Source organism: Rhea pennata, chromosome 4 (assembly GCF_028389875.1).
Source record: "Rhea pennata isolate bPtePen1 chromosome 4, bPtePen1.pri, whole genome shotgun sequence".
Taxonomy (NCBI): domain Eukaryota; kingdom Metazoa; phylum Chordata; class Aves; order Rheiformes; family Rheidae; genus Rhea; species Rhea pennata.
In genome coordinates this window covers 81,011,772-81,155,950 of record NC_084666.1, presented here as the reverse complement: position 1 = coordinate 81,155,950, position 144,179 = coordinate 81,011,772, and the positions used below count along the sequence as shown (strand labels likewise).

Sequence of the window (144,179 nt, the reverse complement as noted above, 5' to 3'; positions counted from 1 at the left end):
ACACTGGCAGCACAGGAATACTACCCTTAGAACAGGTAAAATAGGAACACACCAACTCTTATGAGAAATTGCTCTTTAAGTACTGGTCACACATTACTCCCCCTCCCCCCATACCAATAAGGATAGCCTGAAACAAGTAAGGCAAATACTAGTTCAGTGATGACACCAGCTATAAGCATCTTCTGTTAGGATGTATTTGGATGACTGAAGCCCAAAGGAACAGGCACACTTTTATTCTGTTCAGCAATTGCTATGCATGGAAAAGTCCATTTTGGAGGCAATGTTGTTACGCATTAAGATACTATTTGTCACACATGATGCCTTGTGCAGAGAGACCTGTCAATATAGTAATCTGTACGTTGCTTTATTCCATACTGTAATCCATTCTTCCTGATCCAGCTTGTCATGTGTTTTTCCCACACTCAAAGACAGGTAACTATGTACATCACAGCTTTTTGGATTCTAAATTTCCTCTCCTAAAGACAATCCATTACAGTCAATGCATGCTAACCAACCTGAGAAGAAATATTAGTTTTTTAAAGCAGCTGAATTTCTTTTCCCTTTGCATTTCAGCTTTGAAAAACCCAAACTGATTTTTTTTTTGTTGTCACATCAGCCTACTATCTACTGCTATAATCTAGAATGAAATGGCAGTATCAGTTGAGATAAAGGCAGGAAGAATTTCTGGGGAAAGAATGTGATGACATTTCAGTATTTTATCACCTAAATGCTAATAGTTTCCCTAATTTTTAAGGGCAGAGTACTTACAAAATAATTCCAGTGAAGGTTTGCACTGTTTTTACATTCATCAGTTAAACCTCTCACTGCATTCTACAGCTTTTCTTTATGGGAAAATAGAAAAGCAAAAGCAGTTACATGATTTGTCTATGATCAGATAGTGTATCAGAGACAGGACTGGAGATTCAGACCTCCTTTAAGTAATATTTTATCCTGCCAGCTTACACAGCTTTCAGCAGGGGAGCACATCAAATTCTCCATTTGGGTGCCTTTTTTAATAAATAAATAAATAAATAAATAAGGCACACAGTATCACAGAGGGAACTACTGAACTACTTAGATTAAAAAAAAAAAATCAAAAGCAGGTATTCTGGGTCAAAACATGTTCTAAGGAACAAAAATCTGTCCTATTAGCCTTGCCACTTGCTAAGGATACCTGAAACAAGGCAGAAGGTACACTGGAGGGGCAGCAGTAAGGCCGGGCAGCAGTTAACAACGGCTCCTCACATCAGTGGCAGGCATTTTCCTATGGTAAACGTGTGTTTGTCCAACTTCTCTGCAGGGGTGTGACATTCCTCACTTCAGCTCCCCAAAAACCTGTTCGTAACCCAACCCCCAAAGGCTTGTTAGGTCTCTGCAAAGGACCAGCCTGGGCTGAGCTCGGGTTCAATGTGAACCTGGTGGACTCCTTCCCTAACGGTCGGTTCAACGGCTCCGGCGGCGCGGCGGCTCTCCACACACAGGCTCGGTGGGAGGTGGCCCCGGCAAGTCATCTCCCCGCCCCCCCTTCGGCGCGTTTACACCTGGAATGGAATTAAACGCCAGACCTGGCTTCTGTGTTTTACCTGGATAACGTTTGCCGACACTAGAGGTCACTCCTGGCCCGCGCAAAGGCTCTTTCCGAGCAGCCCGAGTTGAGAGCACGGTAAGGCGCCCCGCGAAACACGGGCCGCGCTGCCGAGGCCACGCGGGTCGGCGGCGGCCATTTCGGGTCCCGGCCTTGAGGGCCGTTAGGGGAGCTAGCGGCGGGCTGCAAGATGGCGGGGGAGCGCGGGCAGGGCGCCGGCGAAGGTAAGGCAGCCGCGCTGGTGCAGTCCGGCCAAGGCCCCGTTGGAAAGTGCCTTTCCTCCTCCTCCTCTTTGCTTGGGGAAGCAGGTGTCAATGCAGCAGCAGAGAGAAGGGGCCCCAGCGTCCTCACCTTCAGGGCAGCAGGCAGGTGGCAGAGGGGATGGGAGATCTCTTGTAACCATTGGGAGGGCGTACTCAGGTTATACTGATTCATTACCACTCTTCAGCTACAAAAATAATCCTCATAAGTAACAGAAATTACCTATTTTGAAAAGGTTATGCCAAGGAAAACACTAGTAACAGGAATGCTGGTTTTGTGAACTTAAAACAATTATGGAAAATGGCTTGCAGGTTCAAAGTCCAGCTGCTTTGGAAATTCTCTGAATTTCTATTTTGAGTTCTATTGTCATGTAAAATAAAGTGGAATATTTGGCACATGTGCAGCCCTGCACTTGTGTTTGGGCATGCAAAGGATGCCTTTGCTGGTTGAGCTGGCTTGGATTGCCTGAGGGAAACCAGCCTCCTTTCAACCTCCCTCAAAGCACATGGCACTTTTCCAACAGCTTCTAGAAAACTTGCCCACCTCTTGTGCTCACCAAAGGGGAAATCTCAGAGGCAGCAGTGGGTTATTTCAGTTGTCCTCACTGTAGATCCAGTCACAAAGCAGCCTGCCAGTGAATATTTCTGTGATATCTGAAGTCTACCTGGTGGTTGAAGTAACACTGCCTCTGCTTGAAGCCTCTTCATCAGTGCCTATAAAAGGAGTTAAAATGATGGCATGGCAATGGCCTTAGACAAGAAGAGCACTTGCCTTCTCAAGTCCATGCAATATGTTACCAGGTATCTAAGGAGAAGAGCTCAGAATAACTCTGTCTCTGCTTGGTTGCTGTAATGCGTTTCATTGTGGGCCTGATCATCAGTGTGGTGGGAATCGCATCTAAGTAGCAGTGCTCCACCACAAATCAGTTAAGTTGCTTGGGGCTATTGATACCTTCTGAGTGCTGAGCTGATGGGTTCTGTTCCAGATGGCACTGTTCCTCTGTACAAGGGCTGTTGATGGCCTGAGAATTCAGTGCATTTCTTGTGGCTATCACAACTGCTGTTTTGCTGTATCCTCACCAGTGGGAGAGCCAGCACCTCATTGTCAGCTATGGCCTTTTGCATATCTGACAGCCACTTGTTTAATAATGGATTGTAAAATGAAAGGAGAGTTGGGAATTAGATGCAAAAAATTAAAAAAGACTAATCCTTTAACATTTCTCATTCACCAGGGAACTCTAGCCGAGTAGTCTGGTCAAATACTCTGACTGTCACCACATCTTCTCCTGATGTGATTAAGGTAAGATATAATATGCTTAGCATATGAGAGTAAAGTCACTGAACCAAGTGTCTTGCAGGTTTAGCAGTTAGAGATCAGATTTTTCTTACACATATCAGAATAGATCTGGAATACTTGCAGCAGAGGACTACAGACTTCACAGGTGTGACAACAGAATTTGCCTAGGTTAATTTTAATTCCCCATCCAAAGCTGCTGGGAATCAACCAGCAAATCATTAACTCCTTAGGGAGTGCCTTACACTTACTCACCTTTTATGCTTACTCCCTCTTCTCTCACTAGTAAGCCAGTTCACTGAGCAATGCTCAAATGGGGCCGAGGAAGGAGACCTGTATCTGTGGCTGCAAGGAAAGCACTTTTGAGATCTACCAGTATAAATATCAGGAAGATTATTTATGTTCTTAAAGAAAATGTCAATGCAACTTCATTGCCAAATCAAAAACATGTTCCAAGCTTTCCAACTATGATGGATGTTTTATCATTACTCAAATAACTATAGGCAAAATATTTCCAAATCTTTGTCTTTCTCCAAGATAACCAATTGCAAAAAACAACTGCCACAGAACTCCAAACTTTTTTTTTTCCTAATTAATTGTCTTCACTTTCCTCTGAGTGACTTGTGATAAACATTTGAAAATGGGAACAAAAAGGTTGAAATGGCAGAATTGACTGCAATGCTGTTACTACCATGGACACTAATAATTCTCAGATGACACAAAAGGTAGCAAGAATTATTGCTTATGGTTCCTTGGTTCTGTGGGTGAAACCTGAGTGTATTCTGGATCAGTAGTGATACTACAAATAAAAGGCAAGACAAAAGGATGAAGCATGGAGACTACTGAGCATGAAAAAACAGACAATAGAGCAACCCAGGCCAAACTAGTTAAATTGCTCCTTCTCTTGTACATGTTCTTTCCCGAACATTAGGTATTACCATTAACTCAATCCATCAAAATTACATTGTGCTTTGCATCAACTTAAGCATCAGCTGAATCAAAGAGCAAAACAGGAAGAGCCCAAAACATGACTGGGTCTCAGAGGTGCTTTAGAAATGCAAAAGATAAAACAGGTGCAGAAACTGTGCATTTTAAATGGAGTTTGTCTACAAAAAAACAGCAGAAAGAATGATTTAATAATGTGGCAGATAAGTAATAAAATAACCTGTGTAGAGCTTTTAACAGATTTGTTGTAGCCAATCTGGTAAGTCACCTGTCTGATAAGCAGATACTTTTAATTTAATTTGATTGCATTCTAGGAGCATTTTAGTACATGTATTACGCATGTAACAAAAAAGGGATCTAAGTTTCTGAAGCCAGAAAGCTCCTTGAGGGAAAAAAATAACAGAAAGGCCAGCTAGTCCACTGCAGATTTCCAAGACGCCTCTCCCTTCTGACATCTGCTGTAATCTTGGTTATTTCCAAAGACCAGGAGCCACCATCTTACATTCTGAGATATTTTAGAGCTTGTGGGACAGGATTTGAAGAAGGGATCTTATGCAGACCCTTCAGCATTAATAGGTAGTTGCGCATTTCCCTGGGATGACAAAACTAGGGTCGGTGCTCAAAGTGGCCTCTCCTGATCCTTGTTGCTGGCAGTTGTCCACACAGCCTATTCAGCCTCCCACGCTGTGGGAAGACTCTTCAGTACAAACTGGTAACTGAACTACTGTGATACTTAAAAGGAGGGAAAAAAAGGCTTGGAAAATGGAGATACAGAGAATTAGGGTTATGCGTATAAGTCACTGCACAAAACTTAGTGTACTGAAGATCACTGCTGCAGGGAGTTCTCATTGCTGGCTCTGACATTCACTCAAATTCCCGAACACTGATACTGACACCAAAGGACAACTGTATCAGTCTGGAAGTATCATGCAAATTTCAGAAGCATTTTCACACCTACTTTTTTTAATTCAGGAGTTTGTATTTGGGTCTTCAGTCAAATGCAGTAATTTTTTTATACAACGTTATATTTCAGAGGAAAAACCTGAGGTCTGTGAGAGGAAATATAATCCTAGTATTTGCCTTTCAAATATATGGTGCAAATAAAGAAAAGTTCTATATTATCCACAGCAATGCCTTGTTATTAAATTCATTGAGTATGTGGGTATACTTTAGATCTGCAAATACTTGCATAATTAGCATACTTGATAAATAATTACAAGTAATGCAGTTAATTGTCCAATTAATTATGACAAATCAATTTAGAAATCTGAAAAGCTTTACAAGTTGCAATGAGAACACTGAAGAGCAGATGAAAAGGAAAAGGTAAACTCAATTAAAACATCACCTTTCTAAATCCAACATTTTAAAGTCATTTTTAAGAGGGGTGGACAACTTCCATCCTACTGCTATTAGACATCACTTCTCTGCCATTCAGAGCTCTGGTAACATTAGCCTGACCCTCTCAACCTTTGCACAGAAGCTTAACCTATTAGATAGTTATATTCACTGAACTCTCTGGGACCGCTTTGAGTGAGGAAAGCCACAAACAGGGGTGCTTGATAACTTTGCTGTTGAACAAAACATTATTGAGAAATAGCTTTCTCTGAATTGGAATCTTTCTATTGATTTTTGCAGGCTCAACATAGGGCTCGTAGCAAATATAGCTAGATGAAGAGCACATATCCCATGCTGTCTGCAACACTGTTTCCAACTTCAATGACTCTTCTTTGACACAAATCTGTTAACAAAAAATTTAGCTTTCTGTAGAAGTCGAAAGGCAGGCTGAACTGAGTGTTCAGGACAGTGCAACTTGACCTGCATTATAGTATCTGCTTTAGGGAAACTGGAAAACTCATTCAAGGTTTACTTTTTAAAGGGTGGAGGGGGGGGGGAGAGAGAATAAAGGTGTTAGAAGAGGTGGAGACTAGCGTGTAAATCAGCTTTTCTGTGAAACAGAATTTCAGCCACTGAAGGGCAAGCCAGAAGGAATAGAGAAGGCTAAGCACAGTAGGAGGGAGGCAGCATCTTAGAAGAGATTGAGAAAGTTCTCACGTTCAGTTTTTGACCTCCTTAAAGTATAGCCTCTACTTTTCACATATTGCTTTCCAGTTCTCCCAAGCCTTCTGAGCTCTACCTTTGAACAGGAGCAGATTTACTTTTCCAGCAGGTTTTAAGTGAAAAGGAGAGAATAACTGCCATTTTAATAATGAATGCTTTCAGATGTATATTTTAGTGAGTAGTCTGTTCTTCCCTTCTTTCCTTGCTTTCTTGGGTAATTGAATACACATCTATTGAATTACCTTTCATTATTTACCATTGTTTTCTGATGAACTTTTTTTTTCCCCACTCAGGTTTTCGTAGTAGTTAACAATATATTTGCCAGGACACAATGTATTTTACTGTTTCATTATATAAATAATGAGTCTCCTCATCATCTTTTCAATTTTCCTGGACAACAGATTATGACATGCAAATATGGACTCTTTACAACCTCAGCATAGTAATTTTTCCTCTAGTCATTTAATTCTCAGAAGTGCAGTTGTATATTGGACATGGATATCGTACTGCCACTTCTCTTGCCCCTGCTTCTCTACCATCCCCAGATCCCTGTAAATACTGATAGTACTGAGGATACATCTCTTGGGTGTTTCAGGATGTCAGTATTACAAATATTCCTCAAGTAATACATGAGTGTCCTCCTCCGCCACACTCCTATGACTTTTTTCCAGAGGCTGGCTATGGCTGAGAACAGATACAGTCAGCTGTTATGACTCAGCCGACCACAGGTAACTGTTAAAGAGTCTCAAGTCTTCAGGTTAATGAAATAAAGCTTGATGTTCCCTAGTGCTTTTAACAGCAAGAATAAGCTACTTAAGAGGTTTGTTTAGTGAGATGTTTAAGACAAAGCATTGTGGTCCTGATTCAAAACATTTGTGTTGTTAACCACAAATTACTGATGCTCTCCAAACAATCTTCAGTCATTGCTCATACTGTTCTTTCCTTGACATTTTCGTATTCTGTTATTTCAAATATCTGCTTCAACATGGCTGTGATTACCCGATAACCACACACTGTTTTTCTTACAGCATTGCACTCTACAACTGCATTACCCTTTTTCATCAAGGGAAGCAGGCAGAGTTGATGTGTTTGGCATTAGGCAATATCCAGGGAAAAATGTTTGAGAGTGAAGTTCAAGGTCACCCTAACAGAAATTGAACCTATGTTTGGAAGGTAACTTCGTCTCAATCATCTTAAAGAATCTCTATGTGAGCATTAGCCAAGCAAAGTCTGTTATTGTTATTCACAGTGCAGGATTATATTAAGAATGCTGAATGTTTCATCTTTCTTAAAGTTTTTCTTTTTCATTCAGCAAATACTGGAAAGTTCTAATTAAGATGGAGGAAGAAAGAAATCAATGAACATTGTGATGTGTTCATCTCAGCTGCATCAAGCAAATGCTGTAAAAATCTGCAACAAGTAATGCCAGCAGAAACAGTTCTGCATAGAGCAAGGTTCTGCTACTCTGCTCTGCCAGAATTGAAAATGCAGTGGTAACTCCTAGCTGTCCTGTATATGAGCTAAATGCCAATACACCATCCTAGCCTGGAAACAGCAGCTCTGCTTTATGATGCTATTGGTCTCATAGTCCGCTAACTTAGTACTGGGGGAAAACAATTTCTTACTCTGGACCTGATTTCTTGTATGCTCTTAGGCAGATCACCTAGGACCATATTTCTAAGGATATTTTGGGGCAGTTAACCTCCAGAGATTTTACTGCATGCAGGTACTTTAATACCTCTTAAAATATGACCTTTGCCTAGTATATTTTCCAGTTACCTGCATGTAAAAGAACAGTAAAACAGTTCCTCATAGTAACATATGGACTGATTCAGTAAAGTTGCCAAGAAGCTCAGGTAGTTTGGTGATGGAAAGGTATAGGTCCCTGATAAATGACTCATGGGGACTCTGCATGTGTCTAAATCAATCCCTTCATATCCCTCTCCCTAAACTGAGGTTTCTAGGCCTAACTCATGAAGTCCAGCAAGGCTGGAAAGAATATGAGGAGAAGCACGGAAGATCCTCCCTCCTTTCCACCCACACAGTCTCTTTAGGAGGAAATATAAGTACACAGCTCTTTGACAGACCAGATAGACTTAGAGCACCTACACAACCAGCAGTTTCAAAGCTGAGTTGAGCTTCTCTGAAATCAGCAACCCCTGGCTGAACAAAAGCATGCTGTCCATCAGTTCCTTCAAAGGGTCATTCAAGAGCTGCTTTTTGTCATGTGGAACATACACCATGCTGTATAGTAGTTTGAGACTTGGGCAGGCTTTAAAAAGATTGTATTTTCATGCCTTTTCTACAAGCCTGTTGAATTAATAGGAATTTCCCCGCACGGCTACAGCCCAGTAACCCCAGCCATAGAGCTCTTATATGCTACAAAACCACTATTTGTCACTTGTTTAGTTATAAAAAAGTGGCACTTGGAGACATACAGTCTCCTGTATTTGATGAGCTTAAACTGCAGTCAGTTCTTTGCCAGGTTCTTCCTTACTGTACCACTTGATGGCACACTTGTATTAGCACACTGCAGACTGAAGTCAGAACAAAGCAAGCAAATCCCATCCAAAGTTGTTCCACTTAATTTGCTTTGCATCATAAATGTACCTCTTTAATTGATTACAGAAATATAACACTGTAGAATTGAGTGGGAATAAGCAAGGCATACAAAATAATTACACCAAGAAAGTCAGGTATTTTGAAAGTTCAATCCCAGATGTTGTCTGGATAATCCATTACTTACCATTCCTGCAGTAAGTTTGATAAGAAACCTGCCTTTACCTTACTGGGCCTTTTCCAAGGGTGGGTTGTAAGTTGTCCTTGCCCAGCATTTTCTTCTCTCTCTTCATCAAAAGGTTTATACCAGGTTTGGTCAGTGCGTATGTTCATGTATGGTTTGGGGTTTTCCTTTGTCCTTTTAATTCAAGAACAGCAAAGCAATAAATCACTGCTGAAACTAAACAAAGATACCTTCCATTTGACTAGACAAAACCAGAATTTAGTTCATGTCCTCTGAGAAAATAATTTTGATTCAACTTTATCAAAGGAACATTCTCTAGTGGCTTATGTGAAGTTTATAAATGAGTATGAGATGTTATCACATATGCCACTTATCTCTAGCTGGTTATAAATACATCAGTGAATGCTGCAGATTGTTACAGGCTACGGATAGAAACAACTTGCTGGTCTGCTGGATTTTATGGCTTCATGAAGAATGTGTTAAAACATTTATTAGCCCTTTTTACAGGGAATCTTAGTGGAAAACAACTGACTGGAATCTGAAGTTTAAATTTTTCAAGGACTGGGGTAAAAGTTCATAGGGTGAAGATCTCAAGAACATCTTCCATTCTACGGCTTGGATCAAAGATCTGAATGACAAAGTCAAACTTGAATATGCATCTCTCAGCATAAATAGAGCTAAATGACTCTTAAATTTACTGAGGCTTTGATTCCACAAATATTTGTGTTTTAACTTTACCTGGTCCAAAATGCAGTTGCTAAAATAATCTTTCCTGCTTATCTCCTTTCATTCCCTCCTTTGATACTCCATCTGCTCCCCAAAGGATTAAACATTTAGCAACTGCAGACTTTTTTGCCTTTGCTTTGTAATTACCTTTGACTTTTTTCCTTCAGCACTCCTTCCCCAGTCCTTGAAAAGACTGACTAGCAGTTAAAGCAGGGGAAAGCATGTGTTCTTCATCCTGCCTGGAATGACAGAAGGGCAGAGTAGGAGCCCCAGAAATAAGTCTTCCATAGGTAGCAGCTGGGAGTTTTTGAAGAATATACTTTCCTGATTTCCTCCATTACCCAGTGAATTTCATTGGCAGTGATAATTGCAGCTATAGGGAAAAAAAACTGCTGAACAATGATAGCAGCCTTCCTCAATCACATTAAGTGGAAATTTAGTCCTCAAGTATGCCTTCTGAAGCTGACTAAGCAAAATAAAGCAAGGGCTTCTGTGGGCAGGGGGATAGTCAGATAGTCTAAGACAGGAGAACCAGGTTGTAAGCTACATTTTGACCAAATTCCTCTCTACGCCCTATCTGAGAAGCTGGTAGCTACTTCTGCCCTGTATCTAATACTGATGTAATAATAAAAGCAACACATTCCAAGTTGGATCTACTATTACAGAGGCCACCAACTGGCAAATCTAAGAGAGGGTCATTGTTCTCTCCGTAGCCATCGTTTCTCTTCTGGTTTCACATCATCAGCTTGTACTTTCACCATTATTCATCTTTCTCAGCCTCTTGATCTTTGAAGGCTATTTCGGTGTTGTTAGCCTTTCCTCTGTCATTTATTTCTACTTCTGGCTTGTCCTGATACTTGTGTTCATCAGCATTGTCTGCAAACACCTTGCAGTTAAAAAATGGGGTTTTGTCTTACAGAAGTTCAACTTTGTCTTTATGCATTTCTGTCAGAGAGGAAACAGAAGTAGCAAAGAAAATTTCCTTATAGTGATTTCATGTAGGCCATGCAGAGTAAAAGGATGAAGCGAAAAAGAAACTAGGAAGTCATTGTCATAATGCTCAGTGAATTCAGGAGATTCTCTTAAAACGGTATGTAACAGAGCATTCATACCAGCCTTCGTGTGGGAAAGGGAAAACTGCTGTAGTGAACATTATACAGGGTAAAGATGGAACAGAAAGGACTTTTTTTTTTTTTGAAAGAGAATAGCCAGTAAAATGATACAGCCTTTTAACCTTTTCTGCAGTGCCAAGAAGTACTAATCTAAATGAGTAGAAAGGCTTTTAGCCAAGCTTTACATAACTCTTTAAAAAGTTTTGTCTCAAAGTGATATTTTCACTCTAGTGCCTATTAAACAAAGACAATGCAAAAATAAACAGTTAGATGAATTTAATGCCTTTTCCATTGCCATTGAAGTGTGATTTCCTACAGCAAAGGGTAGGCAACTTGTCTATAGCGCATGCAAGGTAACATGGGTTTGCATTCAGAGTACCAGGTGACTCATACCAATGCAAATGCATTGGTGGAAATCTGCATTAACAGTAGCATGTTAGCTGGTAGGATAAGCAGCCCTATAGTGACTTCTGGAAAGTCTGCTCTACATACTGGAGATGAGACTGGTTCAGGTGGGACTCTAAGTCCACCTGGAGCTACTAAGGGGAGACTAAGTTCTCCCCTCGACTTCTTTGCTGTTTGCAGGTTCTTGCCCTTAGGTACACAGAGGCTCTGTTCCCAGTGGACAGTCAGGAATTTATCCTACTAACATTTGCCAGGAAATAGTATTACTTCCTTATTCCTTCCAAGAGGCACATATTTCTGCAGTTGGAGGCATTTCTCTGCTGCTCAAGGCAAAGGGAAAATGGGGACATGACCATACTTTCCTCAGACCTCAGGACAGGTGATCTTTATGTCATACATGACAGTTCTTATGTGAAGCACCTGGCACAGATATTTCTGTATCCAAGCTGTTTGCAATGGTTGGAAAAAGCTCTATGAACCTTTGGAAAACAGGTAGGCATAGTACCTAGCTGTAATCTACAAAAACTGGGTGTGTGTACATTTGTCCATCATTTAAGGCTCACACTCCAAGTTGAATTTGTGCAGTGCTCCCATAAGGTAGCCAGACTCCTGCAGCACATGCATCTACCTCAAATTTCCTTTCTCACTTTTGTGATCATTTCTTCTGCCAATTACTTATTACTTTTGGTTTATTTTGGGCAGCACTTAAGCCCAGCAATCTGTGACAGGCACTTTATCTGTAATAACATGGTATCACTGGACTTGTGGGAGGCAGAAGAAATCTGTCTGGAAGTGGCTAAGACTTACTACAGGTCACCTTGCAGCATCAAAGGCTGAGCAAAGCAAACTTGTCAACTTTACTTTGATAAGCCCATGAGTGTGAAAGACACACCGCATGCAATTTCCTTTAGAGATCACCAAGAATCCACAAGAAGCATGAATGAGTCCAAGGAGTCAGGCATGCAGAAAATTACTCAGACCAGAAATCCTTGCAGAGTTTTAGTTGCTGTTCTAGCTGGGCCGGTAAGAATCAAGAGGGTTCTCAGAATTGCATTACAAGGTTCAGAGAAAGAAATCCACTACAACGCACATCAAGATAGCAAGGTAACATTTTCTGATTGCGCTCCCTGTATTTCTTCAAATCAAAAGAGGAACAAATACTCTCACAGCAGGAAATCAGCTTTAATTTCACCCAGAAAGTATTTTAGTGCTCTTCCACTTGGTTATGACCATCTTTGCAGTGCACTGCACCATGCTTTTCTGTTCCTGAAATGGCAACTTTTATATCCACGTGTAAAAGCATCCTTTCCCTTTGTGCTGAAGGCAGAATACGGACAGTTGGTAGAGTTAGAGGTTGTTTCTAAGAATCCAAGCTATCTTCACAATGAAAGATCAGGAAGTTTAACAGGATCTCATTTTGAAGCTGAGTGAGCAATCTCTGGGCAAAGGAGTTATATGCTGCACTACTATGCAGGAAGATCACATATAGGAGTTGGCAAACTCAGCAGTGAAGAGGACTGGCAGTCAGCTAGACACTCACCCTCCTTTTCCTGCCTCTGAAGTAGAGCCATGGATCATGATTTACAACAAATACTTATACAGTGACACCAGTGCCAAACAGCCTATCCCTGAATTTTGGGTTTCTCTTGGATGAGAAACCAAGGTATGAGACATTGTGTATTCATACAGTAGAACTGTAAGCTTTCCTTTCATGGCCTGTTTCACCAGGAAAGTTTGGGCAAAAAACAGTAGTCAGCAGGCTAAAGCAGCTGTGATCCCCTACTTACACACTGCATATCCCCCCCTCTTGCTAGCCATAGGGTCTTGTAACTCAGCACCCTTGTTGCACCTGATGCAAGTGCCCCTAGGAGATTTAAGCTTACTGACTAAATAGTCTAGCTGACTATCCACAGCATGAGTGCTTGGTTTCCAAGCAGCAACTTTAAGAACTACCTGCAATTATTAGTAAGGCAGGGAAAACAATTTTGTTTTGCTTGGGTTCAGTCCCTCACAAGAAGCTTCTGCACCTGGAAGCTGATAACAGCACAACACCCTTGTGCAAATTAAAGAACTCTCTTGCTTAAGAAAAAATATATCCTTTTGAAAACTGCAGTTAGTTGAAATAGGGATGTATAATTCATATAAGGTCTTTCAGCTCAGTGTTACTCCCAGACCAAATGTTTGTTGATCAATATAACACTAAAATAACGTCACTAAAGAAGTTCAGCAGCATAGTTTCAAGAATAGAAATCAGATAGTGGTCACTTTTGCAGGGCAAGTAGAAACAAAGTCTACTTGTGTCAGTCAGTATGAAAATGTAATTTTATTCAGCAACAAATCAATTTTTCTCCTAGGATCTAAGATAACTAAACATCACACAGTCAGCCTAATTAGTTTCTGGTATTTGTACAGCTTCACCTTTAAACTCTAAAAAAAGCACAATTCATGTGTTCTTTATAATTCTTTTCTGTTCTGCTTTAGTGCGTAGAAGAACTAGGCTTAGAGACCTAGTCATGACAAAGTTTTACTCAAATTCATACCTTCTTTTTGTGACCAGGAGATGGAATCAATGCTCCATTAGATCACTAGGCCATCCCATTAGTATCACTGAAGCAGGCTAAGTAGAAGGAAGAACAAAGACAAAACCAGAGATCCTTAAGCCTTTCAGAAAACCTTTTCTCATCAGTTGCCTTCTAAAGAGGAGTGATCAGCACTTAACACAAATGAGACCTTCATTCAATCAGCCTTCAGTCCTCCACAGATTCTGTGGCTATCCTAGTCCTTTTCACCATCACTGGCTTTTTTTTTTTTTTTTTTTTTTTAAATAACCACTGCTTGGCCACCTTCCAGTCCAAGGACATTCATATCCCCAGGTTTCAGCTAAGCATCCCCACAAAACAGCACAAGTCCCTCTGCCACTAAGAAGCTACTCAGAAGCCCTAAACAGGGTCCTGTACCTTGGTGTCACCCTATCCCATACATGCCCCAGGCACGTTTTCTGGGCTCTTACACCACACATGACACTTCAGGGGGCATTATATCAAACATATCAGAACATATCTCACACTCATTGCAGAACAGGCACCCCAAGGGGTGCTCGGTTCTCTAATCAGTCACTAGAGGACAGGGTAGTTAACTGTGTAGATGGGAGACCGGTAGCAGGGGCAGAAAGAGCAGGGCTGCTCCACAAGGGAAGACAAACCAGAAAACAAAAACAACCACATCACAGGCAGGGCAGCAACCTCACCAGCAAGGGCACAGTTGCAAGCAGGACAAGCAGAGCAGGGATGGCAGGTGGCAGCAACAAGTCCCAGTCTTGAAAGCAAGTCAGACTCAAGCATAAGTCAGGGCCTGAACATAAACCTACCACAGCATGGTTCAGGGAAGGAAGGAAGGCCCCAGGCCTGAGCTTATACAGAGCTCCTGAGCCATCGGGTGGAGGGTGTGTGCCTGGAGGCCCCAGAAAAGGCTAATCATGGCAATTAGCACCTATTAGCACCCTCAGACCAGGCCACCTGGCTCTCTACTCCCCTTCTCAGGCTGTTTGAATCAAAGACTTTATCACTGGTTCTCTGCATACCCGAAGAGGGAGTTAATATTTTGATTTCTGAAGTCGTCTGGATTTCCTCTGTTAACGCAGTTTTACTTGTCGTAAATGTATTAATCAGACTCCTGTACTCAGCCCTCATCCCAGATGAAGTTTGTAGTGACTGAGCTACAGTCACTGGCTCTTGCACTTGGCTTTGGGCCTTTCAGCCCAAGAGAATTGTTTCTGAGACTCCTCCGTGGCTCCCTTTTCAGTTTGTCCTGAAATACTCTGCTTTGTTCTTTTCCTCATGCTTCCATCTGGCTCTACTGGTGTCTCTGAAGCCCATTTTAAGGCTCATAAGTTCTCAAGGAGTGGAAGAATAAAATCAAGCCTGTGAATTATTTTGAAGGCCTTTAGACTGGGCATGGTTCTGTGCGGGTAACCCAACCAGAACTATACCAGGTCACACAGGAAGCACAGGGTGAAGCACAGATTCGAACCCCATATGATTACTGTCATGTTTTCTAGACCAAAATAAGCACCCTTATAAAGCCATGCTTACTGGAGGGAGATTTGCAATGTACTGCAGCTATCCAGAGCATTCTTGGGAACTAGCAGTTGAGGAGAGACGGGGTGGTTGCTTTAGCAGAACTGTGCAGTGCTGTAAGTGCAAAGTCATGATGTGATTATATGAAAGATGGAAATCTGCACGGCTGTGCAACGTGCAGTGATAAAGGTGATTATAACCTCCAGTTCTCTTTAACTCACCAAGGGCAATGGGGTGACAGGTTAGTTAATCAATCCAGAGGAATCCTTTTGTGCTATCTTTTCCATCAGCAAAAGAATGAAAGCACAGAAGATGAAGATGATTTATACCCAGCAAACAAAGGCATAAGAAGCACAAAGTGCAGTTGGCTCAACACAACTTAATTAAAATAGACATTGCAGGAGACCATTGATAATGCCCTCTGAAATCTCTTCATGTACATTGAGGGCTCTGCTGGACTCTGACTGCTAGGTACAGCCTCCTTGTGCTACTGGAAGGGGCTGAATTCCACTCACAAACACTGTATGGTTTATTCCTTGGTTGGAAGGTCACACAAAGATCTTGCATGCTTCTCAGCTTGAGAAAATGGGGCTGTGTGAGGACAGGAGAAGTTCAGGTCAAGAGCTGACAATAGTATTTTTGGAGCTCTGTGACTGTCACCTTATTTGGCCTAAGTCAGGGCCAGCCTCTTGGCATCTCAGAGCAGAACTGATCTTTGAGATCATTCATAGGACAAATATTAGCACCCATTTGAGTATTACTAACATCTAATAATGATGTAGAAAAGAATAGGCAGCCCATATGGAAGAAGGGTACAGATCGTATCTGCCTGGGGCCTGATGATTTCATCCCCTGGTGCTGTCTATATTAGGATTTTTGTATGGATGATGTAGCTTAGAGCAACCCCAGAACAACTTTAAATGATAACGTCACTGGTTCTGATCTTGAGAATCATGGCATTGGAAACAGTTTTCTAGTACTGTGCACTTTCTAACATGCTAATTAGTTTGCTTCAAGAAGTAGTCATCATTCATATTTGTATGTTGTATTTGAAGGTAAAGAATAAGATTTCCTAAAGCAGTCATGGTTAATGTTGGTTATTTAAAGAGGCATGGCGAGAAATTGTCTGATTAGCAGAGATTGTCCGATAGCAATTGTCCAATACTGGACATCTGATCCCATGCCTGATCTTCAGTGAGCATGAAGGGCTGTTTGTTACTAGTGCTAGTTTCAGCATTGTTGAGAAGTCAGTTTTTATTTTGTCAGCCTGTACATGGGTAATTCTCAGTTCCTCATCCCGTGCTGCCTCTGTGGGGTAGTTAGCCTGTTCAGAAAGATGCCCCACAAAAGATGTTCAGTTTTAGTATGGAAGGGCTAGAAGCAGACTACAGTGCTCGTTAGAAACTGGCAAAGTCACTGGCCCTTATGTTGCTTCTCTGAGAAAATGGGTAGGATGTAATTCACTTCATCACACACAACAACTGCTTGGCCATGTTGACATTTGCAGCCCTCTGGGATAGCCCCAGCTACTGACCTGTTTGCTAAACATGAGTTCAACTGTGTCAGTTCTGTCGAAAACTATTTTTCAGCATTTGTGTTCAGAGCACACTATTTTGCAGAACCCCAGCCATGGTTGTTCTCTTTCTTGGAGTAAATAACCTCTCTGCTTAGGCCATTGAAAACCTATGTGGTGAATGTCCTTCATGTCTTTTATCTGCACCATGCCCCAGCATTCTCTGTTGTGAGAAATCACAGTTGTTCATAGCATGCCAATTTATCATGCTTCGGGTCCGCAGGCTGTTGGTGGCGCTGTTTCTGAGAGGCTGCATGGCACAGAACGACCCTGCTCCTTTAACCTTTACTGTCAGTGCAACGAACACCCTGGTCTACACAACTGCATTTCTGCTTAGAAGCAAAACTCAGAAGTGCTGTTTCCTGTTCAGCAGAAACAGCAATATCTGCCTTGGTCTGGGAGGGAAGCTGAATCCTCAGAGGCACAGAAGCCTGAAGCCGTTTCCTTCTGTCAGTTATTCAACTGAAGTCACTGGGAACTACTGAGGACGGTAGTTCCCAGTAATTAGAGATGCCGTGCAGTTCACCACAACATGACAGCACTATGCTGTATGCAGATTCCTTCAGTAGCAAGTGATGTAAGTTACGCACAGGAGCGCCTGCAATTTTTTTGAGCTTACTCACACTGCGAGCAGTGCAGATGAAGACCAGCTTTTTATTTGTACAGCAGCTCTAGCACTGACTTTCTGGCCCATCAGTGTTATCAGCAGTTGAGATTTGCAACATGAAGGACAGCATTTCCTTCTTGTGGCTCTATATTGTAGGCATCTGCACGCTTCACAGACAATCCCCACATATCTCCAGCTGAGCAGGTCTGAATATATATTATGTCACGGCATTTCAGAAACAGCTAATCCCTTCCACTGAACTGGCACACACTCCAATGAGATTGTTTTGGCGCTTATGTTTTATTCAGCTACATGAACTGACCTGAAATTCAGCAGAAGAGACAAATTCATGGGATCAAGGAAAAGCTACCTAACTATAGTCAGAAATAAGTTAATTTATATTAAATTGTATCTTTTCCAGTGATTGTATTGAACACATATATGTGGATATGCAGCATGAGAGCAAAAACTTGATGGAGACAAAAAGCTGATAGTAGACCAGAATTAGACACTGGTTAGTAACCAATTTAGAAAAAGTCAGTGGTACTGTGGGCTGCATGTACAGAAGCATTTTGATGCAGTCATTTCTTGAATACTATGCTGAGTTTGGGCATTTCGTTGTCAGTAGAAAGAGGTCAGAGCTGAAACAGAAGAACTGATGTCAGATCAGTGACTCGGAATGAGCAACTTGTGCAGTATGAGAAAGATTAAAACCATTAAACATGCTGGAAGAGAACTGCAACTTGTCTCAGCGTAGTTTCGCTGAAACCACTGGACCCACAGTGATTTACACCAGCTGAGGATCTGAGCTGGCTAGTTTAGTTTTGGCAACTAACCAACCTAAAGGGTAAGAACGGAGCTTAGCAGTCTGCAAATTACTGAAGGCTGTTAAATACCAAGGAGGAAGCAAAATGATTTAATGAAGCACACAAAGGTGTAACTAGAAGTAGTTGGACTTAATTAAGGAAGGGAAGATTGTAAATGAATACACAGAAAGCTTCTTGCTGATGAAATATGACAGTCTGCAGAATCACCTTTACTTGAAATTTTTTTAAAAGGTGTGATGGAATACAAATGTCCTGCAGGTTGAGAGAGACTGTTTGTTTATGTCACATGCGTTTACATCTTCTATGGGACTGAGCTAGCTGAAGGTTTTCCAGTTTTGGCCTCATTGTATCTTATACATCCCAAAGGACAAGCCAAATCATGCAAGCATACAAGCTTCTTACCGCATGCATGTTCTCAAGTATGTCTCGGAGTCATAAATACGTACCTATTGTATGGGTTTGCTCCTTTTAACACATATCTGCTCCTCTCCGGTCTGAAAAAAACCCAGCTAGTATGGCGTGCTTAGCAGAGGATGTGTTTTATGGTGAAAAGGAGAAAAGTGATGACCTACTTTATGATTACATGGAGAAAAGTGATGATAAATATGTGGCAGGATAGCCTGTTCAGTCTTTTGTGAAGTTCTCTGGTCAAACTATCTTTGGTTTGTCTCACAATTCTTCCAAAACGTGCGGTGAAGGCACATTTAAAGTACCTGCGCAGTCCCTGGCTAAACAGAAACTTGAGCTCAGCTAGAGCATTTAGGTTATGCCCACAAGGGAAAGAAGAGCTGCAGAATCGTTATTGCACCCTCTGAGTTAAAATCAGTAGCAACAGACGAGGGGGAGGGACATTTCCATTTGTGAGCAAACTCTAAATCATTAGCTCAGATATTTGAGAGATTGAGATTATCCTGAATTTACTAAAATGGCCAAATCTGAATTTATTTCACAGCTCATTAGGGAGTTGTGTGTAATAAATTACCCAGCATGTTACGTTCAGCTAACCTGCCAGCTCCCTGGTTTGTTTTATGCTCTGGGTTATGGAATGTGAATAAGCAAACAGTGCTTATTCGACCATTGTTTTGGTGTGCAAAGGCAATAACACAGACAGTGACTTGCTAAAGCTTTTCTTCTTTCCATTGAACCTACAGTGGTCTTCTTGCAGATCTAGAGGTGATTTTCTGTGGTCTACATTGCTGAAGGCTGTTCCCAGTTGATAAGAAAGCACCCCGCTAGTAAAAAGATATAGCTACTTTAGGGCAGGAGGGTCTCTTTTTCTTTCCTAGTTGGTGCCTACAGGGCTGGTTCCTCTCTGCCCAGTAAATCCCACCATCTGGTGGACAGACTTTCCAAACAGGCTTGAGATGCCTTGTAAATCTCAAGGACAGGCTGGGCACAAGCCCAGCCTAGCTGTTACATTATTCACCTTGAGCTGTGGTTTCGTCCAGCTGCATCACAGGGTTGGATGTGGGTGAGATGCTTCAGTTTCCATTTGTACCAACTGTGTTTTTTTGTTTTTTGTTTTTTGTTTTTTTTGGGGGGGGGGGGGGGAGGAGTGCGGGGGGAGGATTAGCTCTGCTGCCTCAGTTTGCTTTGTGATCCTACCTGATCATCTCTAGAATTGTGGCAAGGCATGGTGGCTGATGTGGAGAAGAGCTGGCAAAGCAGGAGGAGCTTCTGTGCATTTCTCTTTTTTTTAATGAATTCGGCTTTTCAAATGGCACTTTTCTTCTAGAATTTAAACTCTTTTAGCTTTTTTTTAATTATTTCCACTTCATCTTTTTTTCCTTTTCTGTTTTATAGTTATGACCTATAATAGGTCTCCACAGACTGTGAAAATGTTTCATTAATTTCTTGGGTCCTTCCTCAGAAAGAACTAATTGATTACTGGAACAGTAATACATATATATGTATAATAGTAATGTATTTATTCTTTCTAATGGCAAAATTTTTTGATGAAGAACAGGGAGCTTTTGTGAGACGTTTCGCTAAGGAATATTTCCATTTTCTGTCGGTGCTGCTCATTGATGGGGTTGAGTTTTGTCACCGGCTGCAGGAGGCTGTGTGGGGACAATTTCTGTTTCCTGCTCTCTGGTGTGTTGGCATTACATCTGGTCTGAATACGAAAACTACACAGATGCTCTGTGCAAATTTCTCTGCTGATTTCGTTAAATCAGCAACACCTATAGCTTTAGCGTTTATGCGCTTATTTTGTATTGACTACACCCCATTCAGTTTTCTCTGAAAAAAAATTAGACAAATATTGGGCATTCTTACCTTATCTCATGTCTCATGAAAGAAATAGATGTGCCCTTACCAAATCAGATTTCAAACAGATTTAGATAGATTAGAGCTCACATTAATTCAGATTCTTCCATAAAGTAAGCAACAATGAGGCCTTTAATTTACAGGCCACTGCTATGGGATCGGTAATATCAGGTATACGAAAAAAACACAGTTGTTAAGGCACCTGAATCTAATGGCCACATTTTTAAAACAGACCACAGCCATCTGTTGCCAAGATGGTTGCACATGTGGCAGCTGGGATTTTGTCCACGCGGGAGGCTGGGTGGCAGAGTAGCTGTAGCGCTGGGCTGGCGGTTGGGAACTGTGGGCGCCTTGCAGCAGGCTGTGAGCGTAACTGTGAGACAGACTGTGCTTTGCCTCAGTTTCACTAATTCCAGCTGGGGAAAATAATACTCCTTTATACATGTGTCGGTGAGAAGTGCTGCGTTACAGCTAGGCAGTAGGACTAAGAAAAAAAGTCACCAGTCTCTTCCCCTAGGCAATTGATAACACTAGCAGTCTCCATCCCCCAAATTTCTGACTAATGTTTTCTGATGCTGACGTAAATAAGGAATGGAAACAGCATGTGCAACAGAAAAGAGAGATTTCCATTTTCTCCAGATCACACAGTCTAGCTTAATTGCTTTCCTGTAATAATATAGTGTTGGATTTATATGAATAATTCAGGAAAGTGAAATGATAAAGTTATCAGCAAAAGATGGCTTACAGTGATTATTTAATGCATTTCATAGATATTTCAAAGACAAAAAGATATATCTGCAGGTGGAATGTGAAATACTGTGCTGAGAATACATACAAATGTATTAACCCTATTACTGGGATAAAGGAAAAATAAGAGTCAGCTGAAGGTAGTGAATAAAACATTTTCATATTCCATGAATGTGTGCTACCTTGTTCTATTAAATAATGAACAAATTCTTTCTTTGAAGAATTCAGAGGTAGTCTCTTCTGCTGTAGGTACACTTTTTTAATGAAAAGGAATGGGAAGACATGAAGAAGATACAGGATTCTTCTCTAGTGGGCTCTCATGGCACTATGTGTATGGCAGCAATATATAACGGGACAGATTTTATGTGTGTATGTGGAGGGGGCTACACAGATCGATGAGTGCTAGGGATTTACATTAGTAAATGTAATACCTCTTAATCCCTTTAAAAGTAAATTTTCCCTCTGCATGGAAAAGCTCTTCTTTCTTTGCACCTTCCCCCACTCTGCCCCAAGCAGTCTTTTGCAAACTGCATGATATGGGAATGGCCACCTGAAATAGCAGCAGGTTAAAAAGAAAACAGGAAATGTTGCAGCTTTGAACTTTCAGGCTACGGTAGTATTCTGTGCTGCCCCTCTGGTCGACCTAGTGCTAGAACTAAGGAAACGTGAGAGTCTCCCTCCCGTCAGAGCAAAATCCAGTAGCTACTGAAATCTTAGCTCCTGAGGGTTTCAGCCGTGCTGACAAAATGTGGATGATGTGGTGAGGAGGAGACCACATTTGCACAGATGGGTTCTTGGAGTGGAGTCGGCCTGTGTGCTTTGCCTCTTGCTCTGAGCATGGGGAGTCTTGTGGCACCAAACAGGATGGCAATAGCACACGCTGCTTTTGCAAGCCAGCCACCAGGAAAACAGACAAAAAACAATGTTTTATCTGGAGAGGCATCTTTCTGCATGCTGAATCCCCACATCCCTTTGAGCAAGATGTCTCTTCTTCTCACTGTCCTGAAATAAGCACTTGTAGGGGGACGGGGGGACCTTGAGCACAACCTGCCCAAAGACCACAGCTTGCCAACTGCCATGGAGAGCAGAAGCTGTAAAGATGTAGGCTTTGAATTTTAGGGACAAGTCTCAGGTCACTCTTAAGTTTGGATGACTGATTGCATTATGCAGACCGTTTATCCGTACAGTAAGTCCTCCATACCACTTATCCTAGAGAAGTATAAGCAGCACTAGAGAAGTGCCCCTAAAATGCCTTGAAGATTTCTCCTGTATTAAATCACCTTGTTAAATAAGTCTTCTTGTATTCTTCCCTACTGAAAGACAAGTTAAAGAGGAATTTTCACTCTTCAGTGTCAGAGAAAAAAAAAAGAGAGAGAGAGATAAAATCTTGATTTGTCTTGTCTTTTTTCCCCCATTCTATTACCTTTTATACTATTCATTTACCCTTTCACTATTAAAATAACTATCTGATGGTGGCATTACTTGGTGAAGTGATGTAGGCATGCTAAGTGGAGTGTGACGGATGAATCCCATAATTTGAAAACCTGGTAGCAAGTGCTGCCTTTTCTGGCTTTATTGACTATTAAAGCTTCGATTTGCAGTGCATACTGTTCCAATGACATGATTTTCAATACAAAAAGTGATTTTTTTTCTGAAACCAAATAGCTTCCCTCTGAGTCCAGGTGGGCTGCGTAATTTTGGGATCATTTATACAGCCCAAAGGAAATACTTCATTTAGTTAATAAAATAGCTTTTCATCTACTTCCTAGAATGTAATTTTTAGTATAGGTGAATTAAAAGCTTGCTTACTAATTGCAGTGCATACAAGTGCCATTATCTTGCTTTCAGTATATTTGTGCCAAAGCTGTTGATGGCCAGGACATGGGCAAGGCAAAGGGACAAATCCTGGGGACAAATTTGTATAAATCCATTTGGTCCTAGTGATCTGACCACAAATCCCTCTTAATTCCTTTCCTCGCTTGCTTTCTGCTCTAATTGCTCTGCGGAAAGACAAAATGATTGTCCTTTCTGAGTAGCAGACAAACTTTTCAGATTGAAACTGGAAACTTCAGTTTTCCTTCAGTGACAGGTTTTTCACTTTAATGCACTAGGAGTGCCTACAAACTCAGCGCATCCCATTTTGGCTCAGTTCAGTTCAGCAGCAAGCAGCTGAGGAGTAACTTTGTTAAACATGTGCTGGGGGGCACGGGAACTTTGCTTTGCCAAAATCTATACTTCTGTGGGGCATGTTATTTTCAAAAGTGGAAGTGCTAGGATTTCATTATGCATTTATTGCCATAGTAAAGATAATTGAAGAGTTGACTTCTTTTAAGAGGAATATTTATCATTTTGCTTGCATAATAATTTGCTGTATGAGAGAAATAAATACAAACAGGCATTTATTTTATGTATTTATTGTTAACTGAAGTATGTGCTGAAAATAGAAGAGCACATTTTGATCTTGGTTACCCACTAAAGAATGACAGTAAATATGCTGGGGCTGATGGATATTTATGTGGGCCTTGTCATGATAAAAAACTTGTCTGAAAGTGTTAACTTTGGAATGGTGGCCTTGTCCTTTGCTCTGTGGTGGCAGATGTGTGCATGAATTCCTCTGAAAATGAGGTATTATTGATAAAATTTTCTAGGCAAAATTTCCTTAACAATATTTCCCTTGTCTTATGTCTGGTGAGAATCCTTTGCTACTGGAAGGTTTTTCTTGGAGCTGAAATCTAAGGTGCAGGTTCTGATTACCTACAGCTCTGCATGCCTTTGCTGAGAGATTGCTAATCAAAAAACTTCGACTATGCGATGACTAAAGCATATCAGAAAGCAGAATTTTTATCCCTTGTGGATTTTGGATGTTGGACATTTAGAGGGATATTCACAGAGCATAACTTCAGGCAACCAACTCCAGTTGTCAGAAACAGTTTCTTTCCCAAGCTGATGGGGAGATGACAACTGAATTAAATGCTTTGATTTGCCTTCTATCCATTGACTATATAGGAAAGACACAAAACCCAGTCTTCTGTGCTGGATTGTGTGAACGGCCATATTTTATTCATTCCAAGACTAAAAAATCTGAATGAGCCATTTAATAATGACTGAATTGAAATCTCTCAAAACCTCTTATCCTGTAAAATGTCACTATCTTTTCTAGGCTTCAAAAGATTTCTTTTTTAAATGTTTCATTCTTATACTTTTAATCAAAGACTTGAATATGCTGTTGTTATTCAGCCAGAAATTTTTTCTTCTGGCTACTGTGGAGAGTGTCCTTTTGCTTTATGTTATCTCTGAGCTCAGCCTCCAGGTCAAATGCTGCTGAACGCCCTGAGCACTTCAGTTTTTGGTGAGCTCTCTCTGGCCAAACACCTAGTCTATACCAATGCGCTTGCTGTGATTTTCAAAATTCTGCCCACATGGTCTTTTCCATTTTTCATTTTTTCTTTTTGCAATGCTCAATCTCCCATTTTCCTCAGGGAGAAATAAGTAATTTAATTTGGTGCATTTAGTAGTCTTACTAATTACTTTCCATTTGTTTTGTTGTTTTAAGTAGACACAGATGTTTCACTGCAGTTTTATATTGTCCTGTATTGTTACTATCAGTTGTTGCATTTCAGGAGGGAGAGATGTAAACTGTACTTCAGCTTCTTTGAGGCAAAGGTTACAAAGCTATTGAAAATGAGACACATGCTGTTGCTGAAGATTTTGCCTTCATGGGTAGCAGTTCCCAACAGATAACTGGGAATCTACAGATATTTTTAGGTAAGAAACTATCAGTATTGGTATGCATGTCTCATGAAGTCTAAAGAGCATCATGGATGAAGGGATCAACTTTTGTCTCAAAACTTGCCTTTTAGCGATATATGGAACGTTATTAAAACAAGCCTTAAGTGTTTTGCTGGTGAAGATGTCTATTTATTAGCATTTCAGCAGTGCTAAGTTAAGGCATGGGCCTGAGAAACCCAGCCTCTCTCCCGATCAAAGAGGTTCACAGATCTGTGCTGCATCCTTCTCATGATGAATCCAGCCCACGTCTCACCTACGGCAGGGGACATGCTGTGCCTGTGCATAGGTTTCCTGAGGCCTCTAATATTCTTAAGAGAACTCATCATTTCATTTAGGTGTGTTTTAAAAAGGTGTGCTTAGTAATTATCATTTAATAACAGAAGTGATAACTTCATCTTGCCTCCTCATAAGCCGTGCAAAAGCAAGGTGGAAGAATTTTGCCGGTTTCATGTTCTGCCACAGATTATTTTATTCTTGGACAAATCTCATGTTACTTTGGTGCTACAGCTAGCTAAATACAAGATTCTTTTTCTGTCAAAAACTGTGAGAGAGATCTTCTTTTGGACCTATTCAGAGTTTTATTTTTATTCTGGCTCAAGACACAGGTTTTTCATTTTAAATGTGTCTTAGTCTGGCAAATGCTCTGAAAGGAAACAGTCTGAAGTGTGGAGCTTGCATTTCCCTGTATTTAGATAGTCCTGCATTGTGCTTGCAACAAATTTATACACCAGTGGACAATCTACTTTGCTCTAAATGCCATGAATTCAGAGAAAGTCTGTGAATTCAGAGGTTCATTAGAAACCTAGCACTTTGCAATATGTCCCTTTATATTACTAAACTGTATATACTACCAGTCCACTTTGCAGCTTGGCACTCTATAATAGCTAAACCTGCATATAAATAACAACTGCAGTGGACAGTGATCGAGTATCTTCACTAGTTATTTTCCCTGTCTGTTGCTGTTCTGCTTTTGCAATGCAAAAGCAGCTTTTTGAGGACAGAATGAAACTCCTAATTGCTGTGTATTGATAGCAGCAATAGCAAGGCAGCTTCTTTATCTGTAAAGAGACTTGCAGGCACAGTCCATTCCCCATGGGGTCGACATAACACCAAGAACCCTGACACAAAGACCACTAAACCAGATGGGCTCAAGCGCAGTGTTGTGTTGCTCGCAAGTGGCTTGCTCTTGGCAGAAATTTGCAGCAGAAGGTAGATCAGAGGAGGGCCTGCTGTATGGCCCAGCGATGACCGTGGTGGTCTGCAGTGCAGAGGAAAGAGGGAGAGGGAGAGAGAGACACAATGCACAGGCAGTCTCCCTCATGCATGCACAGCCTGGTCCCTCCCGATCAGCACAGTAGGACAGGGCACATGGATTATTTCTGGTACATCTATGGCAGTACACAGTTTGCCAGATGTCTGGCAGCTTGAGGTGCTGGGCATGCGGAAAAATAGCTGCTGGTCAGGAAAGAAAAAGCCAAACTGTATCTTACTGCTTTTCGGACAGCATAGGAGCGATGATACAATAAGTTTCATATCATACGGGAAGTTTAGCAGCCTGGCTGGTGGGGCAGCTTTTCAAGTGCAGGACATCAGCCACAGACACTTTAGTCTCCTGCTATGAGATGGCACAGATAGTGACAGGTAGGGCCAGGGTTCTTAGTTTACTTATTTGTAAAAATATCCTGCTTTCAAATTCCTGTATTTCATTAGTTTGTGGAACTAGCATTGACTGCATCAGGTCCCACAAGGCAGTTGAGGATTTCCCCTTTCCACTGGTAAATTACTCTGATTTCTAGCCCTGAGAGATTGCAAACACGATGGCAAATCTTTGGTCACCCTTGCATATATGCAGCGCCTTCAGCATTTTAGAGGACTTCCTACACTTAGGTATAGAGGGAGGACATGGTTCCTACCCAGGGGCGGTACTGTATAGCATTTTTGAAGCTGCTTGTGGACCTAAGTTGCTTTGTGCAAAGGCAAATTCTGGTGAGACATGCTCGTATCTTACCCGTAACCTGCCTGTGATGCTTCCCAGACTGCTAAATGCTGTCGCTCTCCTTGTCCTATCTATCTGTAAGACCCTGACCCCGGAAGGCTACAGAAATTGCAGGAATGCTTTAGAGAGGCAGTTGTCAGCCTAAAAGCAGCATCAGCTATTTTTTTAAAAAATGAAGATAATTCTGGCAGCTGGATGTAAACACACAGTAGCTGTCCTAAAATTATTTGCAAGCTGCTCGCGGTCATTCCTGACTAGAAGCCCTGAATTGAAACTCAGACTCCAGAAGTGTTGAGTGACATGCTGTTGTCCTAACGTGTCAAGCAACAAGTGCTGTCTTTTGGCAGCCTGAGCTTACATATTGGCTTCCGTCAAGGTTTTAAGAGTCTACTATGGCAACCGTCTGTTTTAGCTTTGCTCGTCTTCAGAGCCAAACTACTTACTGCTGAGCTGTCGCATGCTAACTAATGTAAGCAGCAAGCCTCTCTCCTTTCTGGTGTGCCACTGGAAAAGGGAAGTCTGTGCATTGCAGACTTTACGCAAATTAGTCCATTCTTCCCTGCCAACTTCGGTGTACAGAAGCATGTTTTTTTATGCTTTAAAGTGCTTCTGTGCAAGTGTTGGTTATGATAAAGTAAGGCACAAATAAACTGGGATGTGACAGCAACAGAGAACCAGGTGCAAATTGCTTTCTGCACTAAGAATACAAGTGTTGCACAAGAAGCCAAAACATTTGTGGAGCTAGCAGTATCCCTTTGTCTATAGAGCCCAAATTTAAAACCCTGCCCTTTTCACCTTGTTTCAGGCTTCTGTGTGGTGTAAGACCATTATATAGATGAAACGCACGCTTCTTTGGGTCTGTGTTTCTGGTCATTAATAACAGAAATGAGGGGAGGCTTGGAGCTTGCAGGATCCATCTTTGTGCATGTGCCAGGACACGCTGGTGCTGGAGGGGGATTCACCTGCTTTGTGGCTATGGGCAGCCTTCTCCTCAGCATACAGGCTTGACGGGGCCAAAATCCCAAACGGCAAGTGCTCCTGGAGAGGTGTCTGGAGCACAGCATTGAGCTACCAGGGTACCCTGTGCCTTGTGTATGGAAGGCAGGTGCCTCAGCACAGCCTGCTTGCCTGGATCTTGTCCTCTGAGGTTTCAGCGGGACTCAAGAGCTTGGTCATCTGCGTGTTCTCTGAGAATAGAGAGTAGCCAGGAGGCAGGTCTTTCCGTGACTGATTTCTGAATCCTCACCCTCTTTAGGCATGAGAGAAAGGGCCAGGTCACTCTGGCTAACTTGAGAGAGAGACAGCTCTCTGTTTCACATGGTGTCTCTGCGGGCCCTGCAGACGGGCGTCCAGCACAGTTGCTCCTTGCCGTGATTCTGCCAATATCCTCCAGCCCAGCTGCATTTCCCGACAAAAGGTCACCTAAACCTGCAACAAGCAGAATAGCCCCTCTGAGCGCATCCTTCCACGTTGGACCGGGTCCTACGGCAAAAATGCTCTGAGCTCTAGTGAACCTCTTGCTACAACTGAGTTAGTTACAAATAGCAAGTGGCTTTCTCCTAGTGCCTTAAATATCCAAGATTTCCCATACTGCTTTAAATGAGACTAGAAAAGTGAGACCCCAGCCTCTGATGCTGCCTTGTTAGAAATGATGGTTGACATGTAAAACAAAAGGCACTAACCCATGACAACAACAAAACTGGGATAGAGTAACTCCTTCACGAGGGTTCACACAGAGAGTGGTGCAGTTCTGGCAGCAGATGATTTAACTGGATTTGCAGAAGGGACCAAACAAGAAAAAGAAACAGTATTTCAATTTCATGAGTGTACTTGGCTTGGTGTTCTTGATTTTGCTACACGGAAACATTTTTCCAAACATTTCAAGCTTGAAAAAAACTGGCAGTGAATGATAGCTTTCATGAAATACATAAAATCTTCTTTTGTTCAAATGTCATATTCCAAGGTTTCAGGAACTTTGCTGTTTCTCAGAACCATCCTGCTTTGAAAGAAAAATATCACCAGAATATTCTTCAGTCAGAAAAATAGTGTAGAAGTAAAGGACTGATGATCATTTATGTTTTAGTTCAAAATTAATTTTCATGCTGAGACTGAATATTAAAAATGTCATACTGAATGGTAACTTTTCTGAGATCTTGTGAGCTTGTGAAAGAAGGAAGGAGGTTATGCTGACAGATATTTCAGAAACCTAATTAATGGAGCCCTGAAATGAAAAAGACTGAGAACAATTTGTCTTGTTGTATGAGGAGAAATAACATGTAACATTTCAAAAGCAATAGAAGAAGACCAATCACCCCAAGAACTTCAGGTGGCAAGGATACGTTATAAAATAGCAGTTAAGTTTCTTTTTGTCATTGTAAACTTATGTTTATAGTTATGTTTTGTGGCAATTATTGATGTTTCAGGATTTTTATACATTCTATATTGGAAAACAAAACCTTTGAATATTTTTATATTGAAATAACTCCTTTAGGATGCTTCAGGTATTCTAGTCAAGGTTTTCTTTTCTCTCCCTGGTCAGAAATGGTTAGAGAGAGACTGGATTGTTCTGAACCTCAATATCTTCCCATCTAAATGAATGAATCTTTAGAAGTGCTTCAACGCTAACAAAAAATGCATATTTGAACAATATTGTGCTTTCTTGAAACTATTCCAAGTATCTCCAAATTTGTCTTGCACTTAATGGTTTTGCAAAAAAAAAAAGAAAGCTGCATTTAATCTCAGCAATAAGAGCATAGAACTGCCAGTTCTGTATTGCTGCTACTTGTGGAAAATGGCTTTGTTTTACTGTAGTTCTTTTCATCATCCTTATTTAGTGGCTGATCAGCTTCCGATAATGTGGTTATTTGATCTTGCCCTGTGAAATTACAATTCATTATCTAGTCGGGATGTGCTCCAGGAGCCGGGATTAAAAAGATGGTGTCAGTAATATACTCAGCTGAAATTATGTGAGGACATGAAGTAAGCCTACATTGCCGCAAAGTACTGGGTATCAGCACCTGTCGTTCATTAATCCACTCAGTCGTCCCTCTTTCCTCTGTGAAGTGTCATGATAACATAAAGCCTGATGAAATGCAGGGAAACTTGCTGTCGATGCTCTCAGGACTCTGGCAAATGCCGCTAGAGGAGATGCTCCCACCTCGATGCTGCCGTGTTGCTTGCTTTGCTGCTGGGCATAAGCACGGTGCTGGGACTGGCGTGGTTTCATCACACATGCCACTGAGCTGCAGAAGTACAGGCAGCGGCTTTCCTTAAGCAGGCAACTGCTCATTTAAATGCTGAGAGCCCGTTGCGAGGTCCTGAGATGAAGCCAAACAGTTGGAAGCAAATTTCTGCCTCAGAGGGAACCTTTGCTAACTGAGGTGCCATTTTCCTAGACGGATTGGCAATGCAATAAGGTGACTGTGCACCATTGCTAAGGCCAGTCCAAAGAAACACTCGCTATTTAAAGGGCAAAGGCTGCTTAGGGAGATGATAAAGGGAAAAAGTTTGATGCTATAGGGAAGATTCTGCAGGTAAAGGTCAATGGAAGGATTTGGTATTTTCCTTGAAAGTAATTCTTGGACAGGTTTCGGTAACATAGTTGTTGCCTTAAAGAAGCAGTAAGGGGCAAGGCATGCTGTGTGCAGAAGGACTCAAACATGGACAGCCTTGGTCTCCCTATCTCTGACTGTCTGCAAAATGTTGGGTTAAAATTCGTAGAAGTCTTTATTTTTCAAAAGTGTGTATGTTTTTAGGCCCTTAGAGCTCCGCTTTTCAAACATTTCTCCTTACTTCCAAGGGCTACATGTTTACCTAAGTGAAAACATGTATAATAATGCATTCCACATATTCACATAATTCTAAATGCTGTGGGTTTAAGGGAAAAGACATGCCTCAAATAGTGAGAGTATCATCAAGAAGAACACAATTTGCACAAATTTATTTCATTTAAACACCAACTGAACACTCTGCATAGCTCTAAACATACCACTTGTCCTCAGAACATTAAGAGATGTAGCAGATCACCTACAAAGTGATCTACACCTACACCTACCTCCTTTCAGTCTCTTCCTCACCAGGAGCCATCTCCTCAGGCTTCCTCTACGCCCCAGTCCAACAGCTGTCTTTTTCAGTACATTTTGACTGTCATCAGATTTAGGCTTTTTGTATAGTGATGTGCTTATTTTGGAAGGGTGGTAGGTGTGTGTTTATGTGTGTCAGGCTGGAGGTCGGGGTTTCGCTTTGTACTTCTTGCAGACAGAATTACTGTGCCGGCCTGTTGGTTTTGCTTATTTCTCTCATGTCTCTCATGGATATCAATAGAATAAGTACCGGCTTTGCATTTGATTTGTACTGTGAATTTGCTTGTAATCAGCACCACCCACATCCCCAAGCTACTAGAGTGGGATTTTAAACAGCTGGCAAAACTCTGTTGGTGTGATGGTAGTAAAAACTTCCGATAGGATCAGTGTAAGCAAGATTAAGTCAGTGTACAATAACTGAATTTTTATATGGGATCCTTAAAAAGAAACATAATCCTCTAAACTCTTGAACCTTCGGAGGATGTAGGTGTAGCTGCAGGATGAATATCAGTTATATTTTCTCTGGCTTCCTAGGAAGCTTTGTAGGCATGGATTGAGTGGGGATACTCCTGAGGGGAGTACAGGGAAAGTTTTTACTTCAGAGCTTGTTTGTGCTAGTAAACTTCAAAGGCAGACACAACTGTTGCAAAATACTGTGCCGATCTACCCATATGTCCAGTCGTGGATGTAGCAGACAGATAAGCTCAAGTTCTGCTTGAAACTCTTGACAAAATGAAGGCTACGTGTTGCCAAGTTTACAATGCGCCATGTTCATTGTGAGTGTAACTGAATTACCCATCCGTGTTTGTAAGGCAGATCTGGAGGAGGGTTTGTTTCTGACTGCCTGTAAGACCAAGAACATTACTTGGGAGGTGGTTTTCTCCATTCTGACTCTTCCCTCTTCAGCAAATGATAAAGTGGTCTGCAAAATGCCAGTTCCTGAGGGCATGACAGTGTTTGCTCCATAACAGCCATGCATAAAAAAGTTGGAAATCAGTCACTCTGCACATTTACTAGACATGAAGGTACAGGGAGTATTATGTCATGATCTTAAGCCTCTCTCAACTCACTGTACCTCAGAGATGCTGCCTCTGCTAAGGCAAAAAGACTTTGTAGGCAGTCTGATAGTCATGATTGTCATTAATGTTAGAGGAGAGTAATACTGGAGACCTCAGACAAGCTTCCAGTCTCATTGTGCATGAAATAAGAAACAAATCCTAAGAGTTCATAATCTAAATGGGTAAAGGGCAGGCAGGGATACAGCAGAGAAATGACATATGCCAGAACTATGCAGAAACTGAATTTCCTTAAGTATTGCCTGTCCTCACCAGCACCAGCTTGCTTCAGGTGTAGGTGGTTTATGCACTGTGTATGTGCGTAAACACAACCAGTCACTAACCTATTCTTTTTAGCAATTATAAAATGTTCTCTGAAGGGAGGAAGGGGTTGAGGGAGGAATCACCATGTTACCATGAATGATAAGCAAAGCATGTTTTATGTCAGCCCCAGAAAACTGTGTACACAGGGAGGTTATGAGAAGATCCCTTCTTTTGCATGCCATATATTTCAGCAACACACAGTCTACAGGCATTTCAGAGGTGTTTCTGAACCAGTGCCAAAGACAACATCTCTGCAGTAGTCTGAGACAAAGAGACAAAATGTTATTTTGTTCACAAGGTGTCCATGCACCCAGAAAATCTACAGTGAGTTTAGATTCATCCTGGCCCAAGGTCAAGGTCCTTCCCCACCAGCAGAAGGTGGCAGGTCTAGCTGCAAGCTGCCAAGGAGGTAGGGCTCTGCCAAAGGAAAAACTCAGTTATCCTCCACTGATGAGAGGTAGTAGATTTTCCGTTCTTGGGACACAAAATGCATCTAGTCCAACTTAAGCTAGGACATGCCCCCTTCCCATATTTCTGGATGCAGGCAAGCAGAATCCATAACCTTGCATCCATACAATTTATTATCTTACAGAAAGATTATGACACATCTCCCTTCCTTGTGAAGTGTCTTCTTTGCCAACACCGTGATTACTCTCCCTACTGATGTGAAGTGTTACTTCACCCGAGATAAAAGTGTCCATATGGAGTCAGTTTTTGGGTATGTGTAAGGTACAGAAAATATCCTAGATGCTTGCTGAGAGTTTCTTCATGAAGTGGTTAGGCCCCTTAGGTTTCTGGTATGTATCTGTTACTGCACCCAGACTGCAGAGGTGTTGGATCTTTCCCAGTCTGACTTTGGCAATAGCTTCTTCACTCTGACCTTACGAAGACTACTGCGGATGTCCTCAGTGGCTATGCTGTGGGTTAGCAGTGAAATCACACATTTTCCATACTCCCAAGTATCAGCATTGGTGGGTTTATGCGCTCAAAAGCAGTGGTGGGGAGAGCGTCAGATTCACACTCTCCAGTTCGATAAACTTTCAGTCATCACGGATGGCTTTTGGACACTGATCTTTTTTCACCTTGTCCCCACCATCCACGGAGCACAGAACTCATGATAGTGAGTAATCCCAGCATGAGGAGCCGCTAGTGCTAGTCCACTGCAGAATGGGTACACCACATTGCAATGCTTTTCATTCAAGAGAAAGTGCCAAGTGTAACATGACCGGCGGCACATTGCTAAAGGCTGACACTGGCTGCAGTCACATTCAGCCATAATTTAATGTCTAGCCGCATTCCAGCTGTCCTACAGTTGCACAGAATCATGCAGGAAAATCACAAGAGAGGGATTAACAACTTCGGGAGAGGATCTTTCTGTTTCTCTTTCTATCCTCTGTTTACAATTTGTTGTAACTTTTCTCATCAGCTGAGGCCTTCCTTGCATATTTTCTCCTAAGGCAAATAGCATTAGCAAAGCCACGGCAGCAATACCACAAATTGAAAGTGATTACAAAATTTATTTCCTATAATTCTTTATTTTTCAGCAGCCTGTGACAGTGTGTGTAGGGGGGTGCATACACGCACTGGTCTGCCGTCTCTTTGGGCTCTTTAGCCGTCCAACCCCAAGGAACAGTGTTAAGTAGATGCATTTGGGAAAGCCCTCCTTGATTGCCAAGCTGAGCTGGGTCGTCCGTGCTCAGCGCTGGCTTGCCTGCGGCTGGCCGGAGGGTGCACTAGATGGGTGCTGCGGTTGCAGAGAGGTGCGAGTGGAGCCAGGGCTCGGCTTGCCCTGACCCTGCTGCAGGGAAAGGGTGAGCCCTGGAGATCTCCATGCTTCACCTGCAACTCTTCCCGGGGCTCAGCCTTCCCACAGCCTCTGAGGGACGTGGCATGGCCTTGCGGCTCTTGGCCGTGCGATGTTTCTGCTGCAGAGCTTGCAGGGTCCAAAAGGTTGGCAGCCTTTGCTGAGGAGCACTGTGAAAAAACACGGCTGTGTTTCACTTTTGCAGCTCCCTTGCACTGACGAGGTCTAGTTCAGACTTCAGCATTATTTAAAATAGCCATAGGGTTGTTTTGTGTTACAGGCTCAGTGCGCTCTCTGTGCCTTTCTTTCCTATTACTTATTCGTTGAGAGATTTAGTTTCAAAAGCAAAAATATAAGTGAAGTGCCAAGTGGTTTTAATAGTGATGCTCCAGAGCTTATTCAATGTGGCATTTTTCTGTTTTTGTGGATAGAACACATTAGATTGTTGTTGCAACCGCTATGGTAGACTTGTGGAGGTTATAAAGTGATGTTGAGGTTGTTGAGGTACGCATGTGCAGGCAACAAAATCCCAGAGCTTTGTGCAGGTTTCTTTGTATCATGTAGCCTTTAATTAAATGAGCAAATGCTACCTGGGAATAACAGTATCAAATTTCATGTACAATACACTGCAATCTTTTCATTTTGTAGCAGCCTGGCTTAAATGCTTAAATTCCTACTCTGCTTCAGAAGTGCATTCTAGTTGTTATTAATATGATACGCATAACAGAATCAACACAATGTTTAGAGGCATTAGCCCCCCATATAATCCATTAAGCCCATTCCTAAACTCTCAACCAGATGAAGCCAGGAGCCAGACAAACAAATTATTGTTAGTGTTTTTACAAATGAGTACATTGTATCAAATTCTTAAATCCAGCCTTAGACAGCTCAGTAAAAAGAAGCTAAAAGCATAGCCACAGTGTGCTACCTAGCTGCAAACACATTAAACCTGACATTGAAAGGGGTGTAGGTGGTACCATCCTATGGGGATATGTTGGTTCAGAGCTCCTTTAGCCCGGGGATCTCACTACTTGTCTGAAATACAGTTGAGCACTTGCTCCCAGCCCTTCTTCCCTCAGCAAAATGAATGGCAGAATCTCCAAAAATGCGGCACTGAAGTGGGTGTAGGAGACTTCAGATATCTGCCCTGCTTCAGGCTGCATGCACCTGCGCGTGCTGAACCCCACATACTTGCGCCTCCGCAGCCTGTGTCTTGGGGCTTTGCTCCGGTGCTCTCTGGCATCCCAGAGCTGGTGGGAAAGGAATAATCCTGCTTCTGATGTATGTTTGGAGTGTGTGCAACGAAAAACGCGATGTGTGAGGGGCTGCTGACAAGCATCCAGAGTGACAGAGCCGACGCTCTGCTGCTGCCTTAACAGCTGATGTTCTGCAGACTGAGAGGAGCTGACCCGTTCTCTGCGGGGGGAGTGCAAAGCATGACCAGAGATGAAAAGCTACTTCAGTAATGCCTGTAGGCCCCAGCTGAGGTCCTGTGAAGCCTCTTTGTGCCAGGCTGTCTGACAGTGCACAGTAAGAGGGAGCCTCACACAGAGAAGGCGTGCGGAGCGACAAGGGAAAAGCAGGAGAAAAGGTAATTCCCTAAGACCGCAGAGGAGGTCAGTGTCACCACCAGAAACTGAGTTCAAAACCTTGCCAGCCCCTGCCCATACCTGCCGCTCTCGTCCTGTTTGTCACGGCACGCACTAGTCAGTGTTTGTTTAAGGCAGTGCTTTAGAAAGCTGCAAAAAAGTCAAGTGCGGCTGCCACTTTTGTTGTGAAAATACCAAGCGTTCGGTAAAAGAGAAATGATGGTCCTGCTGCATGGCTTGGGGCAGGCCCAGACCTCCCCCCCCCCCCACCACCCCATGGAGGAAGCTCCTCTCAGAGGCACAGCACCTGCCAAATGGCTCGTGTCGGCCGAGCGCCAAGGGAGGAGAGGAGGTAGAGCCACCGTTGGAGAAGCGTTATGCCCATCTGCATGGCCCCTTGGAAACATTGCCCCCATATATGGCAGGAAATTCAGCGCGAGCTGAAACTGTCAGAGATGATTTAGTTCTTGCTGAGTGCTCTTTGACTCCTCTCAGAAGCCCAGAACGAAGCTGAGGTCAGGGACTCGGTGACTGTTGGCTGCTGGCCCTGCCACAGCTCTGGGAAGCTGCTTGACCCCCAGCACGCACCCATGTGATGTGACAGATAAATCTCACCACAGGACTGATCACTTGTCCCCTCTGTGCTGGGACTCCCCTCCGCCAGACCCAGGCAAGGTACAGACGCTGCACTGAGAGCGAAGATGTGTCTTTTGCCCACTAATTAATGTTTCACTTCATGCACTTTTACATAGAAAGCGCTGAATTATTTTACATCAAGCCAGAAAAAACAAAGCCATTGGTGACATAATGCACTTGCTGCATTAACAGCAAAATCTCCACTGATTTTTTGCATCATCCTTTTAGACGTTAGGTTGTCAGGAGTAACTCTATCCCTGATTATTTTTGGTAGAGTAACTCTCACCCACCTTATATGCAAGTAATCTGTTTGCCTTCAGTCAGTCCCAACTCACTGTGTATAGTAATGGTGCTACAGTCCAGCATACAGTCTGGACTGGTGCATACAGTCCTAGATCCGTAACTTAATACTATGAAGAAAGCAACCGTTACCTTCAAGGAAGCTCTGCTAGTTTATGATGTCAGCTAGGGATTTGGCTCTGTAAAGATTATTTTTTATCAAAATACTGAAATTGCTTATCATTGGCTTTGACTGAAAAAATAATACATGTCTGTAAGCATTTTTCTGGAATAGATTGTGATCTTCAACTGGTCACCGGTCACTAATTACATTCTTGCCATTTAAATGTCTGCACTAAATCAAAAGCTTTTTTTTCCAGAAGCAGCAGCTCAGATGTTATCATTTTAAATAACATTTTAAATATACCCATTTGTAACGATTGCAACACCAATATCTTCTATGCACAGAAATCAGTTACAATCATTCTTCATTGCATTTGATTTGAAATCAATCTAAATATATATATATATACTACTACATCTCACCAATTCATAAATATTAGGGCTAAAAGGGGATGTTACATCAGTTTGTCTGATCTCCTGTATACAGCTGGTATATAGCAGTTTATGCAGTTTCCCTGTAACAGTCTGTACCAAGTAAGCGTATCTTACACATAGAATTGGGACCTGACTGTATGTTCTGTGATCTTCATGTAGCTGTTTTTATTAAGCCTTTTACAGTCACACTATAATTTGTCACTATCCATGTTTTGACCTGTTTGTACCAAAATTTCTGCACATTTATTCTGCCGGTATATTGCTTTCTGCATACTAGTGATTCCTGTCGCACCTTTCATCTAAACTTAGAGAGACAGGTGTACTTCTTTGATCACAAAACAATCTTGTCTAAGAGTTTCTTTTTTCTTTAGATGCTGGCTTGTTTAGCATCGCTAGTAAGGCCCTAATGGATTTCAGCAGAGCCACAATTCCATCCTTCGTTTATATTAGATGACTGGCGTTGTTATATCTGTGCATTCCCACAATCAGGGCTTTCCATTAAAAAAGTGAATGAAGGCATTTCAAAGGCTGCCTGACTGCGTCAACTAGCAATAGGGATTTTTTTCTCAGACCTTTAGCTACGCAGAAGTTTGTCATGTCATATGCACATAAAGCATCTTAGGTATCAGTTGGGGTTAGCCTCTGTAGTCTAAACAACTGGCTAAAGAATCGTAAATAAATGAGACAGTATCTCTTGGTAGTGATAGTACTTTGTCACTGAAAATGCCCATTGCTGTTCCACTGAACTCGAACCGGCTCGCAGGTTCAAGCCTACTAACTCACTGTTTCCTTCTCACATGTCTTTTCCGTGTGTCTGTAAGCAGCACACGGATTTCATTTATGCTGGTTTAATCCTGCCAGGACTTCAGCACATATACAGCTTGGTGTGGCATGGATTATTCCATCAATGATGACTAGATGACTCGTACACATGAAGATAAGCATGTGTGTGCCTTTGTCAGGAGAGGAGCTTTGCTCTGGAAATTATATTCAACTTTTGCCGAACCTTTTCATTTGTTTTCTGTTATTTCATAGGCCTTCTTGTCATGTGCAGCTAGGCATGATATGATGACCACTACATTTTATGCAAATAAGAGCAGACTCAAAGATGAGAGACTTATTCTCTTCCCTCCTCTTGCCCCACACCTTCCAAAGGAGATACAATATAGCTGTGTCACTTTTATCTTGTTGACTTACTTACAATTCCTTAGTAAGCCTATGTGATCTTTATGATAGTGACCATAATTCAGCTGAGGTTTTAAGAAACAGGAATATATCCAGAACTTGCTCTATGCCACCACTGAAAACAGCTGCCTGCCTATCCACATAAAGAAATCTGTGGTGCCGTTCTAACACTGAAATCCCAGGTAGCCCAAGAAGATTTGGGAAGAATCTTATGATAGAAAAGTGCTGCTGGTTTATATTATATGAAAAAAGTCATACAGGGAAAAATGAAGTGTAAAGAAGACTTGGAGAAGCGCTTTCAGAGAAAACATGTTATTTTAAAGAAATCCTTATTTTTACAAATAGGGCTACTTCTGTTGCAGACTTTCACTGTGAGAAGCTAATTCTATGGAGAAAATAAAATGATAAAATGATCCAAGCCCTATTGTAGGCAGGTTCTGTATCTTATGCATAACTTCAAGATTACTAGTAGTTCTGTCGGCTTGCGCAGTACTAAACTTTTTGAAGTACCACATTTTTACTTTTACTTTAGTTAAGTTTCCCTGGCAGAGCCGATAGGAATCCTCTGCTCTCATTAAATAATAGAGTTACTGGGTTCCTTGCACTCAATATAGTCAAGTACAAACTGCTCTCTACATTTCTAAGCAACCTCTAAATTTTGCTGATGAACTCCTGGCATTTTGCTATTTTAACTGCCTCTGTCCTCTATGTACATCAGCAAATACTTAAGAGAGTAGATGATATTTGGCATCTTTTTGTAGATATATATTTTAAATATAAAGTTATTAAACATCTGTATGTGCGTGCGTATGGACACTTTTAAACATCTCTCCCAGTAGATAACATTGGAATTCACTGCATTCATTCCTGAGTCCTTCTGGGCTCTGGAATTTCAGGGTCTGACTTGTTACATTAGGGAATCCAGATAAAGGGAGCAAGTATGATGTGTCATTTCAAATGCTGGTATAAATAAAAAGACAAAAAAGAAGCAGCAGCAACTCAGCACATCACAATAGCAAGTTAAATATAGACAAGGATTACAGAGCTATTGTTTTCACTCCTGCTAAATAAGACAGTACTCTTAAAATGGATCGCCACTTGACCTTTCATGTCTCATCAGTCCGCGATTGTATTTAACTGATGCAGGGAGGCAACAGTTCCCCCTTGGACCTGTCCCTGGTTGATATGACGATCGCTCTTGCTGGGTCACACAATGCATAGAAGGCATAAACCCAGCGCTCCAGAACACAAGAGGGATTTTGCAACTCTGTCTGTGCCCCACAGTGAGGCACGCTCTTTTTTCAACTTCTCCCAGCTCGTACTCTCTGCTGGCCATCTCAGATCGCCACCGGTTCTCAAACATTCAAAAGTTACTTACTTTGAAGTGGAAATCCTTGACGTGCAAAGCAAGAAGCAGATCTGCATTGTGGACAAGGTGAGTGCGTGCTATTTCCAGCCCCTTGGGGATGTGCCCAGTTCACAGGGTGCCATATTACAGATTCTGTTTTCTCTCTGCTGTGATCTTGTTCCATACTGGAAATCCTTTCAGTCTTCCCTCTGGGAGATACTTAAGACTTCTCATGGTCCTTGGCTGCTTTTCCAGGATTTTTACAGAATAAAACTGACAATGATTTCATTTAGACCTCCTGGCTGCTCTGTCGACTCAAAATACATCCTTTCCTTGTCTCCTGAGGCTTATGAGATTACAGTGTTTATTTCAGAGCATGATACTTAAACATCTATTTGAGAATGGATATTCAATTTTTTAATACATTTGCAAAGCTTAGTGTTTCTGCAATGCTATGGACTCTTGTTAGTAACCAAACTGTTAGTATTCAGCTGAACACTACTTAAAAGAAATGGGCAGGAACCTAGCAACCTTTTTCTCTTTTTTTTTTTTTAAAAAAAAACCAAAGGGATTTGGCTAAGAGTGTGGAGTTTTTTTAAAGTGAATCGAAAACCATAAACTACTATCAAATTTTATGTAAGGAGGATGAGAGAACTAGATAGGAAGGATTTACAACATAGAAAGCAACAGCTGAAAAAATGCTTCATAAATATTTTCATCACAGTTTTTGTGATTCATTGTCGCTCAGCAGAAGGGCTGGCTTCTTGCATGCTGTGCCATGAAAATGAGGATCCCATTTTTTTTTAGATTATGGGAAAATAGTAGAGTTTTGAAACGTACTGTTTTGCTTAAAAAAAACAAACAAACAAAAAAAAACCACTCCCTTATTCTCACTGGCAATATCTGGAACTGGCGAATAAATTTACTTCAAATATTTGGTCCAATTTCTTTGAAATATGTAAGGTGGTCTACTACCAGATTTCTGGTGCTCCTTATCTTGTAAAGGGTCCTTTCATAGTCTGTGTGCCTACTTAATGGTAAATGTATTCATTTGTTCACTCTTAATAGAGCAAAATATTATATGAGATTTTTTGAATTAGCCAAAGGGGAAATACCTACATAATGATCAAACAAGCATGAGGATTTTTACTACTGGTTCTAATTATAGTATTTGTATTATTGAATTCACTGAGAAATATTTATACAGTGATTAAAAAGGGTTATCTAAACATTATACTGAATAAGGCTCCAATCCAATAAAACAATTGAGCATGTTTCTTATCTTAAACTTTCCTATAGCCTCATTAAAATAATTATACTAACAGAAACAGATTTAGACCAAGAGTCACATTTCAGAAATCCTCCTTCTGTTACACACGGGAAAACTATAGTCTGCTGGGACAACGGCAGACCTACGTTTTAATCCTGACCTTAATCTGAGCACCTCCTGCACCTTTCCCAAACCGTGGCCCGCATACTCTCAGAAACCTGTGTTCAGTTGTACGTGGCCACAGCCAGCCCCTCTGAGCAGGGACCTTTCTTAAAGAATTTGTATTTTGAGTATTCACTCCTCTAGGAGTGTAAATCCCTTAATTTGGGCTAAAAAGCCCTCCCTAAGGCAAGCCCGAAAGCCTAGAAGCTGAGTTCCTTACACCTGTGAACACTGGCTAATATCGGTGAATCTTATTTCCATTGGCTATTGGAGTAAGCTGGAGACTTTTTTGCTGGCTCTTGCATCATCTCCTGCTTAATTATATAAAACATTGATACAGACCCAACATGACACTTCTAACGCCTGTTTTCTGTTTGTATGATATGTCGTACGATTAGCTCCATTTCTTAGGGTTGCATGTAATTATTTCTTGTCAGAATTTATAACAGGAGAGAAAAGGGAGCATACATTTTAAAATGTACGTATTTATTCTCTCATCACATATTATTAGCCGTTCAGACTGTGTGATTTAGCAAATGCATTTGTAATAGCTTCAGATTAATAAATCTGAAGGGAAGAACTATATTATAATGGCAGAGAGAAGACCCCTTCCTTTCTCCACCTAATGGAAACACAGGCAGATGATTAACGCAACATGGTTAAATACCAGCCACTGCTTCTAGAGGGTTAGTTTCTGCGACTCTTGCATAGGCATATGAATCCCATTCAGATTAACAGAAACTCTGTGAAGTCTGCTAAGTGAGGGTGCATCCAGCACCGTCAGGGATTTAGGAGTGGGGTCAGCTCACTCACTCTGTGCTCCTGGGCAATCAGTGGACATCAGTGCGCTTCAGATCAGGCATAATAACTAACTGTGTGAATTAATTCCCCACCTGTAACGTGAGAATGGCGTTATCTTTGGTTTTCTTGCCCTTCTTAAACATTGAGGAAAGATCAGTCACTTAATGTAAGCGAGTTGAGGGGTTAGTATAAGGTCTTGATCATCTTTAAATTCTCAGGGCTTGATAAATACGGGATATTTCTATACAGAGGTAGTCCTTTCTTGAAGGTGTCCTTGCAGGAGAGGGCAGGATATACTGACCAGCATATCATCGCTCCGACTTGGGAAAGGAAGGGCTAGGCGTAGTTTAGTGTTGCCCACTTAGGGCGCCACAAGACCCACAGCCATGAGACTGGCTTAAAGGCACAAAATAAATCCATATTTGCCTTCTGGTTTTTAAGATTGTAAGGTACATTCACATCACACTCCAGACTATTCCACAGTCAGGAAAGCAGTAAAAGAAGAAAACCCCAGACATATTATCACACTGCCATTTCCTCCAGGACCTGGGTCTTGAAGAAAAATGCCTAGTCTTGCAAAATCTGAATTAAATTCACAGGAGTCAGCAACACTGGCAGTTCTTTTTGCACATGTCTACTTTGGACATAAATTTCTTTATAAAAGTAACATTATTTTTATTTAGTACTGTCAACCTGCTCTGGGGACTTTCTTTCTCTGCTATGGATATGATGTTATACAAGTGTTGTGTTGCACATGAGCTTTTCCAATGTCTTATTTTATAAAACTTAGAAGTAAAAAAAACATGAGGCCTCCCCCCCTAGACTTGCTCATGATAGAGAAATTAACTCTGAGGTGAGATCTCACGAAGAAGTGCCATCAGATTTGGGGGATGGGGAAAGAAGGGAGGAAACACAAATCTCTCTCAAAGCTTTTTGCCAGTTATTCTTCAAAACACCCCCAAGCACCTCGCAGCGGGAGAGCCGGCAGTGGCTCTCTTTAGGCAGAAGGGACTACCTTTGAGAGGTGGGGGAAAGGCCTCAAAAACAGGATGGAAAGGTAGTTTAAACCTAGGCTGCCGCCCTCCCTGATGGTCCTTCGAAGCAGCGTATGAATGCTCAGAGGAGGCACCCGTGAGCAAAGGCATCCGCACTCATATGGCATGGCATATATAAATTGGTGCTGCTTTTTTTTAAGCTACTCGGTAGTTGAAACAGGACTTATGGGGGTTTCTTGCTACAGGAGTAAAAGAAATATTCAAAAAGAATAAATTTCTTCTTTGGCCAGTGTAAAACAGCAGATGAGCCTAGATGATCACAAGTCCCCTTTTTTTCCTCACAGTTTATTGATTTCTATGGATGAAATTCCTGTCTGTACAGAGGAGAATGCATGTAATTAGTGTTGATGAAAATTCTTGTTTGAAAGAGAACACGCAAAATTCATTAAGTCCTAAAAATGAAAAGAAATAATTCCTTTATGTGTTTTTTAACAAATAATCCACATTTTTCATTGTCAATAAGAACTTATCAGAGACACATAACTATTCAAAAACTGTTTTACTTGTACATTATTCCAAAAGCCCAATGTAGGTTAGTTTTCAAGTTGTTGATGTGTAGTGATGTGATTTATAAATGCTGTTAAGGCAACTCATAACTGTTTCTGTTTCTGTTAAAACATTCATTGTGTAATATTTTTTCCCTTCAGATTAACCTGCAGTAAAATGTATTTTCCCACAAATGCAGTGCAGTGTGATTAATTTTGCATGAGTTGCTTTTAAGGCAGAAAGTGTTGCACAATATATTTTAACTGAATAAATCACCTTTGGGGAAACCAGCAGAGAAAGCTCTATTTCCCCCATCGGAAGCGTCAGAGCCCAGTAGCTTGCGTTTCAGCCCGTGCTAGGTAAGCTGTAAGCGGAGGTGCATACCCACCGCTGTACGGTGGAAGTGCTTTCAGAAGAACTGCTTCAGGCCTGCGGGGGAGAACCTGCTCCGTGAGCTGTGCCGGACTGAGCCTCTTTCCCTGGTGCGCTGCAACGGTTAGGGAAGCCTCTTTCCTCCTGCTGCTTAAATGAGCCCTCCTTTGCTTAAATGAGGGCAAATCGAAAGAACTGATTTATTTCTAGTTTTCTTACGATTCATGAGTTCCCAAGCCAGATTCCAGCCTCTGGAAAACCCAATTACAGATCATTACCTGCTTGAGGTCAATAACAACGTCCGTAGTTGTTAGCAAACCCATGCTGCGTGCTTGCGGGAGTGGGCGAGCCATGCTCTGCCTACGGCAACTGCAACCCTAATGTGACCATGGTTGTTTCTCCTAGAGGTTGGGTAGGGGCCACCCTTTCGTTTCACATTTTTGTCTCTGCCAAAAGCAGAGTCTGTGCATCTATCCAGCTACTTACGTAAGCAATTCTTCTTGCTGTTTAATATTACACTGTGCATGTTCTTCTACAACTTCAGCCACCAAGATGAGTTAGGAATCATTCTGATTGCTCTGAAAGTGTTGTGTGTCCCTGTCTGAGGGAGCTTTTCTTCGTAAAGCACTGAAAGCAATACAGTCCTAGTAGCTGCACACTGTGGGTTAAAAATTGCAATGGAGTTGCTCCAGATTTACACTTGCATGACAACACAATCCAGACGCATGCAGAAATCACGCCGGCAGCATCAGAAATCTGTCTGTCTCTCCCGTGAAGTGCAGCACTGTCACAGAAAGTGAGCAGCCAAGAAGAGCTCACCAGCTCTCTTTTGCATAGACATCTCTAGCAAATAAAAATAACTTCTCTCATCATGACTTGGAGGTTATGTTTTAAATATCACATTTATTTTAGGTGAGCAAATGCAATCGTTAATTGAGGCAATGGAACTCTTTAAGGATACGCCCCACAGTACCAGGACTTTGCAATTTATATCAGACTCTCCTAATTTGCTTCATTTGTAACATTGGAGACATGCTAGAGAAGTATGGTAAGGAAGCCCTTTTTCAGGAAAGAGGTACAGATTTTCATTTAAGGCAAGAGCATGCTACAGAAGTCCATTCAGCAGCTTAGTTTTTTTCGTAACCTGCCAGACATCATTGCTGGGGAAAATAGCAACCAGGCAAACCACCCACCTTTCCCGGGACACCAAAAATCACTATGGAATACTACGTTTGAAAGGTCTCCTAGACATTTTGAAGACGCTCAGAGGTGTTTTTTTGATTGCCTTGTAACTGCAGTGCTTACTTATAGCCGAGCAAAATGCCTCTGAAGCACTGTCCCTGCTGATGTCCTGGTATTTTATATATGCCTTTCACAGCTCAAGATGACAGGAGAAGATACAATTTTTAGAGAATGAGGCCCCATTTTTAGCTATTTAACTGGTGTGTCTTTATTTAAACATAGAAACTGGGGACCAAATTTGAAGCTCTCATACAGTCCTGTGTGTTTTCCTCTAGGACTATGCCCTCTCCTGGCAAGTCTACCTTGTATAGGTGTGTTTCTTTTGTTTTGTTTTGTTTTTTCGTCTTGCAGTTTAAATATTTAATTTCACAAGACTGTTCTTCCTTGTGGAGACTGAGCTGAACCCCTGTGCTTCCACAGCTGCCTCATTCATGCATAGGGTTTTCAGGAGCATCATCTTTCTCATTAAAGCAGTCTGTCATCAGAGACATCCTGCCTCCTTTTCAGTGCCAGAGCTGCCCGCAGGAATTGAATAACCCGCTGTGTCAAAGGAGGAGACTTCCTTGGGGAGACCACGTGTTGGTACTACAACCCACAGTATAGGGATTCCCAGACCAGTATGAATGAGGGGATGCAGCCACTAAACTGGCCAAATGCAGCCTCATTGCTTGCATGTCCTCTTTATTTCATAGAATCACAGAACAGCTGAGATTGGGAGGGACCTTTAGAGATCATCCGGTCCAGACCCTCTGCTCAAGCAGGGTCACCTTGAGCAGGTCCACCCAGTGCCGTGTCTAGACAGATTTTGACTATCATCTCCAAGGATGGAGACTCCACAACGTCGCTGGGCAACCTGTTCCCTTTGGAACAGATTCCTTCTTCCCTTTCTTTCCTTTAGAAGGAGGATTTCATGTTTTCACAGCATCCAGCACAACAGGGATCTGGTCTCTGCTGAGAGGCATTGCAAGAAAATAAAGTACATTTACAAACATATTATAAAGTCTATGCATTTTCTTGCCCATAAGAATTGAATCTTATGCCTACTGCCAGTGCTGGAGGTGATGACAATAGTATTTTCTTCCTCAGTTATTAGTTACACTTGGCAAAATATCTTGTAGCTAAACATATTCAAATTCTACTTAAGCAATGCATTACACTGATTTCTTCCTGCTCCAGTAGACACTCACTTCCTTTTTATGTCAGTATAGCCACAGACAGTTTCCAATGAAGAGAGGCAACTGGATATACTAATTTCTGCTTGCTCTTTGCTGTTACCATCTTTTTTTTCCAGTACGGATTTGCAGATGGAATACCTGGAGAAACAGTGTTTGATTTACCTAGGAGAGAGAGACTGGTCAGGGAAGAAGCTTGCTACCTTTAGGACATTTAGCATTTGTAGAAGGATAACTTAAAGAATTACAGATGCCACTACAGAAGACTAATGCTTCAGCTGATGTTGATTTTCAAAGCTTGGAAATGTCTTTGCATGACAGGTTTTATACAGCCCTTATTTTAGACAGCAAATTATTAGCCGGGGTCGGGGAGACTGAAATATAATAGACAATGCTCCAAATGATGGCTCAATTCAAAGTTCAGTGAATACAACCAAATGAATTCCTGAGCCATCGCGGATGCTCCAGCTCTTAGTGAACATGTTCTGGCCAACAGTATGCTTTTTGTAGGTCTGTTAAAAGCAGCCATGCTACAACAGGAATGAGTATTGCCAAAAGTATATCTGTTGAGACAGATTCCCAGCTAGTGTGGAAATGTCCTATTTCCCAACAAACCTGACATTTTACCCTGGCTACACATTTGCCTTATTGCATCAAAGATAATTCACGGATAATTGCAAATTATGAATGTACTGGAGCAGTATAAGACCGTAGGGAGCTGTAGGTGTTTTATTAGTCTAATAGCTAATCAGCACAACCCATGATGGAAATTTAGTTGTATAATGATATGTCATACATGCATTATTGTAGCATTAAAATACTCCTGGCTGTGATTTATCGGTCCATTAGAATATGCTCCAGGTTCTTTCTGAAATCTTAGTCCAGTGATTCTTCACAAAATACCTGAGCCGTATAGTAATGGATCTATGAATACATAACAGTATATATGAATACTATAATTATATCTGTCTACATTTACACAATGTTTATTTTTTTTAAACTCCTTGAAACACAAGCTTTGCATTTTAATATATACCGCTCTTGGGCTGCAACAAGAGAACAAATGGTGACAGTCAGAGAATCTGTAGCAGAGAGGCAGCAAACGTCCCTTCATAGCACTTGGTACTCTGAAAAGTATTTAGCTTTCTAGACTTCCTAATGCTGTCTAATTATTCCCATATATCACCTTCATTTCCCGTTCTTTTCTGCTTCCAGCCTCTTACATCCACTCAGGCTGCTTGTCTCTCCATCTTTCTCCAGCTGCTCTCCCCAGTGTAGCTTCAGACCTTTTGGTCAAATTTAAATAAACCTAAAAGAGGAAGAGAAGCCTCAGAGATGACTTGGTTCCACCTGTCTCGTGTGGAAAAGCAGGTAGCTGAGTGTTTTGGGGGCAGCAAGGACAGGCAGGACGCAGCCTGCCTTTGCCAGGAGCCAGGTGGCAGCTCAGCGTGCCCATTTTGCCTGGGCGGTCGGCAAGCACGGGGCAGCAAAGCAGCCGGTTTCGTGCCCAGTGGTGGAGCCATCGCAGGAGCCAAGGAGGGAGCCATGGCAGGGATCTGGGGTGACAGCAGCTGCTACTCATAGAAACAGTTGTTTTACCACTGCTGTGTCCTGCTGTAAATTTTACTTCGAGTTTTTTGAGCTCTTTCCTGTTTCTGTTTTCATACAGTTCCCCAAATAGTTCATGGCCCTGTTGTGCTAAGTGTTGGGCGACTTGCTTGGGTGCAGTGTTCGACTTTCAATGTTGGCAGTCTGCGTAGACATAACCAAGCCAGCAGGCATAAACCTCTAGAGCCATCTGAGAGAAGAGGGAAGTTAGATACAGAGAGATTTCATAGCTAAGTTATATACTTAATTTGTGCTGGGACTGGCAATTCACATCAAAACAAAACCCTACAAATCACTTTTTTCTCCTGGGAAGAATTGGTTAGAATAAGACTTTTTTTAAAAAGTCTGTTTCCCAAACTTTGTTTCCCTTGCAAATCACAGTGGAAACAAATGAGGTTTGAATTTTCCATGGAATAGAATTTGGGAGAGGAGATTACATTACAAATTAATTTTGGAATATATCAATCTGCTGTGACACAATAAATATTTCATTTCAACTGCAGTTTGTATTACAATTTAATAGTACATTTATTTGAATATTATTTCATATCAGGTTATTTCCCATCACTTGAAAGGGTGTTATATTCTTATACACTATCATGATTGATGTGTCATAAAATAATGCAAAAGTAATGAAAGTTCCATGGAGATGAGAAATAAGAGAAATGAAAATATCACTGTGGTATGAATTTTCAGTATATTCCTCAAACAGGGTTTCAAAATGAAGCCTTTACTATTTCATTTTTTAAAATTTGAAGTCAATAGTAATTTACACATCCAAAGTTTTTGCAAGAACCATCCTATTTTCCAGGTAGCAAAAAGTGTTCTGAGTGGTTTTGCTGTGGAGCTCTCCAGACGAATACAGAAAGCCAGGTTTCTTCAGCCAAAGGTTAGAAGGCAAAGAGACATGTCGATTCTAGTCAGATTTGCTCAGAAATAAGTGAATATGTTGAACACTGTAAAGTGTTCAGTTGTAAATTGGGATGGCCACCAAGCCTGCTATCTGTTAATAAAGCACTTTGGCTTTACTTCCACTCTCATCTTTAGTAGAGTCTATTTTTCTTGTAAAGAGGATTCTTATTGGAATAAAACACCCAGCTGGCAGTACAGAAAATTATAACACAAATTCAGAGACAAATGTGGAGTGTGTAAATCAACATGCCTACGTGGAACTCGGTAAAAGTAAGGTTATGTATATTCATAGATAATTCCACCCTGCAGTCACTGGGAATGTTAGTCCGATTATCTCATATGCCAGAGTTCATGTGAGCACGTAATAATCTCTGGAGATTGTTAAGTGATACTGCTCTGTGCTCGCATTTTTTTTGGAGCAGACTTGAGCTAAAACTGAATTTGGAATCTCTCGCACTTCTGGAAAGACCAGCTTGCGATCGGAACTAGCTCTTCACTATACTGCTTTCGCCACACTCCAGATTAAAATATTCAACTTCATATAAAACCGTCTTGTAGTTCTGACAATACTTGTCTATATGCAGTTACTTACATGTCGTTTCCAAGGTAGGGTCATCTATTTTTATCTGTTGGGACATGGCCAGCACACTGGTTCCCCAGGCTAACAAGAGACCGTTATGGGACATGCTGAGAGAGGCTTTCACAGCACCTATTTTTAAGACTATCTTTCAAAATTAACAGTAAGAAAAAATAACCAGATCTGGAAGCCAAATTCACAATAAATGGCAATCAGTTGGAACGGGGGTTTCCCTGATTAACTTGCTGTGAATCGCTGCCGATTCCTAATACTGCAACATTTTTCCCTAAGCAAGGACAGGATGTGAAAGCAGCTGTGGCGAAGGATTTGCTGAATGCTGAATTTGAAAATTACCTAGCTTTCCCATTATCTAGTTATCTATTTTGGGATCAGCTCCTCAGCTACAATAACCTGATGTCATCCCTTTGAATAAATATACCTTGGCCAAAGACGTGGCTAGCTGTGGTTAATGGACAGTTGGAGTGGCAGAATTTCTGAATTTCTGCAATCATGGAAAATGACTGCCTGCTGGAAAGTGCAGTAATAGTGACATTTCACAGAGATAGAATTAAAAAAAAAACATTCAAAGAGACATGTTGAATGAAAGACCACTTATTTGTGAAAATTCTGTTATTCAAATTCTTATTGATATTCTTCTAACCTCTAACCCCTAAAATAATTCTTCAAGGCAAGAACTGTGTGATGCAATTACAGACAGATCACCCAATTTATTGTAATTCCTTCACTTATAAATGTGAAAGAGCTATGAAAATGGGTGACTATCTGATTAGCTTGTACTCACAAAAGGCAGTATCCAATTCCTGTAATATCTGCCTTCTACTTAGGGTTCTTCCTTAACCATAGCCTAAGTTACTAATATGGTATTTTAAACCTTAAACAGAAATGTGGTGCTTTGTGCATTGCGGCATAAGGGAAGGATAGAACTGGAACTGATGACCCAGAATGGGCTTTCATTCTTGAATTCCTAAAAAATGAAAAGTTGCCTTGAATGGAAAAGTAAAATTATTTTTGCTAGGAAAATGCAGGAAAAATAGAATTAGAGGTCTTAAAATCATCCTTTTCTGAATGAAAAGTGTAATGAATGCAATGCATACCTGTAAAATCAGGATTTTTTGCCTTTTTTGTGAAGAAAAAGTATTGTTGAGCTTTATCTATGATGATAACTTACTAGAAACTTAATTATATATACAATTTGGTGTTAGACTACTAGTTAAGGAGCTGGAGGGAAAACTGGCTTGACCGTCAGACATAGGAGATCCATGCCAAAAAAGAGGTGCTTCTACTACCCAATTCATCTTGTTCTAGATAAACCAAGAATGATCTTTTACTCTCTTTTCCCTTTGCATATCTGAAAAATGATGAACTAGAGGAAAAGGAAGGTTAGAACACTTTCAGAAATAATTTAAAAGAATAAAAAGGAGGAGGGATTAATAATTACAGTGGAGTGTTTCAGGGTGTTTTGTTCACTTAAAACAACAGGTGATAAGCGCAGATGCTGTTCCAGTCTTTACATTTCTTTAGCTTCTATTGATGTACAAAGAAGAGAACAAAAGATAATTAATGGAGTATGAAGAGGACACTCTTAGTAGGAAGCTGATGTCTCAGCATCATCTTCTAGTTGATCAATATTAGAATCTATAACTCTACTGGTTGTTTTATGAGGTCTTTTAAAAAAAAGGACACAGAATTATCAAGATCATAAAAAAATATATTTCATTCTTCTGTGGCTATAGCCTCTTTGCTCTGCCTGGGAAAGGGCACTGTGATTCCTCGGTGGCATAGCCTGCTCTGGAGAGAAATGCATTTGCCTTGTTTTTCCACTTCAGGTCTGTATGGCTTTTCTCAAGTGAAGCGAATGGCAATCCTCTAAGCCAGCTGGCCCATAAAAAACACGTCTTCACTGCTGAAAAGCAGCACTGTCCTGAAGTCAGTGCACGCTTAACCGGTGCGGCAAGTGGAAAACCTGAGCTCTGTTTTGTGCTCGTCCTGCCCCATGAGCGTAGGCAGGTTACAAGTCTTGTGGTTTCCCCCAACTTACTCAGATGAGCAGCTCTCCAGAGCACCAGTTAGCACTGACTACTACTTACCAGAACCCAGCACAGTAAGATACTGACCTCCCACAGGGATGTAGACACTGTGGTAATATGGCATACTCTATTCAGAAAGGCAGAGCATCCTCCCTCTCATCAGAGAAAGGCAGTTCCTTGCCTCAAGATGGCAATGTCACCTCTGAAAAATCTGTCTCCACCCGCTCTGCGATAGGACACACAGCAGGTTTTGGTCTGCAGTCTCATGTGCCGTGTGTTTGTTACAGCGCTTGCATCCATCTCTGGCAGATTCTGGGCTCTGGACCTTGCAGGTGTGAAATTATTACATATGACAAAGCAATCTGAGGTATTTTTTAAAGGTTTCAAAAATGTAAAAATAGATAAATAAATTCCTGTCTGCCCAGTTCAAGTCCACAGCAACTGTACAACTTAAAAAAAAAAAGGGGGGGGGGGGCATGTGCAGACTATGTGATGTTCTACTGGAAGCTGTGGAATGATATAAGCTTAGCACATGCAGATGAAATGCTTTGCTTTTGTTTTTGCACAGAAAAGATAAAGCTGCTTCCTGTACTGTCCCCTGTGGCTGCTATGGCCACCAGGAGCTCCAGGGGGAATGTCCCTCTATTGCCTCAGGATGATTCCACATGGTTTGGGTACAGCTCTGGCCTTGCTGATGCCAGGGCAAGATCTGTCCTTGGTTTCAAGGATTCCAGCCTCTGATTTGGGTGCTGCTATTATTGCTTATCAGGCACATCAGAGAGGCAAGTTGGGCTTTAAGTAGAGATTCACTTAAGAGCAGTTTCTGCAACTAAGGACTTTGGAGTGACCAGTAAATCCCTCTAAAACTAAGGAAATGAAAGTGAGCCAGAAAAACCTGAACTTTACACACCAGCCATTCACCAGGCACCATTTAGCACAGGTATCACCATAAAGCTTTACGTTATTGAAATCTCTATTGAGTTATCTGCCTGTTTATATTATTACTGGAAAAAAGTTGACTTACTCCTAGCATTAGTGACACATATATTGCATATTTGTGTTGGTGTCAACTTACATAAGAGCAAAACTCATTTTTTTCTACACTGATTTGTAGCTCTTGAGTCAGCAAATTTATTTCCTTGCATCAGTATTTCTCCAGACTCGCAGTTTTTTTCAGGAAAACAGTCTATTTTAAGGTGCTGACTGATCTCCACTAGCAGAATGGCCTTATGTTCCACTCTCTGCTCTATGTACAGTTACTACTACAATTCCCTCTTATATCACTAAGCACATTTTGAAGAAGTAGGACTAAGGGCTGAAGATGATGCCAAGAAGGAAGGATCAGTAGGTCAATTTATGTGTGACTGCATAAATTCTAGGTGATGCAATGAAACAGGGAATGTGGTTGCCCAGAAAAACTCGTTCAGTTTTTTAGTTTGAAGGTGGGAAGAAACAGCAGCTTCTACAGAGCAGCAGGGTTAAGTTCCTGTGTAACTACTGACAAAGTGACTCTGCCAGGTTTTACTTAGACTTTAGGAAGAGACCCATCTCTGGTTAAGCTGGAGATGGGAGTGAACCCAGACTGATCCATGACGAATGCCCAGCTAGGGAAAATGGTGTGCCAAGGCTGTTTCTCCAAAGAAATCCTGCTGCTCTTCACGAGCAACTCAACAAAGCTGCTGATTTTGTTATAGCTCACTGTCACTTCATACTGATACTAGCCTGTGCCATACAGGTGCCTAATGTCTCCAGGGAAGGAAGTTTGCTGTGTTCTGCCATCGGTTCTTCTAGTGAGGTCTCTTGCTACAGCCAAAGCAGTTCCCCCCAGTTAAGATTCAGTTACTGCTTAGTCTCTGTGCTTAAATGAACAGGTAACAGACTATTAAATCAGCATCATCTGCAAGAGGATGGTCTCATTAAGACTAGAACTTTCCCTCTGCCACCTAGATTTCAGACTCGATGTGCTGTTTCTGTAAGTGTCCCATTCATTTTCTGTATGAATTCAGGGTACTTCTCAGTCTTTCACTCCAGCAAATTCATACTGTGTTTCTCAGACAATTTGTACAAACTGTATTAAGAAATCAATATACATAATAAAACAGAGTCTAAAAGGCCTCAGGATTGCCATCCAACACTGTAACACCTGAATTGCTTCAGTGCATATGAATGACAGCATGCAAAGGCAAGCTGATTTCAAGCAGAAAGAACAGAATCTGACCCCTTTGCTGCTGGCCCTTTAGGAGAGGGCCTTCATATCACTAAGACCTGGGTCCTAGTATGCTTGAACCTGACTTTTAAGCTCTCTCTTCAAGGTGTTCTGTTGACTGGATCTTGGGGGCAGTCACTGCCTCTGCAGGGACAGCAAGTTTCCCTCTTGCCTGTTGGGATTTTACCCTTCTATTGGCATAACAGGGCTGGCTCAGGTAGTATGTGAATCAAATGCAACCATTTTTTAATAATAACATATCAGCATGCAAACACAATTGCTATTTGCATTATCATTGCCTAAAGCACTTGGAAACAAACTGAATCATCTCTTCATTAAATAGAAGGAGGGGAAAAGGGATCCCAGAATGAAGAAAGAAGAAAAATTAATCTGCTTGCACTTTGTTTTCTTTTTCAGGTACCTCCATCATCTACCCTTCTTGATGTGAAACACAAATTTCACAAAGCATGTAAGTACTATTAGGCTGGAGGCATTTTTAGAGGCCTTTCAGCTTGGAAAAACTGTCAAATTTATTTGTCATGAGATCTTGCATGAAAGCTGAGACTGGCTTGACACTTCCAGTGCTAAATGAGAGCAGTTCTTGGACCAAGGTGCTACTGTAGCTATCACAGACTTGAGAGGCTGGAAGGAGAGGACTGTGTAATTTATCATCACTGCCAACGTATGAGCTGCTGCTCATACTTTTCTATCCTCTACTTTTAACATTACACTGTCAACTCAAGACCAAAACTGTGTTTGCCCTCCCAAAGTGTTATATTAGATAAGCTTCAAAAATATTATAGCACTTCAAGCTGCTTATAAATAGATCGTGTGGACCAAATAGGTGCTGTAGATGGGAACTCAAGCACAGAGTGATTAAAGGACTTATCAGGGATCATGCAGGCAATCTGGCAGACTTCTCAACTGACTCAGTGCTGCCCAGTTCCCTAACAGACGGGGCAACCTCACTTTCTTATAGCAATCCTTGTTGTCATCAGTGGCATGGAGTCTAGTTGGAGGCCTGTGGCTAATGGCGTCCCCCAGGGCTCAGTACTGGGTCCCATCCTGTTCAACTTCTTCATCAATGACTTGGATGAGCGGACAAAGTGCCTCCTCAGCAAGTTTGCCAACGATACTAAGCTGGGAGGTGTGGCTGACACACCTGAGGGCTGTGCTGCCATTCAGAGAGACCTGGACAGGCTGGAGAGCTGGGCAGAGAGGAACCTCATGAAGTTCAGCAAGGGCAAGTGCAGAGTCCTGCACCTAGGCACCAGTACAAGCTGGAGGCTGACCTGCTGCAGAGCAGCTCTGCAGAGAAGGACCTGGGAGTGCTGGTGGATGACAAATTGAGCATAAGCCAGCAATGTGCCCTTGTGGCCAAGAAGGCCAATGGTCTCCTGGAGTGCACTGGGAAGACTGTTGCCAGCAGGTCGAGGGAGGTGATCCTGCCCTTGTACTCAGCCCTGGTGAGGCCTCATCTCAAGTACTGCATCCAGTTCTGGGCTCCCCAGTACAAGAGAGACATGGAGCTACTGGAGAGTCCAGCGATGGGCTACAAAGATGATCAGAGGGCTGGAGCATCTGCCCTATGAGGAACAGCTGCGAGAGCTGGGCCTGTTTAGCCTGGAGGAGAGAAGACTGAGGGGGGATCTTATCAATGTGTATGAGTATCTGAAGGGAAGGTGTCACGGGGACGGGGACCAATTCTTTTCAGTTGTCCCATGTGACAGGACAAGAGGCAATGGGCAGAAATTGAAGCACAGGAAGTTCTGCCTGAACGTGAGGGGGAATTTCTTCCCTGTGAGAGTGATGGAGCACAGGAACAGGTTGCCCAGAGAGGTTGTGTAGTCCCCTTCTCTGGAGATCTTCAAGGCCTGCCTGGATGCAACCCTGTCTGACATGCTCTAGGTGACCCTGCTGAGCAGCGAGGTTGGACTAGATGATCTCCAGAGGTCCCTTCCAACCTTACTGATTCTATAATTCTATGATCCTCTTCTTTCTTTCACATTGGTGGGGAACGGAGAAAATAGTGAGGAGAAAGATAACTTCTGGTAATCTTGAGTATCATTCATACTAGAGATATGCAGGTCTATGCAACACTTGTTAACTTGAATTGGACTTCTTAGAACTGCAAGGGTACTTAGGTGGGCAGAAAAAGATGCAACAAGAACTGAAGGTTGGAGGTGAATGCCAGACAAAATCAAATTAGGAATGAAGCAGTTGTCTTCCAACTGGCAGGATGGTTCACTGTTGGAGTAAGCACCTGAAATGATGGGTTTTCATTATTTTTAGAAAATAACGTGTCTTCAAGTAAAGACTAGATGTCTTTTTGAAAGAAATGCTTTAGCAGGATACAAATATGCAGTTCAGAACAGGGTAAGTGGATGAAATATTAGGCTTCTCTTCTGTCTTTAGAGTTTTATAAAACACTGAAGTTCAAGGCTGCTGTGATTGCACAAAGGTTCGGTTGATTAAGTAAAAGGCTGTTGACAAAACTGCTCCAAAACTACTTGTTTGCATTCCCTGTAAGGATTTGTAAAATGGAAAGTAGGAAAAGTTTGAAAGCTCAACAGTTGAATATGAAAAGAGTGCGTAAGATTTAATAGTTCAGTAAGAGTATTTCCTCCCCTCAGTTTGTGAAAACACAGCGCATTTCTGCATAGACTCTCTAAAATCTATTGAAACTGGATTTATATTGATCCAGCTTAAATCAGTTGAAGATCCCTGGCACAGAAATTTATGCCAATTTAACTATAATCAGGTTTTCAATGGATTTGGGTTAAAATAGTGCAGGCTTGTGTATAAGCCCATTTAATGGTACCTGCATTCATATTTAGTAGTACCTTACTCCTCAGATATTCCCAGTGATGTAAGCAGAATTAAGTGTGAAGAAAGACAGTAAGCATAGAAAAAGCATGATCGTAAATGGAAACTTTGACAATGTGACCCTTTACAACACATTTAAGGGCCAGCATATTCCTTCAACGTTTTTTCCGTTCTCAGTTTCTCAGTTGAATTCCCCCGGTTCTGCGGAGCACACCGTGGCAGTGGCCTGTTTCCTTTCTTCCTGTTCCAGCTCATTGCTTTGACCTGTCTTTTCCAACTCGGCCTAGATGCTGTTGTCTCAACAAGGTTCCCCTCCCTCTTCCTTTTCCATTTGCAAAGAACCAACTTTTCCTTTTTATTTTTGCATAGTTCTAAGAATAACAGCTTACAGAAAACAGGTCTTTTAGGCAAGAGCTCAGAAGGGACTGAACTGATCTGTACATGTCTTTGGTTTGCTTGCTATTTCCAGCTAGCTCATGCATTCATTACTGTCATTTCATATGTGTCAGACTCATGTGTTCTTTATAATCTCTTGCTAAAATAAATTCCTACATATCCTTACAGTCTACCCCTCCTTCTTACGTTTTCTTTTGATCACCCATGCAATTAAGCTTTCTCCTCAGCTGGTATCTTGTCAGTGGGTGAGAGGAGCCCCTGCGCAGCACTTTCACAAGCAGCATCTCTTATCACTGATAAGTTTTTGCTGTCAGTTTTAAGAAAGGAGGAAAAAGACAGAATTATGAATTGTGGCCAAGTCTGTTAATCATTAAAATGGGAAGAAAAAAAAAAAAAAAAAGGGGATGCAAATGACACACAGCATGTTACTGCTCAGGAGTTTCTAAGTGAGGTAAACATTAGGTTGGATCTGCGTTTATATGACAGGCAGGATATGGACTCGGAAGGCCAGGAATTAATACTGAAATGCGCCTCAGGCCTCACTAGAGCAAAATTGTCACTGACCGAAACAATGCTGGCAATGCCTGAAGTGTGGTTTCTGTTGTACAGAGGTCAGTGGAGCAGTCCCAGTTGTATCACTGGAGATTCTGGGATCTCTGTGTTTTTCAGTGGAGAAGAATCATTGAAGATAAACTGCCTTTCCCACAGGAATTCAAAGCTTTTCTCCAAACTGAAGAGCGCTGTCTTGGGTCAGCCCATGGTCACTCTAACCACTGCCCTGGGCAGGGACCAGAAGCGCGAGGGTCAGCAGAGAGCAGCAGCTTGCCCTTGCAGCCTCCCAGCCATCAGCTGCACAGGAGCTTCCTGCAGCAGATGTTAGACCCGGCTGCCATCCTTAATACCAAACATCACACCTGCCCACCATGAATCTGTCTAGTCCTTTTTAAACCTATTTATAGTTTTGACCTCAGCAAAATCCTCTGGGAAGGAGGTCCACAATGTAACTATGTGTTGTGGACAAAAGTATATTTTTCTGCTCACATGCTACAAACTTTGACACTTCTGTTGCTTGATGCTTTCTGCTGAAAATGGGTGGCAGCCAAGTGCTGGGGTGTTCACCCTGTACCATCTAAGGCATGTTCAGAGAAGCTTCACTTAAACTGGTGCTGAGCTCTAGGTGACTTTACTGCTATTTTCCTCATTCCCTTTGCTAGTTGGCAGAGATGAAAGCAAGCCAATAAATTTACGTATGAGAAGGAAGCCTCTTGCTCCATTTCCTCAAATGCTTGTAAGGAGTTAGGCACCTAAGGTTTTCTTTATCTGTAAGGATGATGATTTTAATTGGGAAAGAAATACCATGTAGACTAAAGTTTGCAAGCTCTTGTCCCTGGCAATAATTCTTCACCTTTAACTTTTTATTTTATTTACAAAATTCATTGGGCTGGCATGGGGGAATCTTGCAGGTAGAAAAAGAGAAATTGTAATAATGATGCTAATTCAAGTATCACATAACTAAGAGTACCTCTAGAACAGGTAATATAGTGGAGCTAGCAACTAGTTCATTAGTTCATTAAATATTTTCAAAGCTACTGCACAAAAGTTGCAGAAAAAGCTCTTGAAAGTGGAGGAAGAATAGAAAGAAGGAGAAGGGGGGGGTACATGCTCTCAGCAATACTCTAACAAACTGATGGGTAAAACCTCCTCCTGCAGGAGGGAACTAGAGCTACTCCTTCAAGTCACAACAGCTGGTTTAGGGAGATCAGAAAGTGCCCTGTACACAGAAGGAGTAGGCAGAGAAGGCAGGCCAGTTGGGAGGAAGCCTGGTGATGGGTGTGGAAGGAAAAGGGAAAGTTGAAGGAAAAACTGAAAACATCAAGCCCAGAGTGAACTGACCTAGGAATGGGAATGGGGCTCGAGGATAAGGAACATACAAAGCTGCCAGCTATCCAAGTAAAACATGAATTCCTACTCCTTCAGCTCAAAAATTGCAGGCCTCTCCATCTGAGCTAACAAATGTTACACAGAGTATTTAAAATAAGCGATGTCAAAGAAGGTAAATCATTAAGAAGGAGATTGTCAGTAGATGGCACTCAAGAATAAACAGCATCATTTCTGGACACTATGAAACTTATGAGGTTTGCTGCACAGTGTTAAGATCTCTTCTTGCAAGTATTTTTACAGAGCCCCTAAGATCAACGTTCCCTAGAAGACAAGTAATATATTCTGTTGCTTTCTACTAGAGAGAGGACAAGGAGAAAAACAATGCAATTCCTTCTTCATGCTGGAGACCAGTCTTTCTTTCAGCTTCCTCCTAACAGGCTGCAGGGCAGTGTGCTAGGAGCCTGTCATCTGCCACATTTCACCTGCTGCACTCATCCTGCACACATCTCCCTGGAAGTCATAGTGCAACAGGAGGCCCCTTGGGTGTCCTCACCCCCCAGACACCCAGCCTGCCTGCACAAAAGTCAGATCAGATGCTCCTTTACAATCCCTTTCAGTGTGATATTTCAATGAGTACCAAAGCCTCCCACTGACTTCTAAGTAAGTACCTTGAATAAGGTCTCTATTACCTAATACTAGGAGAAGCCGTATCACTGGGAGGACAAACAGTTCCAGCCTCACACAAGGCTTATGCACAGTCTCCCTCTTTCCCTTCCTGCGACTGCTGCCAGCTCTTTTCACCCTCCAGGCTGTTTCTCAGTAGTGCTCAGCTCAGCAAGGCCTGACAAGCTGGAAGGAGAGCAAAATTTTAAAACCAGCAGGTTCTCGCTTATCCTAGGCACTAGAGGATCGCTTCCTGAACATGTTGCTGTGGAGGCCATGCTGGCTTGGTGAAGAGCAAGGAGAAAAATCTCTCACTGATTAGAAATCACAAGGCAAGGCTTATGAGAGTAGCTGAAAGCACATGAAGTACTAAAACTGATCCTTTAGGGACAGGGGATCTTTAGTTTTTTCCTGTCTAAAAAGTCTGCTAGGGATTTTCAAGCTCTGGATCTGCAACTTTCCTGTTTTGAATGAATGACCTCTGAGAGTTCACATACTAGCAAGACTCCAAGAGCAGGGGCGTACGGAAGAACTCCACATTTTGCCAGCCCTGTGCTAAAACGCAAGAGCTGAACACCGCGCTGCAGCTGGAAAGGACGACTGCTCTTACAGTGTCGTGTAATTCCCTTCTAGGGGCTCGCCATGATATTAAACAGCAATGCTCAGAGAGGTGAGAAAGGATGCTGTAGGGATTAGTCACTAAGAGTAGCACCAATGAGAACAGTGACTGCTTAGCCAGCGCCTTGCCTACCGGCTCTGTATAATCAGCACTGTCTGGTAACACAGTCCTGCTGAGAACCTGCAGCTCCTCTGATTTCTCCACACTGACTATTACTGCTGGATTCTCAGGTTGAAGAAAGTTAATGAAATCTGTCAATTTTGATGCCTGGAGAAACTCGTGTGCCTGATGAATACACCTGCTGGGGACTCAGAGAAGCTGAATTATGCTATTTATGGCTCTCCCAAGCTGGCTTTATAGTACTGGCCTGTCAGTCAGCCAGGAGGTCCTCATGTATCTCACAAGATGAAGAGACCCAAATAAGCTGTATCTAGGGCACAGTGGCTTGCAGAGGGATCTTTCTTCTGCTCCGTATTAGGAGATCAAGCTTTGAAAAAAGAGGTCTAGGATCTGATCCTGCCATAAGTGGCCTTGAGCTAGATGCTCTCCATGGACAGATAGGCAGCTGCAAAACATACAGTTCTTAACAAATCTCAAACTCCTTCCTCCCTGTTTTTATCCTAGGTAGTTCATGCTAGTCCAGAGTCACAGCTGTAATCCAAATATGAATGAGTTTTCAAAGGGACAGGCAACATTGCCCCATGCAAGCTGTCTGACCGCAGAGCGCACAGCCCCAGCCCTGCGTCCCCAGGACGGGTTCACAGAGCATGCTGGGTTGGCACTCGCATCGGGCCTTGGTTTTCAATAAATTTTCCACTCTCTGCATTCGTAACAACTCAATTGGAAATTAACAGTGAAGGCGAATCACGAGGGACAGGCAGTTATCGCAAACAGGCACTGAGAAGTACAGTGTTTTCATCTGGATAAATTGCTCATTCATCTGTGTTGGCTTTGTAAATGTAAAAGACTAGATCAGGAGGAAACATGATAAGATTTATTTTATATATATTTTTAAATTATTTTTCTTTTGACTTAGCCATGCAAGAGCTAGCAGTAGAAGACTAGTTTACAATCTCAAATGAGACAATTTTAAGTTTCTTTTACCACATTATGCCTGTTGACACAATTCAGTTTACTAGAAGCTGCTTGAATTTCTTGTTACTGCCACAGTGAGGCTTGTGTATACTTAAACTCTTTATTTTTGGTTTTGCAAGGCTCAGCACAAAGCAAGCAACAGCTCCTACCACAAAAATCAGTCGCTGCCATCTTCCCCCCACCCAGCTCCCAATTCGAGATTTAATCCCTGAGTAAACTGCTTCCTGCCCCTGCAGAACATGCATACTGGGACAGAGACCTGAATCTCTGCCTGGGCTTGCTGCTTTAGCCAGGAAGCCAGCCTGTCCCTTACACTTCATTTTTGATCTGCACGAGAAGTAGTAGCAGGAGGAAGACCTGTCCCCTTATTTCTGGCATATTTGCGCAAACCTCTCCATACAAAATACAAGAGTTTATCTGCTGGTACAGATTTGCGTAATTTGAATTTGTGGCTTATCTGCCAAAATAATTAAAGCACACCTATGAGAGCTTGGAATACTTACACTTCTTCTGTGCTAGCTAGCCAGGAAGTGAGAATGGCATTGCTGACCGAACCTAGTTAAAAGAAAGCAGAAGCCAAACTGAGTTAGCATTACAATATTCACCTTCAAAGCAACTACAGATTTAGCTTATGCTTACTCCCCAGTACAGTCCCTCTCACTTTATCATGCATTCCATGATGGAATCATAGAAAACCAATTTGGCCAATTTTGAAAAGGGAAAGGCTGCTGTGGGAAATGCCCTAGCTTTAGTCTCGGTGCTGTATGGGCTGGATGCCCCTCCAGAAGGTGCTATGTGCTTCATAGACACTTTATTTTGCACATTAGGCTCTAGTCAAACCCTTACATCCAAGCCCTGACCCATGTGTGTCTTGTTCATGTTGCTAAAACCTCAAACTTGCATTTTGGCATTTCTAGCTGGGGTGCTGAATTCCAGCTTCTTGCTCCCAGCTGACAGGCTAGCAAGGAGGGCAAGCACCAGACCAGGCACCTTCGGTTCACTTTGACTGAGCACTTGAATTTCATTTGAAGGACTGTGAAGATATTAAATCAGTCTGAGAATCATCTGATCAGATATCCCTGGAGTTTTGCTTTCAGAAATGTACATGTGTACAAGGAAAATTTTCAATGTGTCCTGAGTTATGAAACTATGGTTGAGGTTCAGCATACCCAGCTTGTTTAGGTGCAGTGTACTTAGTCACCACTTACCTTAAGCAGGACTTTGAGGGTCAGATCTTTAAGGCTTTTTTGGTCTTCTAAAGATTTCACTAAAGGTCTGAGGGCTGACTGGGAGTTTTAAAGTCTGCTGATGCCCACTGAAGGGAGTGTGGGGTTTAAGATTTGGGTTTTTAAGGCTTAATTCAAAATGTGTAGGAGCCATGCTATTGACTTGGGTGAATATTTGTGTCAAGCACTTTTTCAAAGGGGAGTTTCATTTTCCAATCTATGTAATAAGAATAATTTATCTACTTTTCATCCATCTTGGGTTCTTTTGTCTGCTTTGGCTGGAATCCTGTAAGAAATGTTCAGAACTAAGATGGACTTCAATGCATGCCTAATGACCTATTGAACAGGAGAGAGGCAGGTATCTGAAACACCAAAAGTTAGGCGATCTATTAAATGCTTGTGAAAATAATCCGGCCTTCAGAAAAAACAGAGCTATTTCAACTAGCAATAGAAAAAGTGAAGATCAATTCAAAAACTTTAATGGAAATTCACATTATTCCTCTTTTTTTGGCAGCTGCTGTGTCTCATGTTATTGCATTTCATTAGCAGGATTACAGATATCATTTCAGATGAGTAATATAATAAAAGAAAAGGCAGTGAATCTATTGAGACATAGCTTGAAGCAGAACTGGTCCTGTCTGCTCTCTGGGATATTGTTCCCAGCTGAGATTTACAGGGCTCTAACAATGCATCACAAATGACAGCCTATGTAAACAGCTGAAGAACAAATGTGAGGAGCTATTTAAATGCCTCATTAAGAAAAGGAAATTTCATAGCTAGATTCTTTGCTTTTCTTGCTTTTGCAGTAGATTTAATTGACAGATCTCGATGAGAAACAGCAAAATTTGTTTATCAGAATTGCTTACTATTACTCACAGTGGGTCTTACTGCAGTGCCTGGGGCTCATCTGAGAAAAGGACAGCGCAAGGCACTGTACAAGTAATCCAGGCCCAAGTGAATGTACAGTCTCAGGCACAAAGAAGTGTTAAAGCCTACCAAACTGTTAATAGAAAATGCCAAAATACTTTTGATTTTTAAACAGCGCCCAGATCAATTTAAACTCAGGCATTCCTAGGTCACTTTAAACTCAGGTATTCCATTTTTGTCTAAATAACAAAATTCCAGCCTTACCCTGTTGTTAAATGTTTACTGAAGGAATTCAAGATAATAAAAGCCCCAGTGGGTGGTCATGGCTTGTGAAAAAAATGTTAGGTCTGTTAACAAGATGGACGCCTGTTGCTTATAGCAAGGTTAAGATCACTTTAGGTCTTTAAAAGCGCTCTGAAGCTACAGCAAGTTTTTGATAGGAGTTCCCCTCACTCTGGACACCAGAGCTGGGCAGAAGGCTTTACAAAAAGATCCAGCTGTTTCGCATAGCTGAAAGGCCCCAGCAACTTCTTGTGACAGAGAGTCCAACAGGGGCTGGCAAAACGGAAGAGGAAGCAGATCTCCCCTGCTAGAACGAGAGGAACTCAGCTCCTTCCTGGAAATCTCCAGGGGAGTGTGAGAAAAAACTGCAAGGCCCCTGGAGTCACCTCTGCTACACAGGTCAGGGCAGAGGCAGCAGCTTCAGCTGTTAAGCTCAGACTTTCCAGGCTTCAGCAGGGCCAAGAGAAGGTGCTGCGCTTCAGGAGGTAGGGTCAGGTGAGCAGGCTGAGACAAGACAAGACTGTCCTGACCTCTCTGTAAAGGGTGTAAAGTCACCTTCTGATGGTGCTTTTTCATGCATTTGTTTGCTCTCTCTCTTGTTCACAGCCCGTAGGTTGGTTTAGTCTGAGGGGAAAGAAACAGTAAGAACAACCAAAAGCCTTTGATATTTGCTGCTATTTCAAGTTAATGAAACCAATGCATCAAGGACAGAAGCTGAACAAATTATTTACAATAAAAATAACATAGTGAGGAGAATTCTACCTCTAAATTGTCTAAATTAGAAATTGGAACTTTTTGCTGTTGGAGGTGATTCATCATTCAAATAGTTGATGTATGAGCTATTCTGGATCTGCAGCTCATTCACAAGCTGTGCTGATGTGAAATGTGGGCTGGCCTCGGTCAAGGTCTCTCATTGTTACTAATGGATGCAAAGTACCTACTTCTAATTGCTCTTCACACATCTACCTCTGTATCCCCATCTTGCATTCGCTTACTTGCATTCCCCTAGCAATACTGTGCCAATCAACATTAGACTGTGACTAATTCCTATCCCTACCAATTAGTCTCAAGTGTTTGATGAAGGACCCAGGCACCTTCATCCTTTCCTCTTATGTGGGGAAACAGAAGCACAGACATCTCTGGATCACTCAGAAGACTGGGAAGAAAAGCCAGTCTCTGAGCCCAAGTCTACTGTTTCATCCACTGCTTTTCCTTCCAAAATATTTTCATTTCTTCTTTACATGTTTAAAGCAAGCAAACACACACAGATGAACTGATGGGGCTTCTGAAAGTGCTCAAAGGCTGGCTGTATCTGGCTGAGAACTACCAGGCAGGCAGTCTTCTGGAATATGTTCATCCTTAGGAGTGCGGTCCAGGTGCTTCTGGAGATAACCCCAGTATCCATTAGATCAGAGCAGTGGTTGCTCTATTCCCCTGTAGAAAGCTGCTACTATGCCTTTTAGTTTGACCATTGACAAGGACCGTCTTAATGTACACTGAGATGATTGCAGGTGCCTTTATTGAAGGAACATTTCTGATCCCTAAAAAAAAATATATATATAGAAATAAACACATTGCTCTTGAGGTCTTATAGATCTGCCATAAACTTTCCATTATAAACTGAGTCCCTGTGTGAATCCAAATGCAACATACTGGCTAGCTCCCTTCGTATGAGGTAAGTTTTGGATGTGGCAGAGTATAGCAATGTTTTCTGTATCATCAGAACAGAATGTACGACATACGGACAGCTATAGGCAGTAGAGGTTTTCAGAGACCACGCAGCATTCGCCATATATGCTGGGAGGAAGCACCATCCCTCGAAACCCTAAGACCCAGACTATGGGTAGGAGCAGTTATATTGCCCAACTACCTGTGTAATCAAACGCTGCCTGGGCCAGGTTGGTACAACTGGGGCAAAGCGGTTTGCTGAGCAAATTTAAGTCCGTTACGCGTCTTTCCACGCGGCTGCCTTGTGGCGGACGTGCACCAGCCTGCCGGGGGCCCATCGCCAGCCGGGAGGGCCGGGGGCGGCAGGAGCTAGCGGCAGCTTGCAGCGCGCAGGGCAGGCGAAGCCGCAGTCGGCAGCGCTCCGTGCTCCTGCTCGCAGCGCCGCGGAGGCGGCACGTCAGCGCCCTTGCTAGCAGGGAACGACTTTCAGCGTGGTGAACTAACAAGTGAATTGATCAGAATTTAGTTTGCATTTAGGAAGGGAGAACACCCGTCCAAATGTGCTCAGGTAATTGTCGGCGGCACCAGCGTGGCCGTTTGATGGAGAAAAAAGAATAAAAGAGCAGTGCGGCTGTTAGTGAGGAACGCATCCTGATTAGATTAGAGGCTGCAGAGAGAGGTATCCCCTCGACAGGCAAATATTGGAAGAAAATTATATTTCATTAGCATATTTCATTAACTAGCTGACTAAGGAATGCTTTTGAGGAGACATGGCTAGAGCCCGGGACAGGACTCCTCTGGGCCCAGCGAGCACGCAAGTGGCGTATCCGCCCCGCACGCTACCTTCGTTGCACTCTTCCAGCTCCTGGAGAGAGGCGACGCAGACAAGGGAGAGGAAGAAGTCGCCCGCATCGCTCCTCGGAGGCGGCGCGCGAGTGCCGAGCAAGCTGAGCGCTGCCTTGGAGCGACTGCCCCCCGCGCAAGAGCAGCCCGCGCTGCCCGAGGGTGTTACCGCCGTCGCGGAGCGTTGCTTCCAGCCACAGCTCTGTCAGCATACCCATTTTCTCGTTTCCCTGTATTCTGCTCTCGGATTGCTATTAATGAAATAAAAGGTGAGTCTCATTCCCTTCCCTTGCCCACACGCATTAATTGAAATGCAAATCCACAGAGTAAGAGCAAAATTAGCTATACTTTCTGCAGCAGGCCACATGGAAAATTGAAGTGCATAGGGCTGGCTATTCTTTTTTCTTTCCTTTCTTTTGAAGTGGAAAGGAGAAACAATGTTGCAAAAATATAAAAACACTCATGCAAATGTTGCTTGCAGGCTTGCTTGCTTCTAGTTTTTTGCTCTCCCTGTGCAAGCAGCGTGTTTGTAGCTAGTTGTGTTTATATATAATAAATACTAGGAAGGAAGGAATGCTTATGATCAAAATGCTCCCTTTCCAAATTCCACATGTCATTAAGAAAGTGGTTATTTGTGTCCCCATAGCAACTAGAGGTCAAGGTGCCTCTGTAAACACACACAGCTAGAGATCTGCCCTGGAAAGCTCACAGATGAAACAGGTACGAGGAAATGGAAGCTGAGAAAGAGAAGGGATTTACCTATGGGTACAGAGCCATTAAAAACAACTACTTTAGTACCCTGCTGAGAGGTACTGAGGACACACTGGATCTGCTCTTTCCACTGACTTCCCATAAAAACGTGGCTCCAGTTCCAGGTGGTAATCTTCCTCTTTAAGTGTCCTGGCACAGCGTTATCAAGGGTCCTTCCACAGTGAAAACTGCAGCCCGGCTCAAAGATCACTGACCAAGAGGCGAGGATCCAGCCAGTGCCTCCCTGAGAGCTGCCCTGTGCCCCAAAACCGTGGCTGGAAGCAGGGCACTGGTGTCATGCTCAGGAATTACTGAAGCGTAGTGTTAGCCCACTACGTCCCACAGCATTTTCTTTTTCCCACCACTTTCAAGTCATTTCAGCATCCTGCTCTCCTGCTGTTGGCTCAGCAAAGCAGGGAGACGCAAACTTAGCCCAGCAAAGGATGCAACTGTCAGCATGGTGATATCTCTATCTGCCCCTGGTTTCTCAGAAGCGTTCCTGAGAACACATCTGCTAACACCAAGGAAAACAGCATTTACGAGCGTTGCTGTTTAAGGTCGTGGACACGGAATAACTGTATTTGCTCGGCCTCTACTCGTCAAGGAAAGACCTTGGCAAGTTAGTTTTCCGCAAATCTGTGTGTCAGAGTGATGTCTTTCTCTCTCTGTATATTATACCAGAAAACATCTTCCCTACACACACTATTAGGTGAATCTTCCCTAGCTACCTCTTTTTATTGCTGCATATCAAATATATAACCTGATTTAAGGTGGCAGAATGTAGTTTAGCCAGGCTCAGTTCACACGAGCAAGTGCTGTTACATTTCTCAGCTAACACGTACCTTTTTTTTTGTGATATAAGGGATGTCAGTGCCACAGCGTTACTCAGAATTTCCTATATTTCTGCAGATTTTAACAACATGCTGCTGATGATTAATTATAGTAATTTTGTTGTTCATATCATCCTATTCATATCACAGCAGGTATCGCTTGTAATTATTAAGCCTATTTGTTATTAGAGATGCATGAGTGGTGAAATACAATGAGAAGCAAACAATTTAACTGATAATAAAATTAGCCGTTCATGGAAAGTCAATCTGCTAATTATCTCCGAACACTGTCCATCAGCTCCATTTTGCATTTCTTAGGCTCCTCACTCCCTGGAGGAATAGCTTTTGCACAGCTGCATCCTAAGCAACACAGTTAATTTGCCTGCAGAGGAGGCCTTCGTTATGTTATACCTTTGCTCTCATACAGGTTAACTCAGCTTCATAAATACTTTGTAACAAATGGGCATTTGATCCCATTATAATTTGCTACGAAACAGGCAGTGCGCTAAAGAACTTTCCTAAAAGGATCTTTATGAAATACAGTCAAATTGAGAGGGACCCCTCCAGCTTCATAATTATTGGAAAATACCTACTACTTAGTTTTCTTAGGTTTTAGATTTTCAAAACCTGTGGTAGTTAAGCTGTGGCGCATGCATTAAGGTCAATTTGAATCATGTGGATAAGAAGTACCTTTGGGAGCTTTAAAAATTGCATATGGGCTTTTAAAGCTGTCCTTAGTTCCTGTGATTGTCAGCTGATTCACTTACTGACATTTTAGTGTAAATGCAGTGAAATAACAAACCGTGTGGGCAACCGGACCAACAGAGCTTGGTTTTCTATGCATTTCATGGGTGCAGGCAGGGGGGGGATTCGCTGGTGTCTCCTCAGTGGATACAGTAAGCGGGTTTTTTTCCACTCACCCGACCATGTTTACAAAACAGAAAGAACTGCATGTATTAGAGACCTGTCTCCCTCTGTCAAATTTGACCAAGTTATTATAAACTTAGAAGCACAGAACCGTGTAACGTATCAGTCAGCTGAAGACAAAGACTAAAGACTGTGTAACAGGATATGGTAGATGCAGATGACCCATCATCGCATATGAGTATTGGCAGCTGGGCATAGAGCTGAAGCTGTCATTTTAGAAGTGTTTGGATGGCTGTTTAACAGCACTACCTCCCCTGTTCTCACCCAGTATTTCATTAGTTGGATATGGTCAGATTAAAGGCAGCTGTCATTTTCTGTACATCCTTCTCTCTAACATGTCAGCTTGCTTATGTTACAATTTTTGTTCTGGCAGGTACAACAAATAACTTGCCTAATCCAAAATTTCTTATTTCTCCTCATTCTTTTTTTTTAATAGAATATTAAAAGTAAACACTGAGTCACTTTCCAAGAAAATATTATCTTGTGTTGAAATTTAATATGCTTTAAGGTTATAGCATTAAAGTATTTTCTATAATTAATGGCCTTATGCATATGTACATGCAGCTGGGGGTGGTGGAGTTAAGGACATGGAACCAAGGTTCTGCACCCTCAGGTGAAGGATCAGTCAAGAGGAAAGAAATAATCAAAGAGGAGATGGAAAACCAGGAAGCCATTTGGGTGGCTATTTAAACAGGCTTCCGAGGAAGAAACCCACAGGGACTATCTAGAGTAATATGGTCTACTGACCACCATGTGGAGCTCATGGCTGAGCTCTGATGCACAGTCATAATACTAGTAAATAAAGAGTAAGTACAGATATATGCCTGACTTTATACTCCTCAGGAGTCACAATATACATGGCAGTTAACCTCTGCAGGAGGCACCAAGAATGAACTTGGAAGTAAATCCTTTTAATTATTTAATTTAATTGATTATTTTTTAATTATTTTTTAAAGGAAAAGACGAAACCCCCCACTTTAAACCGGAGGCTAAGGGAGTTGTGCCAGATGCAGGAGTGCAGAGAGGCCCTCAAACGCTGCATCCAGTTGCAGCTACATGTGCTAAGACTTGGGAACAGCCTAGCCAAAGTGCACCAGTGAAGACTGAAAGTAGGAGACCTTCCTGTTCATGCTTAAACCAGTGCAGTTACAAAGAGAAATGAGCTCTCCCACCCCTTTGGCACAGCATTTCTACTGAACATTTCTTAGTAACTCCCCTCCAACACACATAATTAAATGCTGAGAAGAAACACATCCCAACAGCTAATTCCAGGTCCCTCCAGCAAGTACACACAGCAGCCCAAGGCTGGCCTGGGGACCAGGGACAAATGGTGGGGCAGCACCTTGCCCAAGCTCACCACCGATGAGCAGCAGCAAAGGCACAGACTTCCATCTCTCTAAATCGTTGAGTACATCTGAAAATAGTGTACTGAGGCTAAAGCACTGAAAACGTGGGATGACGTGCCCAAACGCACGGCCTCCAATTGCCCTTGTGAAGATTATGTGCCATACCTCAAAGCACGCTGCCACAGGATCAGGTAAATTGGCTTTTATTGAAACATATTCTCATCTAGGGGGCAGGGGAAGATTCCAATTTAACGCAAGCACGATGTGTTTCAGGCTCCTAAATAACTATTGATATCTGCTGTCCTGGAACAAATCGTATCTTCCTTGACAAGTCAGACAGCTGCTGTCTCTCTGTCTTCCCTTTGTTGTCTTTAATAGCCAAGCGTTGCTGTGGTGCCTTGAAAAAATATTTGTGACTTCCCGCGACATCGGGCAGATGGGTCCCCTCCCTTCCCGCTAGAAGCCCTGGTTCACGGGTGCACCCAGTGCCCGGTGTTGCCTACAGAACTCGCCCTGGCCCCGGGTACTTTTGCAATGACAGCATGCTGGGTCCCGCTCGGATCCGTCGGGACGCAGCGCGCTGTACAGCTCCCTGCCCCTCTACATGGCAGCTAGGGTGGGGAGCAAGCTTTCGTGATGCTCATGCAATCGTTTAGGTTGGAAATAACCTCTGGAGGTCGCGTGGTCCAGGCTCCTACTCTGAGCAGGGCCATCTTTAAAAAGTTATACAAGATTATTCACTGGCTTCTCCAGCTGAGTTTTGACTGTCTCCAAGAACGATGATCCTACAGCTTCTTGAGGCAACTTGTTCCCATATTTGAACACACTCACTGTGAAGAATATTTTCCCTTTGTTTAAGATATGGAAATACGGGTATCTTAAATACAGGAATACTAACAATTGTAACACAGGTCTAAAGAAAACCATGGCTGTATTCAACCAGTTTCACCCAGGCTTGGAACTGAAAAGCCAAAGCAGGTGTCTTTCAGGCAGTCTGCCCTCTTAAGGCCTATCAAAGGAAATAAAGACAGATGCTGTAGAAAGGGCTGCGGGGTCGCAGGCGGCGTGAGGCTGTAGCTACTTCTTCACTTCCCTCTGTCAGACTTTGCTGACCCCAAAGCTCAGCCACCCCTGGGGGCTGTGTAAGGTCTTCCCAGTCTGCTCCAGTGCCAAGTCCACCAGGTCAGCCCAAACAACCTCTGGCAGCAATTTGGGGAGGTGGAAGGGTGGTGGTTAAGCTAAGCTACACGTCTTTGCGATGCACAGGACGGGTGCTTACCTTGTCCATTTTGCCAGCATGGCTGTAGGGGCACAACAAACAGCTGGGCAAGCTAATGGCTTGGGCGGCCGTGGCCATTTCTGCGCTGGCACCTGCGGTGACGTGGAGAGCCCCAGGAACAGCTCTTTGAACACACTGATGGGTCTCCACCTCACCTCCAGGAGCGACACCAAGCAGCAACTGCCAGCTGCTGTCGAGTATTTAGAAACAACCTTCACACTAGACCACATAAAATGCTACTTCTGGGAAACATCCTCAAGTTGATGGGTATCTGGGAATGGGTATCTGGGAAATCGTATATACCCAAAGCCTCTGCTTTCTGTGTTGCTGTTGGTCTGTCTGACGGGATTATAGGCAGAGCATCCCTGATTAAGGACTTGTGTTGGGGAGTATTGGCCAGAGCAGCATTTTGGAGCGGTGGTTCCAACCTCTTCCAGTGTTTGGGACCTAGAGCTATCAGGACATACACAGATACAGACACATTTTCTGGATGAATACTTTTCCACTAACCTTACACAGGCTCATTACCATGACCTCAGGGAAAATCCAAATTGGGGAAATTTCTTTGAGTGCAAGAATATGGGTGCAATCTCAGAATTCAAGCCAAAATGTTTCTGTGCTGTAATTCACAGTGGGGAGGAAATGCAGTACTTAGTAGCATTGCCTTTATTCCTCCTTCCATTGGGAAACTGGGTTTTCCAGACAAGGAAAATGAACACAAAACCAGTATCTTAATTATAAACATGAAAAGATCTGGCTAATCAACCAAGAGCTGAAAATGAGAAGACTTTTGTGTTATAGGAGGAGAAAGGCATCTGTTTTCTATTCTCTGTACATTTCCCTGAAAAAGGATGAATTTGTTTTTGTTCTCTGATGAAAAAAAACAAACCCTTCATCCTGGACTGTAGAAAAAGCATTTGGGAAGGGAGACTGACGACATTTTACACAGAGTTCTCGCAAATACAGAAATAAACAGAGTACTCTCTCTAGGTATTCCCTAGTAGCAATTATCCCATGAAAGCTGGGTATTTGCACAGGCCACTGCGTTTTGTCTGTGCTGATGGAGCAGTCGGCATTGAGATTGGCCCATTCAACACTCAGGAATGGGGAGAAGGGATTTCTGCTCCAATTGTGTGTACTGTGTGTTCCTCCTACTTACTTCTCTTGTATTAGCCCTGTATAGCTGAGGCCCGCAGAAAGGATTTTTCACCTCACATTTGTAGCTATCAGCTAAGGAAAAAGATCATTTTAGACCCTCTGCCATGAAATTAAATGCAATTCTTTATTGAACAGGTCCCCAGTGGTACCCTTCCCGTGTTGGCCTACAACTGGAACGCAGTAAGTATTCACGTGCATGTCAAACAGCCATCTAACATATTACTAGTCTTGTGTTAAGGTCTCCTACTGTACTGATATTACTCTCTATATATGTATTATTGGGTGAACTATTAGCACTTTTTCATTAATTGATATCTGAGATCAACTTCCTAGCATCCCCATCAATAAAGAAATCCAATGATTTCTGTATCCACCACATATAAAAATGTTTCAGAATGTACAATCTGATCAAATAGTGAATACAAGGCAGTTTTTTAATGTAAAACCACTTGTGGAAAAACCCACATACTGCAATGTCAGTTGTAATCCTTGTTCAGAAAGCCTCGTCAGAAGACACAAGTGGCTGCAGGAGACCACAGTGCGAGTTCATCAGGTCTTGGCAGACATGGAAATGGGAGATGGAGCTACCAGGGACCCTGTGGTATTTGGTCTACAGACAAGCAGCTTTGTAGAGCCCTAGAAAATGAGGACTCAGCACCTGGTGTGATTTAGCGCCCTCACTGACTTAAGCAGTGAACAGGCATTCAAAAGGGAGACACACTATGTGATGTGGAAAAGGGAAAAGAAGAGAAGTGTTACGGCCGTGGCAATACCCCGTGCCAGTAGCTGTCAAGGTTTCCTAATACCCAGCTCACTGCCTGTCTGCCAAAAGAGAAGTAGACACTGGTATTTTATGCTGATCTTTGTACGCTTTGGGTTCAACAGAAAGGGAGGCAGGTGGCTCAGAACACTGTAAAAAGGGCTCTGCAACGCTCAGGCACGCTCGTGCCTCGGTCACGCAGCTGACATCAAAATCTTGGACCGTGGGCCTACGCCCAAGGGAAGGTTGCCTTCATCGTGGTGGTGCCACCCATGAAAATGCTCAGGCAAAAACTATCAGAAGATACCAATGATGGAGACACTGCCTAGCATCCGCTTTGCCGTTAGTCTCGCACAAGGAAGTGCTCCGTGTGGCTGGATGTCTCCAGCGGTCTGCACTGACGGAGGGAGCAGCCTAACCATTGCTGCGCCCTGCTGCTAGGGCATTGGCATCCTAACGCTTTTGTTTTAAAGCAAGGAGAGGACAACTCTGTCAGCCGCAAACCTGGAGCGCGAGAGGCAAGTTACCTAAATGAATCAGGGTGCAAATTGTCTCTCTGACATTTAAGGCACAGCCACTAGAGTGCAGTGCAAATTGAAAAAAAATAAAATAAAGTTTTAACTTCTTGACCATTAATTGTGCAGGCTACACTTTAGCTGAGCCGCTGAAAGGATGCGTGTGGCTCATGCCGCTTCCTCTTGCCTCTTTATCATTTCAGATGGGCCCTATCTGAAGGATTCCATTAGCATTCAAAGCCTTGCTGTTTCTTCCATCATCACGCTGTATTTTACAGACCTGGGGCAGCAGGTCAGTTGGACCACAGTAAGTACGGCCTTGTAGCAATCAACACAATACATCTTAACGTACAAGACGTTATAGGATCAAATTACTTCAACTTCCTCGGCCTGTCCTTCCCCATGTCAAATGGTGTAATTACTTTATCAGCAGTCAAAACAGAATTAAATTGATAGTGAGCCAAGTTATCAATGTGCTAACTCAGACATTCAATTAAAGATTAGAAGGTGGACATAACAATGTTGCCTGAGGAAAAAAATCAATTTTTAAAAACAATTTTAGCTTATCTCGGGTTTCTATGCCTATGCAGGATCTGTAGCCAAATACATTCATTTATTGCATTGCTCCTCAGTTTTTAAAGTGGAAGGATTTTGAAAAGCAAAAATGGCTTTTTGGTAATCCTTTTACTAAAACAGGAAAATTACTGGATGGGAACATCTGTCTCCTTTCTTCACCCAAAGGCAGGGCCAGGCTCAGGAGTCACAAAACTTTTTAATCCGTCAAACCTCTACTGCCAAACAACAGCCCCTGCTGGGAGCAGGAACGCCCGTCTGCTTTGCCTTTGGACTTCAGTTATTTCCTAGAGGCACCAGTGGGAGGGTCGGGGTGGCAGGAGAGAGGCAACACGTCCCACATGAATCAGGCTAGGGGGGAGCTGAACCTTAAGGGCTCCGTTGTGCTAGATGCTATAAATTCAATTCTTTCACAGTCCAAAGACAAAAGACACCAGCAAGGCTTGAAAGGACAGTAGCTCCTGATTTCTACAGAGTGAAACTTGACCAGTGACTACACAGTTTGGAAAGCCATAAAAGCCTGATGTGATTATCCACAGCAATTGACAACAGTGGTCTGTTCCTTACAGTTCTTTTAACGACGCAGCCGAATAATTTTTAACTGTCCTCATGGCTGTGGGCCAAATTAACAGACTCGGATCGCAGGCAGCTCACAGGTCCCACCTTGCTCAGCTGGGGTGACCGCACAGCCCACGGCCAGGCTGCTGAGTGCAAATTTAAGCAGCTTGCAGGTGATACACCGGTTCCTTCCACCGGTGGGTATGCAACTGCTTCTGCCATCTCCTCTGCAAACCTGGGATTTCCTAGCAGAGAGGGCAACGCACTGATTGATTAACTTTTCTCTGGGCTAGTCGGGACAGGGTGCTTTGTAGATCCTTACTTCCCCCATACTGAAGGGGAAACAGAGCCGGGCACGATCTGATCTTCACGCTGCCCCAGCGAGGCAGCAGGCACTACTGCTGTTCTACACGTGGACGCGCTATTCTGCAGCTCCTTATCGATTAAGCGGTGTGTTTGAGGCAGATACTATAGCTGGAAGCTGTCCTGAGCTCAGGAAATGGCAGCTTCTGGACCAGCGCTATAAGGTGACCTACCCACACGTGCTTTTCTCACTCGCCAGGTAGCCCCTAACAGCACAGGCTCTGGGGAGTTTTAGCCCTGTGAAGCAAAACACAAATATGAAAATATGAAATATTTTCATATATGAATATGAAATATGAAAACGCTCTATCTAGCCTTCTGGTTCCAAAGGCTGAGGTTTCGCTGCACTGATTTCCACACGGCCGTACTGATTAATGCTAGCTGGCGTCCTCTGTCCCCCCAACCCATCCCACCACCTCTCCAGCATTTTAACGTTAGCCCTTGTAGAACAGCAAACGGGGAATTTCCTTGCGCAGCAGAAAGCGTGAGTAATGCTGCCTCATGTTTGCTGCAACTAAGTAATCTGCAAGAACCTTATTTATTCTCTCCTTTCCTGGTGGTTTATGTAGCCTAAGACAGTAACATAACTAAAGCTTAACATTCCCTTATAAATAGTATGGTTATGACTAGACATTGATACTGCAGGTGGTGGCATTTTTTTATGATTTAATCTGTGTAGAAAGTTGGCTCCATGAGTTTCTGAATATTCATCTTATCCCGTTCTGTTCCATATCCTAAATTATCTCAGTTCTCAGTGAGAATCTTTTTCTTAGCCATGTCATTGAGTTTAAACACTCAGAGATTTTATAGTCTATAGTAATAGAGAAAAAGTGCAAGCAAAATTGTATTTTAACAATAGCAATTAAAAATATATTTTTACATAGGACGTACAGTTTTACTGCTATTTTTATTGTGCTTAAAGCTCCTGTTTAAACTCCCTTGCTGCTCTGTAAGATTTATGCACAGAGTGAGGGACACTTCTGATTTAAAGGGTTGACATTTAAGTAAACAAGGTACAGGATAAAAATATTCTTATCTCTTGTCAGCAGAATGATAGCTGAAGTGCAAAGGGCCAGATCCAGAATGCCACATTCAGGTCTGTAGTCCAAAAATAGACACAGAAGCACATGGAGATTTGTTGGTGCTCCAAAGGACGATGCAGTGAGCATGGATGTCAACTCCTAGCATCCTGGGGCTTTTCATCTTGGTTGGGATCTCATGTGAGATGCTCACTTCAGGAGCAAGAACACCAAGTCTTCTCTTGGGGATTTGCACTAAGAGCAGCTTGTGGGTTTTTTTTTTTTTTTGTTTTTTTTTTTGTTTTTGTTTTGTTTTGTTTTTAAGATAGGAGGGGAAGGTGTTGCCCACCCCAGGGGGAACAGTACCCCCTCCAGGCATATTGTAAAAGAAAAGATCAAAATTGTTGTCTGTCCCCAAAGGAACAGTTTGGGTTCCTAACTCTAGCAGCACCTTTTAAGTCAAGGCATCTCAGCTTCCCTTCTGGAGCGTGCCCGGTCTCTGATTTGCAGTCCTTGCCAGATTTTACCATGGTGACTCAAGAGTTTGTCATCTCTTAGTGTTTACTCTGCCTTTCCATTGGAGGTTACTACTCCAGAGGAAGGATGTTTCCTTGCAGCCTCTGTCTTTTTAAAACGTGGTGGCACAGTGACGGTGGTGTGACAGGCCAGACATCTGCTGGGGCTCAGACTGCACCATAGCTCCCGTATCAGCTCACTAGGTGTTCACTAGCTGTAGAGGTTGGGTTGCTCCAGAGGAGGACAGAAGGGGGTGGAGAATTTGCAGTTGTCCTCCAGTGGAGCTATTAAAAGTCAACTGCTTCTGATAACAACACCATTTCCCATGATAACACGGGTGCAAGCCCAAATGCAGCTGGTTCTTACAGAAGAATTTGGGCCCCCATGGCTCATCTCCAGAAGGTATTTTAGGGTGAAAAACCTCTTCTTCACATCATGGTTTTTGTTAGATCCCTCTCTGTCCTGCCTCCTTTTTTATAAAACAAATATTAGATGAAACACATAATTTAATTCTGTGCCCCTACTGGGCAGGGAGTCCTTCAGGTTTGCCGACTGGTGCTGCAGAGATACTAATGGGAGCTGAGTTTACAGATCTTTCTATAAGTCTCCTGCAAAAATTGTCCCCTCAGGGAAGTTTGAAATTCCCACTGCTGGATGATGAGTTTTTATTTAATCTCTGTCCAATTTGGGGTGTAAGCTTGTTTGACAGAGACTCCTTATACACTGCAGTGTAACACACATACAACTTTTTGAAATGCGGTTGGCATTTTACTCCTAAGAAAACATACTATTGCTGTTGTCAAAAGGGAAAAAAAAGCCATTCTTCCTGTTCAGATTCAGATTTCTGTTAAAGCTTTCCTCATCTGAGCAGTGGTTGCACTTCCTGATTTATCAGCTTCTGCTCTCTAGTTGCTACCAGGGCAAGCTACCAGAAAGATCAAAACAGAGCTGAGAAAATAGCATAAAAGTGTGAAAAAAATGTATTTTACCTCCAAGTCTCTGAATTCCATGAGAAGGATTAACTCTGAAACACAGTACTTTTTAGTAAATATTTTTTGTAACTGCAACTTAAAATTATGGATTACTTAAATACTTTGACTTCTGGGAGCCTTAAAATACTGAGGCTGGCAGCAGAACTGCTTCATTTGCTCAGATTATAGTTACTTAGACTGTAAATTCTTTTTGCGTTCTTACACTCCCCCCCTTACACTTGCGTACATGCTCACTCTAAACCCTCTCTATATCGCTGATTCCACACGGCTCTGATACAAACAATAAATAATCACAGAGAAAACTGTCGATCTGAGTTATCACTTAACAGACTTCTGTTAGTGTATATTGGAGAGCTAGCTGAAAATTTGAACTCTTTTTAATAGGTTTAAAATTACACTTTACATCATTTTCCTGGAATAATTTCTTTTTTTTTTTTTCAGTGAATTAAGCGTCTGCTCTTTAAATCTTAGAAAACTAAAAATTCATGTTTTCACTAATTGATCTGTTCGCTTCTGGTTGACAAGCAATATTATCACTAAGTTAGAGACTGTGGAAAATGCACAAGAAGGTAAAAGAGACCTGTATTTGAAACTTTGCTTTTTCTACTGCTTGTGGTTATGTAAAGCAGATACACAGATTGGGGAAGCATGTGTTTTATTGAACGATTAGGTGTGCCTGTTCTTTCGGTGGGAGGAGAGTGCTTGGGTCAAAGTGCCTCTCAGGAACAGCCTAGGACACTTTCCTTATTTTGGCAATGATAAAGGTTTATGACTTCCTAATAGGATGTAATAAGAAGCACAGACAACGCAATAAACAAAGAAAGAACCTAAATAAATAAAATAATAAGAAAAGCTTGAGCGGGGTAGGGTTGGACTAGATGATCTCCAGAGGTCCCTTCCAACCTCAACCATTCTGTGATTCTGTGTGATTCACAAAAAAAGACCAGATCTGAGGAATTTGGAGGAAGGGGAGGGCTGGGAGTCCCCTCAAAGTCTGTGGTCAATATGAAGACAAGAGATGTAAGAAAATTTGTCCAGTCATTGCTTAAGGAAGGAATTTGAGGTCAAGGCAAGAGAGAGGGTCTGTAGGATACATTGGTGAGGAATGTCAGGAAATACATTTTTCAATGGATACCTATCAGACCTTGCATATTTTGTGGCCAATTCAATTACAGGTGTGGGACAGGACCATCCAAACTGAATAACACATAATTATGGAAATGTAGGTACACAGAAAACTTTCCAGCACTGCCAGAGAAAAAGAACTTGTCACTCTGTGTAAATCTCTGGGCAGCTTAAGAGTGACTACAACACAAAGTCCTAAAGAGAAGGAATTCCCCAAATGTTTCTTCACCTCTAAACCATTTGGATAGATAGAGAATTTGATCCTAGAAGAAGAGCTACAGGTAAAAAAGTCACTATTTCCTTTACAGCCACTTTTCTAACTAAATTGTTTGTAATGCAAAGCGCCTCCTTTCTACAGCCAACAGTTGGTACTTGCCTGAGATTTCTGCTTGAACACATAATATTACTCACAATAAATGTTGCTCTACGTTGGTGCACTTGGCCAAGTCCTCAGCTGATGGGAGTCAAATGCTATGAACTTTAAAAAAACATTGTAACCTTTCACAAACTACACACACATGATCAGTTTTATTTTTCATTTAATTAAGTAAGTCTAACAGTCTTCAACCTCCAAGGTTATCAGGAGAGAACAGCTTGCTTTTGCCTGATTTCTTGCCATGGTTTTATATTGTTTGGGCCTTTCCTTGCACCACACACAGTTTTGGCTCTTTGTTACGGCCCAGTGGCAGCATGAAATCAGCTGATAAGGGAAGAGGAGCCTGGCTGATTGGGATTCCTCAGATGCTGCTTCTAATAAGGCCAAGCAGGGCATTGCAATTCTTTCTTCTGGTCTCGGCAACAAATGCCACAAGCTCACGATGAACCATGCCAGGTATCAATTTTTCAGGCACCAAAGGGAGTTAGGGAACTACTTACAGAAATTACTTCTAAGCGAGGTGAATGTGTAGTTGCTGTTGAGCACAGTGTAGGCTGCAGAACCTATGTGTAAGTCTTTATATTGATACCCTCGAGGTTTTGCTGCTTCAAGATAGAGGGAATCCAACAGGCCTAAACAGAGCAAGCTGGGTTTTTTTTCAGTTAGATAAAGCCCTACGCTGAAACCTGTCCTGCTACTAAAAGGACAAGCAGCAACTCCAAGTCTGGTGTGGATGGCAGCAGCCTCTGCCCTATCTGTATTCAGAGTAACTACGGAGGTAGACAGTTTGTCAAACTCTACCCAAATTTTTGAGAAGTTTCAACCCCTCTAAAGCATCTGTGTTAGGCAAAGTTATGGTGCATGCAGAAGTTTTGCCCAGCCATTCTGGGTGTAAAGAGAGCGCAAAGAGGTGAGTGAACCAATGTTTGGGAGAGTGAGCTGCTTTGCCCACGTTGTCTGGTGACCTTGACAAGTCACGGAATTTATACCTCAGTTGCCAGATCTGTGGCAAGAAAATAACAGTATTTTCCTCTTTTGCAAAGTGCTTTGAAGCTTCTAGATGAAAAGCACTGTGGAAGAGCTAGCTGAGGTGATGGTGTTTACACTGTGTTTAAAAGTGCTGTTACATTTAGGTGTCTACATAGCAGATGATGGCTGCACGTTTTAAAATGATGCTTACTATAGGCCAGATTTCAAAATGCTGTCAAAGCCCTGTAAAGATTTGGCAGCAAATCTGAATTTGCATCGGTGTTTGGTTACAAACAGAACTTCAGTGCTTCGCTGGAGATATATATATGTGTGTGTGTGTGTGTGTGTATACGCATGTATATACACACACACACAATGTACATGCAAGTTGTAAGAAAAGCATTTGTAATTATCAGTGATTTTCCATTTTGAGCCTGGAAAAGGCAAAGGCACGTGCTCTCAGCCAAGAGTCTTGCCCAGAGGATGAAGTGGTCTGATGCCACAGCAGTGTTTTCAGACAGCTCAGGCTTAGGAGACAGGATGAAGCTATGATTTCTCCTCCTTCCTCCCGCCCTCCCACCCCCCCACCCCCCCCCCCCGAGGAAGCATAGGACTGGCTCAGGGAAAAGCAGCCTGTGTTGCTGTTCATTCCTCGGCTCCTGGAGCTGCCCTCCCTAAGGAAGCTCCAATTTGCCTTTGAAATCCTAGAGCAAATCCATCTCTACCTCTGGTATTTGTAAGAAATACTGAGATGCAGCCTTAAACGTGCCTAAAATCTCAGTTATCACAAAGTCTGTCCAGGCAATGGAAGTTTTAGATGTTCCTGCTTGCACTATTTAAGTTTCCTAGAACAGATCTGGGAGATATTACATGAGAATTGGAACAAAATTCATTGAATATTCAAGTAGCCTGAACAATTTTCCTACCTGATACAAAACTACTATTAAGGATCTTTGCAGCAGATGAAAATACAAAAATTAGGAAAAGGTGAAGATTTAAAGGTGATGCTAAAATAGTGCAGTTATCATCCTCAGCTAACTATAGGGCCTTTAATAAGGTACCAAAGTGTATGAAGCAGAAATTGGTCCACACATTAATAATGTTTCTCAACGATCATTATCTCAAGAATACTTAGGCTTGGGATTGAAAAAGGAGTCTAATGGAGTTAGATGCTAAACTTAATGTGATCTGAGGATTTGGGGCAATCAGCTGTCTCAGTCTCCTGGGTTTCTCTGAAATTATGGCTGCTTTCCATACGCTCACCTATAATAACGGTCTGTCTGACCTGAGCAGCTCCTCCTCCGTATGCGGTTCAGGCTCTCGCTTCTGACCTTGGCTCCGACCTGCAACTGGTGTCTCTGTCTCACACTTATCGAAGAAACTAATCTCCGTCTGCTAGATAATTTATATCCTGCAGCTGTTTTTCCATCAAACGGCACACACTTCAGCTATTTTATGTCTCTGGCTGTGCCGAGAGCTGCAGGCAGAGGCCCAAAGCTGCCGTGCTGGTTGCAGGTATCCTCCCAGCGCACCCACCCCTTCCCGGCTTGAACCCAAGCGCTGGTTGGCGCTGGGATGGGAAGCGTCGTGCCCAGCACTGATGAACTGGGAAAGTGCCCCTACATGGCGTGGAAAGAGATGCGGGAAGGGATCAGCACGGAGAAGGCTGTATGGCCTTTCCTCGGCTCCATTCTGCAGCTCGTCGTCCTTGCGATAACGTGAGACGGTGCCAAAAGGCAACATGATACAAGCTAGGGTGCGCGCTGGGCGGCGTTACGGAAAGGGCACGTCCTAAGCATTAGCGAGAGGACTTAGCTGATGCCCTCGGGCAAAGATTGCTAATCTGCGGGCTGTTAGTTTATAAAGGTTCTGGGGGACTTTTTGCAGGCTCCCTCTCCTATTTATAACTTCCTTTTATCCTTTTCTGCCTTCTCCCAACCAGTACGCGCAGTACTATTAATTCACGTTAGAAATCTTTCCGATCCCTTTCGTGGTGCCGTTGGGATGATGTCAGGCACTAACGCAGCTGCTCCTACCAGCCAGAAAATTCACCTCACGTTCCTTCTGCGGTACCAACAGCAAATAACTTTAAAGAGCCTCTTTCACCTCTTTTGCATTCAAACCTCCCCAAATACACCCTCTGCCTGATGAGGGCTGGGGTTATAATCCCTCACCTGGTTGTTATTCAGTTCAGTGAGGTGCTATTGGCACAATAATCTGCAAAAGGGATTAAAAAAAAAGAAAAGAGGCCTCTGGAGACTCCGGGGAAGCTGGTCCAATCTAGTCCATGCAGGATGAAGTGCCTTGCTGCTTTAGGAAGCGTACATCCTGTACCAGTTTTTCATTTGTCTCTAGCTGAATGATGGAAATAAACACGTTGGAGGCTCCTATAGCTTTCTTTCAAGATATTTCAGGCCCCTGTTTAGTTGGCTATTTAGCAGGTGCTTCCAGCTCAGGTGTTACTGAATCCCCAGGTCCCCAGGGACCTGATAATTCAGAGGTTTGCCCCGCCAGCCAAGCTCTCCCCAGGGAGCTAGAGAGCATCGTGCCAGGCACAGGAGAGGGGGGCGGTAAGAGAACTGGACGCTGCAAGATCTAAAACACGCAATCAAATGTACGGATGCGGGAGACGAAAGGGGCAGCCTCCTGATTTGTTTCTCCAGGAAGTTAATGATACGTCTGTCGAGCTGTGCAGATTTTAACGGAGATGTAATTCAATACTCTCCTCCAGGAAAAGATCTTTCTTTTTATTATGGCCACCATATTTTGCTACACCAAATATATCAAAGTAATCTAGGCAAGCCCACAAGCTTGTAAAGAAGTAATCTGCATCCAAATATTGGATGTTTTTGATGTTTCTGCAGAACAGAAATGCTCAGAAATTCATCACTTTCTGGGCTTTTATCAAAATTATTATTTCTTTTTTTGCAGAAGCTACAAACAAGTTACCATGTCATTATTTTCAGTTTTCTTGTTTAAAATTTGATTATTATTGTTTTTGAAAGAAATGTCAAGAAAAACTAGTATTTTAGCAATTTCCTCATTTTTTGAGCATCTGTAAAAATAGAAGTTGACCGATCCTTAACACATAGCTAATACCTCTCCAAGCCCAGCAATTTGATCTGATTATATTAGTCAACTATAGCATGAGTATGAAGACACTAGTTAGGCTTTAATTGTGTATATTCATTGGGAATCAATAGCAAAAAAAAAAAAAAAAAAAAAAAAAGGAAAAAAGAAAAAAGAATCTTGCCTTTGGTTAAATTAATTTTGTGTTAATTTAAGGCAGTCTCTGAGCTGCTCTGCATAGCCGAGGGGAGTTCCCGCATCCCTCCATTCTTCTGCTTCCAGCCTGCACGTTCGGCTGTCAGCGGGAGGCTGGATTTTCTACTCCTCAGGTGTCTTTCCTTCTCCTTTCAGCCTCTGCAATTAGCCAAAGGGTGAGGAGGGAACACTTGGTGCCGTGACAAGTAGCCACAACTTGGCGCCAAGTGCTGCCAGTCTTTCCCTGGCAGCTTTGCAACACATTCATGCCAAGCAGATGATGAAAGCTGGCAATTACGGGTGTATTTTGTGGTGCAGGTCTTCACTGAGAGAAAAAGCTACGTTGGGGGAAGCAGCTCATTGCAAGGTCCTTCACTGACCTGCTCAGACGAGACTGCCCATGCTTGTGTATCCTACCCCCAGCATTTTCTGTGTTCAGTGTATTAGGTAGAGATCACAGCGACTGTCTCTTACAGCATCTTTGCCTAAGACGGTGGGCTCCCAGGAACACACCAAAACACTAGCAAACCAAAAATCTAATAATCTTTCGGCCCTGATGTGTTCCACAACAAATGGGTTTTCTCAAACATTCCCTGAGCAGATGTGTCCGTGCATGCACATGCACACACAGCTGCTCCTGGGATCATGCAGAGTCTAAATGGCGCACAAAAGCCGTGGTGTCATGCTGCACAAAATAAAATCTGACGTTTTCCTTCTAAAGAAGACTCAAGTCTCCTACTTCTGGAGACTGAGATCCACTATCATAGACTGAGATTTCTGAAGCCCCTCACCCCAACATAGGGGAAAAAGTGGTGCTGGAGGGCCTCAACCAAGGAAATCTAATTGCAAACGGGTTCTGCAGGAAGACCTCTGGGTCGCTTCAAACTCTTCTGAAGCGAGTTTGGAGGAACACTGCCCTGTGGGTCTAGTGCCTGCCAAATACCAGTTTCGAGAAAGGTAGTCTAAATTAAATGTTACTCCTTAAATCACAGATATTTAGTCACTACGATTCTATAGCAGTGCAAATAGCCACCTTCAAGCTGAACAGTCCGGTAGTTATGAATCTTTATCCCTTAAGCAACATTATGTGCTTGAGTTACGATTTGCCAGTTACTGTCCCCTGTAAACATGTTGGACTACACCACTTTAATCCCAGAGTTCATTCCAGTGGGGACAGATAATCAAATCCAGACCTTGTATCATTCTAACCACATTATACTTCCTCCAGCCATTACGTTCTTTAAAGCGCGCGCCGATAAAAGATAGCGTCCCGTGGGCTCTCTGTAGCTCGGCGGTCAGCCCTGACAAAAGGCAACGCAAAAGCAAAGCCAGAACGTCAAACTGAGGGCGACTCCTTGCGACCCTGCAGCTGTCCCTTCTGTCCCCTGTGCCCATCCCCGCTCCGAGGCCGCCGGGGCGCCTGCGCCCGTGGCTGCTTCTGCTGGCTCCTGCCCAGGGCTGAAGCCTCCTCCAGCACTGGGCACATGTTCAAAGTGCCACCCCGGGGGAGCAGTGATTTCAAGCCACCATCCAGCTGACCTCGGATGCTACCAGCCAGCATCCAACGTTTCGTTATGCTCGTTCCTCTCCCGCACCGTTGGCTTTTGATTGATACATCGCTTGCTTGATTGCAAAATGCGCTGGCACAAAGCAAGTTGCCCTCCGCTTTGGGCGCCTTCATTTCCAGTGCTATTAAGATTCAAAATAGGCATCTGATGGCACAGCTGAAAGTATAAAAGGAGAGAACTGTGATTTTGAGCTTCTTCCACAAAACCTTCCTGACTGGGTTAATGCTCTGCACAGAAACCTCTTTTTTGCTAGATGGGTTTTACTCCTTTGCTAAAGAGGCAGCAGGAAAAAAAAGGTCTACATATCGTTTAAGTCCTCAAATGAAGCTAAAATGACATCTGAAGGATGAATAGGTGTTGTGGATAGAGTTATTCTTTTTCTCATGCCTTTATTGGTACAATTTCATACCCTGATACAGCTATTTTCTTTCTCATTTCTAGTTTTTTCTAACAGAATACACCGGGCCTCTTCTAATATACCTGCTCTTCTACATTCGCCTCTCGACTATTTACGATCAAGCGGAAAGCACGAAGAACTTCCGCCACCCAGTGGTTCAGTAAGTGACACGCGTGGACGGTCTTGGGGAGGACAGGGAGCCGGGGGCTCAGGAGGAAGGTGCCGCCGGGCGGAGGTTACAGATGCTCTGAGTCAGCTTCCCCACCCCACCCAAAACGGGGTCGAAGGGAGTTTCAGAGTGTTCTTACCACGTGTCGGTATTTCAGTGACACTCATCAGTCTGACCAAAAACAGAACAGCGGTCGCAACGGTCACTGCAGCTGCAGTGTACTTGCCGCAGATAGTGTGCCCTCTAGACATACAAGGTGAAGCACCGAACAGCAGGTAGTAAGCCAAAGCCATGCTTGACAGAGAGGAGGGGACAAAACTTCAGGTGCTCCAGTCCCAGTCTCTTCACAGTGCCTTCCAGTTCCGTATAGCCCGCGAAAAGATGGCTAGCACCAGCCAGAAGGTCCTAGCCAGAAGGTAACTACCTCCACAGCAGCTCTCACCTAGATAACAACAGGAACTATTTCAAGAGGTCTGTGTGTCATGAGTCAGGTCAAGAGCAGTTGAGCATGAGTCAGGTCAAGAGCAGGGAGAAACTTAAGCAGCGTACGAATTCAGAACTGGTCATTTGCCTTTGGAAACTAAACTCTTCAAAGGGTCATTGCCACGGCCACATGCGACGTATTTGAGTTCTGAGGGAGTTTTAAGAAACAAAAAGCTTCAGAATAAGAGCTTATCCACTGTTACAGAGGAGCAGAGACCATGTGTTGTATCTATGTGTATACACGCATGCGCATACACACACGCAAATACAGAGAAGCTCATGCATAAGCACACACCAGTTAGCCTTTCTTCTGTCCCTCACTCGAACAGCAACGCTAGCAAGAATGATGAAACACTTCAGGTGGGACGCAATAGGAGCTGACTGCAAGGAAACGCATGCCGGTACGGGTTCATCTGCTTGAGCTCAAGCGTGTGCAAAAAAGTAGTGAAGAGAAGACAATCAACTGATGTGACTTTCTAGGAAAAAAAACCCTGCCCTTCCCAAGCACATCTGAAGGACTCTAGGAGAAATAAAGCAGACCTGATGATTCATGGGAGGGGTAAAGAATGGCTATAGATGAGGAGGAGCTAGCAGCTACGGCTGCTGACTGCCGGCGGGGGTTCCAGGCACTGCCACCACCAGCTGTGCCCCTCTGCAGGACAGCGGCTAGCGTGCCAGGCCGGGAACTTTCACATCTAAGGAACTTGCTTTTCTTCAGCCCAGTTTCCCCTGTGGTGTGGGCATTTGTGCCTGGTGGAGGTGTGGGACACGATCAAAGAAAGCCCATCTGCCAGCTGTATGCGTTGGAGCTGGGACGGCACACAGGGAACAGAGACTCCAGGACAGGACGGCTTCCCCGCAGCACTCGGACCCGCTACATAGCGGAGAAACGCAGGAAGCAATATTGCTGTTCAGAGATGGAGGAACGGAGACTTGGAGAGAGAGAGAAAGGGAGTTAGTGGAGCTGGGAAAGAGAACACAGCATTGCTGAATTCAAACCCAGAGCTACAAGCTTCTTGCGTTCCTCCTCTTGCTCATACATTTAAAGGGAGAGAGTTTTTAGTAGCACCGAGGAGCCAGAAACACCTTTACTGTCTTTCAAGTGGGCAAGGAGCATGCAGAAACCTTCCAGCGATCACTCTCGAAGGGTTCATTTGAGGTCCCCACCTTAAGCTGAATTAAATTTGAAATTCTCAACAAAGCTGAAAGTTTGCTCTGGCCTTTAGTTGAGTCGTTAATTGCTTGAAATTTTCTCAACTCAAATCTCTCTGCTTTAATTACTTTGCAATTGTTTAATCTTTGACTCTGCCTACCATACAAGATGTGTAATAAAAGTATTTGAGATTTCACATGCTGAAAACCACTTTTCATTTATGCCTTATAATTGGCTTGCAGTGAGACAGGCTCTGGTAGCATGGTAAATGTAACTAAGATAAAATGCCACCAGGAACCACTCTTGACATTTGTTTTTGAAATTCAATCTTTATGGGCTGCAACACATTCTCCGAAGCAAATCAGCAGCGCCTGCTATTGTTTCATAATCTTCCTCAAAAGAGAATCAGTGTAATAATTTCTAGAACGATTACCACGTTCCTTTGTAACTGGGTACAAAAAAGCTCTCACAACGGATTAACCTTGCAACAAAATCTCATTTTGCGTCCAGGAGGAAATGGAATACAAACTACCTCCGTGCAGCTACTTGAGTTGGCAAAGGACAAGGAAACCGTTCCGAAGCTGTTCAGAATGTTTGCAAATGTCAGGCGCATCCTGCAGGAGCATTAAGGTGGCCTTACAACGTGGCAGACGTCTTTCGGAAAAGCACGGCAGACATCTGCTTGTGTACACAGCTGTCCCGCTTTAATGTCCTGTCAGGGCGATGCATCACATTCAGAGCTCGAGGAGCTCGTTCTAATTCAAGGCTGATAAAAATAAGTTGCTTCTCTGTAAAATGGAAGCGGCTTTGTGTAACGCTGAAAATGATTCCATTAATCTTTGGCTCCAGATGCTTCAATTAAGACAAAACCTTAAATCCTAAGATTTCAGTATGACTTTGCAGTTTTGGAATATTAGTCCTTTTTGTGACAATAAACTGTGAGGAAATAAAAAGCAGTCTTTCGCTTACCTTCATTTCCCTTCTTGCTTTTTCCAGCTTGGCCTGCTTCTGCCATTGTTTACACTATACCAGACATCTTCTGGAGACGTTATTTGTTCACAAGTTTTCCGGAGAGCACACTCCTCTGAAAAATATGATAAAGGTAACAATATAGTTATCATTTTATTTAAGGCAGAGAAGATCCCCATATTAAAGCAGTCCTTTGAAGAAGATGGGAAAATTAAAAATAATCTACTTTCCAGCTCCAGCAATTATGATTATTCAAAATATAAATATAGGAAGAGTCTTGGGGCCATGTCCCCAAGGACATGAATAAGAATCATTTTTGCTGCTGCATATCAATGTCCACTTTGACTCATCCACTTAACGAGCTGATTGTCACGTCCAGGATATTTTTCAGACTGAATGCTTTATTATTTATTTTTTTAATGAGATATGCTGCTGCAAAAACTAGCAATGATGACAGAAATCACACGCTACTTCCTGGGTGCAATAAAACTATGGAGTAAGAGACAACACTTGCATCAGGAAATTAAAGCCAGATTACAAATAGCAAAAAAAAATGTTCTCATTCTATAGATGGAGGCCTCAGGAAGGAAGATACTGAGCTGCCTAAGGTCTTTAATAGGCCTCCTGTATTTCAAGCATTTGTTGTTATCTCATAGGCTCTCCTTCTTCTGATTTTACATCCTCAGCCATTTTGTATCCCCTCCATCCCACTCGGTGTGGGGAAGGATCCTCCCTTTTGAAGATCTGCAATACCTTTACAGTTTTAGTGAAGAGGATATACATACACTCATGGCAGGTGGCTCGGCTCCGTCCCACTCGGAAGGGAGCTGGTGGCACAGCTAGGGATGCTGCCTTACGATGCGCCACGTGTGAAAATAAAGAGGAATATAAGCTAGAGCACCTCGCTGGCTTTGGAGCCAGAGTGCCACATCCGGAATGATTCCCGCAGGCGGGAGTCAGAGACCCACCGCGACGGTTCCTCCCTAGTGTCTGTGGGCACCGGCCGCAGGCGCACTATGTGAAAAGACGAAGAAGAGAAGGTCTCGCTTGCTGCCCTTGCGCAGGGGACAGAGCTGCAGCCAGCGCCAGCATCTGCTCTTCCGCAGACTGTGCGGCGGGCGAGGACGCCCCAAACTAGACATGGAGTGAGGCTTTATCCAGTTCCCCACGGTCGTTTCAGTCCATTGGGTTGGCCAGCGGGTGGGTTTTATTTTTTTCTTGTAGAAAGGATGGGAGTGGTGACCCTTATACAGGGCAAGACCATGACCAGGTTATCTCTGTTTGGGCTGTGCTTATCTCCGTACTTTCAGACACCAGGAAAAGGCAGCCTGGGTGCTGCTTTTTCACGGATGGATGAGGTGGGGCTGGATCCGTAGGTGCAGGGGCAGCGTGTGACTCAGCTGCACGAAGCTCACGTGATTTTGTGGAGCTGCGTGCCTTCTCTGCCTATTCCTTTTTGTTCTTTGTCATCTCAGCTGGTTTATCAGACTGTTTGGCTAGCTCTGTCTTGGAAATGACAAGCTTAAGATACAATCACAGCTCAACTGCTTGAACCAGCGCCAATTTTTAACAGCTTAACTCCAAGAAATGTCCCCTTCAGAGGTAGAGTTCCCTCACTCCAGAGAAGAAGAAAAATGCCAGTTCCTGCAGCAGACATCCACTCACTCCAGCACACTCTGAAAAACCTATACTTATTTTCTGGGCGTGCGTGTGGCCATAGAGCATTTTACAAAAATCTGTATTACTGTTCCTTAACTCAAGAAGCCACTGCAAAGCTGATCAGTGATCATCTGGGTTTAACATGTTACGAGACTATACATACATACATACATATATATATGTACAAATTTACAGTTTATAAATGTGTGTACTGTTTTGTCCATTCCAGGGCTGTGCCTTTTACTGGGGATTCACTTCCTGGATTGCGTACTACATCAACCACCCACGGTACACACCACCATGTACGTATCAGTAGAGCACAAAACTGATTTGGGTTTTAAAAAGGTTTCGGTGTGCAGCCTTAAGTTCTCCAAACTCAGTAGAGGTTTTGGCCTAGACATCAAATCGTATGACTTATCTGCCCGGAGATGAGGCTGTTAGAAGGCAGATCATGGCAAGGGCGGCACTCCTGCTTTGCCACTAAACATATGTTCCTGTTCAGCAGTGGTTACGTGCTGCACAGTTTAACAAACAGGAGAGATCAGCCATGCGGAGGAAACAGAGATCAGTGTATTTTGTTCATCTTCACTAGGGCTGGCTGTGTTTTCTTGGAGAAGAAAAGATATTCATTTGCTAAACAAATGGTCTTTTTTGTGAAACCAGTAAAAATCAATCAGATATTTTGAAAAAAAAATGACAAAACCCTTCTTTTTTACTTCCAGATTTCACTCATCATTTTGTACCTTTTCGTTATATTTTATTGCTATATTATTATTTCTTTTTGATTTTTTCTTCTTGTCTGCTCTTTGAACTTTTATTTTATTTGATCATAATTGTCCTAACTTTTTTTTCCTACTTCTTTTTTGGGGGTGGCATGTTATCCTTGCCTTTATCTTCCTTTTCCTCTGCAACTGATACATATCTATGAGCTTTGGGGAATGTATGATTTGCTTTGTCAGTTTTAATTATGAATCTTCGTAATCACAGTGAAATATCTCAATTTGTTCAATCCAAAAGTTCTCTCAAGTGGCATTTGCTTCTATTTCAAAACAATACAAAAAATCACTTTAAAAATGATGTGATTCATTGAAAGGTGCTTGAATTTGATGTGGCTTTGACAGTCATGCTGCAAACAAGGTGGAATGCTGAGGCAGAGCTCTTAGCACTCCAGGCCACCAGCTCAGGAGGTGCAGGGAGTTCTTTACTCACTTACAGAGAAAAGCATTTGCTCGAGGTGCAGTCTGAAGCCAGGAACCTTCTTTACTCCTCCAACCTTTTCAATAGAGAAAGCCTTCAAAAGACATACTTCTAATTCCTTGCCACTGCTTTTAAATGACATTTGTAGATAAATTGAGCAAAGCCCTCTGGTGTAGTTAGATGGATCAGTAAAGAACAGAGGAGTTATCTTGGATGCAGGTGACCTCCAGAGTCATATCCAGAGATGATCCAGGTAAGGAGAGGCAAGCAGATAATTGCAGAGTGGCAAATTAAACCAGGCTGACAAGGGGCCCGTGACAAGGATGTGCTTACCAGCTGCGTCCTTGGCTGTTGACATGTGCTGGCCCTTCTGGGTAGAAGTTTTAGTGTATGCCCTTGGGACCACCGAGGAGTTGTGTGCCAGTCAGAGAGGAAAGGCTCCTGAAAGCAGAGGCTCGATGAGATCAGGTCAGTGAAGCGAGGCACATGTGATTTGTGTCGCTCAGCCATGAACAAGGTGTACAGGAGAACTGCAACCCTATGGAGATGCACGTGATACAGCACTACAGTGGCCTGGGGACAACAGCAAAAAGGAGATGCAAGCAAAGGGAGTTCAAAACTGCAAAGATTAAATGGATCTCTTGCATGGCGAGACTGTGAAGCAGATACCGGATATATAGAAAAGCCTCACTACTAAAAGCATAGAAAAGCATAGTAATTGCTGGATAGGTTATGTCTTGGATGCTCTGTTCCTGGAGATAGAAGGGCCTATCCAAAACATGTGGCTAAAGTGGAAATCATAGGGAAACGATGTAATTCCTGGTCTTGTTCTGCCACTGACCTTCACTTATCCCTCTCCTTGCTTTTCCAAGCAACATAGCAACACCGACTGCTTAAAGCGCTTGGAGATGTGAGGCTGACAAATGTCAGATAGGAAAAGTTGGGTGAAAACTGCCTTCAGATCAGTGGTGAGGACACTGGCATTTCCTAGAGTGCTGCCACTATTTGCACTGTCTTCATATTGTGTGGTAATATTCACTCTTTCTGCAGAGCCTGCATACTGTAAAATGCAATTTATAATTTCTTTCTACTTTCTAGCATTTGGCCACAGACAAGTTTCTTTTGCTGCCCTTGCTTTTCTGGTATGTACAAAAATAAGGTGTTACGAATGATTACAGAATAGGAACAACCCACAATTTAGCAAAATGCAGTAGTGCTGCTACGCAAGTGTGTATATTGCTGTCACCCTATCATTTGACTGGATGTAGCCATACAGCTAATCGACTAAGGTTTCTGGGCTGGGAAGTCTCCTAGTATTATTTGCCTATACAAGGCTTAATGTAATGCTGGTGCATGTGCTGTGCCTGAGCGCTAGGATGAGAACATCATCCGCATTATTGTTACTCATACTTGTGCAGAACATTAATATTTAGTCAGATACAAACTTGCAATTTATAAAACACTAAAGCATTATAACCTAATTCTTTATAACCTAAAACTTTTCAATAGCATTGAGTTCCCTAAATAACTCAATTTCTACCCTCAGCAGCTCTGAAAAAATACAATAAAAAATCCCTGCCAAAATGGGTGAAGCCAAGGGAGAACACAGTGGAGGGAGGATTGGTTTGTCAGCCTTGTATTTAACCCTGCCTTTATGTAGCTACGCTTACGGATACCACTTTTCACCAAGTCAGAAGGAAGGGGCTCTCCACGGGACCACGCAGAGATGAGGGTGCCGCTGGCAGTCGCACAACTTTCTGTAACGGGGGTCCCACCAGGGGCAAATGTCCTGGATTACAGCGTTTTGGTCTCACCCGTAGGCAAAGCGATGCCATGGACAGTCGCGGTGGCTGTAGGAGGCTGATGCCCCCCGAGGGGGAATTTGTAAGAAATGATTCACATGGATCATTTCAGAGAATGTTACTCTATGGCACCGACATTCAGGATGTTCGGTACAAGTTAAAAGAAACCGCCTCATAACAGCATGTAACCCCTGTAAAGTGGATGGCGGGTCAACATGATGGGGAAGAGAGAGGAAAATGCACAGGCTCGCCCGCAGGCGACTCCGAGAGTGCAGAACCTGAGACTGCTGAAGCTGAGGTTTCAAAAAAGCCGCTGTAAAGAGAGACAGAGGCGCAGGAAGAAATTACCACGTGCCAGTGTATATTCTCTGCCTTTCCCTGCTGCAGTTGTATTGGAAATGCCGAGTATTAACCCACCCAAACAGCTGTGGCAGCGCGCAGCCGGAGACCGCAGCGGCGGTGGCTTTCCAGAGCCAATTTTCTTTCCAGTAACGGGACACTTCAATACAAAATGAAGTTTCATGTTTCTTTCAATTAGTTTTAATTGAAGTTATGGTTGATCTTTTGAAAACTGGCTCTCAAAAATGACAATTGTATTTTCCCTTTTTTTTTTTGCTATTAATTTTACACTTTCAATTTCTCTGGCTTTTTAGCACTCTTCCTTTTTTATTCTGGTTTCTTAATCTTTCCAGCTTTGCAGAATTTTAAAATGATAAATTAATTTTAAGACAACATAACTTTTTAACCTTGCATTTTTTACATCTGAGGAGAGAAATCAAGTCGTCAAATCCAGAAATGATTAAAACTCAATTCAGTCCGAGACACAAATGTATACTGCACTTTGATTTTCATCATAAAAAAAAAAAAGTGAAAAATGAAAACCAAACAATTAATTAGATTGTTACACTGATGGGTTCTCTTCCTCAGGAAGTGAACCTGGTTTTCTCACCAGTTCCCTCTTTAAATACGGGGAACGCTTTGCTTTTGATCAGAATTTTGATTTCCGTTGTAATCGATGCTGAAAGCTACAGAAACACGGTGCCCGGCTTTTCACCTACGTCCTCGCGAACCCTGACAACGACGGGCGGCCAGCCTGAGCGGTAGCGGGGGGATATGCATGTAATGCGCTTACTGCAGAGTCTTAGGCAAATAACTGATTTTTTTTTTAATATTTTGCAGATGTGTGAAGCTGGAAATCACTTTATCAATGTAGCTTTAGCTCAGCAAAATCATTCAGGTTTGTCTTTTCTTGGTTTCCTCTTTGTCTAGTCAAGACTGAAGCATGCTTAACCTATCCATCTTCTGTTGATGTGCAGTAATTTATATGTCTACAGCCACAGAATAAAGAAAGATGAAATAGGTACTATGTCATCAGTGAGAAACATTAGCTACACTGTTGTTGTTCTAAAACTTGTAGCAAATTTATCTTAATTATAAACAACAGTAATTTAAACATGTATTTAAGCATTGAAGGTCTCTAAAGCCCATCATTGATTGACAATGACGGATTCAATTTTAAGTAAGTTTCAAAACCTTTTAACTAATCTGCATAGTTCGGAGATACATACGTATCTCCCAGGGCCAGTACATGCACAAATGTACAAATACACGAGCACAAACTTGGAGCAGCTAGGTGTGCATGTGTACGCTCGGAAAGGCTGTGTCAAACACGAGTTTTTCAGATTATTTTGTGCCTTGAGAATAAAAGTTACACTGTACATACCAGAAAGTAAAGTACATTTTCAGATTTATTACAATAATCAGTATTATCTCCTACTAAAACACCCCATTCAAGAAAATACTTCACCTTAGTAGCTTCACGCAGAGAAGCCAGTTGCTGTTGCAGAAAGCATTTCGTGTGCTTGGGTTCTTTATCACAACGGCTCTAATGCGGTTTAGAAGCACCAAAAGCTAAATAAATTTACTAGCGCACTCCGTGCCTGCGAGTATTAAATGCGGTGCTGTTGCCAGAACTGAAAAAGAAAATGAACCGAAAAAGAAAATGCTGCCTACGTTACCGTCTGTAGGAGCACTACCAGCGCTGCGCTCCCCTCCCGCCGTAGTAAAACCGCTTTGGTTTCGTGTGCTTTCTGTTCCCTTTCATAAAGGAAGTAAAGCCTGTTTTCCGAGTCCTACCTACAACCCCTTCACGTGGCTCTTCTTGCTGGTATCCTGTCCCAACTACACGTACGAGGTACGTCACCGGGTGGACCGGGCCGCCGTGTTGCCTCTGCGCAGCAGCCCGTCCGTGCTATCCCTGAGGCTCCTCACTCATCCCACCGCTTCCCACCCGTCTCTCCTCCCCATCCAGCACACCGCGCCGTCTCTTGCTCGCTCCTCTCTCCCTGTCCCCGGGTGACTTCCTCCTCCGGTGGCAGCTCGGACCCCAGTTAACGACGCTTTTTTTTTCTTTGCAACAGATCGGCTCCTGGATTAGTTTCACAGTGATGACGCAAACGCTGCCCGGTAAGGTCGAAACTGCACAAAGACAGACTCTTAAGTTGTTGTTTGTGGAAGTGAATTCTGTAAATCTCAGATTTGCCCCCAAGTTACCATACACAACAGTGCTACCAAAGCCCCCGTGTGACCCGACCGCATGCAGCTGCGAGGTGCCGCCTCAGAAAGCCGTGGGGAGCACGAGCCCCGCTGCCCCATCCCTGCCAACTTCTCTTGATCAAAACCTGCTCTCTGCTATCTGCGAACTCTTGCTGTGTCTTCAGTTTTCACAGTGCAAACAGGCTTTGAAATTTAATTTAAAAATTTGCGTTTTTCACTTACAGTTGGCCATTTCTGATACAGGGAACTTTCTTTTCATTATTAACCTGCAAGAATACTTCTGAAAGGGATAGGAAAACAGATGTCCTGAGCACTCCCGATGAGTAAAGACACGGCCAGGTTTCTGAGGGCATTTCCCCTGTTGCGAACATCAGCAATCCATAACAACCGCCTGCTTAGTAGAGTTCGCAAATCTCGCTCAAGATTTGCTTGCTTGCTACCTAACCTGCATCTTTAGGGACCTAAATACCATAAACAGGGAGCAGTTTTATGCTTTAGGCCCTGGTATGGGAATGGCCTGAAAGTTTGTTGTTGTAGCAGGGCAGCATTCATGGGGCAGAGAGCAACACCACTATCCCATTCCTGCTGGGATCGTCCCAAACCTAACAGTTTGCCCGGATGCCACGTTAATGTTTCTGATCCCCCAGCACATATTAAGGAGGAAAGAGAGATGAATTTGCAGAAAGTACCCTCTTGGTGAGACCCAACTGCCAGACACCTACCCTGTACTTGCTCCAGGGCCCCGCTGTCCCTCTGTACACGGACATTATAGCACGGCTCCCTGTGTTGAGACCGCATGATGCCAAAGGAGGCCTTACGATTTATGGGGAACCCACAGAGGAGATTCGGTGGGTGTAGAAGAGGTAAACAGCTTCTGTGTGAACTCCGCGGTGGCACCTGTGAGCAGCAGGATATGCTAACGGGGCCGCGGCAAGGCTGTGAGCGAGGACAGCGTTAACCCGTCTGCACCTACAGACCGTTTCCGTAAATCCTCTTGCATCCGCAGAAACAGACAGGCAAAGAAAACACATGTTCCTTTTTCTCTCTCTCTCTCTTTTCTTACTAGTTGGCATTTTTGCTTTCGTGATGGTCATCCAGATGTCTCTCTGGGCCAAAAAGAAGCACAAGCTGTATCTGAAGAGATTTTATCCAGAGGTGCGCAGAAAAGCAGCTATGATTCCCATCATCTTCTGAGCTCTTCACAAGAGTTGAAACCTAAATGCATAGTTCAACAACTGACTCTGAAAATAAATGAGCCATTTTGTTCAATAATCAAAGTCGGTCTGAGGAAGAGCTCCTGCGTATCTTTTTCAGAAAATTAACAGATCAAAACGAAGAGCTTTTAATTAAGTGAAGAGAATGTGGCTCTTGAATTCTTGGTTCCTGCTAAAAGATATGATTTAATTAGATTTTGTGTAATGGAGCTAATTGGGAAGGGACAGGAAAATTGCTCATGTTGAATGTTTTAGGATAGATATTTAGCTGGTATAAATAAGCACAGATTTTCTTAAAATTAACAGAGTATGGCTCATCTGCAGGCATTCAGGTCTGCTGAGTTTAAGATTCAATGTTAGGTGGTGACCAGATTCTCTGCTTTTTGCAGCAGAAGATGTTTCATAGACTTATTTTCATTAAGCTGCAGAGAAACAGCACGTTCTGCTTCAGCTCCTCTAAAGCATCACATCAAAGAATGACTGGTGTGCTGTTAACGCAGTCTAATACAGCTTTACAAGGTTTTCCTTTCTTTTTTTATTTAATTGAATCTGATAGCAAGCTGTTCGATACAAATTGGCTTAAAGTGATCACCGCAGAGAGGTCTGCTTTTCTTTTATTTTCAAGTAGGTCTTGAAAATAAGCCTCATGGTCGCAGGAGAGGCCTGGGAGCGAGGTGCTTCCCATCTTGCCACTAATTTGCTGTGTTGCCTTGGGGACGTCACCTCTGCGCAAAACGAGCCCTCCATCCCCCCGTTCCCACTCTGAACAGCTCCAGAAGCAGCAGGCGGCTTTCCGAGGCGAGCGGCACGTTATGGTCCTCTTGCCCGGCATCGCTCGCCTTAGCAGCCCCATCGGCGGGCACGAGGTGCCCCCGCGCAGATGTCGCTCTCAGTGGGGAAAGGGGTCCTGGCAAAAACGCGTTTCCACCCCGGCCTGCAGCGCCTCAGATGGACACTGCTGAACAGCGTCAGCTCCCCTTCGATTTGATCACTTAGCTCTCTCCGCGGTTCCAGGGCGTTATTTTTTAAGGCATTTGCTGGGCTTCTTATTCGAGCCCCTGGAGATTCTGTTTAGCTCCGTTTGCAAACCAGCAGCACCGTTGTGCAGCAGCACAGTTTGGAGCAATTTCAGTTACAGAGAGCAAAAGGACTAGAACTGATTTAGCAAGTATTAATGCCTTGACTCCCCATATCTTCAGTTCAGTTTTCATCCTACTTCTGTTGCATATCTTTCTTCCCCCGTAGGCCAGCGAAAAAGCTTGCCTGAAGAACTTCAATCACTAGAGAAATAGTGAAGTACAAAAGCAGAGCGGGGCAGGTCCTGCCTCCTAAAGGCACTTTTATCGTAGCGCCAGCTCAAGTGCTCTACCAAAGTTAATTTGCTCAGTAAATTGGGTTCACATCCCTCTTCTAATATCTAATCTAGAGGCTTGCAACACTCACCCAATTAGCCAGAGGAGCAATGAGCTACGTTGGCTCATGGTGGCAGCTACTAGCAATGTGCAAGTGAACCAGCAGCCACGCCATGATTTTTCCTGCCCAAAGAGGCAGATAAAATGGGCTTGTAACTAATAAATTTGGAAAGACACCGTGAGCAGCACCCAAGGACGCCCCTCCGCCTTGGCCTTACTTTCAGAGCTGTCGACAGTAACCAGGTAGAGCTGTGCAGTGTGACAGGGTTTAGCGACTCCGGTGCGCTTGCAGTAACTCCGTTTCACCTAGGTAATGTAAATGAATCACCTTCCTGATTTTTTTTTTAACTTCTCACCTGTGAACACCTGGATTTTCTTTCTTACTCTCAATGGAAAGCCACAATAAGCACCCAGCCCCCCAACCCTGACTGTTAATAAAGATCTATTTTAGAAAAACGGTCTTTTCTGCGCTCTTTAGTCACTGATATCTAAAATAACAATATTCATCTGTGCTACTCATATGAGTCATGAGAATCTTTCCCCCCTCCCTGCTTTTAATTACAGGTGGATTACATGTCTCCTTCCTAGCAGCTTTCAAGTTTAAAATACTGGGAGAGGAAGCATTTAAAAGGCTAAAATTACATATTTCTCTGGTAATCTCTTGATTACAATTGTTCAGCTTGAAGTCTGTTCAAGGCATGTCTGTATGAGACACATTTCCAGGCCAATTCCAGCTGCTGGGAATGTGGGTCCTGCTCAGCAGTTACCTTAAGCAGAATAAGTGCTTTGGGAAATGTTTTCTTCCCTGCTTGCCGGGTGGTTGTTCAGCACATGGGGTGGGAGGGAAGCATTGTGTAGCAAACGCCTGAAGCTTTAAAATCAGCATACGAGCAAACAGTGGGCAAGAGCAAATGAAGGTAGTTCACGGCAGTCTGCCTGCGATAAACGTGGCAGATGTTTTGGGTTTCACAGATATGGTCTTGAATAGCTGGAATTGCTCTGAAGAGCGTTAGACAGCTTCGCAGAGAGCGGTAAATCCAACTTGCGGCACATGCACAGACGCCTCCGTATCGCCCTGCCTTCTCCGATTTCCAGGGCATGGGCTCTGCGATGAGGCTCTCCTCCTGGCAGGGGGGACACGTGTGGTTTTAAAACAAAAAGTATATAAAAACTGTCAGTCTTTGCTTGGATAAAAGTTTTAGGGACCTTGGTTTTGGAACCCACTCCTAAATTGGTATCTAACTGCTATATAAAAGTTGTGTTCCCCAGTGATTTTAACCACAAGCAACAAACAGCTTTGGAACCAAAACCCATTTTCTTCACGCAAACCTCTTCACGGGAAAGTTTGTCCCCACTTTCTTCGTTACCTGAGAAAAGAGATTTCTGATCGAGTTCTAAATATGCTGATATTTTATTTTCCCTTAAGGACAGGCCTAAGCTTTTCACAGCCCTCAGCACTAGGGTACGTCTCATCTTTCCCGACAGCCAAGCCCGAGACTTGCAAATTGAGGGAGGCCAAATCTAACCCTTCAGATTCCCATCCCTGCGTTTTCGTGGCCCGCTCTTGCTGGGACTTGCCCGGCCTCCAAGCGTTGTGGCGGGGAACCGAACGCTGGCAGCTGCTGCTGCACACAAACTTTGCGGCTTGTCTTTGGCCCCCGAGTTTAAGAAAGCCCTTAAGATGCAGCCGTGCCGAGACACCGCATCTCCTCAGGTGGCAGGACTGAAAGCGGTCTCTGTGATCGCACCTTCCCACAGTGAAAGCAGAGCTCGAAAGGACGCGGAAAGCAGGCGAAGCGAATGAAGGCAGATGGTCATCCCTCTTTAAACATGCTATTATTACCAAAATGCCTTCTATTTTCCATTGTTTTGTGTAAAGAAAGTGACTCCAAATTGGCTTTTATCACACTAGGAACTGAGATAAAGCAGCCTGATATCAAAGTAGTTCTGCGAAAGAGAGCCTGCAGTGATAGCGAAATATAATAAAATAAAAATCACTGAATGTGAAGACTTCTAAAGTGCACTATAAGAGGAAGAAAGCTAGAGGAGAGCAAGAGACTCTTCATCTATTTATAGTTTTAACAAGTCCTGCTGAACTAAAAATTAATTCAAACCACAGTTTTCCAGCGATAGTTTCCACACGATGCTTTATTGGCTTTCCTTTCCTATATTTTCTCGGGCACAGGTTTTGTCTTCAGGCTATACTCCTTGCCATTAACATTCATGAAAGCTTTTAGAGGAGCACGCTGTATGCCAGTTCCCGGGTTTCTACCGATAAACGTAAAGGAAGCGTTTTGCTGTCACTGCGCGCCAATGACTATCTCCATGAGTAATACGTTGTTACGCAAAGCCGGGTTATCACAGGTGAGTGTAAAAATGCTGCTGCGTAGCTCCAATTAAGGGCAATTTTAACATCACACAGCAAGATTGATTTTTATGGTCTCTGCCTATGTAACATTCAGCCAAATAGGACTCCAACCTACAATTAATCTTTTTTTCTGGTGTTGCAGGTAACAGCGCTCCCCTAGCATCACACACGCACTCTCCTTTTGTAACCTCTCATGAAAGAATCCACTCTGCATTTCCTTTGCCATGTAATGGTCAACCTAAAACCCTTTAACTTGTCCTAAAATATGTGCATCTGGGTCAAAAACTCCCACCCAGTTATTAACACTTCTCTGCAATGCCTGGCCCTACCTGCTTTTATCTCATCTTCTAAAGCTTTTGAAGACGGCGGAACGAAGTAAGAGAAAATCATTTATAGTTAATAGAGACGCAATGAGAGTATTCAATCATACTAGTGAAGCCCTTATTTAAAAAAGCAAACTTCATGTCTTTTGTCCAAAACACCACCTGATGGTCAGTTTTTAGCTCTCGCCATGTGAGGCGTTAGGCCGTATTTACAGGGGGCAAAAAGGAGGGGCAGCGACTTGCCAAACGCCCGGCGCGAGCTGCGCGCAGCGGAGCTGAATCTCGAAGGAGCGGACGACAGCGCTCCGCGCTCCCGCAGCCCCGGCGGCACGTCGCCGTCGCGCTCCCTTCGGTTCCCGTCGCTCCTGGCCTCTCGGGGCGGAGGGGCTTCGCAGACCCCGCTGCAAAAACACGTGGAGCCCTGCTTCTTCGGCGGCTCGGCGACCTTACCTCCGTAACTGCGGGCGCTGCAACGTGTTCTCGTAGACGGTCCCGCCGTTGTGGAGGGCGCTAGCAGGTGAAAGGGAGCCGGGACATCGTGTTTGTGTGGCTGTAACAACGCGAGAGCTGTGATTTTTTCAGGGAAATTAAGTGCTCTTCCTACCAGAGAAAGAAGGCTCAAGTTTCCTGCCCTTGCGCGCTGCAATACCAAGCCATCAGGAGACACGAGACTCCCGATCGGTGTCTCAGCGAGCGCGGGTTTGGAAGAAGGCGGTCAGGAGCCAGGCACCGATGGGCGGTAACAACGGCCTGCCCTGCTCCAGCGGGCCCGGGACGGAGCGAAACCCCTCTCAGCCACTGCTTCTGCCTTCGCAGCAAATGCTTAGAAAGAGGACTACTTTTATCGCTTGGCAAACAGTTTATACAAGCGTGCTAAATGCGGACGAGCGCAACGGGGTGCGCTGCTGCCGCTCCGGAGTCCTGGGACCGCAGATGCACCTCTCTTCCAAAGGCAACATCTAAGGAGGCCAAAGGAAATACCTTGTGTCATCACCTCGCCGGGCTGCAACCGTACGTGACTAAAGCGGTATAAAACATGCTGACAAGATCCCCGCTTCCCAGCAGCCCCTAGAGCAGTCATTTTTTCAGATATCATTGAGCGAATAGAAATAAAATCAAATCCTTCAGCGCCCACAAACGTACGGTCAACACACGCAATCAATAAGCTGTTGCAAAGAGAGAAACTGCAGGAGTTTTCCTACTGGAGATAAGGAGAGGGGGGAACGAAAGGGAAAGAAAAGTGCTAGAAAAATGCTTCCCCCCCCCTCCTTTTGGCAGGGAAAATAAAATTGATTCATTGGTTACAGTGCAAGGAGACGAGCGTCTCTAGCAGAGATTAAGGACACGAACAAGGTCACGGCACACAACAATTTCCAGCAGCAGCAGACAGCGCTGCCTAAACCCACTTCCATTTTCACTGCAACGGTTGATAAAAAGGTCACACTAGGAGACAGGCCGGAGGATGGTCAAAAGGTTAAATCGGGCAGGTGGGAAGGGAAAACGGACAGAAACGTCCTTTTCCACACAGAGCTTTTGGGAGAGAGTTGTTATTCTCTCCCTGGCACTTTAGCTTAGAAAAATCAGTTGCACACACAAAAAGTTTAGCAGAATAGAAATTCAAAGTTGGTCTATTGTGAAACCATAAAATGATCATACCAAAACTGTAATTTTGACAGTGTCAAAATATTTGAGTAAAAAAATTAATTTTTATAATGATAAATTTTTTCCTTGCAACATGGTGAAAGAGCTGCAAATTACAGTGCTGAGTATAATAGTGACACTTAAAAAGGACATTTATCATCCGAACTAATACAGACAGACAAAACCACTGAGGGGCGAAGTGAAACTATTCCAAATGAAACACTCCGTCTGAATTCAGTTTCCTGCAAACTATCCAGACGCCAACAGAAAGGCATGCCTTCCCCCCTCCTTTCGTGCTGTCTCAGCACCTGCTACAAACTTTTGGCCGTAAACCTGCCGGTGTATTTACGTTGCTACCAGTTTCTCCACTGATTCTAGTTCTTCCATATCCAGCGGCACTGTTACTAATCTGCACCACGTGGATGGCTCCAGCCGCTATCTGGAGCCAAGAAACAGGCCTATACTCAACCCCGAGGAGACCGCCAGCCTCATGCAAATCGACAGGGCAAGGCTTCAGCAGACCTCCCCGTACCTGACGTCTAACACTGAAAACAAGTGTTCAAACTGTTCCTCTGTATTCAGCTTTGCAATAAAACCGTTCTTTTCACATCAACCAAAGTTTTCCGAAACTCGGCAGATGACCTCACGGGGTTGCCCATTGCTCGCTCTCTCTGCTGGCTGCTGAAGGATGCGAGCACCCGTATGTCCCGGCCCGGGCTCCGCTCCCCCAGGCAGCCCCCAGGCTCCCCATGGTTTCCATGCCTGGACTCGCTGCTCCTTAGTAGTTGTTACTTCAATGCCTAAAGCAAAGAAGTCGACCTTGTGCTGTACACAGGTGTACCGAGGAAGACGACTCGTAGGCCCCATGCAACTCCCCTGCGCACGGGGAGAGGCAACAGGCCAATAGAGCAAGGTATGAGAAGTGCTCCGTTTTGTAGTGTGACATAGAAAGAAAACCCTTCTAGAGTTTCATTGCCAAACTCACCTGAGATGAACCAGAAAACCTGTAATTCCTTGGAGCGGAAGAAAACTCCGCACAGTTAAGTCCGTGCTACAGAAAGCAAAAGATAAGAACGACCTGTGGTTTTCATGCCCATTCACAGACGGTCAACCCAGCCTATTAGTACCATTGGTCTAACACGAAAAGTCGAGCTCAGGTGAGCTCAGGTGTTGTCCACAATCTGGCTGCTCTGTTAGCTTTATAACGTACCCGGGGTTCTGCTTTAATTCAGTGTTCTCTAATCATTTGCATTTAAATCGACTGTCAAAAGCATGTGGGATCAAATGAAAACACTACACTGAAAATGCAAGGAACTATTGAAGGTAGATTTTTAACTGCTAGGACTATAACATTAAGGCAAAGTTGATGTTATTTACAGCAACATTAAAGCAAGTGTTATTAAGAGAAAATGAGGCATTTGTCAATAAGCATTTTCAGTACTACTGAAAGCCTCAGAATTAACATACTTGCAATATTTTGACTAAAACAAGCTCATTCAAAGCCTCTTTTTAGCACATTAGCATCTCATTAGACTTTGAGGATGTTTCAGATCTTTCTTCCTTCACTAGTAAACAGAGAAAGCAAATCCCAGTAAGAATGACACAAAACGGTGGCAGTATACGCATTTGTTCTTGCGTATTTACTTTATAATAAAATGGTCAGAGTAGAAGGATCAGCTATTTTGCCAGAAAATACAAAGCAATTTCCATAATCCCAAAAGGAAATATGAGCCAAATTCTGCTATCCCCATCCACTATTAATGAGTTTTTGACAGCATTAATGACCGCTGGCTTTTATGGGGCTATTTCTTCAGTAGGAATACCCTCACTGAGGGTTGAGATCTGTCTCTAGCATCATGAGGTTAAAACAAGCTGTTAGTGAGTATCAAACACAGGTATACATTCATTGTGAGAGGATTTTTTAAACACTCAATTGCAGGAGGAAACCTCTGAAAACCATCTGAAGCTGTCTGCAGAGCCTTTAAAAAGCATTCCCCTGTCTCTTATCTTTCTAGCACCTATAGTGTCCTGTGCAAAAAAAATCTCAATAAAGAAACCAGTATGAAAAAGTACACCTACTGCACCAAGAAGGACAGATAGATTGATTTAAATTGGAGTGGAGCTGTCCTCGAAAGATGACTTTTTTTGCAGTACACAGCAAGGAGATTTTCTTACCACGGACAGGCAAATAAAAACGAATGCCTAGCTCTGGCCGTTCACCTTTAGGAGTGACGGTGCTCCTTCGAACAGCCCACGATACCAGCATCTGCTCAGACTGCCCCCCTGCTAAACTTTACAAGTGGGAATGCGGTGATGTCCAGGAGAGCCGCAGCGGTGGGCACCCAGTCAGGTGCAGAGCACGGGGATGGGCATACTGCAGCACACCAAGGCTCCATCTACCCCAGCATCTGGTCTCCCAAAGCAGCCGGAAAGGGTGAAGAGCACGAGGACAAAGCAATCACGTATGCCCTGGGACGGTGACTTGGCGGGTGTTACCTACGTGGACAGAAGCAGACAGGCTCGACATACAATCCAAAGTCAAAAGAAACTATTCCAGGTCAGAAAACATACAACAAGAATAGTTGTATGATATGTGCCCGAGTGAAAACACCCTGCTTGAAACATATGCATCTTGCAGGCTTACTTCCGACCAATTCAGAGCACAGCAAGAGAGGAGTGGAGGCAAACCACATGGTCTTTTTGGGGGGTCTTACACTCACCTACCCTGGTGCTAACTGCTGTACCACTTTCAGCACTTTATGTATTCATTAGAATCCAACTCCCTCCTCATACTACACTGAAGTGTGCAAACAGCAGCAACAGTTTTCCTCCCGAAATGCTTTCCCCTCACGCAAAGCTGTATTTACAGGTCCTAAGTGGCTTGTGCCAACAAGACAGGACCGACATCCTCGCTCAGTGAGGGCCACCCACGACGAGATACAGAGACGCCCTGAGAATGCCCTTCCGGCAAGCTTGCGTACTGGGGGAGAGCAGAGAGAAAAGTCAGAGGTAAAAAGAACAGATGCTTTAAGTTAGAACAAACTGAGATATAAACATAATTGTGCTGAAACGTGTTGAGCAGGCTCTACCCTGCCACCACTTGCAGATGAGTAAGGGCTATCTACCTGGCTTATAGCTCAATTATAACATTAATCAAAGAACTAATTGAGCTTGGTCAGCTTGGTCTTTTGAGCCTTTTCTTCTGGATTAACATTTATTAGAGCTAACACAGAAGACATGAGGTAGGCTGCAAAGGGCAGAGAGGTGATAAGCCCTGTATGTGAGAGGAATGGTAGCTGCATTCCTCAAGGTAAAACTGGGTTCTGGGCAGGTTTATGAAGGGCTCTGTACCTTCTAAAACCCTATAAGCCGCACAACATTAGAAATCTCTCTTTGTTTCACCATCTCCACTGTTTAGTTCTCTAACCGTGTTTCTAGCCTTTCCAGCCCGTTCGCGACAAAGCCATGAGATCCATGAGACCCCAGGGGAATGAGACACCGTTGCATCTCTCTGATCCTGAAACCAGAGACTCTACCTCTCCTCCCAGAGCAAAGTAATCCAAAGGAGAAACTGCAGGTATCCACAGGATATTAAATATCTGTGTATATTACAATATTTGCATGAAGCAAAAAACATGACAGAAAGGGCCCGGCAATAATAAAGGTTGTACAGGGGAAGGATGATTTATTAAAGATGCTGGCAAAGTGAACTGGAGTTATTGGACGTGGGCTTCAAAATTAAGGCATACGATTAAGCCATGTGGAAAAACAACAGTGAATTACAGTCCCTGACACTTTCCTGCTATTTTTGTCTAAGAAAAACTAATATGGAGAAAAAAATGTTCTATACTTCAGGGCAATTACAGTACTTTATCTTTTAAAGTTGTTTTGAGAGGACACGTTCTGCAAATGTCTCATCTCATACTGGGAAACGATGAGCAAGCTAAACAATTTCATGTCTCCTAAAATTTAAATATAAGGAGGCACTTTTTTTTTTCTCTTGAAAAAACTTTTTTCTCTCATGACGATCCTACGCTAGATTTACCTTCCTTTTGGCTATCTAAATGATATTCTCTTGATGTTAAGGAAAAAGAGCTCAGGGGAATTCCCATCACATAGTGAGAGAGGAAGAAGAAGTTGTGTGTTTTGTTTTATGCAATGCACAGTGGCCAGGATTAAATGGGAAAACATCAAAATAGAAGGTTCTCCCTGGCTGTACAACGTTTGCTGCTCCCTCTCGAGCGAGGCAAGACCTGCGGGCCAGGGAAAAGCAAGGCTAGCGGAAAGCTCCGCACCAGCTGTGCAGACACACGCATTCGCTTCTGAAGGCTGATGCAGAGCGGGTCACTTCCGTGACTCCGACTCCTCTTCCCAGGACAGAGGAGTATTAATTTTGGTGTGAGACAACCTGGGGAGACCTTGACTGACGGTCAAGGGATGGCCCTTGCCAGCTCTGAGCGAGAAGATAAACCCGACAGGGCCTGGGCGCAGGGTGGTCAGAGAAACGAGGTTTGTCTCTGGCGAGTGAACCAGGAGCGCTCGTCTCGTTTAGCTTCGCAAAACGGAGGCCGAGAGAGATCCGGCTGGGCTCTATAAATACCTCGGGGGTAAGCGTCGCGGAGCCAGAAGAGCGATTAAAGCTGACGAACGAGGCTGGCACGAGAACAAAGGAGCATTAATTGGCACGAGTCCATTCTGGCTGGAAAGCTGAGGGTGATTTCTAGCCGTTAGAGGAGCGATTTCCTGGAATAGCCTTCCAGGGGGAGTTGCAAGTGCAAAAATAAACAAAAAGCAACAACAAGCAAACGCCAAGGAGATTCAAGGTAGACGCTGATGCATGCCTGACTGGGATGACAACGCGTGGCCATCTGCGACAGCGGCACACACAACTTCAGTGGTCCTCTCCTGCCCTATTTTTTGCCATGTTAGCTTTCACAGTGGAATTACAGTTTACAGAAATGACTATGTTTTGCAGCCTGGTACCTTCCTGACAATTTTAAAGAAATACAGATGCATCCTATGACTGCAGGTGCTTTCCTGGTGATACAAAGCCTCCAGATTTGGGCCCAATCATGCTCCTGCACAGCCTGAGAATATACCTACTGCATGGTTAGTAACCTACTACAAACTCTACTATCCACATAAACAGAGGTAAATCTCTGCATAGCAAAAAATAACCACCTCAAGATCAGGAACAGAAACAGGCAGCGGAAAGGACAGCCCTTTATTCTTTAATTAACTCCTATGTTTCTTCAGCCGCATCGTACATCAAGCCCGGCCGTAAAAGTGGCAATTTTATAGTGTGTGAAAAAGAAGCAAACGATTCAGAGAGATTGAAGATCCATTTACAGCAAACGTATATGCCTTTCATAGTACAACAGATTCTGGATACTTTACTGTCACCCATAAATCGGCTTAAATAACTTATTTACTACAATGGCAGACGACACTGTCACAGAGGAATGGCTTAGTAAAGCCCATAGGTGCTTCAGGTCACCACAGTACGCTTAAAAGGGATTTTTCCCTTAGATGCGGGATGCTGGTACGTAGTGAATGGCCACTGCAATTGCTCCATGTCCATTATTTTGTCTACATAGTGTTAGGATATAAAACGCATGGATGAACATCAGAATAATCTGAGCACTTTAAGGGAAAGCTAATTAGAACAGGTAACTTATCACCTAAACTTTTTACCCCAAAACTCAAAAGATGAAATTTAAATGGAACTTAAATGTGACCATTTTTTAAAAAAATAAAAGGTGGGGGGAGATAAAATTTAAAATGAAGATAGGAGTAAGAATTTAAATGTTGTGCTCTCCAAAGAGAACCAGCAATCAAAGTCTAATATCCTTATATTGTGCCAGATAATGAAACATTAAGCTGAAGATAATAAGATTTCTTTCCACTGGATAGGCTTCAGCACAGTTAAACCTATGAATGAGCAGCTGAAGTGTTTTATATAGGAGTTCTGTGTCAAGGATTCTAAGGGGGGAAAAAAATCCCAGCCTGCTGCCTACAAATGAGGTAGGACTCTTATTTTACTTGCTCTCTTTTAAATTTGTGCCACAGCTAAATGCCTTTTAAGAAAGCCTACTTCACCATTATGCATGGAGGCAGGAGACACATCTTACCAAGTTTCCTAAGGAAAAGAAGCTTAAGGAATTGTGCTGTATGTACGACTGTATACATCTCCTCCTTTGCCATCCCCAATAAATTAAAAGATTAACTAATTTCAATTAAACCTGACAAAAAGGCAGAGATCTCAATGGCAGTAAATTCCTAAAAATTTTCACAGAACTGAGAAACATGGCAGAGACAGATGTTAGCTGCCTCCCACTCGAGGAGCAGATGAGGAGGACAAGTTGTCCCGTATCGGCCCCTGGAGAAGCACACAAAGTCATAAGAAATCAGGCTAAATTCATTCCGTTGCCGGCGGAGCTGCCAGCCCCTTAACATGCCGATGAGGCGCAAACAACACTGGCAAAATAATTACTGCGTGGACTGCCTGTGGTACTTGACTTTTGTGGCCATTCACCATGGAGGGCTTTTGTCTTTAGAGCTGCAAGGAGGCAGACGTGTCCTCTGTGCTGGCCAGGAGCAGTAAGAGGGAACCGAGCTTTGTGCTATAAAGAGAGGTGCACAAGTGTTTTCACACTTGTGAAGTGCACAAAGTATTTTCACCTTTCTTAGCTTTTTTTTTCCCTTAATTTACGCCATTTCCACTTTAGCTGGGACCTTACAAAAGCTGATGGGACTGTGACAGCCCCATCTCAGTAAAGCACAGTGCCCTACCTCCTTGAGCTTCGCTTGGCAAACTAGACTTAATCATCTCAGGGAGCAGCACAAACTGTAGCCCAGGAACCACAGACGTGGACCTTGTGGCTCAGTTCAAGCGCCCCGATCTCCTTTCACTATCACATACCTTCCCAGTGCATCTCTGACTCATCCCAACTTACCAAATCCCATCGGGACACTTCTTGCCTTCACTTGCCTTTTCCGCGTGCTCTCTGTGGTGGCGGGGCAGAGGCACGGCCATACAGGCAACACCAAAGCCAGAGACAACGGGAGCTAGATTTTTTTTTCACTGGAGCCACCGGACTGCTCTAACGTGCAGAATCAGACATGAAGCACTGAATATTACATTAAAATTAAAGCATGGGATTGGCAACATATGCACCATCATATCATGGACAAAGAATATGCTATTCATGCATTCCTGGGTGGATTAGCATAAAAGGCAGGGGAGGTTTTTGTTTGCTTGGTTTTTTTTTCTTTTTACTTCTGCTAAACATTTTGTTAAGTAGGATCTCACAGAAGTCACATTCCTTACCACCTCAGCAAAATTGCTGTGGAAAATGTGAATGGAGAATGTGAATTTAGCTTACAACAAATACCTTTCCAGCAAAGGCAAAGCCAGGTTCCCTCAGGGGCATGTTTGGTCTTAGTGAATCTCCTAGGGATTTTACTTCTCTTTTTAAAATAAACCACACAAATGCACAAAGAAGATGGCAGATGGTTGCTTCCTCATCTGCACATGAAATCTCTCTCAATTAGAGAATTTGTTGCTTAATGTCTCATAGTCCGTATTAATTATACGTACTAGCAGAGGGGCAGCACCAGAAAGGGCTGGCTGTGGCTGAAGAGTCTTCAATGCGGAGTTTAATTGTTGTTCTTCAGAAAGCAGGTGAACAGCTCGGACACAGAGATTTTGCCAGACGGCAGCTGGTAGCACAAAATGTTGTGCTGCTTTTCCTGCTGCAAACTGCCAAGGAAAAAAACATTCCTCAAAACTTCCCATGGATTTGCAGATTTGGGATATTTTTTAAGCGTAGGACAGAATTCGCTTTTGAGGCGACAGTCTCCTAAGAACCTTGTGAGACCCCAAAACAAGCTGTAGGTGTTATTTAAATGCCACCCAGGCCTTGTCCTGATCTCCTGCTGGGGTTAACCACTCGTTAGCTGCGTCTCAATCTCTGAAGCTGCAAGGAAAGGTATTTGCGACACACACAATTAAGGGGTCGGTTTAATTGCACACCCACACCACCCTTGTGAAGCTGCAGACCTGCAGTAGAGAAGCCAGCTATTTTACGATGCTGAAAAGAAGAAAAATACCATGGCAACTTTTCTGGGCTAGTTAATCACATTTACTGAAATTTTATTAGGTGCCTTTGAAGTAAAATGGCAGGAAATAATCTTTAAAAATAATGTGCTTTTAAACACAAAGGCCCTGAATTTGAGTCTAAAAAGGAAACCAAATCTCTAATTCAGTGGAACCAGTATGATTAAAAATAATTACATCTGTAAAGTGAACATTTGGAGGGAAAAAAATGATTAATGTGCTTAGTAATAGCATCCATCTAAACTGTATAATGAGCATTTTCATTTAAGGCCATGTTGCCATTCAAAACATGGGGAGATTAAAAAGAAATAACTCAGTTGTTAGCATCATCTACCCATATTTACATCAACATGCTGATTCTGAGTACGACGTGGCTTTATGGCTCTGTTTGCCACTCAGTCTTTACAAAAGAGAAAAGTGACAACTTTTAATTAAATTTTTTAATTTATTAACTCTCGTACATGCCATGAAACGTTAATTGTGGCAAATCAAAAGAAATACTAGACATTTTGCTCACCATGTCAGCAAAAGCAGAGAAGTTAGCAATCTATCTGGATATAAATTATTATTCATTAGAGCTCTATTAACTTACACTGATAACAACCCTGGAAAAATATTATTTTGCTTTTCTGTGCATGCTTATAACTGTAGATTGGCAGCTCACTTGCACTCCACGCCAGACTGCCCCTGCTCCCTTTGGCTAGGGAGGGCTTGGTCTTTATTTTCACTATAAGCAATGACTGATAGTGGATCACAAACCAACCATTATTGCTCCTTTAGGCACCTGAGAGGTGTCGGAACTAAAAGTCACTTCATCCGAAAACCAGAAACGTCATTGCTTAGAACAGGGCCCCAAAGCGCCGCAGCGCCTGAGACCTGCTCTCTCAGACGTTCCCCCCTGCTCCCTGGCACAGCTGGAGCATCTGCCACTCTCCAGGGCTCCATCCCTCGGCCACTGCAAGGAGAGGGACGTGTCCTGGCCAGAGGCCAGGCCAGCGACAGAGAGGCCACTCCAGGCCCCATCGGTCATTGGGAGAGATGTTGCCTGGCACGGCGACTACGGAGGCTCTCGGAGCCTCCTTGTTTTCATGTGCGCGGAGGCCTCAGAAACTCATGGCTAAGCTTCACCATGCCAACAGGCTCATGGCCACTACGGTGCCCCTCTCTCCCTGCTGCAAGCCAGGAGAAGTTGCTGAAGAAGGTCTCTAGGAAAGATGGCACTTAAGTGCATCCCAGTTTGCCCTTAGGGATCCTGAGTGCTGCTGGATCCGTTCTCAGGAGCTGCTTCAGGGAACGATTAACAACATCCCCCATGCGCAGACTCCAAACCCAACCGCAGATGTATTCAAGGCCAGTGGGCAAGGGGGGAGGTTGATGCAGGGAACAAGCACTGGTCAGCTCAACCACGACCTTCGGTTTGGCATTCGGGCCCGCTCCCGCTACCTTATCTCTTCCGGCAGCTGTGCGTCTCCGCACGACGCAGAGTTCAGCGCTCTTCCGTTCAAATGCAAGGGAGGTTCTGCTGGAACTGCAGAATCTGCACTGTATTACTTCTCTCATGCACTGGTTAGATCAATTATAGTCCCCAAGCACTCCCTAAAGATTTTTGAGCAAAACGTTTTCCATTTGCTACTTAAATTAATGGAGAAGAAAACAGTTCAAATTCAATCCCAATTACTATAAGGTGACAAAAAAAAAAAAGAATTCTCTTCATTTTTCAAGTCGACTTGAATAGGAACTCAAAAAGCAAGGAAAAGCTAAAGCTCTCAGAGTTTCTGTAAGCATATTATGTTCTGTTTGCTGAATGTTTAATGACATTTTCAGACTTGCAGAATTATTAAACAAGACAAGGGCATCTGAATTTCTCCTGTAACTCTAGCCTTCTCCGTAGCAGAAAAGTTTAAGCGATTTTTATGTTGGCTGACGGAGCTGGTTATAACTGTCTGCGCTCCCAGTGCCCAAAGGCTGAGTGCTTACAGGAGAGTTGCAAACACAAAATCTGCTGCTTTGTGGGTTAGGTGCCCAAGGTCAAGGGTGCAAACCCCTTAGCCTGAGCGGCGCATCAAATGAAAATTAATGGGGCTGTTAAACGCTAAGCGGAGCTTCAGTCATGCTGTCACGCTCCGTAAGGGGCACCGGGGTGAGATGCTACGGAGGGCAGAGCGGATGATCTAATGCGTCTTCCAGGCCTTCAAATTTATGAAAATGAATAAAGCTTGAACTTAAACTCTCATTTTGGTATAAAAGTGCCTTTTTCCATTTGAATCAAGTTGGGTGGAAATATTGCTAAGCTCTTCTGAAATTAGAAGGCTCAAATTCAGCTCTACAGCCATTTAATCACACCTTAGGAAAACAGCCTCAGGGGTTTCCTCACCTAGGCAAACCAGCTGACCCTTTCCTTTAAATAGTAGCTCTTGCAGTCAGCTGCCCCCCACCAGAGGTCCTTCTCAGGTGTACAAGACCTGATTTAACCAGACAAGACCCAGTTTAACCCGTTCAGTGATCTGGCAGATGAGCTGAGGTGCTGCTCACTGCAGCCCTGCAAGGTGTCACGGCCCACTGTCTCCTCTGAGGACATTTCCAGCACCATCCTGCGTCCTATGGGATGAGGACACGTATCTGGTGACAATCTCCAGCAAAGGTGGGAGGAGCAGCATCTCCAGCCACCCCATGCCCGCAAGGCGCCGGATCCACTGCTGCTGCTGCTGGTAGAGCTGATGGTGCCTCTGCCCTCCCCTTCCTGCCGTTGTCCGCTCCTCCGGCATGATCACGTTGCTTCCAACTTGGACCCTTCCTGTGCTCCTTTCTATAACACAACCCTGTGCAGCTGGTTGGTCTGCCACAGCTGACGTGGGGGGTTGCTTCCACCGGCTCTGCTGCCTGAGAAAGGCAATTCTTCAAACGCAGCCGAAGATACGTAGGGGCGTTTTATGCTGTCGGACCCCTAAACCTGCTTCTTTTCCTTCTTAAGTTTCCCAAGGAGAGAGGAACCCCCTGCACACAGACCTTAGCTTCTAGAGCTGCTTTGCAAGTGTTGGTGCCTTTAAGAAGAAAAGGCCAGGCAGGATAGGAAACTAGACTCATTTTTAAGGTAAAATGACGAAGAAGCTGTCACAACTATTATTCATTCTAATCAGGGATAACATCAATAACCTCATTCCATCAGAAAATACGTACGCTGGTGACCTCGTGCTTTATCAGGAGCAACGGGAGGTGACAGCGCGGCGGTGGGGAGAAAGCCGCCCGCCTCTCCCCGAGCGGCGACGCGCGCCCGCAGCTCATGCTGAAGCCGCTCAATTCGCAGGTCTGGCAGGTCTGGGGCCAATGTTAATAATCGATTCGAATATCCCCAGAATGGTTTACAAGCGCATCCTGCTAACGCGCCTCGAGCGACGATGGCGGGCTAAGGCGTTGCGGCGGGGGGCACTGGCGCTGGCTAGGCAGCGAGCGGCGGCGAGTGCGGCCTCGCTGCGGCTTTCCTGGCAAACCCAGCTGGCGGTGGCTTAGGGCTTGATTATTCTCGTTCAGAGTCTCTGACCTGAATTTCCAAAACGATTAATAGATTTTTTTTTTCCTAAGCCATTTTAATAAATTTGTGAGGCCTGTTGTAATTTTACAGACTTACGATCTGCATAAAGCCAGGCCGAAGATCAATATCGAATCATCTCTGCATCGACCCCATAATTCCTAAATGAGCCCTAGCAGCTGCTTTAGAGAGATGTCACAGGAAGAAATGGATCATTCACCCCAACTTGAGGTTAGTTGTTCCTTCACTGTTAAGCTTCTCCGCATTATTTATGGACTGAGTTTGGCCAGCTTCATTTTCCAGCCAATTATTTTCATGATGCCTTTTTTTTTCCTAGAAATTTCTAGTATCAAAAATCTCTGCTGCATTTCCCTAGCTGTGAAGTCTTTCTGCGGCTCCTGTTGGTGAGAAGCTGAGTGGCAAAGCTGTGAACAGAAATCACTGAAGCCCAGAATTTTGGAAAACGAACCCCAAATTGCTTTTTTATCTTTAGTGGCCAGGAAATGAACGGGAAGGCTGAGAAGCCAGAGGCATGTGCAAGGAAACCTTTTGCACTTTTCAAATTGAATTCCTTAATGGCATTCTCATTAAAAGGTTCTTCCTGCCAAACGCTGTTTGTTTATGCCTTCAAACTGCCTGCATTAATGATAAGCAACTCTACCGCAAGGTTTTTACATGCTATTGTCTTGATGCTGCCACAGACAGCAATTTTATGAAAGGTGAGAGAAAGATAGAGATAAAACTTTGGGAGTAAATTCACAGATTAGGCCTCTGCACTACTCTGCAAACAACCACACAATATCCCAGGAGAAATACTCTCTGCACAGAGACTACTAAAGCACCCCGTGAGCCTACTATAACCATTTGGTGCAAGCTGGTTTGGGCAGAGGTGATATTCAAACTATGCAAACATAGGCATACCTTAAAGAGCAGGTTTCCAGACAACAGATCATTTTTGGTGCTCTACCTTGCATGATTCCCCAATGTCCATGGACATGGTATTCACGTAGCAGCTTCATTAATTCTGCAGGCAGAAATAATGCAATGCTTTCATCATCTGATGATGCCCCACTTTCAGATGAGAGCTTCTCGCATTTGACTTTGGCAGCTCCCTGGGATCTTCTGTTCCAAGGGCTTCTCCTGTCACACTCGGCTCCTCTGCTGAGATGCCGTTTCTGAGATCCTGGATGGACACCACCCAGCAAGCGTGAGCTACACCAAGTGGTCCTAGGTGTCTGAGCTTGCTTTGACTATGTTAAAAATTGCACATAGTTCAAATGAAGCCATGTCATCACACAAACCCACTTGTGCTGGGCAATTTGATTGTCCCCATTGCTACCAATTCTGTCATTTGCTAATTTTCCCAGCAAAGGCTGGACAGTTTCTTCCAGACCACAGAAACAAATAACATAGAGTAATTGGTCCAAACGGATTCCTGGGGGACCCATTAGGTATGCCACCAGTTTGTTGCTGACTCCCTCTTTAATAATGAGCAACTATTGATAAACACACTTGCAACGGGCTCAATAAGGGAGACGCAAGACACAGGAGATGAACGTCAGCATTTTGCAGAAATCTACAGACATGCTGACACCATCAGCATCACCGTGTTAAAGCTCACTGTCAAGGACAGACTCACTCTTCTTCCAAATGCTTGGAGTTCATTTCAGCCCAAGCTCTAAAGCTCTCTCAAGTGAGAGACCCCAGCACTAAGTGGGACATGGCCAAGAAAAGAACAGCTCAGCTGCTATTCCTTGAACTAAAACCATGCTCAAAACAGCAGAGGGAACAGCAGTGCAATCTGTGGGACCTCATGTGCTCGTGGACACTGGCAGTCCCCCAGGCGCCCAGCAACACACCTCTCCCGAGTGTGCACCTGCCTCCCCGAGCTCTCGCCCCCCTCCAGTACAGTCAGGACGCAGGCACTTGGCTCTTTTTCTACGTTTGAGAGTCCATACGTACCACAAACACTCACAAAGCTCACCTGCTGATTTTCTGAACTGTCACAGAAAAGCCTGCCCGGAGAGAGGATGCACTGGTGACGCAGCCTGTGCCCTTTCAGGCTGCTGTTCTGACAGCAGCCTGCAAATGAAAATCCAGGTTCAGTCTCACCCGCTCGAACTGCTGTTGTAACTTGTATGAAACGTCGACTGAAGAAACTACACAGACCTAAGCAAGCACTGCTTGAAAGACCGCGTACAACGAGGAAAAAGCAAAGTTACTGCAAAACCAAAGGCAGAGTTCCTTTCATGTGGATTATAAAACTCCACGCCACTGTGCAGTAACAACAGGTTGCCAATAATTCATATCTAAACACTGAGCAGGAATTGAGGATACATGTTTTAAAGGGCTAGAGGTAAAAAGGGAGCAGAGAATACACAGGCTGTGTGTCTTGCTAGTACAATTTACTCTGAGTGGGTCATGAAATAGAAAATCTGTAAACTGAGGCAAGATTTCCAGATGTTATCAATGCTGTTAAGCTTTAATGCTTTTTCTACCACTTCATGTAAACATGATTCTAGAAAAAGCAAAGCAGAAGTGGTTAAAATGGGATGGAAGTGTGTTCACTTCAGCTACAGGCAGACGACAGGCCTGGGGAAAGAGGTGAGGGAGCCGCAGCGCTGTTTGTAGTGACCGATGGATGCCAGGAGGAAAGTGAGGGAGAGTGGAAGTGCCTAGGGTAAATTTGGGAAAAAACAGCAAAGGCTGGAAGTCTTCAGAGCAACACTGGGGAGAGCAGCCAGGTCAGGGCAGTCCGGGGCAGCCAAATGCTCCGCGTGGCCTCAGAGGAACAGCGAGCCACAGCACGAAGGGAAGAAGAGGCCGGGGCTCGCAGGGATTGGGATTAAAAAAAAGTCAAAACCCAGAATCGCTGTCCCACTGATTGTAGCAAGCGTGCATACTGTGTTAATCAACAGGCTGCTAACGATCCCTGCTTAAACCACGAGTAGCAACCGGAAAGGTGTATTTACGGCAGCCACGGCGGTCCCCGCTGGCCCCAAAACATGCGAATCGATCAAGATCTGGATAATGCTTTCTTTGGTTGTCACACCACGGGTGCAAATTCAAGCTAGTTACCTCTCTCTGGAAATTCAGGTTGGTAAATCAGAGACAGGAGGTGCCAGCTTCAAGTTCTGACAGACGTCTGTCAGAGCTGCCCGTGCATGGGCTTATACCACACGATGCAAAGTTTCCCCAGTTCAGAAGAAACGAGACAGATCTGGAGAGAGAAACAGCAGAGCTGCACCACTGCACAGCAGGACTCTGAAATTTTCGGTCGGTATTGCACTAGCCAAACATGCTTTTTAGGAGGACAGAGCTATCCCCGTCGGGGGCTGCAGGGTTGTACGAGCACGCTTGGAGCTTCGGCAGGCTTTGCAGTACGCACTGCTCCGTACGCACGGGCTCCGGGTCAATGCAGCCCCTCTCCATGGAAAAGCTAGGGCTAGATGGGTGCACAGACCAGAAACCTGGCTAGAGAGTGAGCACACATTTGTACGATGCATGTTTGCATGTGTAATGTTATTAATTCTTCTGCCATGTTTAAAGCTGAGAAGTTGCACAGTACATTTGAAATCCCAGTTATGTGCCACCATATGGAGCAAATTCTAAAACTATGAATTAAAAATGTGCTTGATCTTTCCATGTTGTAGAGCTAGATTTTACTTGCCATACAGATTCCCAGGGTGACTCACTGGAGAGAACTAATGAAACATTAATGTCTGCAAAAGATTTTAGGAGTGGTACTTTAGGAACTATTTGGCTTTGATAAAAGGTTTGACTGCCTGATAACCCTGGAGCCTCTAGTTAAAGCACAATATTTATAAATGGAAGAGACATTTACAGCCTCATAAAAGCTTCTGTTTATTGTTATCAAATTGCAGCACTGCCCTGAAACATTAATATGCAGGTTAGCCTCTTTCTCCCTGCTTCGATACTAAGTAGCTCAATGGGCGTACCAGGCAAAAGCCCAGCAAACACCAAACGACACGGATCCAACGCACAACAGCGAACGAGGACGGCAGCCCGGACGCTGCTGCCGAACGGGCAGCCTGCCTGCGCCTCCCGGGGTGTTCGGCTCAAGAGGAGAGACGGGGCAAGGCCAGCGCCACGGCTCCTGCCGACGAGCGGCCGCTTTACGCAGAGCGAATCCTTTGAGGCCCCAGGACACGGGGCCGACTGAAGCTGGTGGGGCTGCAGCACTGTGCGGCACCCGGGCGACCAGCTGCCTCCTGCTCAGCGAATGTCCATCCGTTTGCTCCCTCCCATTCCCGGCACCCCGGTTCGGGACACGCAACACCGGCGTCCTGCTCTGGTCTGGCTCTGAGAAGCGTGACTTCAGGGGCTGCCTACAACTAGGAGAAACACCACCTCTCTTCTGCCTGGATGGGCTCCTGTCGAGACCCAGAAAGGGGGTAGGATTTGGAGTGGAAGCTGGGTCTTTGAACCTTTCCATCAGTCAGACAAGTTTCAGTTATGAATCCAGTGATCCTCGGAAATGAAGCAAACAGCAGGACAACAGAAGGTGGCTGTGGCTGTGAAAACTTTTGTTTCCCCTGTTCCACCTGATTAAGTAGCATATTTGACACAGCCCAGCAGCCTCTGATGCGCTGTACAACCGCTGGTGAAGCAGAAATAGCGTGATACTTTATTTTCCTCTCGGATGGATGCATACCCATGGCAGTCTCTGAACAAATGTACTTCAATTTAAAGCATTACGAGTTCATAACGAAACGCAGCACTGGCATTGAACGCTCTTATTGTGCAATCTGCTCAGAAGATAACCTCTCTCCTTCGAGCAGAGTCTGGAGCAAACGGAGCTCTCCCTGTGATGTGAAGGTTAATGAGCGCAGCCACCGCCTGGCTGCAACTGGCAGAAGAAGGCTCCAGCGGCCACTTCCTCCTCTGAGAGCCCCAGAGTAGCTCCTGGAATCCATGGTTCCTTGCCCTGGTTGCAGCCCAAGCTCCTAGTTTCAACTACATCATTCGTGATGCACCTGTGGCTATGCTGGTGGCAGCCTGCACTGTACAGCTCTAGTATACATACATATATATACACATATATATGTGTGTGTCTGTAACATATGCCTCACATACATTTTTTCCATATTCTCTCTTTGGAAATACCAGTTCTTCAGGGAGTCCCATCCAGAGGTGAGGGTAAGGGCTGGAAATACCGGCTGCCAGAAAGATGCACGCTTGAACTCTATGACGCTGTATAAATCCCTAAAATTTCAAGCATTAAAAGAGACCTAAATGGACTATTTAGCTTTTCCATTAGAAATGAAACATCTTTAACAATGTAGCAGGAATCATATTTTCTGCTGAAATATCTTTTGGATGCTAATTGCCTGGCCAGCACTACAAATTCCTAACAAATACCAGCCAAATCAGTCTTCCGAAATCATGCACCTACCTTGATTCACCTCCTTTCGGATTTGTCTACCCATAGTCATTGACTATGAAAATCCAGTGCTTCATCCTTCAATCACCTCTTTTGATACAGCTTGTTAAGCAGAACACAAGTGAGACGCAATACAGATCCTCAAAGGCTTTCCAGCACACACATCTTCTGGCCCTCTCTACAGCAAGCACACAGGCTCTTGGTGGCCTTATGTCGCAAGTTCAGCACTCTGGGTTACAAGAAGCGAGTCCTACAGACAACTACACAGCCCAGAGATGCAACGCTGCAGAAGCGCTCCTTGTGTAGATACGCAAAGAGCTGGGCAACGTCATCATTATCCGTTTGTCTAGGAATCTCACAAGCTAACGACAAGAAAATAATGAACTGGGGAAGTCATTAAAAAATGTAAAGACTGTAAAAAATACAGTCTCAGCTGAAATACTCAGTTTTCTTTATAGAAGGACAGAGGCCTCCAGGGACACTCTGAATACAGGTGGACGCACAAAGCTAACTGCTAAGCTGCTCTGTTACAGCGTGGGTTAAACCTAGCTAGAATCACAGAATGGTTGAGGTTGGAAGGGACCTCTGGAAATCATCTAGTCCAACCCCCCTGCTCAAGCAGGGTCACCTCAAGCACGTTAGACAGCATTGCGTCCAAGCAGGTTTCGAGCATCTCCAGAGAAGGAGACTCCATAACCTCTCTGGGCAACCAGTCAATAGTCTTCATTTACATTAAGGAAGGCAGCAATCCTCAAGTCATGTCCGCGCACAAAGACAACTGGATCCTGCTCAGGAGCATCCCACAGCTGCAGGGCCATGCTGAGCAGGGCAAACATGAGGCCACGCGGGGAAGGGAAGACGGGAAGCCTACCTCAGTCTACACAAAGAGCTACCTCGAACAAGCAGGAAGCAAGAAACAGCGTCCAGTTGTTTCAGCCTATTTGCGCTCAGGGAAGCGGTGTATACAAACTTGTCTTCAACTCTGCTAATCTGCCGGAGCACCTCCACTAGGTATGGATGGTCAGAGTGATCCCTCAGAATTGCAGAACTGTAGGAAATAAGGACGGAAAAGACTCCAAGTGACTGCCTAGTCACCTGCCTTCCTATCCATCCACGAGCCTCCTTCCTCATGAAATGTTTACGTCTCAACCTTGTCTGTATACTTAGGACTTAGCAACTTTCCTTCCCTTTCTTAGGAATTTAAAGATTTGATATGAGTCATTGAAAAAAGATATCATGCAAGATTATTCTGATAATGGTACTACAGACACGCAGACTGAAACTGCTTTTTCAATTCACGTACTGCATTTGTTCAGCTGTGCACCCTGCTGAAACCAGCATGGTAGCTGCAAATTTAAAATTGGTTCTTAATTTGAAGACCTCTGAGTTTTGAGACTGTAAACTCACATTTTCAAACTTCACAACATTTATACCAAGGTACTAGGGTTATCTGAACTTATTTTTCACTATCAGCAAAACCCCCTTCAGTATATTATGTCCTGATTAATTTGAATGAACACAAATCCCTGGAACAAAAGATCGGTGAGAACACACATGCCACGAAGTTTCAGCATAAGCAGGTTTTTCTCATGGAAACCCATTCTGCCATTTCTACAGCTTGCTTGAGAATTTAAGGAAGATGCAGATGAAGCTTTTAACATCTTCGTCTATGTAAAAGGTCCTCCGCTCGTGTCTAGTAAATCACTAAAGGCTCGGTTCTGATTAGCTTGCTTCCTAGCGCGCACTCGTGGCACACTCTTACCATTTCAGTGCTGGGATGTTGCTCAGAGCAATTAGCAATAGGAGACAAAACATGGAAAACTTTACTCCTTCTGGCTGCAAGCCCAGCTTCCGTATCGCTTAGACCACGGCGTGCCCAGCGACGTTTGCTCCCGCTTCTGGCTATCGGCTCGACGGCAGCCCCGCTGCAGGCATGAGCCCGTGCTCTTGCGAGGCTTGGCTGCGCTGGCCAGCTGTGCCGGATCCGTGGCCCTCGGCGGTTTCCTTGCTCGCAGCTCCAGGGATGACTCCCTTCAACAGACTCCTTACGTTTTCAGTTTAGTTTTTCTTTAAAGGGAGGGGGGAGGATATACAGGATTTTCTGACAAATCAACCTTTGCTAGCAGCAGCATGAGCTGAGGCCGTGCCTGGGCCTTGGAGACAAGAAATAAAGATGAAAATGTGACGGGACTATAAGAAGCTCCACCCCACAAATTCCTCTAGCAAGAGCCAGCATATCAGAATAACATTACTGCAACTTACAGCTGCCAACCCCAAACATAATTAATGTGCAATCGCAGCCAGAAGACCATCTTAAGGGAGAATGTGGACTACTTAGCTCACTTACCCATAGCAAAAAGGGTTTTATTTTTAGGGAGCACTGCTAACTGCAGATAGCTTCTAGGGGGCCATCAGGACTTGAGCAGATGCGGGAGCAGATGGCAGGACAATAATGCTTTTTTGGATGATTGACTAATACCTTTTGCCAAATGCCACTGGTAATAAAGTTATTTTGCCCATCTTAGAGCAAGCAACAGGGAATTTTGATCTCACGAGGTGGCAGGAGTTGGGTTTTGCTTTTCTGTGTGTTTGTAAGCACCGAGAAGAGCCCATGAACTGCACTCCACTTAACAATGTTTTTGTATTCTTTCCTTTCTCCCAAGAAATTACAGTTCTCTCTGTATTTTGAAAAGGTAATACAAATATTTAATCAGTTTTGTCATGTCTTGACTCTGTTGAAAGCAGGATGACATATATACCAAAGTGAGGGAGTAAAATCTGTCCGGCAGAAGGGAAAATTTATGGCTGCAATTTTACAGAAGGGTCCCTACGATGCAGTAAACAGCAAGAATGAAGCATGAAGAGTTTATTAAAGCCATAAGAATCCTAAGATGAGATTACAGCCTTTATACTATTGCCATGCTTCAGATTTGATAACCCATGTCTCCCACCCACCCCTTCCCCCTGCCAGCTCTCCTGGAAAGGCAGAAGAGGGGGAAAATCCACAGTAGATTGATTTTGATTTCACATGTAGCATTCTCATTAATTTTCACAGCATCAACTGATGCAGATCAAAGTTGCAAAAGATGCTGACATCAGCTTTCACACTGGAGAGCTTATCACTCCCTGATGATAAAATTGCAGGATTATCAAGGAGTGTATCTGCAAGTCTCTAGCTACTGTAAAAAGCATTGCAACATATAAATGCACAATGTGACACCATTACTGTATCATTTTTACTGGAACACTTAGCAAAACATTTTCAGTGTCACCAATTGACAGTCGTGCCTGTGACTGTATTTCTCCATTTTGTAGCCTTGGAAATTATAATTCCGTGGGCAGCACTTTTCCTTTCTCCCGAATGCCCCCAGCTCTGCAATGGAAAACGTGCCAGGAAAGCTCTGAAGTGCCCATTGCCAGGGAACTCTTTGCCTTTTTCAGACCTTCGGATGGAGAGAGTGTCACCGTGACAGTAAATGATCCCGTCATGCTGCCATCAGAAATGCTTAATTTATCATTCCAGTTCTTCTAAACTTGGTTTTGCTCCTACACAGAACCTCCGAAGTCGAAGGCGCTGTGTTCCCCGGAGTCCATACCCGCTATAACCTTTTGTTTCCTTGTTTTGTTAGCAGGGGGGACGCGCCGTAGAAAGCCCTACCCGTGTTTGGTCTTCCTCCTTAACCTAGAGGAGTGGTACAGCCCTAACTGCTCCTCATCTAGGACTTGAAATAATTGGAAAACAGTTTCCCCGCAACCATGAGGCTTCCCTGCCAGGGCTTTCCCTTCCTGGGCTTTGACAGCAGAGAGGTGTAGCAATTTCCCTGATTTGATAGCAGCTACGTGCCCAGCCACTCTTCTTCCCTCTTGCATGCCCTGCCACGGGAATTCAGGGAAAAGGCCATCTTAAGGAGCTTAGACATCTAGCTAGACATTTCACTAAAAGCTGGGATAGTCGTGTTACTTATTGAGTAAGTTTTGGAGAAAACAAACCTGTGCCTTTTCTAGGACCTCTTCTCGCTCCTCTGGGAATAATACAGGAGGGTAGATCCATCCTTTCTGCATAATTCTAGCACCGTCAAGATGTGTCCCACCCAAAGCCAAAATCCTTATGGATTACAAAGACGCAAAAGTAGACCTCACAGGTAGGTTTGCCCCCTGCCAACCGTAAGGGGGGCAAAAACGGCCATATTCTTATTTAGCACAGACTCAAATCACTACAGAAATCTTTAGTGAGGAATACTGTATGAAGACTAAACTGCAAAATGCAATACTGTATAAAGCATCAAGCTGTTCTGAAGCTGTTAAGACAGTACCCGCCCTCCAAGCAGCCTGTATAAGTAGCCCCGGTGAATTTTGTACAGCTCTAGCCTCAGTTACGTCAGTCCTTGCAGCACGCCAGCTCCGACACTCGGTGCGCGTCTGCCTCCTGCAGCTGCCTCCACATGGAGGCATCGCGGCAAGCAGCATATCTCCAGTCTACCTCACTGTCTTCCTGATTATCTTTGATTTGAGAGGGTGTAGGAACAAGCTACTGGTATGGGCCAAGGTGTAGATGATCTGCCTCCCAGCGAGAAAATAAAGACGTTTGGTTTGGTTTATCCAGGAGAAGATTATGTCAAAGGCATCATTCCAAAACGCGAAAGATTTGCAATAGCTGCAAACTAGGATTAAGAGTCATATCCTCAGGGACAGGACATATACCACCTGCAAATGAAGGCCATATGTCATGCCAAACAATACAGTCCAGGATAAATTACAGACCAGAAATAATACAATCACACAGTAGTCCATCCTGACCTTATAATGACTATGACATTTGGGGTATATGCAATCAGGTTCACTGTAAAGAAACCACACTCAGCAGTAAAAAACAAACAAAAAGCCTGACGGGCTGATTAATGGGAACACCAGTTTGTTCTTTGATGAGAAATAATAATCTGACATCCAGGAAAAGCAGCAAGGAGGGCCACAGTAAGAAAAACCAGACAGGAGTTGCAAAAAGAGTCTTTTTTGGAAAGGCACGGACAATCTCCCTTGGTCGTGAGCTCGTGATCACTGAAGCATTGAGTAATGAATACCTCTCTTTACACTTGAAAAATAAGTCTGTGATACAAACCCAACATTACAACTACTTAAATGCACTCCAAGACAAAATTCAGACCGAGGACATACAAAGAAACACCACCCGGCACTAGTAACCATATATCCTGGCGGGGCTTGTAACAGTCCAAAATGCAAATTTTCCGCTAGAACTAGCTAGAAAACCCTTCCACTCAGGGGCATCTTCTGACATTTTGCAATGATTTTGTGTTGCTTAAAAGTTGAAATTTTTCATGAAACTGAAAAATTGGGAAATGCCAAACAGCTATGTTTTGATAATGTTGAATCATTTTGTTTAAAGAGAGCAGAGGATATTTTAGATCAACATTGAAGTGGTATAAATGGAAATACAAAACACCACTTTTGCATAAAATGAATGTTACAATACAACAGTCTGAATAGAATTAAATGAACATTGAATATTTTAACTCATTGAAACAAAGCAATTCAGCATTATTTAAATAACACAAGCAAGCTGTTTGATTCCACACCTTTCCGTTGAAAATGGCACCAAAATGCAAACGTACCCATGAAAGTTAAGTTTTGTTTAAATTGCACTATTCCAGCAGAAATTCTGGGTCTGTCACATTTTTCTTAGCTCTTATTTCTACACTTAGGATAGGGAACCTGCCGTGAAAAAGGCCGCACTCCTCTGTTCACGGGTAAGCAAATCAGATACGTTATTAAGAGCACTGCTTTGCACAACTCTCAGCTGAACAGTGGAGGCGAGCAGAGGCCAAGGTCTTTGAAAATGAGCCCCTTTAGTTCAGAGGATAAATAAACATATGCCAAGATCACGCCTAGGAAATGTCTTTGTTCAAGTGAGTTTTGAGAGTGAGAGCACGGCTGGCGGGAACAGCTACATCCTGGACAGGGATTTAACGGTAGCAATGCTAGCAGAGATCACTAACTGTCCACACCAGACTGTGACATTCCCTGATTCAAATTATAGCATCGTGAAGCACAACACTGCTTACCATAAGGCTTCTTTAAAACTTTCTACTGCCATATCCAGCTTGACAGGTGAGGCTTTTTACAGCTAGAAACCTGATAAATCCAAACAAACAAATCCAAGCACCTCACTGCTGTTCTCGAGCTGCTTTATCCTGCAGAGCTTCTGGCCACTTTGACATGCGCAGTGTCCTCTCACCAGGCAAAAGCACATTGTCTGTGCCAGCTGGGACCACTCGCTACAGGCGAAGATTTGGTAAGCTGCAGAGAAAGCCAAGCTGCTGCCAAAGACGCCACTTGGAATTTAAAATCTCCATCTTCCCAGGTCTCTTCTGCCTAGCAAAAGATTATCATTTAATCTGCAGAGTGGCGTGTGATTAAAGGTCAAGCTGTTGTAACGGTGTACGTTTTAACGCTATCGTCTGGGAACCTGTTGAGTTAACGCCCATGCTAAGTCACCGAGTCAAGTATTCTGGCTAGATTTCAAAAGTAAATAAATAAATAAATAAAAAGAAAAAAGAAAAAATAAGACTAGAAGACTAGATAATGTTTTTTGTCTACTAAAAATATTTATAGCTAAGCGTGCTCTGCCACTGCAAGCATTTGGCACCAGTTTGGTGCATCACTTGTGTACGTACCCTACGCAAGGGCGACGGTGCTTAGCATGACTCCCGCTTTACCAAGAGGAAAGCCAAGGCACGGAGGGCCTCGCTGCCCCACGTCTGCCCCAGAGGGCACCCGCCGCGGGCAGGGGCACGCACAGAGGGCAGCTCCCGGCGCTCCCGGGCACCCACTCCAGCAGAGCGCGTGGCAGCCAACACAGCGGCAGCATTTCCAACACCAGTCGTTGTTTTCAGATCTTTTTGCGCTGAAGTTCGACCCAGAAAAGCTGTGTTTTTTTAAAAAGTCATTAACAATACCTGAGGTTTGGGTTCTGGTTAGGAGCTTCTGATCTGTTAAAAGTAAAACAGGTTCATTCTGACAGACGCAAAAGTGACCCAAACTAGACACTGCAAACTCCATAACCCAGTTCTTGCACCCAGCTGGCAATTGCTTTACATACTTCATCTTGGTATCACTCCTTCTAATTACTTCTGAAACACAAAATACTGTTAAATAGATATTTCGTATTTTTCTTGATCAAAACCCATGCATTTCTAAAAACGTTGTATGTTTTGGGGTTTCCGTTTCGCACAAGTGTGAGTATGAGCATCTGTGTTCTGGCAAAACACTGGAACCAAAGCCAACTTACACCAGTTCCAAACTGCATTAAAATACGGCCCTAAAACGTTGTCCTCAGAATCCAAGGCAAATACATCACATCCCAATTTCAGTAATCCGGGCGGACGAGATTTTTCAGCGGCTGGCCTCCGAGGTTGTCACAATGAATTACGCTACCCCTTGAAACGGGCACAGCGGCAGGTGTAGCGCCGAGCCGCGCTGTCCTCAGCAAAGAGGCCACGTGGTGTCCGGAGCCCTCCCGAAGTCAGCGGCCCGGGCTGGCAGCCTTTCCCCGGCGCGGCCGCCTTCTCTCTCTGGGGTGAGGCCTCAGGACGGAGGCTCAGAGCGACAGCTTGGTTCCCCGAGGGCTGCTGCAGCGACCCACCTGCGCTCCCAGGGGCTGGCGGTCACGCCGTTTGTTGCATCCCGAAACGGGGCTCCACGAGGGATGGGAAGGGATGTCTCGCATCTCTTGATTGCCACCTGTGGCCCAGGACCAGCCCCCCTTTCCCCCTCCCAATAAATAATACAAACTACGGCCTCTCTATCCAACACCCAACAAAAAGGCAGCTCAAATCTGAAATGAAGACTGCTTCAGTTCCTCATTTTTCTTGGCCCAGAACCAGATATAAATACTTATTTTGAAGTTTGCTAGAATAAAAGCTGCTCCACCTCCCCTTCTCCTTTATCTTTGCACTTACAGCCCCAGTGGTACCCTGGCTCCAATGCAGAATAAAACGGCGTAGGGAATTTATTGAGGTCATGGTACGTCTCCAGACCTGGTTATCAGTGCATACTACAGTTCCCTATACAAAATCTCAGACCTTTCCTCATCCAGGCAAGCCTGCTGCATGCAGCGCACAGAATCACAAGCGTATGCTGCAGGCCTGCTCTATTTTGCACACCAGAAAGCGTATGTGCACTCACTCCTTCGATCCAGTCTGGGAACTGACCCTCAGGCACACATCAATGATCTAGTTTGTCCCAGGTAGTTCATATCTGTGCAGCCAACCCTGCAAGAAGCACGTCGCAACCAGGAATAGTAAAATCTTGCAGCAACTTCTGCTTCATTTATACTATTTGCACGGAGAAAAATCCCAGGCAGAAACTGAGCCCAATCGGAGCTTCAAATATTGAGACGACATGAGGCAGCAAACAAAAGAGTGGCACAGCAAAGCGGCTAGAGAATTCACACGTGCTCACAGTCCCTTCTCGGGCAAACTTGCTCCAACTGTTCTTCTTGGCATAAATTACGAACTACCTGATGTGCCAGAGACAGTGGCAGGCCTTCGCTGGCCCAGGGAATATTTAATGATGCATTCAAAGTGCAACAGCTGCAACCAGAGGGATGAGGGAATAAGCAACTCAGTCTAAAATTCACAAACACATTCTCTCTCCCTTATTTGTTGTTTTTCCCTTTTTAATTCCACTGTGGAATAAATGCATGCTCTTCCACTCACTTTCCACAACAGGATCCTACACCAACAGTGCCCTGTGCCATCTGTGCTGTTTTGCTACATGTAACTACCCACACAGCTTCTCTCAGTTAACAGCCAAGTCTCTGCTTTAAAGCTCTGTTTCACGACAACATCCGTATTTGGGAAAGTGCTCGAGTCCAGGTGTAAATCCACCACCCCAGTGTGGCTCAGATACAGCATGTGTGTCACCAATGTCTTCTTCAGGAGTTAGTCTCACTGCCTTTTCCTGGAGTAGGTGTCTGTAAAGTGGTAGGTTGCCAGCCAAGTAGTCGCTTGCCAGGGATGTAGACTACCTCACACCACTTTACCCATGTAAACGTCTGAGATGAGTTAATATTGAGCTCTTGAAACCAAGGCACACAACAAGTGAGACAAGTGTATGGGTACCTGCCAGCCAAGGCGAGACAAGCCCTGGGTTCCAGTTTTGTTTCCTGGGCCAGATCATCTTCTGTGCTCCAGCTCACATCCACCATGGTCCTGCAGCAGCAACTGACTCAGGCTAACAGTCCAGGCAACCACTTTACAATAGTGTTGCGTGGCAATTATAGCTGCTCAGAAAAAAATTCATCAGAAAGGGTTTGAAAGAAATGACACTCAACTAACCGGAAGTGCCAATATGGTTTTGTTCTGATTTTCATTAAATGTGATGAGGCAAGGCAAACCTATACAAGGAGACTAATGTGTTTTGTTTATCAGTTTGTCAACGAAAACCCTAACATTTAATAGAAAAACAAATCAGTGAAAATGGAAATTATTTTGAGAACTAAATTTCTTAACCACGTCTCGTAAAAATATGTTGAAACGATACCGGTCCAAAGGTAATGAGCATCACTCTTAGCAAGAAGAATTCAAGCCTTGAAGTCAATGGGTTTGCTTGTGGGAGTAATTCTTTACCAGTATGATCACAGCTTTCAAAATAATCTCAGAAAAGAAGCATGTCTAAGAGAAGACATCTACTGTAATCATCTTTTGTCTGTAATTAGTATGCCATCCTCTCAGGGAGGAAAAAATCACTCTCTCTCAAAGACAACGTAAAATATAGCTGCAGTAGACGTGCGATATGCTATTAGAGAAATTGTGCTGTTAAAAAATAACACTTGAGCTACCATGGAGAACATGGCTCAGCTGAAGGCATTCAAATCATGCATTATGAAAGCAAACAGACTCAGACTAGCCCAGCCTGTTTCAGCCATTGCAGGCTATAACAAAAAGACGCTATTAGAATCAAAGTCAGATGTAAAGGGGGCCATGTGGCACGTGATAATTAACCGTCAATGCCAAAACTCACCTTTGCACTCCTAAAAACAGAACACTATTTAGGGCCACTGCGCCCAAAACACGTAAATGGTATGCAGCCAGGAAGATTCTCCCTTGTCACATGTGGCTTCATTACTGTATCCTCTCCCCCATTTCCCAGACAGCAGGTAACAAATTTTCTGTCCTTCAGAAGTGGTAGGAGGGTAAGCAACTTGGAAATTCTAGACACACACATACTTCAATAAAGAGCCATACAAAAAGATAGAAAAAGGAGGCAGTGATGCTGAAAGTGCCTGTTCTTATCCAGTGTTACCTATCATTACAACTACTGGAACTTTATTACAAATATTAATCAATACAAATATTTTCTCTCCTGGTTAGCAAGCCTGATACCCCTCTGTTGATTTGCTTGTCTGTAAACAATGTTGAGAAAAGTTTTCACTACAAGCATTGATCCTCAGCTCTTCCCATCAGAAGATGCAGGTAATTGATGCTAAAATTGTCTGTGCTTTCAAGATCTGCAAACATTTCCAAGGCCTTAAAGTAGAGACTTCAATATTTGTGACTATTAGTAACATGCTCTCACCCAACCCGTGTTATTTATAAAAAAAAAAAAAACACTCCTTACATAACTTACACATCTAGTTGGTTCTGTTTGTCTGAAGGCAGACACAGGCTATGGCTTAAATCCACTGCCCATCTGCCTGTTACGTAGCTATGGACTTACCAGGCCTTTCAGTCCTCTGCACTATTGCCAGTTGGTGAAGCATGCTCTTCCTCATCATGAGACGGCAGTGATTCCGTGAGTTTGCCATCTCTTTTCCTCTTTCCACTCAAGACAACAGAGCTTTTCAATCTGCTTCTAGAAAGAAAAAATAAATTAGTTCACTAAATGAGAAAACATCCTTCAGAAATAAGGTTTTTGCTCAGTCACCCTTGGATCTGTGAATACGGACGTAAGACAGCAGTAAACAGGTGATGACTGCCAGTAGGTACTAGAATGAGATCAGAAGCAGGTGCCTGAGTATATAACCCTTAAAGTCTGTACTAAAGTTGGTGAAAGAAAGGTCCAGAAGGAAAGCACTTTCCAACGATTTACTAGACTTTATGCAGCACCCTTTGTGCATCCTTTCCATGGAATATACCTTACAACAATGAATACAGGGCTGCCTACAGCCAAGAAAACCTCACAACTACCAACCTTTGCTGCAGCTCCCCCACTCTATTTTAGTTTTTTTGTCTGTTTTCCCTAGGAAGTTATTCATGAATAACTCTCCACCTAAATAACTAATCTATAATCTGTAAGATCCAGTAATATCCATGCCATTGAATAAAACAAACAGCGCTAATCTTCTAGATTGCTGCAGCTATAAAAAATTTTTTAACTTTTTAACCTTGCACCCATAAGAAGTTTCTCTAGTAAGGTCAGATTGAAAAGACTTATTTAAATGGACACTTCTTAAAACACTCTACTAGAACACAAAATCTGCTACAGCATTGCAAGATCTATTTTACCACAAGGTTTGATAACATCAAATGATCTCCAGTCCACTGGTTCCCTCTTTTTCAGTGTCTGCCCTTCTCACCACCGCACAGGGTCTTCTGTCCAGCTGCTAAGTCCACGCTTTGCAGCACTGAAAGGTCCCACCTCCTCCCCCGTCCCTGATCACAGGCCAATGGAGAAAATTGCCGATTGCTGGGGTTTTCTCCGCGCAGCCAGCAACAGCACCGCGGGACCCCTGGGCAGGAAGGTGAGCTGGCTGCATACGGAACAGCACTGCACCCTGTTATCAGCAGGGAGGATAGCTAACCCTCACAGCTTAACAAGGGACCAGGTGGGTCACTTGTCACTTCAAATCGGGATCCGGTGTCTGCTTTTAAGGGAGGCAGCGTCTCTGCCAGAAACTATAGGGTCCCTGCAGGATTTACCGCTCTGATCTATGAGTAATGCTGAATGTCAGTCTGGAGTGATCTTGTTTGGTTTTGAACCCTTGATTTTGGGAATAGCTAATAGTCCCAGGTCACCATGTCCATTCTGGGTTAACCTCTGCTGTTTTCTTTGCATGTGTTAGACTCGTGCCCGGTCTTCCTTCATTGGCACCCTGGAAGGACCAGGGGATTATAGGAGGGTCGGTCTTGCTGTTCCTGCAGTACAGAGCCAAATATACTGACAATTTTTCCATTTAATGGAAAGCGCTTGCAAATCGTTGAGTATTAGCTAACGTCACATCAAAAGAGATCGAAAAGTGGTCCCAGCCAAGTAGAGCTTATCATTTTTCAGGAAAAGAAAGAAAGTCTGGGAGATGGAGAGCATTTCTCTCCAGAGAGGCATTCGAGGCACAAGGAGAGGGAAAGGCTGCCCTGTGCTCACCCAGGAGGAGTCACTGACTATCACTGAGGAGCCAAAATCTGAACCACCGTGGTACATTCAGGAAACTGTATCTGCCTGGCCACATGCCTGGAACATAAGTAGTCTCTTCCCGTTGAGGAATCAAGAGGTCCAGGTCCTTCCTGTGCCAAGATGTTAAGACACAGGGATGCCTTAGTCGCTGTCCCCATTCCTTCTCTCATCAGATAAAGTTTTCATTGCAAGGGCTGAGTACAAATGAAGAACAAAATGCCTTCGGTAGTCATTGCAAAAAGAAAAAAAAAATTGCCTTTTAAGTCTTAGCTAAAGGTATCTTTAAAACACGTTTCACCTCGGAACAATAAAAATGAAGAAATTTATAGATATCGATTATATGCCCTAGGCAGGAAAGGAAAGCAAGCAAAAGGAACAAAAAGACAACTTCATTCCTGGAAATAATGCTGATCCACAGGATACAAATCAAAAAAAAAAAGAACCTGACATATACTTCAAAGAGTAACTGATCAATAGATTAATCCAGTCATTCTCTCACCGCCCTTCCTATCTCCCTCAGCTATTAGGTTTTCTTCTTTCTCACTAGCTCTCATTTTGCAAAATTATTTTCTAGTTGATTGGGGAGTCATCTCACTGGTTACTAATACACGGGATGCTACGTGGCAGATGGACTGTAGGACACAGCGAAGTACTACTACAGTCAACAAATGGCCACCAAGGTTTGCAGATCTGCACACGTAAAAGCTGCAGGAACTTGTGCATATACAGGACTACCAGCATTTCAGATTTGCACCCGTAAACCTTGCTGACAACCTGTGGCCGGCTTTGCAAAGATGTTGGGGACACACAGGACAAACTCGACCAGGTTTCCAGGAAAGTCAGCCATGGAAGGAGGCCTGTCCTGGGGGAACTGCTCTTGACAGCGCTCACGATGTGTCTGCAGCTACGTGGCACGCTCCTCTGGCTGCTGCTAGCAGATAAACGCTTTGGAAGATGAGGCCACTTGCTTAGATTCCCAAAGAGTGTAGTTTTAACGTATTTTACAGGCACAAAATGGAAGGAAAAAGTCATGTTTCAGGTGGAAGCCAAAACACATTGATCTCTTCCAAACCACGGCATGGGCTTGCCACAAACATCACTCGAGTCCATTAGCTCTGTAAGTTCAATTTCCCATCAAAGTTTAGCATTAGCTCTTTGGACTCTTGTAGAACTTTGTAGCTACCAAGCACAAATTCTGGGCATACATACAAGATTTAGATAGACAGCACATGAGAGAGAACCCTTCACTAATGATACCACGGTTGGTACTTCTTGTCTACCAGTAGCACTATTGCCTCAAACAGAAATCTATACCATGAATCTCATTAATATCACACTATTGACCATCCTTCCCTACTCACGGTAATTCATAGCACCCTCTCCCTGCTTTATTACTCTGCACGTTCAGATAACATATTGCAAACAGTGACTGTATTTATAGTGTCTACTGCTGAGAAACCTTCCTCCCTGCAAAGCTTCCCAACATATGATGCTCTTAGCTGGAAATCAGGATATCTGCTGATCATTATATGCTCAGGAGCAAAGTTTGCTCCCCACTAACCAGCTGGAAATTTGGCTGGTTTCAAGGGGAATTGCAGCTAGTAAACTGAAGGGCCCACTCTACCCGGGCTATATGCACATATAAAATCACGTACGTAACTTAGATGAGTGAGGATACGCTAAACCACAGCTTTCAGCTTTTATTAGAGAAAAGGTAGCAACAAAGAGTGCTGGGGATGAAATGCCTGCTCTCAGAAGTAAAGCATACAGATCGTAAGCAAGAATTTGAATATCAAGTAATTCGGTGCCCTCAGCTGCTGCAAATGCGCAGGAGTAACATTGCGCACCTCAGAAGGATGTGTTCTGAGTGGTGAGAGTGGTGTTTTAAAAACAACAACAACAAAAAAAAACCCAAACCCCCAAAATACAAATCAGTATTTCTGAAGTTACTAAGACAGGCAAACACCGCACTAACTAATAAGTAAAAGTATATTTAAGATAGAAACATTTGACATGTTGCGCACTGCGTGAGCGAGGACATTTCCTTTGGAGGCACTTCCCTCTCCAAGGTTTATTGCATTTCAAAATAAATCAAGTTAGTTTAATCTGTTGTTAGCATCTGCACTTCATGCATCTTTTTTTCCTAAACAAAGATAAAACGTCTTGTACAGGGAACTAATGGTCTAGAAATAGCTTTCACAGTAATCACCCAAAAACCAAAATGGTGCCAACCATCTATCTTGCCTGTGTTACCTTCAGACCGATAGATAAGTAAACAGCCACAAAATACGGAGGTGCTTAGCTAGAGCAGAATAATCTCCAGCACTGGTGAAAAGGAAAGTACAAGAGAGGCCATTAAACACATGCTCACACTGATTTATTCACATTTAAAGAACAAGGGGACCGTTTGCTGTAATTAAATGCAAGACAATTAAAAGTGGGAATTACCAGTTAGAATCTGTACGTTACCAGTAACGACTCCTAAAAAACCGTGCAGTGTTAAATGTGCCAATAATAGCTGTGTATTTTACTTTCCAAGCTCTGGCTCCCCGCGAGCGAGAGGCGTGCTCAGAGGCAGCACACGCGAAGCAGCCTGCCCTGCTCGCTCTCGCCCGCGACGGACCTACGCACACGCGTACGCGTGATGGGCACCCTCTAAGGCTGTTGCATGGGGGGAGCGTAAGCTGCCTCGGAAGCAGAAGCACGCGTAAAAGTAGCCAGGCCTGGGGCTTGCAGGCTGGAGCCCCCAAAATAAGGCTGCCCCTTCTTCTGCGGCCACGTCTTCCAGCAACGCCTACCCCTGGAGAGGGTAAAACCGTTCCCACGGATCTCATCAGAGCCCCTAACCACAGGGCACAGGGCCAGCGCAGGAATAGCTTGGCTCCTTTCAAACAGGACCGCCCGAAGGCGCTTTGAGAAGCGCGACGCCTGCACGGCTCCCGGCACGTGCGGGGCCGGCTCCGAGCTGTGCGTATGGCCACCAACACGCTGCTGAACGTGGCGACGCCGCGGTCAACAGCTGCCAAAGCTGTGGAGCAGCGGGAGCAGGAGGGAGAGCAGAGACACAGCACAAAGGCACCTCCCCGGTTATGATGGAAACCGAGAGACCCCAAGCGCTCCTTGGCCAGGCAGGGACCGCGGCGCGCCCCGCCTGGCCCCGCTCAGGAAGGTCCTCGGGGGACCACGGGCTCTCCACGCGATCCAGACCAAACCTCTTCACTCCTACCCTGACACGCTGAAAGCTGCCTTCTAAAGGACGACTCCGCGTTCTCGTACAAAAAGAAGCAATCCTCCGAGCTTTGCACCCAAAAGAAGGGTTTAACGTGGTGCCACCAAAGGCAACGCCACGGCGCAGCGCTGCCTGCGCAGCTGCCCACGGCAGTGGGGCCGAGAGGCAGCAGGGCAGCAGGATGGGGCAGCCCGAATCACGCCCCGCGTCCGGCCGAGGCCGCAGCGCAGACCCAGGCCTCCCGAGCCCCGCTCGGCCTTTAGCTGCGACGCTCCTTCGGGACGGCGGCCCTAAATACAGCGGTTAGGAGAGTACAGCGTATAACTGACAGGCAAGATAATTTGCCGGCAGCCAGAGAAACACATTTCTGTTATCTGAGGGTAAAAGCAAGCGGATATAACGTTTCTTACAAATTCCTATTTACACATTTCATAAAACCTTGATTCCCTGTAGTCCTGTCCAGAAAAGCACTCCAAATGCATTTCTGTTAGTAACCCAATTCACTGCTATTGACACCAGGCTTTAGTGCCCGCAAAACAACATGCCTGAGAAAATTGCAGGGTCTTTCTCCAGCAGGTAAAGGAAAGCTCATCCATAAAGATCTCCAGGATGACAGTGCCCATCGTGGTCCAGGCGCATACAAAGAAGCTGATGCAGGTCATGGAAAAACGCTGCCCTAGGACTGTTCAGAACAGCAGGAAACAGGTACAGCACAGAGATAAGATGCTTTGCAACGGAAAGGTAATTTAGGGTCCTTCAGAAACGTAACAGCACCGCAGCAGCACCTCAAGGCCTCGGCAGAGATCAGCAGGGTACGGGCATATGGGGGGAGGCTCCTCAGCCCCAAAGCTCTTATAATTAAATGGATGAAGTTGAGCAAGGCTTGGCAGGAGGGTATGCAGGCAACACAGGGGAAGCCAGTCGTTCCGGGCAATTTTACGCTCAGTCCCAAGCTGCACGGTGTGCTGAATGCGTGCTTAAATACTAACGCCGTCTGCAAAACAGTGAATGCTTGCTCTTGATAACAACAGACTCCACGCGCAGTCTGGGCACGACCCTTCACGGGAGGCGATCCTCATGAAGAATCCGGTCAGCTGTATCGATCTAATTCAGCAGCATATGTTGCCCTCAAACGGAGGGGAACCATCTTTTTCTTAAACTTACCCTCTTTCAGTGTCTCCGAACACTTACGATATCTTTTGGTAAGCGTCAGGGGAAAATGATCTACCTCTTCTACTGTTTATTGCTTTATACAGCCTCGTCCTGCATGTTTTGGCTGGGGGAAAAGTCTTCGCTAAGGCTCAAAGCTTCCAAATTTCTCAAGGCCCCTTTCTGCGACCCAGCATTTCTTCTCTTACCTCTGAACTCCATTTATTTGCTCACAAACCAACTCATGACAACATTTGTCAATGAATTTAATGCTCTAGTTAGCAAGGAAGAAGCTTGTTATCTACCATTTATTACAAATGCTCTTTACTCAGTGGGCAATGGACTATAGAGACATTTGACTAAGAGATAAATTGCAGCAAATAATTCTAGATATTTTTATCCACTAGAAGCAGTCAATCTGAATTGAATTTAACATAGTGATTTTCACAGCAACAGCTGTAGCAAAAAGGCCCCTATAAAAGATATGTCTGTGCATAAAACAATAGTTACTACAAAGTGCCGTCTGTTGACAGAAGGGAATACCTGGCATCATATGAACATTAGGTGGGACGATACCGCTCTGCGGGGTATGCCACGTAAAAGGCTGCGGGTCAGCAGCAGTGTGAACATGGACCTAGGAGCGTGCAAAACATTTAACTTAATATTTTAACAATTAAACATTTTAGCAAGGGGAAGTAAAACTAAACCAAGTATCTTAAAGGGCTGCATAAAGCACCTACAGGGATTAGGGCTCTAATTCATGTTGAAATCAAGATGAGGTAGGAGGCTATTAAAATACTTTTACAAGGTGACATTAGGTACATATCTTTTCTCAGGGCACCTAAACATGCTGTGACGCCTGGCCCTCTAGCAGAGCTGCAGTGCTCCTAAATCCATTAAGCACTCCTGAAAAATCTCAAGAGCATTTTGAAATTGCCATTTTCCTAACGGATTTCCTGCAGGAAGCTCCAAGTCAAGAAAACTTCTGCTGGAAATGCCAAAAGAAAAACATTACTGTGATGCATAGGGCATCGGTTGCACTGCAAAAAGAAACAAAATAATGGAATCACACCGTAATGATTTCCAAAACTATTAGCTTTCTTAATGAGTCATTAAAAATTTACTCCCTGCACGGATTCTGTGAGAAAACACAATCATTCATTAAAACCTTCTTTGAAATGTTTTAATCCATCTGCCTTCTGAAATGTATGGACAATGCATATATTTGGCTTTGAATTACAAAAATTAGGAACATGGAGAAAGATCTTTTCTAAAGAATAATGTAAAAGCTGCCCCACAATATTTACTACAGTTTTATCGCAAGTTTGCATCAGCAGTTTAAAAAAAAAAGGGCGGGGAAAGCACAAACAAGTCAACAGGACTTATAACAAACATACAGATACCTTAAATATTCCACTATTTATCATTATTAAACATCTCTGCTCTGAAGCCAACCATACAGCTAATATAGAATAATTACACGCGAGCCTGCAGAACAGGAAGCGCGTATAAAAGGATCCTATTAATTTTCTCATGAACATGAGCCCCATTTTAACAGGTTTCCTTTTTAAGGAGCAACTGAAGGACAGTGGTTAGCAGTCTTTCGCCAGTTCCTAAGGTTTTATCACAAATCTAGTGCTATCTCACGCTCCGGCTCTGGCTCCTCAAGCCCTTCGTAACACGAAGGACATTTTCAGCTTCTTTTGTTTACTCCTCACCGACTTGCCATTCAGGTGGCTGAGGAAAGCTTGAAACTGTAAACCCTGAAGAAATACCCAGGAGAAAAACACGTGCAGACGCACTGCAGTCTCAGGCTTTTCAGGCAATCTCAGGACTCGTGCCGTCTTTGCTCACAACTCCCCTACTTTGGCAAGTGGGGGAACTGATCTGTAATAATCTACGACTATAAATATGCAATTACAGTATCAACACCCGGGGCGACCGTATTTTAAACTACCACGCTTTCCTTTGAAATGCAGTTAGCTAACAGGGAACAGTATTGCAGGAAAAGCCACTAAGGAATAAAAAGCAGGGGCTTCTCAAGAGCATGCCAGAAGGAAGGTGGCCAAGCTTCAAGCAGACTGTCTCCCTCACGTTGCCACTTCTGTTTTGCTACAGTTTAGGATCATACATCAAAAGTCCTTCCAAGACTGAGACAGGAGCATCTGTTAGAGCTGTCTAGTTAGGTGGAAAGAGATCCTTTGGAAGGAGAAAGACCCTATGGAGACCATGCCTTTTCTAATCAAGGAATGGCAATGCCCTAAAGCAAGTCTTTACACATAATTAGTTTGTTTCATCATTTTGGGGAGCTATTTCCTCTAACAGGCTTTTGCGCTCTCTCCGTTATTTTCTGCTCCGCCGGAAAGCCTTTGGGCTGCCCAATGCCCAGCGGGCCTGGGAGGTGGACACCGGCAGGTCCCGCTGACAGCAGAGCTGGGGCCCGCAGCGGAGCAGCACTGTCCGCAGCCCCGCGGCGGCTTGCCAGTAATGCTGATGACCTTTCCTGTAGCCGTTTCTTCTAACTCTGAGGACGAGGAACGAGGCTGCTTCGGATCAGGCTTGGCAAGGAGCCACAGAGAACGTCCAACGAGTGGCACCTACCCTGGCCCACCACAACACGTATTATTTCTTCTTGTGTTATTTGTCACTGGGTTATTCCCCATTAATCAGTGGATGCTTTCCTCCTGTTCTGGAAGGACTTAAGAAGTCGAGATCCACCCGGCTGCGACCCACGGGAAGGTGCTGGGAAGTTAGCGAGGAGCCCAGTGCAACTGGCCTTTTCATCCTCTTCCCATCACGTTTCGGCACAAGGCAGGGGATGAGCTGCACGACTGCCCTTGACAGCATCACTCTGGATCTACGGTCACATAAACCTCCCCACCCTCCACCGTGCTGCTAGGCTTTTAAAGTGGTTCTCTCACAATCCCCTGTGAGTGAGATCTCAGTGAAACCTCTGGGAGCAGGATACCCCCTACACACACACAAAAAAATCCCCCAAACGAGAAAACCCTTTAGCTTTGGTCAAGAAAGAGAGTGAGAATTACTATTATGTGCAAAAAGTGTGTATAAATCTCATGCGATAGCAGCTAGCATTAAGTGAAAGGAGTACTCCGGGTACCTGAAGGTCAAGCTATACCGGAGAGCTGCCTTAATCACTCTGACAAATGGATAAACTATAATTAATTACCCAGCTCACCAGCTCAGGCCCAAAATGAAGAAAATAACAGAGCTTGCTAAAAACCTTTCCGGTCAGATCACCGACAAGGTTGATAAAGTCCTCCCCACGGTTGTCAGTGTGTGAAGTGTAAGGGGCTCAGAACGTTTCCAGCCAGTCCATGAGGCACAAGCGCTCCAGCAGCCATCGCCTTTGGGGGCCAAATCTAAAGACGTCACTAAAATTGAGGTCAGGGCCGTTAAGCGAGTACTCGTGCTGCGTACGGCAGCGCAACAGCTGGGAGGACTTTGCCCAGGAGATGGGGGTACTTCCCAGGGTACCGGCAATCTCCGGTCAGGGCCGTTAAGCGAGTACTCGTGCTGCGTACGGCAGCGCAACAGCCGGGAGGACTTTGCCCAGGAGACGGGGGTACTTCCCAGGGTACCGGCAGTCTCCCGGCTGCTGGGCTGCTTGGTGCAGAGCTCTGACAACGCACAGATGGAAATGCGCAAAGCACATCCAAGGAGACACTCTTCCAAACAACACCAAACAAGCAGTGGAAACGTGGCAGCAACCATGTTCCTAAAGTGTGATTAACGACCACCTCGCTAAGCTACTACATCTTTTTTGACACATTTTATATTCCTTTGCTGCCTTTTCAGCTCCTTTCTGTGGTTCTCCTTGCCAGCGTGTGAGCTGCTCTTGTCATCGAGAGGGTGTCAGAGGCTGGAGGATGCTCAGGGCAGCCCCCGAGGTGCTCGGTACCTCCAGTTTCCCTCTGTGCTGCATGGGAGCTCAACAGGATGAGGCCCAGACAGCATTGTGAAAATAGATACTTTTCCTCTGGCATCCAGCAGGGACAACATGCGATCAGCTAGCACACTAATAATTATTTTTCCATTACTCTGAGAGCAGTGTCATCTTTCTTTATTTTCCTCTAATTGCCTTGACAGTATTTCCTAATTTGATCAGAGTGGAGCAGCTTTTAAAAATATATGTTTTCCCTTCTACACATATTATTAATTGTTAACAAGCCCTGAATAGTTACGGAAGGAGAGAAAAGCCTTCTTGCTTTAGACCATTTCAAAATGGGAAAAAACACTGTGTTCTGAATCCCTTGCACATGGAGGGTATTAGCAAGATTATAGCATCCTACTAGACCCCAAGATACCAGTGTGTGGCTCGGGGCTGCGCTAGCAACTCCACGGGTGACTGCAGAGTATCTCTGAACCTCTCCCTGCCTCCGTCGCCCAACCTAGCAATAATCAAAAATACTTTTTTTTCTCCCCTCATGATGTTTGTCTTACTTGCTAATCAGACCTTCTGGGAAGGCAGTGCTTTGCACCTTGGGCGCAAACCATACAGCATCACACAACGTACCAGATCCTGGCTTAGCCGCTGGCCTCCAGCTGCAACAGTCATATGAAAATAGTAAGAGCTACTGGCCATACCCAAATGGCATTTGAAAACTCAACCGGCTGTAACTTTGCACGAAACCAAAATCCTGATGCTTCCGCATTAGAATTAATTAGCTCATCATCAGAAATATTCCCTCTGAATTTTTCACCCCAAGCTATGATACAGTATAAAAACACAGTAATTTCCTTCTGCCATCTACAACGAGAGCTGCTACATTAGGCTCAGCACAAACACAGCACTAATGGGCTGCAGTCCATGCCCCAGCAAACGTGCGCTGCCGACGGAGAGGGAAGCCCGCTTTATGCGCGGGGAGCGGACGTCCGCAGAGGTCTAGATGCCAGCTACGAAGTCACGCAGGAAGCGGAGGGAGAGCGTGGTTCTTTCGGGCTGAGCTGAGAAGCGCGACCTCGCCTTTTTGCCTTGCAGTTCTTCCTTCCCCTCCCTCCATGCAGTGTCTCCTTTTGGTTTGAGCACCAGTTTAACCCCCAGAAGCAGCACCCATTCACGCTCCCATAGGCTTCGCCTTGAGACACGACTTCTGAGCAATCAAAATATTTTCCTTTTGAAAACGCCACCTACGTGTCTGCATTTTTAAGCAAAAGCAAAACGGCAAAGTAAGTACAAACTATTTGCAAATTCAGGCCAAATTCGGTGGATAGTTACAGTATAGCAAAACCCAGCATTTTGCATCAGATAAACTATTCAGCCAGAGCGCTGTGCACATATCTGCTGCGAACACTTTAATTTGCTTCTTCTTTATTGGGTTTTGGAAGGACTTATTGAGTTTCCTTATTGATTTTTAGCGAGTGAAACAGTAGTTTTCATTGGGATCTTGACTGAGCTAATTGATAAGCTCTTGGTAATAAACAACAGAAGCAGCAAAAAGATAAATGAAACGCAATCAATGCGAGTCAGAGCCTTCAGGAATGTGCACGACGGATTCACCGCGGCTGCGAAGCAAGCGCGGCCGCAGAGACTCTCGCGCGCTGCCGGCGCGGCGCGTGGCCCCGGAAGGGGAACCGGTGTGCAACGAACGGGTTACCCGCGGCCCTCGTGCATCTGCGGGGACCGATTTCTGTTAGCTCCCTGGGCTAACAGAGCAAGTGAAACAAAGTATCCCACAATTTCCGCATGATGTAACGTGGATCGACTCACTCCGCAAGCCAAGGAACCTGGGGTTTAAGCCTAAGGGCAAAACACTCACGCGGCCCCAAATAACGCAGCGGTGCGGCCTGCTAAAAGGGAGCACTTGCTCCCTGCTTCCCCTTCTCCGCACACACGTGCTCTCGGACATCATTAAGGGTCAGAAGGAAATCTGTTACAGGTGGTAGTTCAGGCCTTAAGCCCCAGGTCAAGCAGCAGAGGTTAATGCAGTTAGTACGGAGCAGGTCAGGCAGATACAGAGTTCATCCCTGCCACGCTCCTGGGTAACGAGAGTTATTTCTGTAAAAGATGTAAGCAAACATTTTTTTAAAACTGCAAATTCTCAATCCTCTTCTACCTGAACGCCTCTGCCGCTCACGCGCTTGCAGGCTCGGTCCTCTCTTGCTCTCAGATGTCCTCTCTAACCCAGCTTTCCTGACATGGGAAAGGAAAGCAGTTGCAGGCTGAGGTAGCTCGGTGCTCTCAAGGCACGCGGCCAGCTTTGCCACCTCGGACTCCAGGGCCGGGGCAGGCCACGACACTGAGGCCAGAAACTTGTGAAAGGACTTGTAATGCCTGTTGGGCCCCCGTGTGTGCAACCTGAGCTGGGACAAGAGAGGCCAGCTCTGCACTAGCTGAAAAAGAAGCTATAATTGCCTGCTAATATCAAGATACAGAGAAAAAGGGTTCAAATTAGAAGGAGAAAAATAAGACTTACAGTATAAGTGCGGTAGTGGGTTAGCAACCACATTCCCTTTAGCTCTTTTTTTTTTCATTTACAGAGTCACTGTTTCTCTGCTTCACAGAGCAAGAGCCAAGGCTCTTCAGTCAAAGGCAGATGTCCTAAGCGATGAATATCCTTGCTCGGTTCTTCCTTGCAGCCCGTGCTATTATACACACGCGTGGTTCAGGTAGAGCACGGCCGCCTGACACGGAGTGAAAGATGGCTCCATTCGCCTGCATTTCAGAGGCAGCTAAAATCACAGCTCTCGTGTGGCAGAGGGAAGAAGAGGCATTTCAGCCTTGCCAAGATGCGTCACACCTACAGCCACCCTGCTCTCAAAGGAGCCTCTGCGCAGCCAGTCGTTTTGGGGAGACCGAAGCTCCTGATCCGCACAAGCGCCCGAGCATCCTACCTGCCACTTGCCTAGGAACGGAAGAACTTAAGCAACTGCTGTTTTGCCCTGCAGCCCGCAGTAGGGCTCGGCATGCCCCAGGCCTCCACGGAGCAATTCCTCAGAGTGTCCCCAGCAGGGTAGTACCAGGGATGACGAAGGCTTCACCTACAAATGAAGCAGCATAAGGCATAACAGTAGGCAGAGGTAGCTTTCAATGCGGCTGTTCTGCTACTTGAATCCGGGTGAGACTTTCAGTGGGGCTTTATGAAAATATTCTTAAGGCAATTTGTCAGCTTGCAAGGGGAAGGAGAATCGGACTGATGCAACTACAGCAATAAGATCATTACTGGTGCGGAAGATCCAGCCTTTGCCTCAGCAGCCTTCCTGCATGACGCCAATTAGACAAATTCTTTGCGATGCCTTCAGACTTCTCCAGTGTTGAATGCAGAGGCTCAGCCTCTAATGAACAAGGTTCACCTAAAATTATGTGACATAACCACTGTTGTAAAGGATGTTAAACAAATTTTGTCATTATTGTGCCAGGCTGCGTATCGTTTTCCATTTCAGCAGCATCCTTTAAGGATGTGGAGCTATTTGAGAACATGCCTATGTTGCACCGGGTCACAGCACACACTGGCAGCTCGCCCCACGCACGTCTCTTTGCAACACTAAGGGAATAGGTAATCCCAAAGGGTGCAAAAGCATTCAGAAATCTGGTCTCTCTATTTTGAGAGAAAAGCTCTTTAAACAACCATTGCTGATGTGGGTGCTGAAGATGTTTGAAAGTTAGGCTACCAGGTGATTCATTGGATGGGCATTTGCTAATCCCATTGGCATATCTGCTCCCCCAACCTTGCAAAGACAGGCCACACGTTCAATTTTGCTACCACGAATAATTTCAGTGACGTTCTTTTGACTAAGGTGTGAAGTAAAGCATATGCAAACATCTCAGGGCTTATGGCTAAAGTTGGCTAGCTGTTTTCCAGCAGAATTGTTTCCACTGGAAACAGTGAATGGCCAAAATGGAAAGGTTTCACAGGAACACATCTCTGCTGAAGGGTGCTCACTTGCTTTCTCCTTGCCGCGCTGGCCTACCTTCCCAGGTCCTCAGCAGCCCTGTCACAAGCTATC

The 144,179-nt window shown here is 43.9% G+C and overlaps 1 protein-coding gene and 2 long non-coding RNA genes across 4 annotated transcripts; 1 reads left to right on the top strand and 2 right to left on the bottom strand.

Moving 5' to 3' along the window:
• Positions 1 to 39,553: 39,553 nt before the first annotated feature.
• On the top strand, positions 39,554 to 98,503 carry TECRL (trans-2,3-enoyl-CoA reductase like). 2 transcript variants are annotated; one of them, XM_062574418.1, is made up of 12 exons: positions 39,554 to 39,958; positions 54,200 to 54,251; positions 72,574 to 72,618; positions 73,917 to 74,005; positions 85,478 to 85,593; positions 88,235 to 88,340; positions 90,096 to 90,168; positions 92,162 to 92,205; positions 94,045 to 94,102; positions 94,974 to 95,059; positions 95,286 to 95,331; positions 96,488 to 98,503. In XM_062574418.1, exons 1-12 carry the CDS (start codon positions 39,737 to 39,739, stop codon positions 96,613 to 96,615), a joined length of 1,065 nt encoding a protein of 354 aa, XP_062430402.1. In that variant the 5' UTR covers positions 39,554 to 39,736; the 3' UTR covers positions 96,616 to 98,503. The 2 variants fall into 2 exon arrangements, with proteins under 2 accessions (XP_062430402.1, XP_062430401.1); XM_062574417.1 differs by having other exon boundaries at positions 39,557 to 39,958; positions 73,917 to 74,020.
• LOC134139711 (uncharacterized) lies at positions 45,924 to 49,606 on the bottom strand. The gene is made up of 3 exons (XR_009958260.1): positions 49,544 to 49,606; positions 47,618 to 47,740; positions 45,924 to 46,207 (listed from the first exon to the last, which is right to left on the bottom strand). It is a non-coding gene; the product is annotated as an uncharacterized LOC134139711 (long non-coding RNA).
• LOC134139710 (uncharacterized) lies at positions 55,930 to 81,818 on the bottom strand. Its single transcript, XR_009958259.1, has 3 exons — positions 81,468 to 81,818; positions 61,766 to 61,817; positions 55,930 to 56,045 (listed from the first exon to the last, which is right to left on the bottom strand). It is a non-coding gene; the product is annotated as an uncharacterized LOC134139710 (long non-coding RNA).
• Positions 98,504 to 144,179: the final 45,676 nt, after the last annotated feature.

Bases quoted from the DNA above. Each gene is read 5' to 3' on its own strand.
- TECRL (XM_062574417.1), top strand. From the start codon at position 39,737: ATGCATAGAAGGCATAAACCCAGCGCTCCAGAACACAAGAGGGATTTT. The intron at 72,619-73,916 runs GTAAGTATTCAC...TTATCATTTCAG, and splicing joins TGGCCTACAACTGGAACGCA to ATGGGCCCTATCTGAAGGAT. The intron at 90,169-92,161 runs GTACGTATCAGT...TCTACTTTCTAG, and splicing joins CCCACGGTACACACCACCAT to CATTTGGCCACAGACAAGTT.